The sequence below is a fragment of the Cnephaeus nilssonii genome (assembly GCF_951640355.1).
Source record: "Cnephaeus nilssonii genome assembly, chromosome: 7".
Lineage (NCBI taxonomy): Eukaryota > Metazoa > Chordata > Mammalia > Chiroptera > Vespertilionidae > Cnephaeus > Cnephaeus nilssonii.
Window position 1 is genome coordinate 18,929,298 of NC_137078.1, and position 144,179 is coordinate 19,073,476.

The 144,179-nt window shown below is 40.8% G+C and overlaps 1 pseudogene across 1 annotated transcript; it reads right to left on the reverse strand.

Annotated features, from left to right (window-relative positions):
* Positions 1–22,471: 22,471 nt before the first annotated feature.
* Positions 22,472–82,555, reverse strand: LOC307103842 (large ribosomal subunit protein eL28-like; annotated as a pseudogene). The gene is made up of 5 exons (XR_013815262.1): positions 82,463–82,555; positions 49,030–49,144; positions 48,277–48,349; positions 43,763–44,188; positions 22,472–24,615 (listed from the first exon to the last, which is right to left on the reverse strand). The product of XR_013815262.1 is annotated as a large ribosomal subunit protein eL28-like (transcript).
* Between the last annotated feature and the right edge of the window lie 61,624 nt (positions 82,556–144,179).

The window sequence follows — 144,179 nt, forward strand, 5'->3', positions numbered from 1 at the left end:
TGAGGGCATGAGCGGGGGAGGGGGGCGGAAAGGAGGGGGGGAGGATAAGGACACATATGTAATACCTTAATCAATAAAGAAAATTAAAAAATGTATTTTTAAAAAAGAAAGAATAATTAACACTTTTTTAGTATTTATTCAGAGTCTAAAACTGTCTTAAAGGCTTATATTATTAAATAATTTATCTTCATAAAAATCCTACTAAGTGAACATACTTTTATCATCTCAGGTTTACAGATAAGGAAACTAAGGCACAGAGAGGTTTCACAACTTGCCCAAAGTTTAACAGTAGGTGGTGGGGCCAAAACTAGCACCAGGAAGCCATTTTTCAACTAGTAACCTACAGTTGCTCTCTCATAGCATAATATTCTCATTGCAAAGAATTTGGAAAATATAGGTAAAGATAACAAAAAAAATCTTAAACACCCTTAAGAATCAGAGATACTCAGTATTTCCCTTTGGTCATTTTGATTTGCATATATAAAATCCTATTATGTAACTCCATCTCATGCAACATTTATTCGACATTACAGTGTGAGAATTTTTTCATTCTCTTTTTTCAATTAAGTTTTGCATGATATTATAGCATATGGATATATGTGGCCATTTTGTTAGTCTCTACTTTTTTAGAAATGTTTTATATATTTTTTTGTTTGTTGTTGTGTGGTTTTTGGTTTTTTTCCAGAGAGAGGAAGGGAGGGGGAGAGATAGATGGAAACATCAATGATGAGGGAGAATCATCAATTGGCTTCCCCATGAACTCCCCCTACTGGGGATAGAGCCCACAATTCAGGCATGTGCCCTGACCAGAAATCAAAACAGTGACCTCTTGGTTCCTGGGTCAATGCTCAACCATTGAAACAAGCCAGCTAGGCTATATGACCCCTTTATATATTAAGAATATTATTTCATTTACATGTTCTTTTCATTATCTATATTTTTAAAGCTTTTGCTTGCTTTATCTCAGTATTACTTACAAACATAAAAAAAACTAGAAATGTGCTAACTATAATGGGGAAATACTTAGCATATTATGCTACATTTCTCTGATGAAATATTCATTGAATAAAGTGTTTCTGAAAAGTTTTCAATAAAATGAGGGAAAAAGTGTACTTCATGGTGTTACAGGAAAAGACAATAAAAAGTTAGATGTTCAGTTTCACGATAAATGAAAACAAACAACGTGTATAAAAGATTGGAAGAAAATCAACTGTTAACAGTAATGATTTTGTTAGTATTGTGGCTTTGGTTGATTTCCCCCCCCCCCCCCCCAGGGTTGGAATTCACTATATTTTCAAGAAAAGAACCAATACATTTAAAGAAGGAAGAAGAGAAGGAAGAAGATACTCTGAAAAAAAGCTGAAAGAGGAAAATGCAAACTAATCTTCCCCACAGCACTTTCCATTACTGTGAGCCCTACCAGAGCTTCTCTGGGAAACTGCTTCTCAAACCTGAATGTCTTGCTCCAGAATGAGCCATCGGAGCAGAGGACCAGGGCACACACAGCTGACCTCCCCTGGCCCTTTCTGGCCGCGCAGAATGAGCTGGTCTCCCTATTCTCATAGACTAGAGGGGCCACCGGGACCTCAGAGCACAATCAGGCTGGGATATGGTTCCAGGACTCAGGGACTCACGAATTCCCAGATGAGCCAAGTTAAACCAGCAACTGAAGATCAAAGCCGTGTGCCCTACCTCCTGGACCGAGAGTGGGGGAGGGCTGCTGACTCACGCAGAGCCACACCTTCACCAGCTGTCACCTGTCCAGCTGCAAAAAAGGGAGGAAGACCAAGGCAGCCTGCTTAGCTGACTGCACCAGGGGGACCTCTTACATGCCATCGAGTAAGTTTCCCAATTCTCTTTTCACCAGACTGTCTCACCTCATGGGGTTGTATAACCCCTTTGTGACAGACCTTTCTACTTATACCACAATCCTATTTTTATTATTTGCTGTTGAACTCAAAGCATATTTCCAAAAAGCATGATGTCCCTTAAGGGAAAGAAAGGGAGTTAAGGCCAGGAATTATAATCCCTGCATTGCAGGTAAAGGCACTGGTTCTCAGCCCTGGCTGCACACTGGAAGCACCTGAACCACCTGAGGAACTTTACAAACTACTGACACATCAAGGGTGTAAAAGCACCATGGGTGATTCTAATTGCCTCCACGGTTGAGAATCACTAGGTCAAAGTGATGAGTTAAAGCAATCTAGGTGAAGACAGCTAAACCCACAAACATGAAGGGTTTGAGGAACAGAACTGGTACCCCTCACGGAGCTGCAAGGAACATTTGCAATTGTATAATTCCAGTTCACTTCTTCCCCAGGTGAGGAAACGGGGCTGAGAGGGGAGCGGTGGGCAGAGGCTCTGCAATGTGCCCAAGACCACACAGCCCGCAAATGCCAGCGTCTCAGATACCTGCTCTCCAGGTCTGCGCCAGTACCCTTTCCACTCCAGGTTGCATCTCTATCTAGAACCACCTTCCCTATTTTCAATGATGGCAGAGAGAGGGTTAAAATATCTTATGCAGATATGCCCTCACTAATACAGGATGAGGCACAGATAGATTGAATAATATAAAGGGAGCCTAAGGCCCCAAACCACAGCCCTAACATCCTTGCTATTAATAGAACACTGTTTACATTGGAGTGGAAGAGCTTTTTAATGAAGTTGGTGTATGTGCAGAATAGTGTTCAATCAGTGGAAGAATGAGAAAATATTAGGAGGAAATTTGCTGCTACTCTCATTATTAATTTGTAATGGGTCTTTAATACAACAACAAAGGAAAACGTCTTTGACTACCTGTTAAGCCAGTAGAAATAATGAGAGAAAATCAGTGTACTAAACAGCATTTTAGAGACAATTCCTAGAGATGTATTTAGTAGTGAAAATTCTATCAGCAACAAACTCAAATAAAAACTCTGTCTTTAACAAAGTATATGGCCTAATGTTAAAATATTATTAGAGAAAAAGCCAAATTGTAGTGATGTATAAAAATATAGATATGTGAGAAGTTTATCCGTTAATAAATATAACTAGTTCAGGAATTTAAAGTTTAATTGATAATTTACTTACAATTTTGTAAATTGAAAAGAAAAAAGGAACCAATAAACACTGCATGAGAAGAAACAAGAATGAAGAATCTGGTCATTTAGATGCGTATTTACATGGAAAAATGTCTCAGATTCTCTGGGATGATAAAATATCTGTTGAAAGAAACATAAAAGGAAGATGATGGGAAATTTAATAAACCCAAATTATGGAATGTGTTTCTTTCCATAGCACAATTTAGCTGTGGTTACACACAACAGATAAAGATAAAGAAATGCAATAGGAAAAGAAGAAAAGTTTAATCTTGCTGAAAACTATGTTGTCAACAGGCAGTAACATTTATTTTTAAATAGATGTTCTCTTTTGTATGCATGCATTCATATTTTGTTAACATAACAGGCCAGATACATAAAGCTAAGGAAACAAGCAGATATAATTAGAGTGGGAACTGGAATTGGAGGTGGGTGGGCAGGGAAAGACTGTGGGGTTGGGGCGGTTCAATTTTTTGTTCGCAAACCTATAGTTAAGTGACAGGTTCAGAGAACAAAACTCTTGTTCTGCAGCTGGAGACGAGTTCAGCAGGTTTCTAGACCATGGAGGGAATTCACGGAAATGCCAATCTATCCACAGTCAACTATTAGTCAAATAGTATAGATGACAGATCTGGAAGGACCCACTGAAAGCCTAGTTGAAATATTTAGTTGCAAAAGAACACCAACAGAAAAATACAGCTGCGGGGAATGAACTCTGGTCAATCGGGATGGCCCGGAGCAGGCTTCAGAAGTGATCCTGATCTGCGCCCAAGGCCTGTGCTGATTGGCCAGTGGGGTCTCCTCCTGGCCCTGTTGGAAGCACAATGGAGCCTTCCCACAGCTGTTTGGACCAGCTTGTGGCACATTGTTGTGTCTGTTAAATATAATTAAGAACTGCTTGCTCTAGGGGAAATGAAGGATTTGATTAAGGGGGAGTGTTTCTTCTTCCTTTCTTCTTTCTTGTTTTTGTTCAGCCTTATCCAAATTTTTTAACTGTTTTTTAAATCATGTCACGTTCTGGGGCAATTTTCGCTTTTTTTGTCATAGACAACCAAATGCCAAAGGCACATATTTATGGCGTGTGAGGAGTGTGTGTGTGTGTGTGTGTGTGTGTGTGTGTGTGTGTGTGTGTGTTCTGAGATGGAATAAAGGAGGCTTGGGAAAGGGATCTCATCCCAAACTAGCTTATGTTGGACCCCCCAAAAAACAAACAAAAAAATAACTCATCAAACCGAGCTGACAAGCAGATTATGACGAACTCTGAGCAAATGCCAAGTGGCATGTTCCCCGGGCTCTGAACACCATTTGCACTCTGCAGCTATAATTTCTTGGTTAACAAGTCAACCCTCCCAGTTCTCTCCATGGCTTCAGATGTGTCACTATTATATACAGCTATGGAAGGACCTCGGAGGGTGGGCCGGGGAAGGAGGATATGTAACACCAGCCATCAATCTTTTACAAACCACAAGTTCTAAAAGAGCGAGGGATTTATGAGCGAGCAAGTCCAGGAGCCCCCGCCAGAAAGTGCAGAGATCCAGGGTTTCGGATGACTGTGAATATGTCAGAAACAAACAATGAGGAGGGACAGATAACAACAAAATAGCTCTTCCTTGAAGACTGATCATTCCGATTGTTGTCCAACCTGATTTCAAGAGCATTTTTTTAGTTTTGGAGGTTTTTTTAATGAAATACAGGGTGGGGCACAAGTAGGTTTACAGTTGTTCATAGGGAAAATAGTACAATAATTAATAAATAGTAATACGAGAATAAACTCTGTGTTTCGCATACTCACCACTATAAATCTACTTTTGCCCCGCCCTGTAAAAATAACGTGCCAAAAAGTGTGACTGATACTTGGAGTATGCTGATAGTTGGCTAATATTCCAATAAGGACATTTGTATTTACTCAACTCTTAGTGGGGTTCAAGCACATGTATTGGATGTATCTGCTCTGAGGGACATGCAGGGTCTTGAATACAGTAGAAGTTCAGCAAATATGAGAGTATCGAATTGGTTGTATTCTACAGAATTCAGCATCCCTTCCTTCTCCTCTATTGTCTTATCAATTATCAAATGCTCTTGCTTCATCCCCCACGTGTTTTTAAATCAGTCTTTTCTTTTCTATTCCCAGAACTGCACCCATTTTCAGCAGTTACCGAGAGTAATGCCTCAAATATCCCAACACCTACCTAACCAGTCTTCCAGCTTTTAGTTTATCAGATTACTCTTTGTTAGCATTCATAAGCTCAAAAAGCTTTCAGTCACTTTTGAGATAAAGTTCGAATCCTTCCGCTGATGTTCTGAGTTCACTGTGCCTCTCCTAATGTTCAACAAACCTCAAAAGGGAGAATACTTGCATCAAACCAAAGTCCTCGCTGGACTTTGTAGCAATATGCACATTTCTACCACTGTCACTTGGCTTTTGCTCTGCACCCACTCTGCCCCACCTAGAAGGGGTCTCATGGTCCCTCCGTTTCATCCTTCCATTGCCCATGCTTCAGTATCAAGTCCCACCTTTTCCATGGAACCTGACCTCCTCGCTTTCTCCTGAGGCAGATTCTTGGAATTTCTCATTACTTTCTGATTTACTCTCATCACCCATCCCAGGCCATTAATATGATCTCCTCTCTCAAGTATTGCCATGTCTTCTTGAGCTGCTCTCTATTTATTCATTAATCCATGCTTTCATTCAACAATCATTTCTGGCTATCTATTTTGTGTCAAGCACTATGCAAGATCCCATGTATAGAAAGATAAATCAGACAGAATCTGTTTTTGAGGCTCTCTTAATCAAATGGAAGAATTATAATGCACTATACTTAGTTCACTAAAGCATATTTATATGCACATTAATATGACCTTATGGTTAGCCTCATAAATTCCTGAAACCAGAGCCTATACACCATGGACTTCTTTCATGATCTTTGTTGAGTAGTACTAGGCTTTGAAACATACTTGCTGAATGTAATTGAATGTTTCAATAACAGATTAGGGCTCAAAATTATCTAGGTAATTAATTTGAGCATCTCTTCATTCTGCCAAAAAGAAAATTCAGGTCTAAATAAGATTTGCATACAGTACACAGAATATCTCTGAAAAGATCCACAAATAGCCCAACCAGCATGGCTCAGATGTTGAACGTAGACCTATGAACTAGGAGATCACAGTTCGATTCCTGGTCAGGGCATATGCCTGGGTTGCAGGCTCGATCCCCAGTGTGGGGCTTGCAGGAGGTAGCTGATCAGTGATTCTCTTCACTGATGTTTCTATCTCTCTCTCCCTCTCCCTTCCTTTCTGAAATCAATAAAAAATATATGTTTTCTTAAAAAAAAATCCACAAGTAATTAGTTGCCTCAGGAAAGGAAAAGTAATTGGATAAAAGAGTCACGTAAAAAGAACATTTATCCATAGACACATTTTTGTACTTTTGAATTTTGAACCATGTAATTTACTGAAAATTAAATAATGCATTCTATTCAATATAGTTTCAATAAATTGATACAGACAAAATAAAAATGCCTCATTTTTGTTTCTCTTGTCTTCTTGAGGATCATTGGTAATATGACAATGTAGAAATCTTTACTATAGGCTCAGATGAGAAAAAATATAGGAAGAATGCAGGTGAATGCATAATGCACAATAGCATTTCAAAAATAATGCCTAACTCTTTCCTCCTGCATCTGTTCTAGCCTGGATCTAAGTTGGCCCCAGGAAAAACAGCAGCAACAACAATAACAAAAAACCCTTGGGGTTGGCATCAGCCAGCTCTGGTTCTGCAGGCCCTGATGCCTTCTTGCCCACTCTGAAAATAACCAACAGCAGAGTCTGTGGGTAATCTGGGAGCCTTCCGGACCCTGCCACGGGCACCTGCCCTGGCTGGCCATGCCTGTAATGTAGCTGGGCACAGTAAGGTCTTCACTGTCAACTGAGCCTTACTCAGTGCTACTTCACCCTGGTTTATCCCTATGGATTTAGTCACCTTTTCAGCTCATGAAGAAGGGGATGCTTTTAGAGTACTGACCATGCTATTAAGATATCAGCTGCCAAGCATTTAGTTAAATGACACAATACTGATAACATCCTTTTCTACATCTTTCCAACAGCTGGTAATCTTTTGTCAAGAACCAAAAACATATTAAAGTGGGTATTCTTTGTGTAACCAATATTATACCATGGAAATTTTTTACCCTTTTTACAAAGCACCATGTGACTGGATCATATCGAGCTCAGTATCACACACTCAGAGTTGTTAACAAAAATTAAGAACTCTCCAAACTATTGAACATCTATTAGCTGTCTGTTTCTTTTTTTCCTTTGTGAAAATCACAGTCAACCCACTTGTGATCACGTTCCCACTGACATGCCTGGAAACAATTAAAAACAGATGTCCAGACCAAGCTCCAGACATCTGGGGATGGAGAAACTCTGGTTGCGTCATAAACACGTCTCTGTGCATGAGGCTAAGCTCCCTTCAGGTGTCTTTTTTTGTTTTCTTTATAATACCAAATATCTAACCCCCACATAATAAACTAAAGGCATCTTTATTTGTATTTGCTTTGGCATCATTTTTGTTTTGTAATTTGCTTTAACTGGTTTTGAAATATGAACTCTTATCTTGAGCTGTTGAGTCCTTTATAAAGATTGCAGTCAGACCACACATTTATACCCTGAAACTAGAGATTTGTCTTGTGTACATTATCTACCCTGGAAATGCCAGAGCCTACTTTGTTGCATCCAATAAATACTCTGTTATTAGGAAAAGAAAGAGGGGAAGAAGGATAACTATATTTAAAACAAGTTTTTTGTTTTTGTGGGTTTGGGGGTTGTTGTTGTTGGTTTTTTTCCCTGCACTGTTGTTGTAAATTTGGTGTTTGGTTACTGGTTTGTTTAGGTTGTTGTTGTTGTTTTTTTTTTTTTGGGGGGGGAGCAGGGGGGTTTGTGTTTTTTGTTTTTTGTTTTTTTGTTTTTGGGCTACTGTTTCTCTAGTATTTGCAGTTTCTGAAATTATTTGAACCAAAGCAACATTTGTCCCGACTTCTTTTGGTAATAAAAAAAGTATGTCTGATTTTATTCATACTATCAGAACACAAGAGTAGGCTTTGAGCATGAATAAAAGGGTAATCCCAAAGAATTGATGTGCTAAAGAAATATTTAAAATTGAGAGAAATATGGCCCTATTTACTCTTAAGTCGTTGAATTTTGAGAACTGTTGCCATGCTGATAGTCTATTTCTCAACTACAGTAATTGGGAAGGATTCTAACTCAGCCCATTTGGGAAGAATAGGTTTAAATTGGCAAGTGTTGAGGTCTCCAGAGCAAGTGTATAAGTGAAAGATGAAATTAATGACTTTCTTTTCTACTTTTCCCTTCCTCTATCCACCCCATCCAGTCTCTCACTCCCAGGAATCCACCTGCCATGAATGTCTGTTCCTCTCAGGCAACAGATCTGAGTAGGAGGGAGCTAGAGGAAGCCCATAGAAGAGAGGGGTTTCAATATATTTTATGAGTTTTTTAATAAGTCTGCTTGGAATCTTATGGATAAAAATTTTAAGCCACAGTGATTCATGGATGACTTTTTCCCCTCGCTTCCTTTCTACCATTGCCTTTCCTGCCTCCCTACCCACACTCCCAAACACTTACTAAATCAGAAGCTGTTCTGGAATGTTAGGATTACATCAAAATGCAAAGAGAATGAACCCAACCATAGTCAGGTTTGAGATTCAAAATTGACCTATGAGATGCATAATAGACGATAGTCATGCTCTCCAAAGGTTTTGATTTTAAAAGTTGGGTTTTTGAGTTTCAATAGACTAAGCCTATGAAGCACATAAAGTTTATGGTAAGAATATACATTGGAACTAGTACAGCTGAAAATTAAATTACAGTTCCATTGGCTAAGGTAGGAAAGTTGAGCAATAAAGTCAGATGATGGTGCAGGTCTGCTAGAAAGTTCTCTAAGCCCTGCCCTATGCCCACCCTCAAGGCAAACTCTGGAGGAAGGGGACTGATGAAAAATCCAGATAGAGATCTGAGGGCAGGGGAGCTTGGGATTCCCAAGAGAAGCCAGGAAGTTGAGAAACCTCAAGGAGAAGTCACCTTTGTCAGCAGAGTGTGGCAGCCAAAGAGGTGAGATGGCAGTAGGTCTAAGACAGCCCCTGAGTCTCAGCCCCAGAGAGGTGGGAGAGAGCATCTAAAAACTTTCCCTTGCTCTCCTACCTCCAAAAAGGGAGCAACGGGCTGAGAAAGCCAGGGAGCCAAAAGGAGCTTTAAAATCAGAATAAGTTTATCTTCAGAATGTGTGGACAAGCACCCAGAGGCAATGGTGAGACTGTACACAGTTCATGAATGCATCAATGAACAGAAAATAAACAGGGAGGTCCAAATGCCCCTCCCCTCCAATTCACTGACAATACAGAGCCCTCCCCTACATTTTAGATGTTGCCCCAGGGAGAATTTACTCCTAGTTGACTAGGTTTTAGTGCCCATTATAAGGTAGAATAAGGACTCTAATTTAGAAACTAAGTGGAGGATTTTGTAAAATTTTTTTTTCACACAGTTGCTCCACTATACTAACAGAGAAATAATCATAATACACAATGGCCACTTAATAAAGAATGCTTAAAATTTCTTAACATCCTGATGAGCCAGGATGGGTCATCCTGGGTAGGTCACTGTCAGGGTCACTTAAAAAATAAGCTTGCCTGGCCGATGTTGCTCAGTGGTTGAACATCGACCTACAAACCAGGAGGTCACGGTTCAATTCCTGGTCAGAGCACATGCCCGGGTTGTGGGTTCAATCTCCAGTGGAGGGTGTGCAGGAGGCAGCCAATCAATGATTCTCTCATCATTGATGTTTCTATCTCTTTCTGTCTCTCCCTTCCTCTCTGAAATCAATAAAAATATATTGTTTAAACAAGCAAGAAAGAAACAATATTGATAAAGTTTAAATATGTATGTAGCCATCTCCAACTAATTATTATCTTATTCTTTTTGTAATAACTAGGTCTTTGTTAATATGAAATAATTCTAGTTTCAGCACCACAAATGAAAAAAAAATCAGAAACATAGAAAATAGAATAAGTGCGGGGGCGGGGGGGGGAAGAAAATAGAATAAGTGAAAAGCAACTATCATGGTGCAATCAGGAAAGGTAAAAAGTAAGAAATTCTTTCCATAGCTTAGTGGAGTGGGGAACCTTTTTTCTGCCAAGGGCCTTTTGGATATTTATAACATCATTTGCAGGCCATACAAAATTATCAACTTAAAAATTAGCCTGCTACATTTGGTCAAACATTTAATTAACTCACCCCTAATGCCTTGGCAGGCCAGACCAAATGATTTCGCAGGCCTTATATGGCCCATTCCCCACCCCTGGCTTAGAGCATCAAGAAGGATGAACTCCTCCACAATGATCCTGAGGACCTGATAAGTAGTAAGCACTTGATAAATTTTTCTTAATAAATAGCTACATTTTTAGGGTATATCCTAAATTGCCCATAATTTTTCTCCTTTTCATTGTTCTCATTCCATGAAAAGAAAGCAATATTTGAGCCCTTTTAATTATCACTTCCTGTTCTATTTTCTTGATTTCTCTGCCTTTATCCACAGGCTAATTATTTTATTTATTTATCCACCCCACTTAACAGCTATGTATTGAATGCTTACTAAGTGCCAAGCACTCTTCTAGGTTCTAAAAATACATCAGTTAGAAAAATAGACAAAAATTTCTCCCTTTCGAAACTTATATTCTAATTAGGAGTACCAGACATTAAGCAAAATAAAATGTTAGGAGATGAGTGTTATGGAGAACAACAAAGTAGGAAAGGGAACAGAAAACATTGGAGAGAGATGCAAGTATCTGAAATGCAGTGCCCTGAAAATATCTCATTGAGATGGTGACATCTGAGTAGGCACTGGAGGGAGGAGAGGAAGTGAGCTTTGCAGAGATTTGGGAAGAGCACTCCTGGTGGAGTTTAAAGGCCTTGAAGGAAAAGCCTGCCTGGTGTGTTCATGGAATGGCAAGGACATCAGTGTGGCTGGGACTAAGAGAATGTTGGGGATAGTATTATAGGAAATGAGGTCAGAAAAGTAATGGGAACCAGATTGTAAAGCTTTTCGACCACTGTGAAGACTTTGGCTTTTACTCTGGAGGACTGTAAGCAGAGGGTGACATGACCCGAATTACATTTTAACAGGACCACCCTGGCTGCTGAGTTGAGAATAGACTAAGCCATGGCAGAGACAGGCCATTTAGGACTACTGAACTAGTTCAGGCAAGAGATTATAGTGGCATGGATTAGACTGAGCCATGAAGTTGATAATGATTAGATTCTCCATATATTTTGAAGACAAAGCTGACATGATTTATATATAAATTAAATGTTGGATGGGGAAGAGAGAAGTCAAGGATGACTCTGAATTAGAAGAAACTAGAAGGATGTAGTTGCTGTTAACTAAAAAGAGGAAAGCTGAAGAAGAAATTAATCTAGAGGCAATGATCAGATACTCGGTTCACATTTTCAAGTACGCCATTGGATGCAGACCTAGGCTGGAGATATAGATGGAGGCTGATCAGTGCATAATGATGAATTTAGACCTATGAGGCTAGCTGGGGTCATCAAGAAAGTGAGTATAAACAGAAAAGAGTTCTAAGACCTGAGTCTTCGGGAACTCCAAAGATATGTCAAGAAAATGACAAGGAAGAAGCAATGTGATTTCCTTTGAGGTCGTTATTCCTGCCTCAACCAAAAGAAGGGATAAGCCTGTGAGCATCAGAAGGAAACTGATCACTTGAGAATAACATTGATATTGACTGCTGCCTGCCTTTAGAGAATTTTTTGCTCTTTAGTGCTAAGAGGTGTAAGGAACAAGAGATAAAACAACAGGATCTTACTAAGCAGGTGAAACTGAATGGAGACCTCCAAATAAAAATGATGGTCCAAAAAAGGGTGAAGGGATTACAAAAAAAGCAAAACAAAATAAAAACAAACAAACAAACAAAAACAAACCTCAAAGACAAGACAACAGTATGGTGATTACCAGAAGGAAAGGGGTGTGGGGGAGGTAGAAGATAGTAAAGGTGATAAATGATGGAAAGAGACTTCACTTGGGGTAGTGAACACACAATACAATATATTATATTACTGTATTATAGAATTGTACACCTGAAACCTACATAATTTTATTAACCAGTATCACCCCAACAAATTCAATTAAAAAAATAGTTAATACATATATAAAGCGCTTAGAACAGTGCCTACCACATACTAAGGGTACAGCAAACTATGAATTACTAGGTAGTACCAGCCACGTGTGTGTTCAAAACATTCTACAACTCCATGAATGCAGAGTAACTTAAAATATACATTTAATAAGAAACACTGGAGACTAATCTTGAATCTAAAATGTATAGACTTATCCAAATCCTTTTAAATACCTTACCATATTACATTGAAAAGAATTTTTTTAATATTGTGGTCCAAAATAAACCACAAGCCAAAAATTTATTTTAAAGGTTCACAGGTTGATAGTGACCCCATTCCTGAGAGAAGCAAATTCTTCTCTGGAGGCAGGCTACTTCATCCAGGTTGCAAAGAATTTCCATAGATAAAATTCCACTGAAAATGGTCTCATATTCAAAACATCGCTGACTACATGAGCAAACAAGGAACCCTGAGCAAAAGTCAATAGAAATGATAGACAGACCTGGAAAGGCTTCAATTGTTGATATAGTTTGAAAACATGTCCATTTAAAAAAATATTTCATGGTTTATAAATGTTTTATTATATGTTTAAAGAAAAGGGGGCATTGAAATCACTAATAAGGAAAAAAAAAGCTATAAAATGACCAAGCACTTTTGAAAACCACAAAATAAAACTGGTAGAAATGAAAATGGTAATAGTTGAACTTTTTACAATACTATACTAGTAGATGGGTTAAATAGATTAAACACATCTGAAAAGCAGATTCAAGATAGAGTTAAAATTATTACCCAGATGCAGCAAAGAGAGACAACTAGCTGGGACTGGGAGGGTAGGGGGCCAGAGAACATCTAATGTACATCTGATCAGAGTTCCAGAAAAGTATGAGAATGAGGGAGAAGCAGTATTGGGAGACAAAAAAATGACTGAAAATTGTTCAGGTCTGATGAACAACAAAATTCAGATTCAGGAATTAAAATGGATTCTAAGTAGAGTAAATTTTAAAAAATGTCTGCAGCTAGACCCTTATAGTGAAACCATAAAACAACAAAGCAAAAGAGACCTTAGAAGAAGCCAGAGCAAGAAAAGAATGTGTAGGGGAAAAAAAATTATTATATAGACAGGATACAATGGAAGCCAGAAATAGTAGACTAGTACCTTCAAAGTGCTAAGGGGGGGGGGGGGGGGGGCGGGAATTGCCAATCTGTAAATTATAATTAGAGCAAAGCCAACATAAAGACATTTTTGAACAGGAAAATTAGAAATTTTACAATCAACAAATCCTTATTAAATAAAATAGATCAATACACTACAGGGGGAACTTCAGAAGGAAAATTGCAGAATAAAGCTGAGACACAAAGTCATGTTGAGCAAAGAAAGTGGTTAACATTTTACGAAATCAAAATATTGACTCTATGAAACAAAAAGAATGAAGTATGTCATTTGTAATGTTAAAAATAATGAAAGAATTAAAATAGTACATGGGAAGGAAGAGGGTGATCAGATTACTTGTGCTATTTGCAAGGAGGATATAAAAACCAATTAACTTATTAAGTGGACATGTTAAATGTCTAGGGTGACCAAAACTAAAATTATGATTTATTACTTTTAAACTAGTAGAGGGAAAACAATAGAGTAAAAAAACAAATCAATCTAAAAGGAGGCAAGAGGTGGAAAAGTATGGCAAAGAGAAAACACAGAATAACAGAAATAAATCCAAACAAGTCCAAAGTGTGATGGCCTGGATAAAATATCCAGCCTGGGGAAAAGTATAAGCCTAGCTATTAGCTACTTCTAAGAGACATACTTAAATACTGAAAACATACAGACATAGCAGGGTTGAAAGTAAAAAGATCGGAAATATACCAGGAAAATACTAGCCAAAAGAATGGTAGGTAGTTGGCTATCCTATATAATAAAAGGGTAGTATGCAAACAGCAGAACAACCGAACAACCAATCAAAGCATAATATGCTAATGATATGCTAAGGCTGCTCAACTGCTCGCTATGACATGCACTGACCACCAGGGGGCAGTGCTCCGACCAGTAGGTTAGCTTGCTGCTGGGGTCCAGCTGATTGGGACTGAGCGAGATAGGCCGGACACACCCTGGAGCCCTCCCGCAATCTCTCCCCAGCTCGATTGTGCATCCGTGGGGTCTCTCAGCCTGGCCTGTGCCCTCTCGAAATCTGGGACCCCTCAGGGGATGTCAGAGAGCCAGTTTCAGCCTGATCCCGCAGGCCACTCCCCTTGGGAGGGCACCAGACGCAGGGCTCATGTCTGGCGAGCGCTGCTGTGGCAGCGCAAGCCTCTCCCAATCGGACTGATTGGGCACAAGCCTGCGGCAGACACAATGGGGCCGGGATGAGCAGGAGTGGCAGGTAGGAGCTGCAGGTGGTGTTGGACTGTAGGTTTCGGCCCAGTCCCTGCAGGCCACCCATAGGGACCCCACCAGTGCATGAATTTGTGCACCGGGCCTCTAGTTCTATATAATAAAGAGCTAATATGCTAATTAGACCTAACAGCAGAATGACCATCTGAACGACCTTCCAGACGAAGTTGGGGCTGCAAGGGCCAAGCCCCTTGCATGAATTTCATGCATCGGGCCTCTAGTATTAATATAGAACTACAACAATAAAAAGACTTTAAGAAAAAATTATTCCTAAAGATAACAAGTCAGATGGTAAACATTTTAATTCACACAAAAAGATATGATAATTCTAAACTTTTACATACTTAATAACAGATCCTAAAAATATAGCTAACATTAAAGGAGAAAAAGTTTTAACAAAACTCTACAATTTTTAAAATCAACCATCTTTGTAGGATATTTTAATACAACCCTATAAATAATTGTGATAAGAAGCAAACATAAACAACAACAAAAAGTAAAGATATAAGACTAAACAGCTCAATTAACAAGTTTGGATTTATGTATTACCCAAAAATTGAAGAATATATATTCATTTTAAGATACCCAGAATATATTTTGAATTAACCGTGTACTAGACTTAACACATTTCAAAGAATTTGTAGCATATGAACAACTGCTTTCATGAGTTCTTAAGATTTGGTTAAAAAAATCAATAACAAAAAGAAACCTAAACCAAAAGAAAAACAAAAAAACAACATTCATTTGAAAATTTAAATGATGCTTTCAAACAAATATGAGTAAAAAAATTATAATGAAAATAAGGAGAACGTTAAAATGGAAAGATAATGAAAATACACATATTCAAACACGGGATACAACTGAAATGTTACTTAGAGAAGATTTTAGCTTATATTTTTTTAAAAAATGAAAATACACAAAGCATCTATCTAAAGAAGTTAGATTTAAAAAAAAAAAAGAAAGAAAGAAAACTTAAGAGCCCGGCCAGCATGGCTCAGTGGCTGAGCGTCAACTTATGAACCAGGAGGTCATGGTTTGATTCCCCATCAGGGCACATGCGCCAGTTGTGGGCTGAATCCCCTTTGTGGGACATGCAGGAGGCAGAGATCAGTGATTCTTGCTCATCATTGATGTTTCTATCTCTCTCTCCCTCTCCCTTCCTCTTTGAAATCAATAAAAATATTTAAAAAAAAAACAAACTAAAGGAAAAGGAAGGCAAAAATAAAAGAATAGAAATCAGTAAGATAGAAAACAAGAAACAATAGAGATCAATAAAGCTAAAAGTTTGCTCTTGGAAAAGACTAAATTGACAACCTCTTATAAGATTAAATAAGAATAAAGAGAGGATATAACAAAACATTTATTAGGGGTGGTTGTAGGGGCATAACTACAGGCACTACAAATATTTAAAAATATAAGATATAATGAACAACAAGCCAATACATTTCCAAAAATTAGATGAACTGAAAAATTCATAGAAAGAAATGTAATTTATGAAAACTAACTTGTAAAGAACCAGGAAACCAAATTAGTTTTTTGACCCTTTATATAATCAAACGTTTCTCACAAAGAAAACTTGTTTTATGTCAAGTTCAGCAAACTTTTAAAGAACTTATTCCAATTTTATCCGAAGTGCCAGAAAAGACAAAAAGTAGGAATGCTGTGCAATTCTTTTTATGATGCTTAATATCATAAATCCCAGACAGGGATTGCATAAGAAATAACTATTACAAGCCAATCTCTCACATGGACATTGATGCAAAACCTAAACAAGATATCAGCAAACCAAATCTAATATATTTAAAAGACCAAATTGAGCCTTGTGTCATACAGTACACTAAAAGGTTGCAGGTTAAATTTTTAGTCAGGGCGCTTATGGGAGGCAACTTGATGTCTCTCTCTCTCTCTCTCTCTCTCTCTCTCTCTCTCTCTCTCTCAAATCAATAAAAACATATCTTCACTCGAGTAATAATAATAATAACTAATAATAATAATTTTTAAGATCAAATTGAGTTTAGCTCTGGAATGAAGAATTTAATTCACCACTTTTAAAGACTCAAAAGAAAACCATTTGATTTTTCTCAATATTGGTAGGGGGAAAGAGCATTAAAAAGCAACATTTAGCAAACTAAAAATTGACGGAAAATCCATAAAGAGAATTTAAACAAATGAATACAAATATCATACTTCAAGGTGAAACACTAAAAGCATTGGCTTTAAAATCAGAAAAAGACACAGATGACTTCTTTTATTTTCCACTAGACTTCAGGGCTTAAACAGTACAGTAAGAGTAAAACAAGAAAAAGGTTCAAGAAGAATACAGATTGGCGGGGAGGAATCACTATTTTTCTTCATAATAAACCCCATAGAATACACATGTAAATTATTGGCATAATGTTCAGCAAAATTGCCAAATACAAATTAAAAGTTCATTGCATTTCTATAAATCAGCAAAATATAATTAGAAAATATAATTCGCAAATGATATTATTTACAATAGCAAAAATGATGGGGAAAAATAAGCAGAGTGAGCAAGGCACTAAACATCTCAAGAAAGAAGACAAGATGCTCAAGAGAGTTGTAACAATCAAAAGATATGGTCAAAGAGGATGACTGGATTTAGTACTTCCTAGTTGAAGGCACTCGAGGTGCTGGCAAGGGCTAAGGTGTGGGAGGAAAGCAGTGGCTGCAGACAACAGAGGCAGCAGCAACTTAATCATTTCTTTGTAAGAAATGATAAATAACTTAAATGGCAGAATCAGATTGTAAGAGAAATGGGGAGGAGTCTATGGGGCTGTCAAAAGCTTTTTTTGCATGTTCTGATTTAGATCAATAAATATAGCACAGATACACTTTTCTTCCTCCTTTACTATAACAAATAAGACCAGGTTTTATTTGAATTGATTATATACAAGAGGCCCGGTGCATGAAATTCGTGCGGGGGGGGGGGGGGGGGGGGGGGCGCGGAGTCCTCTCAGCCCAGCCTGCACCCTCTCCAATCCAGGATCCCTTGGGGGATGTTCAACTGCCGATTTAGGCCCGGGGATCAGGCCTAAACCGGCAGTCGGACATCCCTCTGACAATCCTGGACAGCTGGCTCCTAATCGCTCGCCTGCCTGCCTGCCTGGTCGACCCTAACTGCCCCCCCTGCTGGCCTGGTCACCCCCAACTGCCCCCCCCCCCCCGCCCCGCTGGACTGGTCACCCCACGCAGCCTGCTGTTCAGTCGTTTGGTCATCCCTCACTAACCCCCCTGCCGACGTGGTCATAGGCAGCCATCTAGTGAGGGTGTGAGGGTCAATTTGCATATTACCTCTTTATTATATAGGATCGGGTAGCTTGAGAATGTGGCAGGTGGAGCGTGTAAGGAAGATTTAACAACCACTACCCACAACTCCTAGATACCACCACCAAGGGAACAGCACTGGAAAAAAATCAGGAAACATTTACTTTCAAAATCCATCATTTTTATAAGAAATAAATATCAGCTACAGATAAGTGTGCTCATGTTTTTGAATGTACATTTGAAACACTTTGGGTCAGACTATATAAATTGCCATTGTGTGGTCAAATGAATTGGTGGCAGCAACTCCATCTGAAGGGACCCAGTATTTCCTGGGTTTGCTATAGGGAAGTCACTGGCCATGTTGAAAGGCTGGCTTTAATGATAAAGGGGATGGAGTGTTACCGAACACTTCAGGCTTTTGCAGAGAAACCGAAAGCAAGCACAGCTCTCTAAGTGCCAATTATATTTTGCTATTATTGCCATGATGATTCTATTAACTGTGTTAAGAAGCTATAAAGTAGAATATTTTGCTGGTTACTTCTGTAGTCTACTTGGGTAGGATATCTCTTGACAAATGAGTAAGGGCTCATTTGCTTATAAAAGGCAGGAGTGTATTAGTGTGGTTCAGAGGAGCATCAGATGCTGTTCAGAATCTAACTGGCATCGATGGCAATTCCAACGTTTTTATGTAGGCCTTGCTTCTCTATTAAAATGGAAAGTGTTAATTTGCCAGTAATCACTCCACTTGCTCCTATCGTCTCACTAAAAGGACAGGCCCTTGCTGCATGGATAAAATGCAGTAATGCACTTAGTGCGAGGCCATGATTTTAGACCTCCAGCTGTTTTACTGGTTGTGTAACTAAAAATAAGATAATGTTATGCTGGGTAACCACGGCTTTTGTAGGCATTCACATTTTACAAATCACTGCACAGTATGCAAACCATTATATTTTTTAAATGCTTAAATTCCAGGCTCGGAGTCGAAGCCTTCCATTATTAAAGGAGAGCTCGCTAGACTGTGCAGTGGGATGGATTCTGGACAGGGAAGCAGCAAGGCTGAGTTAGTACATCAGTTATTTTTCCCTAATCCCCATCCCTGCTGCTCAGTTGGGAACAAGCATTCCTCGCCATCAGTGATGTAGAGCGAGATCTTGAAAGGTTGGTGGGCTATTTTTGTTTTTACATTTTTATTTGATCTGTAAACCTCCTACTTATTGAAATAATGCAAACCAGAGGACAGTATATTGTGCAAGAAGAGTGGAGAGAAATCGTATGCTTCTCTAAACAGGCTCATATTAAAAAGAAAGGGTCAGAGGAAAGAACTTTGTTGGTTCATGTCATGCAAACACATAAAAGCCCTGTGATATTTATACTTCTGTGATCTAATCAGAAGCCCAGAGCATGCTGTCTTTAACCGAATATTTGTTTTGCATGAAAGCGTTGATAAATAAGTGGAGTGATCCGAAGCTGCATTTTTACCATAGCATCTGCTTTCAGAAATACCGGTCACTCAGAACAAATGCTCCTGGACCATGCTGCTCCAGGCTGACACAGATCCCGGCAAGGGCTTGGTGAGACTTTGCACAGTACCTAAACTTGCTTTCAAGGTTGTATGGGCTGTTTACATCTTTTAAATTTGGAAATGGACTGTTATTTTCCAAACTACCACATACCCTGTAGGACCCCAGGCTTCTGGAAAGGCACCTAACACTCTGGAACTGTGGCTGCGTGGAGGACAGGACTTTTCTAAGGGCCCTGAGAGACTAAATAACTCTGGGGTCAGTTGGTCCAGGCAGGCCAGACATAAAGCAAGATATCTGTAATTAGAAGGGCATAAGTGCCCACGCAGTGTGAACTGATTTTAGATCCAGATTTTGACTAACTCACTTCTGATAATCAGGTGGGTAGTGGGGAGACCGATCACAGAAGTGGCTAAGAGGAAACAGACTGAAGTCTGGGGTCTCCAGCCATCAAACGTTGAGCCAGGGGCCAGAGAAGGAGGAAAAGATTTGGCAGTATGGATTTGAAAAACAAAACTTATGAAATGAAATTAGGAACAACTCCGCCTGTGAGTTTTTAAGATAAGATTTCTATATGGAATTGATAGAAGGATAAGGTTAAGATTATTAATTTTGTAAGAAAAAGTGAACCTTCAGGAAAGATCAATCAAAAACAGTGTTCCTGGGAATTTAGAAAAAAATTAGAACATATAAAGCCCATTTTTTCCTACCAAGCAATGAGGTACGTGTCTTCCTCCATCACTTCCTTTTGCACAGGCAGTGGTTTTACTCGTACAGATACAAACTGGATCTTTCATTGAGGCAGGAATGGGCAGGCCAGTATCGCCTGCTGGTTTGGGGTCAGGATCCTTAGAGTTGGAGGGGAACTTAGAATTCCTTTCACTTATTCATAGGGATCGGTGACACAGAGAAGTTAAGTGACTTGCCTAAGATCACACAGCTAATAAACCAGAATTAAATCAAGTCTTTTTGAGCCTAAGAAGTGTCCAAGCTGCTATATCAGACCATCTGTACTTCCTAGTCTCACTGCTTCTATTGGTCAATTAGGAATTAATAAAACTGCCCTGGCTGGTTTGGCTTAGTGGGTAGAGTGTCGATCTGTGGACTGAAGGGTCCCAGGTTCGATTCCGGTCAAGGGCACATGCCTAGGTTGCGGGCTCAGCCCAACATGCAGGAGGCAGCCAATCAATGATTCCCTCTCATCATTGATGTTTCTATCTCTCTCTCCCTCTCTCTTCCTCTCTGAAATCAATAAAAATATATTTTTTTAAAAAAGAATGAATAAAACTAATTCTTTAAAATTGTATATATCTCTCTCAACTTGGACAAAATTAGATGTCAGAAGGAAAAGTGATAGCAGCCATGCTTCGGCACAGACAGCAAGCACAAAGTCTGAGAGTCTGCCTGAGTGGACAAAGGGCTGTGGCACAAGCCTTTGATGACAGGCTGTCAACAGAGGCCGAGGCTCAGAGTGCCAGCCAACCAGGCACAACCTCTTCCCTCGCAGTCACTGAATGGCTGAGTCACACCTTCCCCTCCCAGCCACTCCAGCTTCATCTGAAGGGTGTGGTGAATATTCCTTAAACCGAAGACTCGGCCTCACTTTTTTTCCAGAGAAAGTGAAAGACCAAAGGGATTTGCTGGTTCTTTCAACGCCTTACAAAATCTATGTGTCTTAGGCCAAACTCATAAGTATTATACCACATATGATAATGTTAGTTTTTGCTTTTGTTTTTGTGTGTTTTTTTTAATGTCCTAAGGAAGCCCTACGGCCTTCACATGCATTTTCAAATAATGCCCAGTTCTTAAGATCACCTTCTAAGCCCTGTTTGTTCAAAGTCATTTTGCTCATACTGTCATTATTTCAGAACTTGACTTTCACGTTATAAAAATTAGACAACAGGCAATCCGTGAAGTCGTCTAGGTGTGACGATGCAATGTCTTCACACCTCTACCAGGCCCCTTCTCTGACGGCCAGGGCAGGTCCTAGGGTTCAATGTTCTGAAGTGTGAGCTTTGGTTCCTGGCACATTGAGAGCATGTCACATCTGCTCTCTCCCCCAACCTCAGCTTCCGGGATGTCCCATGTCTCAGGCTAATGACAACGTAATTAATTTATTTTATCAGTTCTTACTGTTGCTTGAAAAATATCTCACGGAGTAGATAACATATTGAAGAAGGCACAAAGCCCCTCCTTTTCTCCAGCTCAGTGACAACGAGAAGTCACTCCGCCCATCTGCACTCTGGAAGATGCCAATGCTCCGAGCCCTTCCATACTTTCTTCCTTAACTCACTATGCATTCTGGAAACACATCACACCAGAATTAATTCTCATTCCTCTCCCAGTCTCACAAAAACCTTGGGGACAGAAGTGTCTGACAAGGAAAGTCTTCAATAAACAAATAAAGCAGGCCTGTTTTTAAGTTCTCAATTCATTAAGCAGCAGATATCACATTCAAACGGTAATGAAATTAGGTTCCCCCCCTTCCATCACTCTACTGAAAGCCATTAGTAGTTGCAAATTGATTAGACTAAATTGTCTCATCACATTTTCTGTACCACAATCTAGGAAATGTAAGGTTGCAGGGGTAGAGAGTGAAGGCACGTGTGCCATGGGAGAGGGTCCATGCCCCCTTGGCATGCGGGATTTTTCTGCCAAAAAATGGGTAATTCCGTGGGGTTCATGGAAGGAAGAGGTGACAGACCCAAGGGTTTTGCATCAAACTTGCTTATGTGTATAACTAACACACCCACTTTTGCTCATTACATAAACCTATCAGCTGCTATTGTGTTTTTTTTTAATCTTCATTGTTCAGATTATTACAGTTGTTCCTCTGTTTTTCCCCCATAACTCCCCTCCACCTGGTTCCCACCCCACCCCACCCCATGCCCTTACCCCCCCACACACTGTCCTCATCCATAGGTGTATGATTTTTGTCCAGTCTCTTTCCACACCCCCAACACCCCTTTCCCCCCGAGAATTGTCAGTCCACTCCCTTTCTATGCCCCTGATTCTATTATATTCACCAGATTATTCTGTTCATCAGATTTTTTATTCACTTGATTTTTAGATTCACTTGTTGGTAGGTATGTATTTGTTGTTCATAATTTTTATCTTTTTCTTCTTCTTCCTCTTCTTACAGAATACCTTTCAGCATTTCATATAATACTGGTTTGGTGGTGATGAACTCCTTTAGCTTTTTCTTATCTGTGAAGCTCTTTATCTGCCCTTCAATTCTGAATGATAGCTTTGCTGGGTAGAGTAGTCTTGGTTGTAGGTTCTTGCTATTCATCCCTTTGAATATTTCTTGCCATTCCCGTCTGGCCTGCATAGTTTCTGTTGAGAAATCTGTTGACAGTCATATGGGTGCTCCCTTGTAGGTAACTAACTGTTTTTCTCTTGCTACTTTTAATATTCTCTCTTTGTCTTTTGCTCTTGGCATTTTAATTATGATGTGTCTTGGTGTGGTCCTCTTTGGATTCTTCTTGTTTGGGGTTCTGTGCGCTTCCTGAACCTGTAAGTCTATTTTTTTCACCAGGTGGGGGAAGTTTTCTGTCATTATTTCTTCAAATAGGTTTTCAGTATCTTGCGCTCTCTCTTCTTCTGGCACCCCCATAATTCAGATGTTGGTATGCTTGAGTTGTCCCAGAGGCTCCTTACACTATCTTCATATTTTTGGATTCCTTTTTCTTTTTGCTTTTCCAGTTGGGTGTTTTTGCTTCTTTGTATTTCAAATCTTTGACTTGATTCTTGCGATCCTCTAGTCTGCTGTTGGATCTCTGTATATTATTTTTTATTTCAATCAGTGTATGCTTGTTGGTCCTTTTTCGTATCCTTGAGGGTCTCACTAAATTTATCAGCCTTTTCTAGAAAATTCTTGAAAAACCTTATAACCGTGGTTTTGAACTCTATATCCAGTAGTTTACTTTCCTCCATTTCTTTCATTTGTGACCTGTTTCTTTGTCTCTGCATTTTGGATGCTTCCCTGAGTTGATAGAATGGCTTTGTGTGCTAGGTGTCCTATAGGGTCCAGTGGCTCAGCCTCCCCAATTACCTGAGGTGGACACTCTTGGTGCACCCCTTTGTGGGCTGTGTGCACAGTCTTGTTGTAGTTAAGCCTTGATTGTTGTTGGTATCACTGGGAGGAATTGACCTCCAGGCCAATTGGCTGTGAGGATCAGCTGTGTCTATGATGGGAGAACTTCTGTGCTGGAGACACCCTTATGAGGCAAGACTTGCTTCAGTGGGGTTTTGGTGCTCACTGAGTCTGCCCCCTGAGTGTGTCCCTTATGGATCTGAGGAGTTGTAATCTGGATGGTCCTACTCTGACCTCTGGGTACACTGGCTCTTAGATCTCCAAGGAGGTGCTAATTTAGCTTCTGCATGAGGCTACCCAGCAGGAGCTACAGAGAGATCTGCAGATGCCTCTTCTTTGTGTGGGTTTTGGAGGTGCCCAGATGAGGCCCAGCTGTGAAGCAATGCAAGCTGCTGTGGGGCCTTGGGCCTTATTTTGGATGTTCTGGGTCTCTCTGACTCAGCTGCAGTTTGATAGGTAAGTTTAGATTTCAAAGGACCAGGCCATTCACATGCAAAAGCCTCTGCGCACAGCTTGAATGGGGCAGAGTCTCAGGGTGGAGCAAACAGCAATGGCTTCCCATCAGCCCTGCCCTAAGAGGTCCCTGGGTCTCAGTGTCCTGCGGTAATCACTGCAAGCACCTCTGAGAGAATGCCTCCCTCGAGTTCCGCCCACTGCCAGACAGACCAGTTTCTCCCCATATGAGTCTGGGTCCCCAGAGTCTCGCCAGGAACTGGAGTTCAGAGCAGTTGGGAGCTTGTGTCTCCCTGTGGCTTGAAAAAGCCAGCCGCGTACTCAGTTGCCAGCCCTCTACGTGCGCATGCATGCCTCTGTACCTCTGCCTTCCGCAGCTCCTCTGAGTCTCAGTGTGCTTTTCTCTTTCCTTCTAGTTGTAGAATTTCCACTCAGCCAGTCTTCCTGTGGTTCTGGATGATGTCCGTTTTGTCTTTTAGTTGTAGTTTTGAAGTTGTGTGAGGCAGCAAGTTCAGGTGTTTACCTATGCCGCCATCTTGGTTTCTCCGCTGCTATTGTTTCTTGACCATTTCTTTAGCCAGCATCTCCCACTTCCTATGTTAAACACAACCAAACAAATAACAGAATAAAGTTGTGTTCAACCCCCATAGTTGTTGTGTTTTTGTATCTACTTTCTCTGAAGATATATGGATAACAGCCATATACTGTGTATAGTTATAGAGAAATGCTCACTGGTCTCTAGGCTTTGCCTCTGAAGAGCATTTCTACTGCCTCAACATTTTAATATTTTATTATTGTTTATATAAAAAAAACCTTAAATTGTAAATGCTTAAATATGACTCACCATTTGCTGAATCTACAAGAAACTAATGTGTGTTTTTTTGTTTGTTTTTATTTCTGCTTCAGAGACAAGAAAATAAGATATTAGGTGGCAAGCAAAATTAATATTCTTCCTGAATCCTATTTCTCAGCTTCCTAAGAGGCAGCACAAAGAAGGAAGAACATGGGCTTCTCTTTCTCAAAAGCAGATGATCCTGGGTCCCAGTCCAGTCTTGCCCAGCCTTTCACCAGTTGTGTGACTTTGGGCAAGTACTTAACTCCTCTGGGACTCCATTATTTTCACAGTCAATGTACTTACTTTATGAAAAGTCAATAGGGAAAACTGTGGGAAAGATTTAGCATCATATTAATAGATGATAGCAATTACTATTAGACCCAAAGCAGTCAAGGAGGCAGAGCTTCTATACATAGCTGGTTCAGTCACTCTGTTGAAATTGGCTGGCCTTCCATGAAAAGCTGGGGTCTCAACCAACTACTTTTAGTTCAAGCATTTAAAGAGATCATTTTGACCCCATTCAAAGGCACTTCTTATCATCCTCTATGAAAGTAGAAAAATAGAAAACAACACATCCAGAATACAATGTCTTTTTTATATAGAAGAATTAAATATATTGTTTTTGTAATAGATATTGTTGGTTTCCTTCACACACACAAAAAAAAAAAAAGTATCCATTCCCACCTCATCTCAATTTCAGTCATGAAGATTAGATACCAACCTACTCCATTTCCAGGGTGGATCCTGGTTCTGTGACAGTTTAATTATTGGTTCAGGGGTGAGTACATAACCCAAACTAAATTAATTATAGGGATGTCCTGGATTTTGTTAAATTGTTGAGGAAAGAGGAATTTTCTCTTCCTCTGGGAAAGTATCCTTGCCCATGGAAAGCCATTCCTACTCTGAGGAAATCCAAACTGAGGATGAAGCCAACAACCAGAGCAAGGCAAAGCCACAGTTATCTCAGAAAAACAGAGTTGGAGAGCTCATCAAAGCAGTCCTAAAGCTTACTGGAATGGGCTCTTCAACTTCTTGAGTCAATAAATGTCTTTACATCCATATAAAATTGGGGTATGTGATATGTGTTGCCTAACATAGTGTAACTGTTATGGCTTTATTGTTATGACTATTATATCACCACTCTTTACCAAGGGTTGATGTATAAAATGCCATTGTATATGTGTCTGCAATTTCTGGAAAACCAGTCTTGAAAACATTATGATACTATTGCCCTTTAAACCTGAATCCACATGGTGAATTTACCCTTTGAATATAATCTCAGAGAGGAATTACTCTCACTTTTACACAATCAACATGCCCTTTTTTTTTCAAACTATGATCTGTACTCCAACATAATTTCCTTTTTGCCTGAACTGTCTAGAAAAGCAGAGATACATAATGTTGGCAGGTTTGGTCATGAGAACTGCAGGGACCTTGGCAATGTGTGAAAATGAGAAGATAGAGGTAACTGAGAACACACTTAACAGGGTCCCCAAAAGCACCTGCATCAGGGAGCAGCATGACTCCTGGACACGCTAAGGAAGACAGAAGGTTGAGATGGGTAATAAGTATGCTCAAAGGTTTAGAACAGCTTGGACAGAATCAAGCACATAGTAGGCCCTTCATAAATAACAGTTCCATCCTAGCAGCATTTCTAAAAATGTAGCAAGAGAATCACCTGCATCAGATTAACTTGTAGAGTATGACAGAGTGGCTGAGAATGCTGATTCCTGGGCCTCAACCTAGACCTATTAAATCTCATTTTGGGTGGCCTTGGGAAATCTGCACATCTAAGAGTTCCTCAACTGAATCTCAGGTATCCTAAATTTCCTAAAGGTCCCTGCCCATAACACTGACCCAGAGCACTTTTTAATATACAGGCCATAGTGATCCATCCCAGAACTCATGAATTAGAATCCTCAGGGGAAGGATCTGGGGATATTCATATTTAACAAGCACCCCAGAAATTCTTATGATTAGTTCATTTAGAAAAAGCTCCCTGGAAGATACTAGGCATCCATTGGCAGAACAGTCCAGTGGCTCTCCCAGCAGATCTGCTGGGCAGTAGAGAAGTCCAGGGAAATGACATATAGCACTGGGAAATACTAAGTCATCAGATCCAATGTCCCTCAAGATGGTGAACATCTGTACATTTTCCATCCCTGCTGATGGGCCATTTGCCCAAAGCTGGGCAAGCCAAAGCCAGGTGAGATGAGGCACTTGCCTTCAGTGACTCTCAGACCCTATACTCCTCACTCTTATCATTGGGTCTCAACTGTGGCTGATTTAAGTCCCCTCAGGAGGTTTAAATAAAAACTTGATGCAAGGCTCCAACTCATATGAATTAAATCAGAATGGCAGGGGCAGGAGACATTGGCATTGTTTATTATACTCTCCATCTCCCATCTTTTTAAAGTAAATTTATTGGCGTAACGTTGGTTAATAATATTATATAAGTTTTAGGTCTATAATTCTATAATACCTGATCTGTATATTTCACTGTGTGCTCACCAACCAAAGTCTAGTCTCCTTCCGTCACCATATATTTCACCCCTTTTACCCTCTTTATCCTCCTCCCATCCCCAAGTGCAGCTGGCTGGGAAACACTGCAAGTGATTACCACTCTCAGTGGCCCTGCCTCAGCATTTTTATTTAAAAAAAAAAAACTCTTTAACTGTTGTTGTGAATTGGTGTGGGAATACTTTAAAAGTTTAATTGACTTGCCCCTGGCTGGTGTTGCTCAGTGGTTGGAGCATTGTCCCATGCCCCAGAAGGTCATGGGTTCAATTCCCCATCAGGGCACATACCTAGGTTTCAGGTTCAATCCCCAGTTGGGCACATCCAATCAACGTATCTCTCTTACATCAATATTTCTCTACCTCTCTCTATCCATCCCTTCCTCCCTCTCTTAAATAAAATTTAAAAATAAATAAATATTTTAAAAGTTCAATTGACTTGTTAATTAAATCAACCAAAGAGTTCATTTTCAAAATATCCAACATATAGATGGGCAGGCTTTTTTAAAAATCCTTCCTCAGTAATCTTACCTAATAATAGACAAACATGTAAACTGACCGTACCTCCGCTATGCCACCAGCCGATCAGGAGTGATATGCAAATTAACCCAACAAATATGGCAGTTAATTTGCATACTCAGCCACCAAGTGACCAGAGCGGGATGCTTGCATCATCGCCATGGTGATGATGCAGGCGTTCTGCCCCACCCCCGGTCTCTCAAGGCCTCTGGCAGCATGGGAAGTAGGGGCCGGAGCAGAAAGAGGCAGCTTCGAGACCTGAGCAGAAAGGGGCTGGGCCAAAGAAGAAGGGCGGTGCTGGCAGCCAGGGAAAGGAAAGCCCATTCTAGCACGAATCTTCATGCATCAGGCTTCTAGTTCTATATAATAAAAGCCTAATATGCTAAATGCCCGGTCGTCTGATTGGCCATTCAACCAATCAAAGCATAATATGCTAATGATATGCTAAGGCTGCTCAACCGCTCCCTATGATGTGCACTGACTATCAGGGGGCAGACGCTCCAACCAGTAGGTTAGCTTGCTGCTGGGATCTGGCCAATCTGGACTGAGTGAGATGAGCCGGACACACCCTGGAGCCCTCCCACGGTCCCTCCCTGGCTGGCCAACCTCCACATCCCTTCCTGGCCCCCATGCACCGGAGGGGTCCCTCAGCCTGGCCTGCACCTTCTCGCAATCCAGGACCCCTCGGGGGATGTCAGAGAACTGGTTTTGGCCTGATGGCAGAACAACCGGTAGCTATGATGTGCACTGACCACCAGGGGGCAGATGCTCAACGCAGGAGCTTCCTCCTGGTGGTCAGTGTGCTCCCAGAGGGGGAGCACTACTCAGCCAGAAGCCAGGCTCATGGCTGTTGAGTGCAGCTGCGGTGGCGGGAGCCTCTCTGGCCTCTGCTGGCAGCACTAAGGATGTCCAACTGCTGGCTTAGGCCCACTCCCCGGACTCAAGAGGGTGCAGGCCGGGCTGAGGGACAACCCCCTACCCCAGTGCAAGAATTTCGTGCACCGGACCTCTAGTGAAATATAAATCATAAGGATTTCTAGATCCAGAATTATGAATGTGCTTACCTCTTTAGTATTTAGTATTCAGTATTTATCATTCCTAGAGAGTGAGAAAGGACATTTACTAAACACTAAGAGGTAGATCCTTAACCTTTCATTTGACTGATGTCTTTACCCTCTGTAGACTTTGGTCATGTACAAGTGAAGCCACCCTTACTCAGGAAGTGCTCCAGGCACCTTGGATTGTACAAGAGAGAGTGCACTGTAGAAGGTTTAGGATCGCCTTTTCCCTCACAATAAAATATCTTTTTTAATGAAAACAGTGAACAAAGAACCCTATAGGTAAAAGTTTCTCATCACAATGTGGATCCTTAGGAGTAAAACTCAAGATCAGTACTTTGAAATAACACTAAAGAGAAATTTAGTGTTTCTAACAGCATCTCTCTAAGGCCCTTACTAATGGCACACACTCAACATGAGCCTACTCTTTTACCAGCTGGCTTCTCAGCCCCACCACACAGCAGTCAAAGTACTGAAGGATTCGTGAGTCAAATGGAAGGTCTATGGAAAGGTTTGTTGGGGGGAAATTAATGAAACCAACCCAACTATAGTAGGAAAAAATGAGCTCTTGGGAAATAGAGCAGAAAATTATTTAGATGACTGTGTACTTGACAAATTGTTTATAGACAAATAGAGCCTGGATGTGGTTGAAAGAACATTGGAATTAGTGACCAGTCCTAAGACCCAGATCCAGCCACAAAGTATTGTCCCTGTGACCTCAAGCAAGCCTCTGAATCCTTCTGAATCTCATTTTTCTTATCTGAGAAAGGGGGATGATTGTACCTAGCTCATTAGATTGTAATATAGGTAAAACATAATAATAATAACACATAAGAAAGTCCTTTGAAAATTGTCTTTGCTATACAAATGTAGGATGTTATCGTGATTCCATGGCATAACAGCAAATTGTAAAAGAAGGCATGCCTGTGTGCATAAATTACAGTAGGGCATCTAGAAATGATATATATCCCATGTTGTGAAAACATTTAGCTGAGAACTTTGAGTAATTAGGTACTCCATAGCAAATTGAAGGACACGAAGACCTTGGAGAAGGTTCAGAAAAGAGCCACAGAGATGATTAAAGAGATTGAAAATCAAAACCATGCTCAGAAAAGGTTAAAAGAACCAGTTCATTCTGCTTGGAGAAGACGAGTCTACCGGGTAATTTAATAATTGTTTACAAGCACATGCAGCCTGGTGTCCAGCTGTTCTTTCCAACAGACAGAGGAGAAGAAAGTATCATAGACCCTTAGCACTGGCAGATTTGGCATGTGAGGTTTCAAATAATTGTGCATGGCTCTGACAGTTCATGACATGTAATAATTTGTAATTTTTCTAAGCCACAAATTCTAACCACAGGTGTGTGAATGAAACCCATTAGTTTGTCAGTGACTAAGTCTGTCCAACCACCCAACATAGAAATCTCAATGGGAATATATTGTTCTCCACTAATTGCCATTCACACAGTAATTTTCATACATAGCAATAATAATGGCTACCCTTGAGTGTTTACTATGTACCAAGCAGTTTTTGCTAAGAGTAATATGGGAATTGTTTCATTAATGGAGAAGGAAAATGAGGCATGAATAAGTTAAGAAATCTGCCCAAGGTCACCCAGAGAAACCAGAACTAAATTCTTAATTTCTATAGCTAACTTTGTTTCTTTGTGAAAAATGACCCTCAAAATAAAGTCACCAATCAGTGCTGGTAAGAACAATAAAGGTCAAATGAAGAAATCAAATAAAGTGATGGTTCTTACCAGAAACCAAAAATGTTATTGAATTTTGGTGTAGCTGGTATTTATGACACAAACTAGACCACCACAGATTTTGACATTCCACCTGCTATTATTTTTGCACATTTGGAGATTTTCTATATCTGCAGGCTTTATCCAGCCTTCTTAGTCTAATTCAAGTGGATTCTAATCATCTTCCTGCCAATGTTTGTCTAGGATGCTCTCTCTTTTTCCTACAGCAGTCTGTACTTGCTGTCTATAAAAGAGAATTAAGTCAACATCACATAACTTCCTGCTTTTTTTCTATTTCACACCTGCCCCTATTCTCATTGTTTTCCATTATCTGATTACAGTGCATGAGCTTTCTGAGTAAATTCTTCAGTTCTTTTTCAGCGTCTGAGATGAACCAAGACTGAGTGTTGTTAGTCTGTGAGTTGGTACTGTGGTAAGTGCCAAGGGAATTCTGTGCTAGGTTGAGTTCTTAACCTGAGAGGTTTTAGAAGTAAACCCACTCGGAGTGGAAATTAGATCAAACCCAAGAGAAAGTCAAGTCCAAGACAAGAAACTCAATATCCTGATGCCAACAGTGAGAAGCCACCATCAGGAAATGAGGCAAGAAGCCAGAAGTCAAGGAGAAATAGATGGAGGTGGATAAGAAAAACTAATAGGATTTGCCACACTGACCTCAACAAAACAAACGATGACAAGACTCATTCATATTGGGACACATGGCATGGAGGTAGCTTGCCAATTTAAAAGCACAGAATTGGCCAAGGCTTATGTCCTATTTGTCTGGAAGGGCAGACGATGACAAACACTATCTCAATACAATGTGCCCTTCTACTATAATAGTAAACACTCTGGAATCACAGAGAAAGAGTCCTCAGAGTAATCTTGTTGGAGAAGATGAGGCTCAGACTGAGTTTTAAGAGAGAACTAAGAAACAGAAAGAAAGATATTCTGGGGGGGGGGGGGGGGGAAGCATATGCAAGGACTCCCTACGTTGGTCCTATAGGGGATAAGAAAAGCCAAAGGTCAGTGTGACAGACATTTTAGGGAACATAAACTTTATGATGTGGCATAGATTTAGAAGATCGAGGCTAAAAGCCTAAGCAAAGGTACAGAGGCGGGTGTAAGTAAACTTGCTTAACCAACAGCCAAAGTCAGCCTGGCATAAGAGAAGATTCTGGATGCTGAAATGGGAAGCCTTGACAATAAGCAAGAGGGAGCGACTGAATAGAGGAATCCCACAACCTAGAAAATTTACCAGGTGAGCGTACACACTATGGACTTCGAGGGAGATGCTGTTGGCAAGGAGGACGACTAGGAAGTCAGTCACCCAATCACTGGCCAGAGCGGGAACTGTAAAACTATTTTTTTAATCCAAAGGCAATACAATAAAACAATGACAAAAAGGCCTAGAAAGAGTTTGCAAAAAGTAAAAGTAAAAAAGTCAATGAAACCAAGAGGGTTCCTTGAGCTCCTAGGAGAATTAAATACAACTGGGGACAGAGCAGCCAGTGTCCTGATGTCTTCTGATTGGAGGAAAGAGAGGACTGAGGAGGAAATTATGGGTGTTCCCCACCCCAGAATGCAAGGGTAGACTGCCCCTGGACAGTGAACGGTTTGTCCAGTGGCCTACATGCCCATGCCCTCTTGCTTTGCTGCCTATAATAATATCATTAGAAATTATATTATCTTGTTCAATTAACATTTGACAAAGGAGGCATGGACATATAATGGGGTAAAGATATTCTTTCAATAAATGGTGCTGGGAAAATTGGACAAATATGTGCAAAAACATAAAACTAGACCACCTTCCTACACCATACACAAGAAAAAACTCAGAGTGGATTGAAGACTTAAATGCTAGACTAAAAACCATAAAAATCCTAGAAGAAAACATAGTCAGTAAAATCTCATACATTTCTCATATAGCACCATTTTTTCTGATATATCTCCTAGGGCAAAGGAAACAAAGAAAAATAAACAAATGGAACTACATCAAACTAAAAAGGTTTTGTACAGCAAAGGAAACCATCAATAAAATTAAAAGACAACCCACTGAATGGGAGAACATACTCACCAATGATACATCTGATAAGGGGTTAAAATCCAAATTTATAAAGAACTTATAAAACTCAACACACATACACACACACACACATAATCCAATTTTTAAAAATGGGCAAAGGACCTGAATAGACACTTCTCCAAAAAGGACATACAGATGGCCAATAGACATATGGAAAGATGTTCAATGTCACTAATCATTGAATAAATGCAAGTTAAAACCACAATGAAATGTCACCATGCACCTGTCAGAATGACTATCATCGACAAATCAACAAAAGACAAGTGCTGGCGAGGATGTGGAGAAAAGGGAACCCTAATACACTGCTGATGGGAATGCAGACTGGTGCAGCCACTGTGGAAAACAGTATGGAGTTTCCTCAAAAAAATTAAATATGGAACTGCCATTTGACCCAGTGATCCCACTTCTAGGAATATATTCTAAGAATCCAGACACACCAATCAGAAAGAATATATGCATCCCTATATTCATTCAGTGTTATTTACAATAGCCAAGATATGGAAGCAACCCAAGTACCCATCAATAGATGAATGGGTAAAAAAGCTGTGGTGCATTTACACAATGGAATACTACTCGGCCGTAAAAAAAAAAAAAAAAAGGAAATCTTACCTTTGGTGACAACAGGATGGACCTGAAAAGTATTATTCTGGGGGAGATAGAAGAAGGTAAAGGAGGGATAAATGATGATGGAAGAAGACTTGACTGGAGGTAGTGAACACACAATACAATATACAGGTGAAATATTATAGAATAGCTGAAACCTATATAATTTTATTAATAAACTAGAGGCCCAATGCACAAACTTTGTGCACTTGGGGGGAGGTTCCCTCAGCCCAGCCTGTGCCCTCTCGCAGTCCAGAAGCCCTCAGGGGATGTGCGACTGTCAGCTTAGCCCCACTCCCCGTGCAGACCTAAGCTGGCAGTTGGACATCCTTAGCGCTGTCACAGAGGCCGCTGTGCTCGCCAACCATGAGCCAGGCTTCTGGCTGAGTCGCGCTCCCCCTGTGGGAGCACACTGACCACCAGGGGACAGCTCCTGCATTGAGCATCTGCCCACTGGTGGTCAGTGCACATCATAGCAACCAGCCGTTTTGCCGTTCAGTCAATTTGCATATTAGCCTTTTATTATATAAGATGTCACCTCAATAAATTCAATAAATTTTTAAATGAAATTATATCATCAGATTATTTAGTTATCATTAGAAATGCAAGAGGCAGAAGAGTACAGTGCTAGAACCCATATTTTGAAACCACAGACCCAGGTTCAAGTGTGGGCCTTAGAAGTACTAGCTGAGACTTGATCATGTATCAGTTCCTTCAAAATAGAGATAACGCCACATGGGATTGTGTGAAGAGGAGCCAATATTATGTGTTGTGGGCAATCAAGTTACAGTCAAATTGTGGTGGTGGCTGGCCCCTTGTCTGCACCTGGACTGGAATTCTGGGCAGGACCCAGGCCAACCAACCAGACAGAAACACTAACCCAGTGAAGAATGCAATCCAAGCTCATAGCTGGAGTCCTCCTTGCTATGAGGGGAAGCTCAGATCTGTGGAGTCTTTCAGGAGCAAAACAAGTTTTCAGTAGGACTAATATTTGATACAGGTGATCTACAAACAGCAGGGAGGGTCTACACAGAAACAGGTGAAAGGCATGAAAAGTGCTTCAGAAAAAGCTTACAGGCACAATACAGTTGTGAAATTTTTTTTGTTTTTCCTGGCAGAAAATACTTAAAAATCAAATGAGTGGCAGACACATGTAACTATTTTATAGATACTTTAAAATATGATTAGGATTCCTTGTTTAGAACATGTCTACTTTATTTTCTAATAATGAAAACAGTATTGGCCAAAAGTTGAATTAATTTGTTCAAATATCAATGTGCTGTGAAATCCTCTTTACCCTAGAAAAGAGAATTTAAGAGCGCATCTCCAATCAAATTATGTGAAAATCTAGAAAAAGGGCCTAAGTAAATCCCCACTGCTATTACTGACCCCTCTTGTTTATCCACTTTGAGTTTATCCCCTGGAAGATTTCCCACTCCTGCCCCAAACTTCTAGGCTATTTCCTGCCATCATGAGTTTATGTACCACTGAGAAACACTAACATACTAGTATTTTAACAGATTTAACAAAACCTAATTAATAAGTTTTTTCTAAAAAGTAGATGCTGTCTTCCAATGCCAAATTGAAATCATTGTTTAATGTCTCTTTTTCTGATGACTCTCTCCCACCAGAATTCTCCTGCATTTAAAACAGAACAGGTGATGCCCAGCTGGTGTGGCTCGGTAGCTGAGTGTCAACCCATCAACCAGAAAGTCATGGTTCAATTCCTGGTCACGGCACTTGCCTGAGTTGCAGGCTCGATCCCCAGTACGAAGTGTGCAGGAGGCAGCCAATCAATGATTCTCTCTCATCATTGATGTTTCTATCTCTCTCCCCTTCTCCTTTCCTCTCTGAACCAATAAAAATAAATAAATAAAACAGGACAGGTGACACCTGTTCTCAGATTTCCCTCTATTGTCTCTACCCAGCAGACCCAAAACATTGCCCTTCTCCCTTAATTAGTTCACACTTTCAAACACCTTATTTGGACAAACCAAACCCTCTAGCACACAGTGCTTTGTGGGTGCAAGGGCTCCATAAATTATTTTCAAATGGCTGGTGATACCCTGGGCCTCTTCTGCCTCTTTTGTCTCATCTTTTTCCTTTCTTCCCCTCCAGCCACACTGGCCTCCTGTTCTTCAAACACAGAATTTCTACCTCAGGGCCTTTGCACTTTGTCCCCTTTGGCTCAAATGCCCTTACCTACAATATCCATATGGCTCATTCTCTAAGTTCCTTTAGTGTTCTTGGCATCTCACATTTAAGAGTGAGATCTTCCCCATCCACTGGATTCAATAAAGCAACATTGTCTCCTCCCCCCACTACCTCCCACCCCCAATCAGTCCAAACCTAACTTCCTTCCTTGCTGTATTTTTCTCCATAGACTTATCATAACTGATATTTACATATTTCACTTGTTTATTTGTTTATTGTCAGACTCTTCCATGTAAGCTCCACGAAGGCAATCTTTTTGCATATTTCCTTCACTATAGTATCAGGAGTCCTTAGGATAATTCATGGTACATAGGGGTCACCCAAGTAATATTTGAGTGAATGAATGAATGAATGTTTGAATGAGAAGAAAATTCAGTGTCAGAGTGAAATAAACAAGAAATTACTAACATGTCTTGGCTAGTTTCTTGGGGGAAATTCCTTCCTTCCTGAGACCTTCCATGTGCATGTACAAACAGCCAAGTAAAGGCTATTGTGAAATGAGGCTTTCCCATAAAGTATTTGAAACCTAGGCCCTCAGCAATGAAGTTTGCTGATACAACTTGATTATAAAATGGCAGTTCTGTTTAGACACCAGGAATATGCTTGAAATGCAACTGTCTGGTTGGTTTTTGAAAGGATTACTCAATAATATGTGAAAAAACTGGTTGTCCCTGATATGATAAGGCCACCAGCCCCTGTGATCTAACCTTCTTGATAAGAATGAGGATAACATTCAGCTGATTCCATTAAGGAGCCCTCTGACTGTCTCCCTACAAGAGCCTAAGGCAGCAGTACAGACAGACACTGTGGCAACTGAGGGACTAGCTCCCGGAAGTGCTGTCTCCCTTCCCCTGGGTAACAAAGACCTCTGCTTTCTCCAGGATCAACGCGCTGTGTGTGTGCTGGTCCTGTCTGCACCCATCCGTCACCTAGAGGGGAAAGGCACTGTAACTAACTCACCTAGAGGTCCCTGACACCTCCCGACTCTTTCCTTCCCCTACAAGTCTCAAGACAGATTTGTTTTATTCTTCGAGTCTATGTCTCTAGGCAAAGGTCTGTTCTCCCAAAGGAAAAAGAAAAAATGCTTCAGTTCTTCTCTGGAACTAGAAAATCAGTCCTTAGTCAAACTAAAACCAAAGGGATGTAGTCACGGTTGCCATAAGCTCAAAATAACATCAACAAATAGTTACTGAGTATGAGACACCGGGCTGCTTGACACAAAGGAAGAAAGGTGGGATATGAGCACTTCTTCCAAAGACATAAATTTCTAATCTGTATCAAAGCCAAGTCTAGTCATTCTTCATGCCCACCTGATCAACGGAGAAACCCAGGACAGGCTTCTGAGAGGACCCCAGCATTCTTGGATGAAATGGTAAATGAGACTTTTTAAATGATAGGCAAAATAGCGATAGACTCATAGATAGAGAGCAGGCAGACAGCTCCAGGGTGGGGGGCAGGGTTGAGAAAAAAATCAAAAAGGGAGAGAGAGGAACTCATGGACATGGACAACCGTGTGGTGATTGTAGGGGTGGGGGGGGGGGGGGTGGAGGTGGAAGAGGGCATAGATGGATAAATGGTGATGGAAAAAATAAAATTACATTTAAGATAATAAAAATAAATAAATAGAAAGATAAAATTGATGGGCAGATAAATCCAAAGCAATCAGAATAAAACTTTATAACCCAACAATGAGAGAACAATCCTTCTCTAGCTCCCAGGGAAAGTGGAGACAGGAGGAGGACAGAATACGTGCCCAGGCTGGGGACTCACCCTCAAGTCAAGGAGAGTCTGGCTATAATGGCCTCTCCCTCTGTAAGGACACAAGTTTGTGTTTGGTGAAGAATATTTTTAGTGAGATGCCAGGTAGTTCCACTTAAATTAAGCTCCACCTTCTGGAACTTTCTAAGCCTCTCACCTTTTCATTTTCCATTTTCTAACCCTGACAGGGGGATGTCCAATAAAGAACCAAGATAGAAAGTTAGGCAAGTTCATCAATATAATCATAAGGCTTTGTCTTGTATACGTTCCATTCTGAGAATCTGGGAGGCCTGAGCCTAGGCACAGATAGTGCCATTCTCCTGAGCAAACCAAGGTTGCCCTCCGGGGTCACCATCAAAATGGAACTAAGACTCTGGGAGTAGAAAATGATTGGAGCAAAAGGAGATGGGGAGAGTGGGGGGAATGCTTCCTATTTCCATCTGAGGCAAATTTATGGGGAAGTAATAAATGCTTTCCATCATTCTCAGGTATGTTCTGGATCAGGGGTTGCAAACTGTGGTTCACCACCAGTTTTTGTAAATAAAGTTTTATTAGATCACAGCCAGGATCGGTGTGTTCTGTACCATCTATGGCTGCTTGTGTGTTACTGGAGTAGAGTTGAGTAGTTGTGATGAAGGTCATATGGCCCACAAAACCAAATGTATTTGCTACCTGGCCCTTTACAAAGAAAGTTTGCTGACCTCTGGTTTCAAACATGAAAACGAATGCTGCCAGCTCACTCTGGACCTTTTGTCAGACGAGTAAGTTTATTCCGGGATTTTCAATTTTCTTACTTCCTGTTCCCCCTTTTTGAAAGTGCTTATATTTCCCCTGTCTCCTCTCTCCATTCCATCGGGGCTAGGCTTGTGTACTTGGAACCGCAGCCATCTGTGGAAATGGGTGACATGAAGGAGAGAGTAACCACCTTCTGTAAAAATGAAAAACAGTGTGAACATATTTTAAGAAAAGCAGTCTACTGCACTCTTTGGTAAACACTGAGAGTTTCTCTCTCAATGTCCTACGTTCAAGCAATACTCGTAATAATCTTCATAACATTATGTATCTCTGAATGATGTTTTCTTTTTTAAAAAATATTTTTTTATTTATTTCAGAGAGGAAGGGAGAAGGAGAGAGAGATAGAAACATTAATGATGAGAGAGAATCATTGATTGGCTGCCTCCTGCATGCCCCTACTGGGGATCAAGCCACAACCCAGGCATGTGCCTTTGACTGGAATCAAACCCAGGACCTTCAGTCTGCAGGCTGATGCTTTATACACTGAGCCAAACCAGCTAGGGCTGAATGATGTTTTCCTATTAAAATAAAAATAGCTAACATTTATTGAGCCCTTACACGATGTCAGTTACCATTCTAAGAGCTCTATGTGAACTATCCCATTGGATCCTCATATTAGTCCTAAGGACACTCAGCACACACAACATCACCATTTTACAGATGAGCAAACTGAGTAATAAATAAATCTGGGAGCAGGGTTTCAAACCTCTCCTGAGCTATACTCTTGACCACTATATTATACTATTCACCTTAAGAAAATATGAAAATAAACTTAATCCAAGATCTAAGAAAAAAGTAAATTCTTATAAGACATTCAATATTTAAGCATCTATCAAATGTTAATACCCAAGGCTAACTTGGAATAACAATATAAATTTTTTACTTACATAAATTATTCTATAATTTTTCAAATAAATATCTTCCATGATACTTTTTTAAAAATGTAACTTGAAGTAATTTTTATACACTCCTGAGTCTTTATTGGATTTTGATGTCTTCATTGGATTGGGAAGCATTTCAGGGTCATTCCTACTAAATTCAATATAAGACTATCATAAACTAATGATTTTCTTATTACATCTGAAATACAGACATAGAAGGCAAACAAGGCAAATGTAATTTTTTCCACCTTTTACTTATGTGTATTTGTTAAGATACTTGCAAAAACTCTGGAGCTCCCAGGAACAGCATCTCAGCATCAGCAGGCTTTTAATTATTGCACTTCAAAGGCTGTCGATTTATGAGAGACCTTCAAGTAGCAAGACTTTCTTTGTTCATGGACACACAAAAATAAGCTAAAAAATAGAACTCATTCATGATATTTAGATTAACGTCTTTGGAAGGAAAGTTTTTGAAGTTAGAACCAAACTCCTACATGATGAGGAATTGGCTCTGCTTCTGCCCCAAGTTCTTCTCCAGAGAATCTGACCCAAAAGTTTCCAATTATCCCACCAGAGAGTCTCCCTTCAATTTTAATCAACACCAACATGGCAGACTTTCATATCTGTGTCTGGTTTTACGACACATATAGTATGAAAAGATTTTTTAAAAACATGAACTTCTGGTTTCTGGTCCAGCATGTAAGGAATGTGGAAGTGTTCACTCTGTCCTAACAACAGGTAGAAAGCTGAACAAAACAAAAAATAAACAAATATGCTTAGATCTACCAGTGAAGTGAGGACACAGGGCAAACCTCTACCCTCACAATTGGAGAGACAGGCAAATACAGAGAACCACAACCTACCTGATGAGAAAAAGGCATGGGACACAGTGTTGGAGCAGGAAAACTGGAACTGTGATTGAGGAATTTCTGGAGGTTCAGTGTGGACAACCGATAGATAAAAACTTCACAGGGGTCCAATCATGGGGGAGCCCACACTTTTGTAAGTTTTATCTCCAGGAGTTCTACCAGGTCCTCATAGTAATATTGGGGGGGGGGGAGATGCTCTCTTGCTTCCATCAGGGGGAGGGAAAAGGAACCATTTTGAGATTTGCCAGAGCATTCTGTTCCTCTTAACAAGGCCTGCCTTGGGAAGAGGCTATTTTACCAGAGCCTAACCTATTTGAGTTTTACCAGAGCCTGCCCTGCCTGGGGAAAGGAAAATATACAACTTTAGTCAGTTCTAGCCTTCTATGTGGGGGAAGGAAAATATACAAATCCAGCTCCCGCCTGTCATCCTGTTCCACCTAAAGGGAGAAAAAGAAACTAAGAAGCACCAGTGAAGTTCACAGTTAAGGGGCACAGGCTCACCAAAAGGGTAACACCTCATCACAGGACTATAGAATTCTTCCCCTCCCCTACACCCTAGCTCTACTGTACATTACTAAAGGCCAACTCTCCATAGTTCTCTTTACCCAGGACATCATGTATGCCTTTCAACAAAAAATTACAAAGCATACAAAAAGGCAAAAAAGACAGTTTTAGAACCATAGTGAGATATGGCAAGAATATCAAAATTATCAAGCCAGGAATTTTTGAGAGCTGTGATTAACATGCTAAGAGTTGTGGTAGAAAAAGTAGGTAACATTCAAGAACAAATGGGTCATGTAAGTAGAAAAACAGAAATTCTAAAAATCAAAAATGTGAGAAATTAAAAATAACTATAACAGAAATAAAGAATGTCCTTAAAGTACTTATTAGTAGATTGAACACAACTGAGGAAAGAATATCTGAGCATAATAATATGACAATAGCCCTGGCTCAGCTGGTTGAAGTGTCGTCCCATACATTGAAAGGTTGTGGGTTTGATTCCTGGTCAGGGCACGTACCTAGGTTGCAGGTTTGATCTCTACTTGGGGTGCATACAGGAAGACAACCTATCAATGTTTCTCACATCGATGTTTCTTTATCTCTCTCTCTCTCTCTCACTCTCTCTCTCTCTCTCTCTTTCTCTCTCTTTCCTTCCTTTTCTCCTTCCCTCCCTCTCTCAATAAGCATGTCTTCAAATGAGGAAACTTCCAAAACTGAAAAAAAGGTGACTGAAAAGAATAGAACAAAATATAAAAGAATTGTTGAAGAGCTACAAAAGATGTAATATACATGTAATAGGAATACCAGAAAAGAAAGTGAGAAAGGAACAGAAGAAATAAATAAATTAAAATAAAATAAAATAAATAAAAAAGAAAGGAAGAGAATAAATATTTGAAGTAATAACAACTAAAAAATTTTCCCAGATTAATGTCAGACACCAGACCACATATCCAGGAAACTCAGAGAACACCAAACAGGATAAATACAAATAATAATAATAATTTAAAATTTAAAAAAAACTATACCTAAGTATATCATGTTTAAACTACAGAAATCAAATATGTAGAAAACATATTGGGGAAAAAAACACAGGGAAAAACACTTTACCTATAGAGGAGCAAAAATAAGAATTATATCAAACTTCTCAGAAATATGGAAGCAAGAAGAGAAAGGGGTGAAATATTTATGGTGCTGAAAGAAAAGAACCCACAAACCTAGAATTCTGAAATCTGCAAAATTACCCTTCTGAAATGAAAGAAAATTAAAGATTTTCTCAAACAAAAATTGAAGGTGTTTGTTGCCGGGAGACCTGCCTTGCATTAAATGTTAAAATAAGTTCTTCAGGGATAATAAAAATGATATAGTTCAGAAAATCAGATCTACATAAAAGAAGAGAATCAGAATTAAAACATGAAAGTAAATAAAGCATTTTTCTTATTCTTAATTGATGTAATAGGTAACAATTTGTTCAAAATAATCATATCAACAATGTATTCAATTATGTATGCTTATGTATATGCTATGTATAAGTATATGCTTATGTGTATACATGTATACTTCTGTACAATACAATGAATGATAGTAATGACATAAGAGATGGGAGGGAGGAATTAGGAATGTTTTGTTATTATAAGGTACTTGCACTACCGGTGAAGTGGTATAGTGTTATTTGAAAGTGGACTTGGATTAATTGTAAATGTGTATTACAAACTCCAGGGAAACCATTAAAAACAGTAAAAAGAGAAGTAAAGTTGATATGCTAAGAAAGGAAAGAAAATAGAATAATATAAAATGCTCAATTAATATCATAAAAGGCAGAAAAATAAAAACAAACAACAAGAGCAACAAACAGAAAACAGTAACAACTATGTAGATATTAATCCAACTATATCAATAATCATCTTTTCTTTTTTAATATATTTTTATTGATTTCAGAGAGGAAGGGAGAGGGAGAGAGAGATAGAAACATCAATGATGAGAGAGAATCATTGATTGGCTGCCTCCTACACACCCTCTACTGGGGATTGAGCCTGCAACCCAGGCATGTGCCCTTGACCAGAATTGAGACCCTTCAGTCCACAGGCCAACACTCATCCACTGAGCCAAACCAGATAGGGTTCAATAATTATCTTAAACATCAGTTATCTAGATACACAAATAAAAAGACAGACATTGTCAGAGTGAATCAAAAAACAAGGCTTAAACTATATTATGTCTGCAAGAAATCCACCTTAAATACAAACACACATATAGTTTAAATGTAAAAGGATGGGAAAAGATATATCATGCTAACACTAATCAAAAGAAAGTGGGAGAAACTATATTAATTTCAGAGAGCTACATAACATTCAAAGCAAGAAAAGTTATCAGGAATAAAGAGGGGCATTACAAAATGATAAAGAGATCAATACTCCAAAAAGACTAATAATCCTTAATGTGTATCCACCTAACAGCAGAGTATCAAAGTAACATGACACACACACACACACACACATACACACACACACACACACACACACACACACAGCAAACAACAAAAAATGATAGAACTGCAAGAAATAGATGAATCCACTATTATACTTGGATAATTTAACACCTTTCTTTTGCATAAAGCAAAGCTTCTATGATACAAGTTGTGATGTGGATGAATTATCATTATCTTGATTGCTAATATTCATTAAGCACTTGTCTACAATATTTCATGGAATCTAACATTCTATAAATCATCAGACTCTATTAATTTATCAACCACCAAGAAAGAAAGAAAATTTCAGAGATGTGAAAAAGTGTGAATCTCAGAATCAATGAAAAATAGTATGTACTCTATGTACCTAAAAATAGCAAGTACTCTATGTACCTAATTTTATTTAATTCTCAAAATAAACTTTTAGGGCTAGTATTATCACTTGGGCCATTTTTCAGATGAGGATATAAAGGTTTAAGTTTCTTATCTATGAGAAATCCATGCCTGCCTGTACCTTAGAATGGAATAGAAAAGGGACTATGGGACAGAATCCAAGTAGATCGCTAATAAATCAGTTCTTACCTCTCACACCTGGAGTTTTGCATTACAAACAACAACAAAATGCAATGACCTCTTTTCCCCACCATATATGATATGCAAGAATGCATATCCCTTTGCTTGTGCCCTATATATACAAGCATTTCCCAGAGTACGGAAGCTCAATTACACATTAACCTGCTGCCTTCCTCTTAAAAAGAAGATAATATTCTGAGAACTAGTCTAGTTTTCTGGAATTTAGGGGGTTGTCATTCTATTTACTCTACTTTTTTGTGTTTAGAACTTTTATAACAAAAGTGTTTTTTGTTCGTTTTGTGTTTTGAGGAAAGCTGACGGATACCTTTATTGCTTTGTGGGGAGGGGGTGTTCAGAGCTCTTGGTGGGGCTGCCTGCTTCCTATTCACCATCACGGGCTTCTGGCTGCGCAGGATGGCGCGGGCCCCGCGGATGGCGACCATGCACAGATCCGGGCGGTACTCGTTCTTGCGGATCATGTATGGGATGCTGCTCAGGGTGGCCCAATGTTCTTGTTGATGGTGGTCCACACGGATCTCCGCTTCATGATGACCACCACACGCCCACCGTCTTGCAGGGAATCAGCCCCTTGTAGCGAAAGGAGTTGTGGGCCTTCGAGTTATTGGGTTTGGGCTGTACCTCTGCTTATTCCTCCTGATCAGGAAGCTGGAGCAGTTCCGCACGATCCTCCATTGCAGGTGGGCCGACATGCGGCAGCTGCTCACTGTGCCGCAGCCAGAGACAGGAAGAGCTAATTAAAAAGTTGTGGGTTTTTTTATCAGAATACATTGTTATAATGATAGTCAACATGTATTAAAACTTTACTGTTTATCATACACTAATTTTTTGTTATTGTTTAAAGTATTACATATGTCTTCTTTTTCCCGATTGACCCCCGCCCCTAACCGCCACTCCCACCCCCCAGAACAAGCCCCCACCACCCCAGTGTCTGTGTCTGTTCACTATTCTAATATGCATGCATACAAATCCTTTGGTTGATCTCTAACACCCCCTCCCTGCCTTCTCTCTGAGGTTGGACGTCTGTTCAGTGTTACCTTGTCTCTGGATCTATTTTTGTCCATCAGTTTATGTCGTTCATTATATCTCACATATGAGTGAGATCATGTGATATTTATCTTTCTCCGGCTGGCTTATTTCACTTAGCATAATGCTATCCAGTTCCATCCATGCTGTTGCAAATGGTAAAAGTTCCTTCTTTTTTATAGCAGCATAGTATTCCATTGTGTAGATGTACCAGTTTTTTAATCCACTCATCTGCTGATGGGCACTGAGGCTGTTCCCAAATCTTAACTATGGTAAACTAGAGGCCTGGTACACAAAATTCGTGCACTGGTGGGGGGAGTCCCTCAGCTCAGCCTGCACCCTCTCCAATCTGGAACCCCTTGGGGTATGTCTGACTGCCTCTCACAATCCAGGACTGCTGGCTCCCAACTGCTTGCCTGCCTGCCTGCCTGCCTGATTGCCCCTAATTGCTTCTGCCTGCCAGCCTGATCACCCCCTAACCACTCCCCTGCCAGCCTGATCAATGCCTAACTGCTTTCCTGCCAGCCCAATCACCCCCAACTGCCCTCCCCTGCAGGCCCAATTGCCCCCAACTGCCCTTCCCTGCTGGCCCGATCACTCCCAACTGCCATCCCCTGCCAGCCCAGTCCCCCCCAACTGCCCTCCCCTGCAGGCCTGGTCGCCCCTAACTTCCCTCCCCTGCCAACCTGGTCACCCCCAACTGCCCTCACCTGCAGGCCTGGTCACCCCCAACTGCCCTCCCCTGCCAGCCTGGTCACCCCCAGCTGCCCTCCCCTGCAGGCCTGGTCGCCCCCAACTGCCCTCCCCTGCTGGCCAACTTGTGGCTACCATCTTGTGACCACATGGGGGTGGCCATCTTGTGTGAGGGCATTATGGTCAATTTGCATATTACCTCTTTATTATATAGGATTATGCTGCTATGAACATAGGGTGCATATGTCCTTTTTGATTGGTGTTTCCGGTCTTGGGATATATTCCTAGAAGTGAGATTACTGGGTTAAATGGGAGTTCCATTTTTAACTTTTTGAGGAAACTCCATACTATTTTCCACTGTGGCTGCACCAGTCTGCATTCCCACCAGCAGTGCACTAGGGTTCCTTTTTCCCCACATCCTTGCCAGCTCTTGTCGTTTGTTAATTTGTTGATGATAGCCATTCTGACAGGTGTGAGATGGTACCTCATTGTCATTTTATTTTGCATCTCTCGGATGATTAGTGACTTTGGGCATGTTTTTATATGTCTCTTGGCCTTCTGTATGTTCTCTTTCAAAAAGTGTCTATTTAGGTCTTTTGCCCATTTTTTTATTGGATTGTTTATCTTCCTTTTGTTAAGCTGTATGAGTTCCCTGTAAATTTTGGAGATTAAACCCTTATCTGCGATAGCATTGGTAAATATGTCTCCCATGCAGTGAGCATTCTTGTTTTGTTGATGGTTTTTATTTTTTATTTTAATGTAGTCCCATTTGTTTATTTTCTCTCTAGTTTCCATTGCCCTAGGAGCTGTATCAGTGAAGATATTGCTATGACAAATGTCTGATATTTTGCTGCCTATGGAGTTTTCTAAGATTCTTATGGTTTCCCTTTTTACATTTAAGTCCTTTAATCATTTTGAGTTTATTTTTGTGTATGGTGTAAGTTGGTGATCTAGTTTCATTCTTTTTGCATGTAACTGACCAATTTTCCGAACACCATTTATTGAAGAGACTGTCTTGACTCCATTGTATGCTCTTGCCTACTTTGTCAAATATTAATTGAGCTTAATGACTTGAGTTGATTTATGGGTTCTCTGTTTTGTTCCATTGGTCTATATGTCTGTTCTTTTGCCAGTACCAGGTAGTTTTGAGAACCATGGCTTGGTAATATAGCTTGATATCTGGTATTGTGATCCCTCCAACTTTGTTCTTCTTTCTCAGGATTGCTGTGGCTATTCAGGGTCTTTTTTTATTTTAGATGAATTTGTGGAGAGTTTGTTCTAGGTCTATGAAATACGCTGTTAGTATTTTAATGGGGATTGCATTGAATCTATAAATTGCTTTGGGTAGTATGGACATTTTAATGATGTTGATTCTACCAATCCATGAACATGGTATGTTCTTCCATTTGTTTATGTCTTCCTCTATTCTTTTTTCAATGTCATGTAGTTTTCCAAGTACAGATCTTTTATCTCCTTAGTTAAGTTTATTCCTAGGTATCTTAATTTTTTTTGGTGCAATGGTAAATGGGTTTTTGTGGGTTTTTTTCATTTCTCTTTCTGTGAGTTCATTATTGGTGTATAATAAAGCCATAGATTTCTGGGTGTTAATTTATATCCTACTACATTGCTGAATTCAGTTATTCACTCTAGTAGGTTTTTGATGGAGTATTTGGGGTTTTCTATGTACAATATCATGTCATCTGTGAATAATGACAGTTTTACTTCTTCTTTTCCAATTTGGGTGCCTTTTATTTCTTGTCTGATTGCTATGGCTAGCACTTCTAGTACTATGTCGAACAGGTGAAAGTGGGTATCCCTGTCTCGTTCCTGTTCTTAGGGGAAATGGTTTTAGTTTTTGCCCATTGAGTATGATGTTGGCTGTAGGTTTGTCACATAAGGCTTTTATTATGTTGAGGTATGATCCCTCTATTCCCACCTTGCTGAGAGTTTTTATTAAGAAAGGGTGTTGGGTTTTGTCAAATGCTTTTTCTGCATCAATTGATATGATTACGTGATTTTTGTCTCTCAGTGTGTTTATGTGATGTATCACATTTATTGATTCATAGCACTAATCTTAAGATCACATACCTAATAAATGGTGGGGCTGAGCTCAGTCCTAAAATATAGCTACAGGACATAGGGCATGTACAGAGGAGAGGGTTGCTTACCCTTTCTGAGGCTTCAATGAAGAAACTGTCTAATCAAAGTCTTGAAGGAGAATTAGTGTTGAGTGTGAAAATGAGATGAGAACTGTGTGTGTCAAGACAAAAGGATGGAAGGGTACTTTTAGGGAAAGACTAGGAAACCACAAGTGGCGATTCCTAAGCAGTGTTCCACACACACTGCATGCGTGACAAATGGCCAGTTTTCCTGAACACTCTGCCACGTTAACCCATGACCTCAGTGTTCCTATAGGTATTTTCAAGCAGTTCTCTTGAGATGAAATATAATCGATTCATTTGCATTCACATAGGGAATGAGTGACTTATCCTGCCGACACGGAGTGCTCAGAAATCTAGTGTGTGTGCATGCACTCAGAGAACAAAGGCATCTGGCCTCATGAAATTTCTCTTCTTCTCAACAGTCAGAGAGAACTTGATCCATCAAAAGCAAAGACAAAAACAAAAAAGGTCTGGGGGGTTAGCGTTTGCATAAAGGGCTAAGAAGTTTTAAACTGATTTGCCTTAAAAAAAATAATAAGAGGGAAAGAAAAAGATTAAACAAGTATCACAAACCCTCAGTAACTTTTTGTTGAATCTGGGCTGGGTTAAGGAGGAGCAATAACATTCTCTTCTTGTAAAAGTATGTTTGAAAATAAACATAGTAAGGGTTTATTATAAAAAGGGAAGAAAAGGAAGCTTGATTAAGCAGCAGATTCTTGCCATTTCCTTAGCAGCGGGGCTGACTCTCCGAGCCCCCATGCAGCCTGGAGTCCCAGGCTGAGGCCTGTGGGGCCTCCCGTGTGGCTGCCCTGAGAAGGGCGGCGGAGGCAGAGGCGCAGCTGAGTGGGCAGAAGGGGAGACAGGAGAGAATGGGGATGGGGAGGAAAAGAGAAAGGAGAATGAGTACAGTGAAGGTGGACTCAGGAAAGAAAATACTCACTGAAAAGCTGACAGATTAGCAATCCCTTGTGATGGCTGGGGCTTTCAGGAGCAAAGTTGCTGAAAGATTGACGCTGAAAGAATGAAAGCTCAGTCCATAAGTCCCTGAACATACTGGCTCCCCCAAAATACTTTCAAGTATTACATTGAAATACTCTTGAATGGATTGTGTTATTTTCAAGATATGTGGCTTTATTTCACACAAATTCATAATTTTCAATCTCTCAAATCGCTTTTTTACCACACATGAGAAATAAAAATCTATAGTAATGTATAAAAATTACTAGCCTGAAACATTTCTTTTTCCAGTTGGCATGTGGATTAGATACCTGGAAATATTTACATTGGAATATTGTCTATTCACCCACTTTGATTATCACAGTGATAGCTGGGTGAAGCCAGGCAGTCAATAGATTCATTAAAAACACAAAATCGTGCCCTAACCAGTTTGGCTCAGTGGATAGAGCGTCGGCCTGCGGACTGAAAGGTCCCAGGTTTGATTCCGGTCAAGGGCATGTACCCTGGTTGCGGGCACATCCCCAGTAGGGAGTGTGCAGAAGGCAGCTGATCGATGTTTCTCTCTCATTGATGTTTCTAACTCTCTATCCCTCTCCCTTCCTCTCTGTAAAAAATCAATAAGATATATTTTTTTAAAAAAATACAAAGTTGTGCCTTAGTTGGTTTGGCTCGGTGGATGGAAGGTTGGCCTGTGGGCTAAAGGGTCCCAAGTTCGATTCCAGTCAAGGGCACGTACCTCAGTTGCAGGCTCGATCCCTGACCCTGGTCAGGGCCCATGTGAGAAGCAGTCAATCTATGTGTCTCCGTTACATCGATGTTCTCTCTGTCTCTCCCCCGCCCTTCCGCTCTTTCTAAAAAAAAACAATGGAGAAAATATCCTCAGGTGAGGATTAACAACAACAACAAAAAAAGTTGATAAGAAGAGTGCAGTTTGCAAATGAAGTTTGTTAAACTCACTAGTTAAAAGCAGAGAAAAAGAAAGCCCAGTCATTAGTTCATTAGAATAGAAAAGGTTTTTCTTTTCTTTTTTTCTTTTTTTAGTTAATCCTCACTTTCTCCATTTATTTATTTATTTATTTATTTATTTATTTGTTTGTTTGTTTGTTTTAGAGAGAAGGAGAGAGAAACATCAACGTGAGAGGACAGGGACCAATCCTGTAACCCAGGTACATGCTCTTGACCAGGAATTGAACCCTCAACCTTTTAATGCTCAGACTGACACTCCAACCACTGAGCCCAGCCAGGGTGAAAAGGTTTTTCTTAATAAAAGAACTGTATGAAACTGACAGTTAAAATCGAATTAATTTTTCTATGACAGCTATATTCCCTGACTAGGGAGCACCACTACAGAAGTCACTTTCAAAGCTTTGCTCGTGTAACAAGATATAAAATTCCAAATACTTTCAGTAGATCCTTTTATCTGTTACACTTGTTTGTGCATTTCTTCACCACGCTGAGCCCCTGAAGGGTATCTATCAATTAACTGCATAGGATAAGGACAACTATTTTGCTCTGGACTGATAAAGTTTATAAAATTGTCTGGAGACGTTTAATCAGGCTTAGAAACCAAATCTTAGTTCAGGCTTGGAGGAATTTATTTTCCTTCGAGAATTTGTTTTGCCACTTTGGCCTACGCAGCCCCTGGCCAGGCCAACGGGCACACAAGAAAGCCCCTCGGATGAGCAGGCACTTCGCCTGCAACCTGGTGCATTTATTTCCTCTCTTCACTCGGTTCTCCTAAGACCATCCTCCCGGGATCCTTGCTGCAAAAAACTGCCCAGTCACGAGAGTTGAGTCATAAAAAGTTGAATGGTTGTCTTCTCTGGTTTCATAGGTGTGTTGTTTGTTTGTTTGCTGACGTGCAGCATTAATGCCAGTTTAGCTGTGTGACATTTCTCTGACGTCCAACCCCGGTTGTGGACCCCCGGATTTGTCCGGCCCTCCTCCCAGAGCCAGACTTGTTTTCCCAGGCACTTGTGCATTCGGAGGCCTAGAGAGGAGGGAGGATACGTGCACAGGCGCACAAACACAAAATCAGCTTCCACGGAGGATGCAGCCTGCCGCACAGTGGGAACCCAGAGAGACAGGGCTGCCCATGTAACAGATGCAAGTTTCCCGTGCTCTGGTTCAGCTGGGAACACAGGCTGTAAAGCAGAAATAAATCACGTGGAACTTGCTGTCATCTCTCTGCCTTCCTGCTAAACCCTCCAACACTGCCGCTTGACTGGCTGGAGTCGCTGGAGTTTTTCAATGAAGGCTGGAGACTGGCGTTGGCAGCACGGCCTAATTTTTAGCTAATACCTCTGTGGGTTCTGCGTTCGCATCTGGCCAGTGCTGTCATGCTGGGTATGATTATAATAGGCTGCTGCTCTTTCCCAAGCAGGAAGCTGGAGTCCTGTTACCCACAGCCCAAACAGAGGCTGCTTCCAAACACAACAGCACATCACAGCCAGGGAAGGGTCTGCGGTGTGGGACTTCTCCCAAGGCATAAAAGAGAGAGAGAGAGAGAGAGAGAGAAATGTGTTAACTGTGCTAACAGTGCCAAGTAATATGCTTCGTTAAAAATTTAATCACCTACAAGTGCAAAACAAGTGCAAAGCAATCATGTTGTAATTAGCACAGCAATTAACACCTCCCTTTTCGATAGCACATGCATCCTAGGAAGTGCAGGATTGCAAGTGTTTATGCTGCTGACAGGCTCAGTTCCTATAGAGAAGGAAAAACTTGCTGAAATAGAATTTTGGGGGTTTTGGCATGTGGGTTGTTATGTGTTCGTGAAATCGCAGAACCAGCTGCCATTTTGGTTTTGTGCAAAAGTTGCGCTACTATGTGATGTAACGAACCAACTTCCCCACTTTTGTGCGTTCTCTAAGCTCCTTTTTAGCATCGCCTTCCCTTTTTCTAGGATTAAAATATTAATAAATCAGTATAGGGACCAAATCTGCATGCCAAATGGTGCTCCATACCCCACCCCAAATTGTCATCCTCAGTCTGTTATTGGGATTGTACGAATGGTATTCACTCTATCACTTCACAGGACGCTATGGCACCAAGCCTGGCCGCTGCTCTGCTTAGGGGTGAAGAGCCAGTTTGTTGAGGAAGGGGAAAGGAAGGAAGGTGGACCCTCGCTCCTGTGTACCACCCCGTATCAAGCCCAAATCTAAGAACATGACACAAGATCAGTGTGGCACTGCCTGCTAACCTGATTCACAGGTACCCCCATGCTCATCTCAATACATAGAGACTTTAGGAGAAGCAGCTAGAAAAACAGAGCAAACAGTCTTCAATTCCCATCGGACAAAGAGAGTTGAAATTTCTTTAACTTTCCAGTCTATCTCATGTCTGCACCCCAAACAGATGAATGTGTGGCAGAGTGTACGGTCTGAAATGTTACTTATTAGAAATTATCCAAAGCCCCAAAGTCTTTGGCACAGTTTAGGTATGACTATGAAAGTTGGACCTAGCTAGTGACTCTAAAACTTTAAATGTGTTTGAAAGAAGTTTTATAAGAATATTTTTAAAAGCTAATGAAACATCCAGGGATTTAAGAATTAAATGAATAGCCTGAGGAAAAAGTAAGTGAAGTATTTAGAATAAACTTGTCTTATTCTTGTTGGCCATTGATAATGCATGTGCTCAAAGGAGCAGAGGAAATATTTGGAGTGTGATGCTTGGGGAAGAGAAAAGCAGTTGCCTAAACCTCTCATTTCTGCAGTTGGCTTTGTAGCAACATTGTAAAGATCTGAGGAGTGAAAAGCAAGAGTAAGAGGGCTAACATTCCAATATTCTGCAGACTCTCTAGAAAAGTGCAGGCATTCACAGGGCTTCTCACTTTACTGGTTTGCTATTTCATTTTCCCAGCAATTCTTTTGTTTAAGCTCCCAGAGAGCTGAGAAAAGAAACCTCAGCCAGATAGAAGACATACTTTTTAAGTGGGGCAATTGCAACAGAAAATTCACACTGGAAAGCTCAGTAGGAAGTAAAATGAAACCCCTGTTTCAAATACAAAGAGGACAAATGTCTTATTATGCTAAGAAGCCTCAAATTAAATATGGAGAGCTAGTTGGAGTAGACAGTTCCCTGAGTCAGAGTTTTTATTCATTCTTACAAAACTACATTTTTTGAGACGGATGTTCTTTAAATATTGCTATCATTTGTAAAACTGGTTGAAAATGTCTGCTGTATCGTAGCCTTAATCCAAAGACTCGGATGATATATTCCTGCATTTGCATTTATTTCTAATAAATTTTTCCTCTGCTGCTCAATTTTTATTTTCTCTTTTATCAGAAAGGGTTAAATGCCAGAAAGTTTAAAAACAAAGTCATTATGCAACTTTAGTAATCTTCTCCTACACACTTGCTAGTTCATTCATTTATTTAATAAGGAGTACGTACTAGATATGCCAGACATTAATCTAGGACTAGGCATTCTTTGCAATATAAAAACAAACTAACAACAAAGAATAAGAACCGGAGGCTGTAAGCAACAAGAGGAGCTTTTTTTCACTGTCACATCACATCCCCAGTGCCTTGCACAGAGCCCCTCATGCCTTAAAAATCTGTTGAATGAATCAATAAATGACTCAATCAATGATCAACCAACCTCATCCTAAGTTGACAGTCTAGTAGAAGTAAAGTCAGTATATATATCTAACACAACTTCTAGATCAATGAGTACTCTACAAAAGAAAAATATGAAGTGCAAAGGAAGGATGGATATAATACCCCCATTTTAGGTGCTGGAGCGGGAGGAGAGAATAAGGATGATAGAACAATAAGTGTTTTAGTTTTGCAAAACCCCAGTGTCTCCATGGGAATAATGTTGGGAAAATGCTGGAAAGGTAGATCGAGGCCAGAGCACAGAAGCCTTGAATGCCTGCCAAAGAAAATGAAGTTCAGAAAGGGAAGCCAATAAAGGAAGATTAATCTAGCTACAATGTATAAAACTGATTAGACTAGAAATTGACTGGCAGCAAAGAGACCAAGTAGGGAACTACTGGAATAGTTCAGGCAAAAGTTCAAGTTCACCTGACTGGGTAAGGCAGTGTGGATGAAAACGGGGTAACAGCAAGAAACTGGTAAATTTCTAGCAGAAGCTATCAAGTGAGAGCTGAGCTATGTCAAACACCACGCTGAAGTCTCAATGCCTGCTGGCAGGGAAGGTACTGGTTCCAGTCACAGAAATTGGAAACATGAAACAGAAGCATTGGGGGCAGAGAAGATGAAGATTTTGGTTTAAGATAGACTTTTGAAGGGTTGGCTGGATATTTGGTGGCAAATGAAAGGTACTCGGATATGTCAAACTGAAGTCCAAAAAAGATGTCAGGATCAAAAGTAAAAATAAAAAGTTAAGATCCTCTGCATATTGTTTTGGAATCAGTCGTGGGGCTGAAGGCATGGAATCATATGAGAGAGGAAAGCAAAGTGAGGATAGCACCTTGAAGACAAGACAAGTGTGGGAGTAAGAAGGGAAGCCAGGGAGGACAGCGGGTAACTCAAAGCTATGAAGTCCAAGGAGATGCGAATTTCCAAGTGCCTGTGGTGCCAAATGCTGCAGAGAGATGAAAGTAGATGGAAACTAAGGAAAGGCCAGTGGATTGGATTTCCAGATGTAGATTGGTGACCTTGGAGAATACAATTTCAATAGACTGGTAAGGTCAGTAGATAGATTGCAAAGGATTAAGGGTAGAGAGGATGGCAAATCATTGGAAAAAGAGAGTAGAGACAATGCTTTCAAAAAGACTTGCATTTAAGGGAAAGGAAAAAAAAAGACTATCTCAGGAAAGAACAGGTCAAAGGTCAGTTTCTTTAAGACAAGTGTGCCTCAAACTGAAAGAGGGCATTTATCAAATAAGATACAAGCAGGAAGGGATCATTGGTGAAGCAAGTTTTCAGAGCAAACAAGAGGAAATGTGATGGCCTGGGAGCCATAAAGGGAGACTATAACCCCAGAAAACTAGTAGAATTTCTTCCTCTGTGGCAATAGGAAATGAGGAAAAACTTAATGAAAAGAAATACTTTAGTGGATAGAAATAAAAAACTTTGATGGACTCAACATTCTCCTTAAAATAGGAGTCAATTAGGACTTCCACTTCTGGGAAGATGAAGTAGGTGTACTTTTCCATGTTGCTTCTGCTAAATACAACTAAAGACACTGGGCATTATATGTAAAACAAATATGACTCTGAATGGTGGAAAGAAGGAAGCAGACCAGCTTAGGACCTCAGGACATAGAATGATATAGTGATGAGTTCTGTGAGTTTTCCTTTTGCCTCATATATTCAAGATTTGGAGCTAAGAAGTCAATCTGGAAACTCCAAGCACAGCAAAAACAAACAACAACCAGAGAACCAGAAAAAGGCAGCCTAGCAAGACAGAAAAACTTTTAGATAATAACTGTTCTACTCTAGGAAAACTCTATAAAAAACAAACAACAACAACAAAAGAAAAACCTGTGGCCCCATCCACACTCATACCAACAAAGGCCCAGTGGAGGGTAGATTTCCACCTATATGAGGCTATAACAAGTGCACAAACACACCCACAGGAATGATAGTCCTCAATGAAGACCAAACAAGGAGTTGGAACGTTCATCCCCACCAGAAGATGTGTCAATAGAGGCCACAAGAAAAGCAGTAATAAGGCACCCTACTGCTAGGGGCTAATTCCAGCAGGTCATAAATGCAAGAAGTTCATCAAAAGGTTGGTGAACCTTGAGGCTTCAGCAGGGCTGAAGATACAAGTTATTGCCTCCTGCCAGACAGCCAAAGGCAGTTCACCCAACCTAACAATGCCTACTGTATACCAAACCTTACCTTTGATATGTATATCTGCTTTGCTTTAGGGAAATTTGTGTTAATAAAAAGCTAGGGGTCCAGAGATTCAGAGAATTTGGTTACTGAAGCTAGGTCTCCTCTGGCTCCCCAAAATGCCTTCCAAATTTATATTTCATGTTTAGTCTCTTTATTAATTTACTCACAGCCCCTTTTCCAGATTCCTGAACCCTTCTAGATGCAGGGAAACACCCTGGCACCCTACCCTCCACAGGGTTCTCAGTAGAAGCCTGGTGGAGAGCTGAAACTCCTGTGGATGAAAAGGGGCCACATGCTAACCTGACTAACTCAGGAAGGCTTGCATAGCAGCCTTGCAAACTCAGAGACCTAAAGTAACCACAAAGGATGGTCTGAAATTAAAACATTTTAATTAAAAAGCAGTTTATAGTGGGCAGTCATGCCCTAGGCCATTGAGATTCTGCTTCCCAACAATTATTGACATTTTGGCTCAAATAATCTCACAAAAATTATTTACAGTTTTGAATGTCCCTTATGTTAACACTCCCAGCCCCTTTCAGCAATAATGAGGAGCCCCTTGGACTTCTACTCTCACGTGTCAGTAATGAGGATGTACCACCCCTCTTCTACTGCCATAGTGTCAAAAGAAGCCATCTAAAACAGAAGATTTAAATAAGATCAAGAATTTCATAACATCAGACCACCAATGTCCAGATTTCAACTGAAAATCACTCATCAGTCCAAGAACCAGAAAGATCTCAATCTGAATTTAAAAAGACAATCAATACATACCAACAATGAAGTAACAGAAATGTTAGAATTACCTGACAAAGATTTTAAAGAAACAATGATCATAAATATGTTCTAAAAAGCAATCAAAAACACACTTGGAACAAAAGAAAACAGAAAATCTCAGATAAAATAAAGAACAACCCTAACCGGTTTGGCTCAGTGGACAGAACGTCGACCTGCGGACTCAAGGGTCTCAGGTTCAATTCTGGTCAAGGGCATGTACCTTGGTTGCGGGCACATCCCCAGTAGGGGGTGTTCAGGAGGCAGCTGATCGATGTTTCTCTCTCATCGATGTTTCTAACTCTCTATCCCTCTCCCTTCCTCTCTGTAAAAAATCAATAAAGTATATTAAAAAAAAAAAACACAGAAATTCTCAGCAAACAAATAGAAGATATAAAAAAATAGAAATTTAGAACTAAAAAATACAAATTTTTAAATTATGCAAAAGACAGATTTTAAAAGTGCAATAAATTCTCCAAATAGGATAAACTTAAAGAAATTCACACCATGAAACACTAAATTCCAACTTCAGAAATCAACAGCAAATAAAAAATCTTGAAAGCAGCAAGAAAAAAAATACCACCTTACCTGTGAGGGAACAAATAATTCAAATTACAGCAGATTTTTCATCAAAAATCATGGAGGCCAAAAACATAATACTTTATAAATACTGAAAGAAAAGAACATTCAATCAAATTTCATATCTAGCAAAACTATCCTTCAGAAATGAATAAAGGAATATTCAGTTAAAGAAAACCTCACCAGCAAATCTACTCAAAAAATGGCTAAAGGAAGTTCTCTAAGCAGAAAAAAAAACAAACAAACAAAGAACACATGCCAGTGTAGCTCAGTGGTTGAGCATTGGCCTATGAACCAGGAAGTCACAGTTACATTCCCAGTCAGGGCACATGCCTGGGTTTTGGGCTCAATATCCAGAGGGGAGTGTGTAGGAGGCCGACGATCAATGATTCTCTCTCATTGTTGATGTTTCTATTTCTCTCTCCCTCTCCCTTCCTCTCTCTGAAATCAATAAAAACACTTTTTTTTAAATAACACAGCAAGCAATGTTATGGATAAATACAATGTGCTTTCCTTCTCCTCTTGAGCCTTCTAAATTATGATTGACTAATGACGCAAACACTGTGTGATATGGTACTAAATTATGTGGAGGAAATATTTAAGAATTATAATATGAAAAGGGAGTGTTGAGATGTAAAGAGAGGCAAGTTTTCTACACTTTACTCAAAACAAGAAAATGACATCAGTAGACTACAATAACTTATCTATAATAATAAAAGAGTAATATGCTAATTAGACCAGACGTCATTCCAGACATCCTTTCGGACAAAGCTGGGGCCGGAGGGAAGCCAGCCCGGGTCCTGGGTGCAAGAGGGAAGCCGGTGCCAGCAGCCGGGGGAAGGAAGGCCTACTCTTGTACAAATTTCATGCATCGGGCCTATAGTGTATATATAAAAAACTCTCAAAACTCAACATTAAAAAAACTAACAATCCAATTGACAAAAAACACACAGAGACACAGCAAAGGGAACACACAGATAGCAAACAAGCACATGAAAAGATGTTCACCATCATTGGCAATTAGAGAGATGCAATTTAACACTGTAATGAAACATCACTACATACCTATTTGAATGGCTTAAAAAATAGTGACAACAGCAAATGCTGGCCAGGATGCAGAGCAACTCAGTTGCTCATACACTGCTGGAGGAAATGGTATTGCCACTCTGCAAAGCCAGTTTAGCAGTTTCTTACAAATTTAAACACGCAAATACCACATGACTTAATGATTAAACTCTGGACATTTATCCTAGAGAAATGAAGATAAAAATTATGCACAAATGTTTATAGCAGTTTTACTCATAATGGGCAAAAACTGGGGGGGGGGGGGGAGGGTGGCGAGGGCAGATGTCCTTCAACAGATGAATGGTTAAATAAATGGTGGTAAATTCATACCATGGAAGACTAACCATACATGCACATATATGTAAATATGAGCCTGTGTGCTGATACACGCAGCAACCTTCAAAGAATTATGCCTAATGGAAGAAAAAATCTCAAAGGTTACACACTGTATGATCTGATTTATTATAATTTTGTTAGAATTATGCAAATGGAGAACAGTTTGGTGAATGCAGAGGGGGAGGCATGGGAGGGAAGTAGGTGTGGCTACAAAAGGGCAAATGAGAGGACCTTGGAGAGAGAGAGAGATTTTCTGCATCCTGGCTCTGTCGATAGTCCTGTTGTGAGCATGCACCACAGCTGTGCAGGAAAGGGTACATGGATTATCTGTACTCTTTCTTACAACTACATTTTTATTTATAATCATTTTAAAATAGTTTAACTTTAAAAATAAACAGAACTGTGGCTGGTACACAGTGGTGTATATAAGTATTTGTTAAGTAGAATTAATTACTAAACTAAAAAATAAAATAGGGGAAGGCACCAGGAGGAGGTGGGAGTAGAAAACTTTTGAATAGGTGCTGTATTTTTTTTTTTGACAGGAAGTCAGAGATTATTTAGAATTGCTTGTCTCTCCATTTCCATATTAACCATAGAAATGCATCAAAATATCAAAATGTGCACACATAAATACCTATACTCAGCTTCTCTTGAAATATTTGTTTGTTTGTTTTCACAAAGTTTTTCTTTAAGAGGGGAAATGGGCTTTCTGTTTTTCTTAGCCCCAGATGAAATCTATTAACCTAACAGTATCAAGAGAAGTGGTAGGTTGACAAGGGGAAGTGGTAAAAAAATATGGAGGGCCAGAGAGAATTCTGTTGGCCTGAAGATTTTTTTGAAGTTGTTTACAGACACAGGTAATGAATTACATGGTTGAGTGACTGCATGAATGAACACAATCCTCAAAGATCTGAGCACACACAAACGTGCACTGCACCTTTGGGTGTTTCAGAAATGTTTCCCACTAACACCAGAGGCAGATTTAAACTTTTGATTACGAGGTCTTTAGATGGGTTATTATTCCTGATATTAATAACTCCACTTTGCATAGCACATGTGGTTTAAAAAACATTTGACATCCACTCCTTCTGTAATTATAGTATGTCACACTCAGAATTTAGAGGTATATAAATTCTATATCTCAAGAGCAAAGTAGAATGTCAAAAAAACTAAAAAGAAAAAGAATGCAGTGGGGAAGGGAAGGACATATACGCTTCAGGGGAGTGGCAATAGTAGTAGTAATGGAAGCGGCATTGACCATTTACTCAACACACAGTAACCAGCTGTGAGTGCTTCACATGCATTATCACATTTGGTCGCTTTCAGATCATCGCCATCAATACCTCAGTCTTACAGATGAAGAAATTGAGGCCTGCATAATTAAAGTTGTACTACTGGGAAATAGTCAAATGAGTTAACAAAGCTTGATGTCCACCAAGCTTGATGTCTCTCCACCCACCCACCTACCCACACTGCTGCACTGTCCTGAGAGCAGAAAATGACCTTGGAGAGGATGCATGGCATTTAGCTTAAGGTGCCCTGTTTCTTCAAAACTGGAAAAGGGAGAGGAATTCAGGGATGTCAGGGCTGGAGCCAAGGAACTCGGCCTTCCTTTAGGGATGGTCCAAATTTAAACATCCACTGGAGTGGGAAAAACTCCATTCCTTGATTTCCAATGGTTTCCTCACATGGTTTCCAAAATCCATTTGAAGTCTGGTGCTATTTACGTAAGGACAGAATTAAAATGAGAACCCTCTTGAAGTGTTCATTTGTTAGGCTTTGTTATGACTGTTAGTGTTAGCAATTATTTAAATGATACTGGTTAATTTGTTTTATTGTTGCACATAGTTTGATTTATTTGCTATTTATCAATTCACTTATATAATGAGCAGGGTTAGATTAATAGATTTTAAAATGTGAACTCATTTCCACTAATGTTTATGAGCTACATTTGTAGATTGGGTTAAATAAAACACAAGCAGGAATTAGGATTACTATACATTTTTGAAGTAATAAAGTAGGGATTCAAATATGTTTCAGAAATAAATAAGATATGCAGATTCAAAAAGGAAACTGCCTACTAGAGATGGAAGACATAGCCCAATTTTGCCACAGAAAATATGTTTCATTTTCTTCCTGGTTCCCTCCCCCCCCCCCCCCCCCCGCCCCAATGAAAATCCTTCTGTAGATGCCTCACTGAGAAAGGCTTGCATGCTATCCTGCTCTGCGCTGCTGGTCACTCTGGGCTGCTGGCCGTGGCACCCTGGCAGTCAGGCCACATCTGAGACAGGTGCTGAGGGGTAGCCTCTGCCATCCCTGCTGAACCACGCAGGAGGGAGAGGGAAGGTAACAAGGGAGATGATGGCGTTTCCCTGCAAGACCCTTTGCATGCTCAGAAACAAGCAAGCTGGTCAGACTGATCTTCTAAGTCCGTGGTTGGCAAACTCATTAGTCCACAGAGCCAAATATCAACAGTACAACGATTGAAATTTCTTTTGAGAGCCAAATTTTTTAAATTTAACTTCTTCTAACGCCACTTCTTCAAAATAGACTCGCTCAGGCCGTGGTATTTTGTGGAAGAGCCACACTCAAGGAGCCAAAGAGCCGCATGGGGCTCGCGAGCCGCGGTTTGCTGACCACGGTTCTAAGTAAATGGCTGAGAACTAGGTGCTCCCTGGTTTGTGAAGGATGAACCTTTGCTAAGTACCAGGGTACTGCTGAGTACACTCCAAGAAGATTGATGAAGTGGGCCCTCAGCCCCCAGGGAAGAATTGATTCCTCTCACTTGGAAGAGCAGCAGAAATACCAGTTTCCTAACCAGAGAAGCAGCCAGAGCAGTGATAAGTTACCTGTACTGGCCTGAACTGGCCAACTTGTTCTTAAGTCCAGATGCCCCAGTCAAACAAGTGAGCTTTGCATAAAGCAACAATGCTGGCTATTGGGGCAGGTTGAAGAACAGAAAGCTTAAATAGGCAGCTTAACTTCTCCAGGCATTCATGGTTGTTATGGGCTGAATTATGTCCCTCCGAAATTCCTATGTTAAAGTCCTAACTTGTGGTTCCTCAGAATGTGACTGTTTTTGAAGGAAGAGTCTTTAAATAGCTAATTAAGTTAAAGTGAGAGGTCTTAGAGTGGACCCTAATCTAATAGGAAGGCGACCTTTTAAGAAGAGGGGACTCGGACACAGACATGTAACAAGGGAAGACCAGGTGAGGACGCAGCGAGAAGGCAGCATCAGTAAGGTAGGAAGAGAGGCCTCAGAAGAAACCAACTTTGCTGACATCTTGATCTCTACCTTCTGGCCTCCAGGACTGTGAGAAAGTGAGTATCTGTTGTTTGAGCCACCCAGTGTGGTGCTTTGTTATGGCAGCCCTAGCAGACTAAGGTGAGTAAACTAAAGTCTGTGTCACACTCCTACCATCAAAGTCAGGCTCCCAGCCCCTGTCATAGCAACACACTGATGATGTGTTGTCATAATTTCAGTACCGGAGGCTCAATGTTTTTTGTTTGTTTTGTGTGTTTTTTTACTTATAAACTAAAGGAGATTCTGGGTTATCCCTATTATAATGTCACTCTTTTTTTGGTGTGATGTTTTCTTGAATGGAGAGAAAGGGGTAAAATTACTGCTGGCAAGAAAATGGTGCATAGCACAGCCAGAGTGGCTCAGTGGTTGAGTGTCAACCAGGAGATCACAGTTCGATTCCTGGCCAAGGCATATGCCCAGGTTGCGGGCTTGATCCCCAGTGTGGAGCATGCAGGAGGCCGCCGATCAATGATTCTCTCTCATCATTGATGTTCCTTTCTCTCTCTCCCTCTCCCTTTCCCTCTGAAATCAATAAAAATATAATATTTAAAATAAAGAAAATTGTACATAATAGTAAGTCTATTGTTCTATATCTCAGCTGTCATCTACATGCCATAAAAGTTTTGGCAAATCCAAATGATTGAGGTGCTATAATTCTTAACCCATAATTCTTTATTCCTGTAATTCTGTTTTCTTCAAATTTATTTTAAATGTTAAATGTCTTCCATAAATAAATGTTTAATAAGAAAATGGCAGGAGAGATTAACAAACTCCTTTATACATGAAAAATAGAGGGTGAGTGATCATCAAAATCAGGGTTTTCCCTTAGGAATGTTATGAGCATCATTTACTTATTTAAAAACTATTTACAGGTTTTGAACTAAATAATCTTAACCTTCCAAACTAGTTACCGTTTGGGATATAGGAGGAGTCAAAAGAATGAATATGAAAACGTACAGATCTGGCCTTGTATTAAGGACCTAAAGGCTTAGGAGTCAGTGTTCGATGACTGTTAGGTGCACGGGTGTGCAGGCAGTAGGGCTCTCCCACAGGCGAGGCTCTGATGAGTCACTCTACCCTACTACCTGTTCACCCTTAAAGTGGGAATATAAATAATACTTCAGAATGCCCACTCTCTGTCATTATAGAGTGATAAGAACTGGATTTACCCTCTTGCTTTAAACAACTAATAAAACAGGACAAAATATATGAAATAATAGATCTCAAATATTAGATCCCTGTGTGAAGCGAAATAATTTGAGCCTATAGTTGTCCAGCAATCTACCTGGAGAGAGTTCCCAGGCCACCGTGTAGGCAAGGGGAATTCAGAAGTAGCTCAGCAATGTCCCTGAGTTGAGAGCTGAGAGTTCAGAGAGGTCAACTAGGCTAGAGTTTGCAGAGAGAGTTCTGGAGATCTGCAGTGGGTCCGCATTGAGTGTCCAGCTAAGTACTGATCACAGCATGCCTATGAGGAAATTACCAGAGGTCAGAACAGAACAGCCCAAAAGGACCACGCAGAACAGCACCTAGAGCTAAATAATACCTGGAATCGTTCACGTTCCCACCTGCCAAAGTGGAAAAACCTCCTAATACATTGGAGCATTGGTAGCAGTACTTAGAAGTGTGTTGTGTCAGTGGGAAGAAAAAAATTAGTACCAAACTAAAAGCTGTTCTGGTCCCACCTGCAAAGTTTAAAAATAAAACTCAAAAGGATCAATATGTTTCTAAGTATCTGAACTACATCCCAACACAAAACTCAAGAACATCTAAAAGAATACAAGAATATATAGGACCTAACAAAGTAGAATTCACAATGTTAGGGTTCCCATCAAAAATTACTAGGCATGCAGCAAAGCAGGCAACTATGACCAGTAATAAAAAGAAAATCAATCAAAACTGACCCAGAAATGATGCAGAGTAGAAAATTAGTAGATGAGAATGTTAAAACTATATTCTATACATTCAAGAAGGAACAGAAAAACAAAAGCATGCCAAAGAGAGATACATACAATATTTAAGACCCCGAGTCAAACTCCTAGAGATGAAAAATACGTCTGAAATAAAAACATATTGGGTGAGATTAAAAATGATGCTTCATAATATTGGTGAAAGGATTAAGTAATGAATTTAAAATGCTTAGCACCTTGTCTGGCACTTCATTTGTGTCAATAATGGAAAACAACTGATGTATAAACTCTGATTTAAATTCAGATTGACATGATAATCATGGCTAATATTTATTTCGCACCTACCTATTTCTACACTGTGCTATGGACTTCAACTGAAATATCTCCAATGCACAAGTAAACTGTAGATATCGGTATATGGGGGGAGGGGGGCCTTCCTGTTATAATTAAGGATTGATTTACAAACTTAATTTTGGCATTCTGATTTCCCTTTATCTCTAGCTCTTATTTACATTTGCTTTCCTCATTCTGTTTTTTATTTGCTTTGTTTGTTTAACCTAAAAGCTTTACCTTGGCAAAATTAATTTTTTAAATTTTCTTTAAGTGTTATTGACAACTGCTTCTCTCTTAACAATACACTGAAAACACACACACATAATTAAAAAAAAAAAAACAAAACAAAAAGGGGGAACAATGTTCTGCCTATAGTAGAGTGTGGTATCAGAAGGAACCCAGGGGGTAATTCTAATAAATGTATAAGGAAAATTGGAGACTACACTGGGAAATAACAATAAAATACCGTTTAAATAAAGCAGATCAAGCAGTATCGACATTTATAACAATATCTCTATTAATGAGCATGATGCTGTCCCAAGACACGCTTTACAATCATAAACTGCTCAGCCAGGGATAGAGGTAATTAAGGAATCAGGGGGGCATATTTCAGGGTTCTAGGGACATAAATACATCATTAAATACAGGTTTACATCAAATATGACAAGATCATAAAATATAAATCTGGGGATTTAGGGCACAGAGAAGTTCAGGGCGGGGAAGTAAAGGCTGAGGCTTTGAGGAGACTGTGTAGGCCCAGCTGTTGGTTCCATTGCAGCAGAACATGACATCCCGACATGGCCGTACTGACCCACCCACTCACATGTGGAGATATTTTGACATGATTATACAGACCACCAGTGAAACTTTTAACTCTTTTAAATTATCAAGTACCGTGTGAAACAGACTCCCCCTTTGCCCAATCCCTGTCTCTCATTCTGTTCCTGGACTTCTCCCCATCCCTGGTCTTTCGTCAAAAGAGCTCTGCCCCATCAGCCACTTCAACACACCCCGCTTGTGGTGGAACAGCATCCACAGTCAGAAGAAGACAGGACACAATGTCTCACAAGTCACCAGCCTGCTCATGTCCACCCCCCTCCTACCCACCCAAACCACCCCACTTCTCCCAGCCATCCTCCATCAAGTCCAGAGACCTCACTCTCTCTTTTCATTCTTCTCTCCTTCCTTCTCCTGCCCACTCTCACCCTTTCAACAACTGAAAAATCACAAGGCCCTATCTTTTCATCCTTCTGGAATAACCAATGCATAGTGTGATTTCAAATATTCCCTGCCCCCTACTTCTCCCTCAAAGTGTAGTGCATGGATCAGAAGCAACAACATTGCCTTGGAGCTTGTTAGATGCAGAATTTCAGGCCACAGCCAGGCCTGCTGAATCAGAATCTGCATTTTAACAAGATGTCCAGGGGATTCGGGTGCATTAAAGTTTAAGAAGCATTGTATCATCATCTGGCCCTAAAACTTCTTACTGCCTATTAACAATGAAACCTTCAGTCTACAGTTCTTGTTGAAGCCCTAATCCTTGGGGGGTAATTATATTTGGAAATAGAGCCTTTAGGGATGTAATTAAGGTTAAATGAGCTCATAAGGGTGGGACCCTAACCCAATAGGATTGGGATCCTTATAAGAAGAGGAAGAGGCCTCCGATATATCTATCTCTTCACACATGCACAGAGGAAAGGCCATGTGAGGACACAGTAAGAACACAGGTGGCCACCTGCGAACCTAGAAGAAAGTGCTCACCTAAAACCAACCCTGTGGCCATCTTGATCTTGGACTTTCAGCCTCCAGAACTGTGAGAAAACAAATTTCTCAAAGCCTAAGCCACCCAGTCTGTGGCATTTAGTTATGGCAGCCAGAGCAGATTTATACAGTGTCAAATATCCAAGAGAGGTAACCCATAGACTGAAACTTGTTCATAATAAAAGACCACCAGTCAATCAACCAAGGATAAATAACTAATGTTTAATTACTTGTCCTAGATTTCTAATTCAGTTAGAAAGCAAGAGGACACTGAGTATTCAAAGGGGTCGGAGAAATGAACATAAGAGATGGGCACAAAAACATGTCGCTAAGAAGGTTTGCTACTGATAGTATGGAAACAGCATTCTTATGTTCCAGGCATCCTTCTAGCTTCTTGAGTAGGTTAACTTGTTTGGGCCCCTGAACAGCCCTTTGAGGTAAGGGCTATTAACCTAACATTGCAGAGAGGAAACTGAAGAAGAGAAGGACTAAGTTAGCAGCAACACCAATCCTGGAAGCTGTCTGTCTTCCAGAGCCCTGGCTTTCAATCATTATGCCATGTCTCCTCTCCAAGCTGGATGCCAGGATAGTTTCCTTCATTTTAACTTTTGTTCTGACATCTTCTTTTTTTTTCACTTTTGTTTTTCTGCCTCATATAAGTGACTTCTTTATAAAGAAACTCTATTCCTAAAGAATGGATTAATTAAGGGAAATGCAATCTAGCAAAGATACTGGAAAAACCATCCTTACTGGGGGGAGGGGGAGAGGACATCAACTAAAAATAAATGAACCAAAATAAATATCAACACATTCAGGATGCATGTTAACTAGACTTTAAATGTATTCATTATAATACTGTCCTTTAGGTTTATGCCAAATCAAGTTGTGAGGTGGCATTATAGCATGGATCTTCAGATACCTCCAGAAATACCTTCCCCCTTGGAAAATTTCAAAAATAGACCCACCTTACATTAGGTTCTTTAGAACTGCAAGATGTGTTTTAAAAAAGTTCCTAGCACATCAGAATTGAGGATTCTACTCTCCATGTCTGTAGTCTTGAGATAAGGCTTAAGGACAAGGCTATATTATATCTCAACCAGATGAGAACTCACTGCAAGAATCAGAGCCACCTGGTAGAGCACAGAAGACTTTAGGTGAGTGTTGTATATTAAAAGGAACCACCCAATGCCAAAACACTAGGATTCCTTGTGAAAAAGTTCTAGAGCCATGAATACTGAAAATAGAATCATGTTACTATAATTGGTGGTGGTGGAAATGGGGAAGAACCTGCAAAAAAAAAAGAAAAGGTAGATGAGAGGTCCATTACACCCCTAATATTTAATCATTTCTTCCAAAGACTGTATCTTCTCTAGAAAAACTGGGTTGTTTTATATAAACCAAGCATTTATTGAGCTCAACTCTGCTCATGTACTACCTCAATAACATGACCAACTCCTCCTAACTGTGGTTGTGTAGACAGCTGTGGACATGACTTGTTTGTTCCATGTTAACAAAGATCACAGGAGTCATAGGAAAGGGTCTGATTTAAAGAATAATCTTAGAGTGAAGTACTAAAAGTGCTGGGAACAAATTATCCCTGGATGTCCTCAGATAAATCATGTTTATGTGATAATTGTGTCAAATAGTCAATTGATGGAGCATCAAATATCAAAAGACAGTTCAGTGAGGTTACATTGCAGTTAAAAACAGTATCATGCTCGGTGATAACTTTAGCGTCTTGCCATGGCATATGTGATAGATCTGTCCAATGACTATTCCAGTGCAGGACATTCAGGTTCCTTAAGGCACATACATACACACACACACACACACACACACACACACACACACACACACACATCACATACAGAAATATTTTACATAATTCCATCTCTACCCTAATATTAATTATACTTACATAGCATTTTTCATCCTACGTTTTTATTATATACACTCTCTCATTTAATTCTTACAATGAAGACATTAGCATCATCATCATTACCCACATTTAACAGGTGGAAAACTGAGGCAGAAAAATAGTAATTAATTAGCCCAAATTTACATAGCTAATGAGCATGGAGCTGGGATTCAAATTTGGGCCTCCTGTCAACTGTGAGCTAAACTACTGCACTCACTGTTCCACCTTCTAACTCTTCAAGGCCCAGCAAGCCCCTGTGTATATAGGCCATTTTCCCCTAGTGGCAGGAAAAAACAGACCCTATAAGAACCTTTTAACTACTTGGCACTTTGATTCTGAAACTTAGACAAATTTGTCTACATTTGTCTTGCTCCTTCTGCAGATTGCCAAGTTTCAAGTGCCAACTCTTCAACTTAATAGCTGTGTATCCAAAGGAAAGTCACCTTACTTCTATACCCTCAGTTTCCCAATTTATAAGATGAAGATAAACAGCCCTAGCCAGTTTGGCTCAGTGGATAGAGCATTGCCTGTGGACTGAAGGGTCCCAGGTTCAATTCCCATTAAGGGCACATGCTCAATTTCAAGCTCGAGCCCCAGTAGGGGTCATGCAGGTGGCAGCCAATCAATGATCCTCTCTCATCAATGATGTTTCTGTCTCTCTCACTCTCTCCATTTCTCTCTGAAATCAATAAAACATATTTTAAAAAGTATGAATAAAAATAAACAAAATGAAGATAAATGTTTATTTCAAGGTCTTATGAGTTAATATCTTTGTAGCATTTTAAATTATGCCTCCCTTATGGTAAATACCCTATTATTAGTGATAGTGCTATAGTTAATAATAGTGATAACTGTTATTATTCTTCCTGGATAGATGTCCGACACCTGATTCATTCCTGTGTCCCCCACACAGGTGAGCATACAATGGATATCAGTATATATTGGTGGAATGAATTAATGAACAAACAAGTTTTTATGAAGGAGAAGACTCTTAAGGTAGGCCTCCTATGATGAATGAGATTTGGATAAACAAAGAAGAGAGAGGACATTTACAGTAAGGTACAGGAATTGATTATAGAATCTGGAACAAGAAAAGCCAGGTAGGCAAGTGGGACTATAAAGAGACAAAGCTGGCCACAGTACAGGATTCCAGCTGGACAGTAATGGAAAATAACAAGGAAGCCCTGGCCAATTTGGCTCGGTGGATAAAGCATCAGTCTGTGGATTGAGGGGTCCCAGGTTCGATTCCGGTCAAGGGCATATGCCCTGGTTGCGGGCTCGATCCCCAGTAGGGGATGTGCAGAAGGAAACCAAGCAATGATTCTCTCTCATCATTGATGTTTCTATCTCTTTCCCTTCTTCTCTGAAATCAATAAAAATATATTTTAAAAAATAACAAGGAAAAGCAGGGTGATATCAAAAGATGGAAAGTTTGAATTGCCCAAGTTACCCCAAGTCTGTACAAATCTCAAGTCTGTGCTCTCCTATGTGGTTAAGAATCTTTGTAGATGCCCTGCTTAACCTCTCTCTATAGTATTAATATTGTAAAGCAGTGTTCTTTAACAAAGATAGAATGATAGTAGCTTTAAGCTTTTCGTGGCATACACACACACACACACACACACACATATATATATATATATATATATATATATATATATATATATATATATATATAATAGACACCTATCATATATATCCTCTCTAATAAAAGAGTAATATGCAAATTAACCATCACTCCGCTGCATGAGCCATGCCCACAAGCCAAGCCACACCCACCAGCCAATCAGGGTGAGTATGCAAATTAACCCCAACCAAGATGGCTACCAGAAGGGAGGCTTGGGTTTCCCCGGCAACAGAGGAAGCCAAGCTTTCCACACACTCTGGCGGGCCCAGGCCTCCACTCAAGGATACAAAGTTTCAATTATAGAAGATAAACAAATCCAAAAAGAAATGGCTGCAGCCACAGATTGAGCAGGAGGCTTGGCTCCGCTCCAGGCTACAAAGTTTCAATTGTAGAAGGTAAATAAATTCCAGATACCAGGGCCTCTGCTTGGGTTTCCAGGGGCGTGGCTGGCCTGCAAACCACCACAGGCCCCTCACCCAGGCCTCTCCACACCCCAAGGGAACCCCACCCTGATCCAAGACACCCTTCAGGGAAAGCCAGCTGGTCCCCACCTGTGCACCAGGCCTCTATCCTATCTAATAAAAGAGTAATATGCAGATTGACCATCACTCCAACACACAATATGGCTGCCCCCATGTGGTCAAAGATCCTGCCCCCATGTGGACACAAGATGGCCACCACAAGATGGCCAGCAGGGGAGGGCATTGGGAGGCACCAGGCCTGCAAGGGAAGGCAGTTGAGAGGGACCAGGCCTGCAAGGGAGGGCAGTTGGAGGCGATCAACCCTGCAGAAGAGGGCAGTTAGGGGTGACCAGGCCGGCAGAGGAGGGAAGTTGGGGGCAAATAGGCTGGCAGGGGAGCAGTTAGACATCAATCAGGCTGGCATGGGAGTGGTTAGGGGGTGATCAGGCTGGCAGGCAGAAGCGGTTAGGGGAAATCAGGAAGGCAGGCAGGCGAGAAGTTGGGAGCCAGCAGTCCTGGATTGTCAGAGGGATGTCCACTGGGATCGGGCCTAAACGGGCAGTCGGACATCCCTCGAGGGGTCCCAGATTGGAAAGGGTGCAAGCTGGGCTGAGGGACACCCCCCCCCCGCCCCCGTTCACGAATTTCGTGCACCGGGCCTCTAGTGTGTGTGTGTGTGTGTGTGTGTGTGTGTGTGTGTGTGTGTATATATCTATATATAGATATATAGATATATAGATATATAGATATATAGATATATATATATTAGATACCTATCTTATAAGATACATAAGGAAATAATAGTATTATATAATACATATTATATGATATATGTAAATGCTTTATTTTCTGAACATTGTTTTCCACGTAAATCAATACTGAAGGCTAAGAAAGTATCTCATAAGTCACTATACCTTACAGTGAAGAGAACCAATTACTAAGGATTAACTGGTTGGTTGATTTACAGGTCATGATGGTTAATTTTATGTGTCAATTTAGCTGAGCTAAGGGATGCCCAGATAAATGGAAAAACACTATTTTCAGGTGTGTCTGTGAGGATGTCTCCGAAAGAAAATAGTCCAGTATGTAGTCCATAGGCTGAGCAAAGCAGATCACTCTCCCCAGTGGGGTGGGCCTCATCCAACCCACTGAGGGCTGAATAGCACCAAAGCTGGGGGAAGGGAGAACTTGCTCTCTGATTGAGCTGGGACATCCATCTTCTCCTGTCCTCACACATCGATGTTCCTGGTTCCTGGGTCTTCAAATTTGGTCTGGGACTTCCACCATCAGCTCCCCTGGTTCTCAGGCTTTCAGACTCAAGCTTAATTACACCACCTGCTTTTCTGCTTCTCCAGCTCACAAACAGCAGACTCTAGACTTCTTGGCCTCCTAACCACGTGAGCCGATCCTTACTGTTTCTGTTTCTCTGGAAAACCCTGACTAATACACATGTCCTCTCCATTTTCACTCCACGTCAGAACATTAGCTATATAGAAATTGGTCCTGGGTTGAATCCTTGGATTTGGCTATTTCTGATGAGTATTCACCTCATGACAGGAATTTTAGTTAGGGATATGCCAACAAAGGAATTTCCATGTGTCAAAAGCTAACCAAAGACTGTGTGGGAACACAAATGGAAATGTGAGTGCCATAATTCTGTAGATACACACACACACACACACACACACACACACACACACACACACACACACAGTGTCTGCCAGGCTAGACTAACTGGCCCTTGAAAGTACAGAGGAATCGACTATGGCCCAACCATACTACTGGCCCCTGCGTCCCGGGCAAGCTGCCTCTGGAGGGAGAATGGCACAGGGTGAAGGTTGACTCTTGCAGGGACCTACCCAGCATTATTAGCCGGGTGAGATGTGCAATTAATGTGATTTCCACACATTCTTATTTTGTTAATTTTCTCAACAGGTAGGATAAGGGCAATTGTAATGGGAAAGAATTCAGGGGCCCTCCATACTGTGACACTTCAGGAGGATGGTTTCAGAGACTTTTGACCCCAAAGATCACCCAGAACTATCCGTTTTACAGATGAATCATCTGCACTTGGGCTCTCACACTGGCAGCGGAACAGGATCCTGTCACCCCAGGGTCTAGTCACATGCATCTTGAAAAATTAATACAAGTAATCCCTGAGTCAGATAGAGGTGGCAGATGTGTGTCCTTTTTTGTCACAGAGTGTAAGAGTTTCCGAATTTCCACATCTCTTCAAGGTTCTAATCAAGGTAAAAGATGCAATTATTCTGAATGATACCATTTCAGGGTCCGCCCCGATGGGACTATGTAATCTACAAATGGTAACTGTAGTGGGATCCAGCATGCACCACACAAGCCCCGGGACTTTCCCCTCGGTAAAAGCATGCAGGTCTCCTTATTCTCTGTACACTGTTGGCTGCCAAGTGTCCCGACTCTGCCATAGCACTGGTGACAAAGAATCCAATTCCAGCCAATCCTCCTCGGCATATTCTTGATGAAAGGTGGCCCTCAGCACCATATTACATACAGACTGCAAACACTGCCACAGATACACATCCTGCCAGGTTACTGCCACTTCATTGATTTAGGATGGGCATTCACTAGAGCTCTCCTTCAAGATCCTATAAACTGAGCACCGTTTCCCTAGCCCATTGTCATACCAGGACTGGTTGTTTCCAACTATCATTTTCCTATTGGGTTGGCATGAGAAGCATAACCAAAGCAGGAAGTGGTGGTATCTGTTATTCTGTTTTGACTGCCTTCCACATATACAGAAGGGTCCCTGGTGTCCCTTTCCATAGCTAAGGTCAATATTTTAAGCACAGAACTCAAATTCAGTAACATGCAGTTAAAGAATAAACAAGGAAATGAATCACAACAGCTTACATGAAGACAGAGCTCTGGAGCCAAGTAACCCACAGAGTGCCCACATTTATAGGCATGGTCGATGTTGCTGCTGATTTTATTTAAAGCTGGGGAATGCTGGACTCAGGCTGCAACCGGGAAAGGCCATTTCAAGGCAAATGCATGCTTTGCAACTTAAACTGGTGCTGTTTGCAAGCCTAGGGTTGGTGAGCCTTGTGCAAAAATATATACTATCCAACCTGCCCATAACTCCTTACAAGAATAGATCCCCAGCCGGGGACATTTGCAGGAGTTTTATGGCAGCCCCAGTTTATCAGCATTGCTGCAGACCTCTGCAATGCCAGAGCTGATGGAGGAAGAGAAAAGCAGCCTGGGAGAAATCATTTCCTCCTTCTCCCAACTATGCTTAATGGCCCCTGCACTTTGGAGACATACAAATTCTTCTATCCTGCTTCATATTTTTAGGACACCAACACACTTCTTTTTCTTATCAAGGAAGTATCCCAGATAGCCAAGCACTCTATACTGTCACATCATGGCATCTGCATATAAAAACACCAGTTCATCATTGCCCCCTCCTCATTCTATAATTTCATTGGCAGAAGTGTCATTAACTTTGCAGTGACAATTACTTGAGGACCAAGTAAACTGCGGAAATTCGTAAACTCTTGCACGACTAAATTAAATGCTATTTTAACTAACAGTTAATAGTGTTTACTGCTGTGTAATAGTAATTTTCATTTTTTTACTGTATCTAATGACATCCTGATGACTGGAATTCTCTGTAGGGATACCAAATCATCACATTAAGGATGAGTGATTTTAGTATGCTATGACTGATCAGTACCATAATATGTAGACTAATGCTTGAGCTAGTAAATTAAATCATTTGCACCACAGTGTTTGTCAACTAGAATAGGGATCCCATTATGCCATTAAATGATAATGTAGAGCCTGCTTAAAATAAAATAACAAACGAGCATCTTAGATTGGTGACGCATCAGTAGAATACTTTCTTAAGAGGTATGGAAAAGAAAGAAACACTGCTAATCAGACCAAACAGCTCATCAATTCCTTATAGTAGGTGGCCATTGAACTGAATTATAGAGGAAGCCTTGTAGACACTTTAAAGTGTTAATATAAAAGGGGATTTGCTCATTGGAGGGAGAGAAAGGAAATAAGACCTCAGGGAAGGTTTGGATAATCAACCATGTAAAGAATTGGGGTTCTGTTAGTATGTGAGATATAATGAAAAAACACAATTGAAAGGGGGGGAAAAAAAACTCTCTTCCATTCAGGTGATTGGCCAGACCTGGAAGCGTGATCAAAGCATAACAACCACCTGGGTGAGACCCCTGCTTACAGGCCACAACCAGGGACTCCCACTCTGGTCTGAAAGCTGTTAAGGCTTTCTTCACTCTCAAACAGACTGCACTTCACACACATAAGCTCCTTCAAAAAGCAAAAGCAAGTTCAATATCTAAGATCTGAGATCAGTCAAACTTGAGAGACTAAAGCACTCAAAAGAAAAATCATCCAAGTTTTTAGACTTCCTTAGATTTCAATGGTTCTCAATCAACAGATCAGGTTTTAGAATCAACATTTTAAAAAAGCTCTAGAGAATAGAATTCATAGAGTAAAGCACAGGAAGGAGAAAAGAAGGAATAGTATTCTCTTTTTCCTAAAATAGAGGTTTGAGGGTGAAATGGAAAGAAAATAAACTTTACTCAAAATATTCAGTGTCTTTTGGAGAGGAAACTTTAGGAACAAGGTCTACTCCATCTACTTCCATTTAAAGTTCTTTTTGAGCCCTGCTGGTGTGGGTCAGTGGTTGAGCATAAACCCATGCACCAAGAAGTTGCTGGTTCAATTCCCAGTCGGGGCACATGCCTGGATTGCAGGCTCAATGCCCAGTGTGGGGCATGCAGGAGGCAGCCAATCAATGATTCTCTCTCATAATTGATGTTTCTACCTCTCTCTCAATCTCTCTTCCTCTCTGAAATCAATAAAAATATTTTTAATTAAAGTTATTTTTGAGCAGCCATGATGAAAGATGCTGGGCTTATATAGATGGGTACTCTGAAGCCCACAATGCTCAAAACCTTAATTCAAAAGAATATATGCATCCATTGGCCATTCAGCATTATTTACAATAGCCAAGATATGGAAGCAATACAAGTGCTCATCAATAGATGAGTGAATAAAAAATTCTGGTACATATATATACAATGGAATATTCCATGGTCATAAAAAAGAATGGAATCTTACCATTTGTAACAACATGAATGGATCTTGAGGGTATTATGCTAAGTGAAATAAGTCAGACAAAGAAAGACAAATATCATACAATTTCACTTATATGTGGAATCTAAAGAGCAAAATAAACAAACAAAATGAAAACCGACTCATAGAAACAGAGAACAGACTGATGGTTGGCAGAGGGGAGGGGAGTTGGGGGACTGAGTGAAAAAAGTGAAGGAATTAGTAACTACAAATTGGTAGTCACAAAATAGTCCCAGGGATGTAAAGTACAGCATAGGAGAGATGGTCAATAATCCTATCTAATAAAGAAGGAATATGCAAATTGATTGTTATTCTGTGACAAAGACGGCGGCACCCACAGCCAATAAGGAGGGAATATGCTAATTGACTGTCATGCCCTCAAAGAGGGCGGCGCCCACAGCCACAAGATGGTGGCGCCCAGTCCCCCCAGCCCCGCCGGGGTGGCAGGCACACCTGCCTCTGGAGTCCCCCAGTTCCCTCAGCCCCCAACCGCCCAGGGCCAGCCTGAGGGGCAGGCAAGCCTCTGATGGTGGCAGCCCAGCAGCCCAAGGCCGCCCGAGGCTCAGGTAACCAGGGCCGGCCGAAGCTTGTGCTGCCAGCAGTGGCAGCAGCAGAGGTGTGATGGGAGCATTGCCTTCCCCTGATGGCCTGGTCACCTCCTGCCCCTAAGGGCTCATGGATTGTGAGAGAGGGCAGGCCAGGCTGAGAGACCCCCCTCCCCCCTCCAGTGCATGAATTTTCATGCACCTGGCCTCTAGTATTGTAATAACTATGTATGGTGCCAGGTGGATATTTGAAATATCTGGGGATCACTTTGTCATCTATGTAAGTATATGATTGTCTAATCACTATGTGTACACCTGAAACTAATATAAGAGAATATTGAATGTAAACGGCAATTGAAAAATAAGAAAATCTTAAGTACTTATAAGAAGAATAAATATGAATATGGGTGGGGGGAACCCACAGTAGAGTGAGACAAGCATAGAAACAAGAATTATCACACAGTCACATTGTGTTTTAATGCAGGGAAGCACAAAACACTGAAAGCACCAAAAAAAAAGAGGCCCTGTGTCTGTAGAAGGAGTAAGGACTGCTTCCCAAAGGCTGCGCCCTTTATGTCAGGCAGGAGTTGGCCAAACAAAGAAAAGAAGAAAGGGCTTGCCATCATATCAAAAGGCTTAGAGGTTTAAGAAAATGTGTTATTAACCAACATTCGGGAGTGTAGCAGGAATAGCCCTTGAATGTCAAAAAGAGGACTAAGTTATGTAGAGCTTCTGGTATAGCAGACTCTAGGGCTGAAGTTTCATCTTGAGGGAATAGTCACTAAAGAATCACCCAGCTGGTGTGGCCCAGCTGTTGAGCATCGACCTAGGTCACCAGTTCAATTCCCAGTCTGAGCACATGCCCAGGTTGCAGGCTCAATCCCCAGCAGGGGGCCTGCAGGAGGCAGCCTATCAATGGTGTTCCATTCTCATTGATGTTTCTATCTTTCTATTCTTCTCCCTTCCTCTCTCTCAATAAAAATATGCAGCCACTGAGGAGAACAGTATGGAGTTTCCTCAAAAAACTAAAAATGGAACTCCCATTTGACCCAGTAATCCCACTTCTAGGAATATATCCCAAGAAAGTAGAAACACCAATCAGAAAGGATATATGCACCCTTATGTTCATAGCAGCACAATTCACCATAGCTAAGATTTGAAAACAGCCTAAATGCCCATCAGCAGATGAGTGGATTAGAAAACTATGGTACATCTACACAATGGAATACTACGCTGCTATAAAAAAGAAGGAATTCTTACCATTTGCAGCAGCATGGATGGACCTGGAGAGCATTATGTTAAGTGAAATAAGCCAGGCAATGAAAGAAAAATACCACATGATCTCACTCATTTATGAAAAATAAAGAACATTATAACCTGATGAACAAAAAGATAGATACAGAGGCAGTAAAGCACTGAACAGACTGTCAAATTACAGCGGGAAGGCTGGGGAGTGTTGGGGAGGGGGGGAAAGAGATCAACCAAAGGACTTGTATGCATGCATATAAGCACAACCAATGGACACAAGACACTGGGAGGGTGGGATGAGGGCATGTGACAGGGAGTAGGGGAGGCTGGGGGAAGGTCAATGGGGGGGAAAAAAGGAGATATATGTACTACTATATGTAATACTTTAAACAATAAAAAAAAATAGAAAAAAAAAAGAATTTGCCCTGGCCGGTTTGGCTCAGTGGGTAGAGCATCGGCCTGCGGACTGAGGGGTCCCAGGTTTGATTCAGGCCAAGGGCATGTACCTGGGTTGCGGGCTCGATCCCCAGTGGGGGGCGTGCAGGAGGCAGTTGATCAGTGATTCTCTCTCATCATTGATGTTTCTATCTTTCTCCCTTCCTCTCTAAAATCAATAAATATATATATTTTTAAAAAAAAAAGAATTTAAGTCAGAGTGATGTGACCTGTGATCAGATGTGTATTCTGGAAAGATCATCCTAGTGGTGATATAAAGATGCTTTTAAAAAGGCAGAAGGTTCAAACCAAGATACCAGAAAGAAAGTCATGATGATAATTATAATGACAGATGATAAAGGCATGGGAATGGCAGCAAGAAGAGAAATGCAGAAACATACATTTACAAAGTAAGTTGATATGGACCTGAAATGGAATAAGGTGACTAAGTAAATTAGTACTAGGCATGATACAAGGAGTCCATTCATTGGTTGCATATATTCACTATTAAACTGTACACTTAATGACTTCCCTTTGGTAAACGCAAGCACTGTATATATTGGATTATTATGCATTTTAGTTTCTTTCCCAGGGGTATCCAAAAGGAAAATTTTACTATAACATTATTAGGTATTTTTCTATAAATTGAGTCACTTTACTCAAGATGTAATCCAGAACAAAACACTGTTCTTGAAGATTATATTATTCAGGACACTATTCAGTGGGTGTAGTCTCTACTAGGGTTTGTGATATTTGTGCTCTGGACAGGGCTGAATGGGCACTTGAGTTATAAGAGCTAACAACCTGCCCTAAACACGATCTTTGCAGTAGGTGACTAGCCAACTCCACAGATTCTCTTCCAAGGAGTTTGAACTAAACACAGAGAGATAGAATTTCTACGTCCATGATGACAGGAGAGAAAAAGCAGAGAGAGAAAGCAGCAGAGTACACCGAAGTAGAAGGTTGCCCAAACAAAAAGGAAGACCTGCCTGCTGCCGAGAAGAAAGCAAACTAGGCAATTTTGCCAGGGCGTTGTTGTGTCCTGAAAGATGGGTGTGCAGGTTGCGCACTGCACAAGAACCTCTGGCTGAGCGGGAAAGCGAGGATGGAAATACAGCTTGCTGTCCACCCAGGCCAAGCACACCGGCTCAGGGCAGCAATCATGCAGAGAGGGCGGCCTGTTCTAAACGGCACGAATGTTCAGTAGAAGACAGGGCAGCTTTCTGTGATGCCTGCTATGCAGAGTTGAGACTATCTCACATTCTGCTTCTGTTCCCCGGCACCTCTATGCTAAACTGCCATTAAACAGCCCTCAGGAACATGTAGTTTGATCCTGTTCCGCCAAAGATGTGTCTTGATTTAAGCATTTTTAAAGTTTCACTGTGCATGCTTTTAGGCAGAGCAAGCATCTCCCATAACCACAGGCCCAGCCTTCTCCATTGTTTCACCCAAATGATTTGCAAGTTTATGTCAACTGCTTTGAGTGAAGGCCTTTGAGGTTTTCTCCTTTCACTCAAGGGAATTGAATGACTTTTTCCTGGTCACCTGGAAGACCCTAGTAAGCAGAAGGAAGAAAATGTAAACAAAGGGAGAAAACCTAGATGTACAAAGGCAAAACAATATCAGTATGTGGACTGAATAAACAACCTATTCTAAATAAACTACCCAATTCATTTAATATTTATGCACTCCCTATCCCCAGAGAGCCATTTTCCTAGGATCGGAGACTGCAGCAATGAGCAATAATAACCCTTAGTCTAATCTCAACACTGCAGTCAGAGGAATCTTTTTAAAGTGTAATTTAAATCCTGGAATTTTTAGACCCTGCAAAGTGAATGTCAAAGTCCTGACAGTGGTTCACAGGGCCCTATATGATCTGGCTTCCTTATCATTAGACTTCATCTCCTACAGCTCTTCCTCCTCCTTGCTCACCCACCTCTAACTGTGAGATATGACATCAGAAATGGAATCAACACAGGAGGTGACTAAGTGCCTTGCTGTTCCCCAAACATCAGGCGTTAGAGCCTTCACATTACCTGCTACCCATACCTGGGAAAATCTCTTCCTAGACATCCCTTATCTCCATAATGTCTTTGCCCAAACATCATTCCCTCTTTGAGGCCTTCCACCACCCTCCTCTTTAAAAATTGCAACCTACACCCACACATGGTGGCCCTCTTTTCCCCACCACCCTTATCACCTACTAACATACTTCCTATTATGTTCACAATTCATGGTCACTTTCCCCCACTGGAATGTTAGCTCAACAAGGGGAGGGCTCTTCATCTCTGTCACTCATTGATGGGTCCCAAGTAGTGCCTAATATTTAGCAGACTCTTCATAAATAATTATTAAGTAAATAAATCGAGTGCTTGCACTGACCTGTTGCTAAAATTTGAGCCCTACTTATAGTTTTCCATATATTAACAGATTTACTAATCCTGTGAAGCAGGAGTCACTTCTATGCCCATTTTGCAGGTGACAGAACTGAGGTAAAATTAAGACATGCATCCATGCCGTCACAATATATGTATCTGAAGTCTCTCAGTGGAGACCAGCCAGAAGCTTTTCTGGGCTGTTTCACTCTAATCAAAAACAGAAGGAATGGCAGTGGGGACAGAAAGGCAGAGAAGAGAAGGAAGTGAGCTGATACAGAGTGGGAGGAAGGGTAAATAATATGGGATACAGTGTGTCCCCAAAAAAGGTTGTCCACAAAGAAAAACTGCCTCAGTGCCTTGAAAGTACGTGTGGACTAATCTTTAACGCCTAGCTCCAACATGCATTGGGTAAAATTAGTAGGACTTCAATTTCTTTCACTGTAACATCCATAGGAATGTCAGTTCAGGGGAAAAGTGCTTATAATTAGGTTGCATTTTTGTGCTCCTAAGAAGTTACTGCTCTGTTCCTCTGGGAGAGAAAGAAGATAAATGGGAGATAAAACAAGCAAACAAATAATGGATAGTTATAGTTTTTTGTGGGTCCACATGTTAAAAACTCTGTCTACATTCATATTGCTACATTGTGATGGTAATCAATGCACATTGAATTGGATATTAAATGATATCCTTTTCAAATACTTCCCAGTAAAAATGCATGAAAAAAAATAAAGTTTCTCATAAATACAGAGAACAAATTGATGGTTGCCAGATGAGAGGGGGGTTGAGGGCATGAGTGAGAAAGGTGAAAGAGATTAAGAAGTACACATTTCCAGTTATAATGAGGATGTAAAGTACTACATAGGAAATATAATCAATAATATTATAAGTAGCCCTAACCGGTTTGGCTCAGTGGATAGAGCATCACCTGTGGACTAAAAGGTCCCAGGTTCGATTCCGGTCAAGGGCATGTACCTTGGTTGCAGGCACATCTCCAGTAGGAGCTGTGCAGGAGGCAGCTGATCGATGTTTCTCTCTATCAATGTTTGTAGCTTTCTATCCCTCTCTGTAAAAAATCAATAAAATATATTTTTAAAAATAATAATAATAATATAACTATGTATGGTGCCAGTTGCGTACTGGAAATGTCAGGGAAAATCACTTTGTAAAGAATATGGTTATCTAACCACTATGCTGTATACCTGAAACTAATACAAAATAATATGGAATGTAAACTGTAATTGAAAAAAATTTTTAATTTAAAAAAATTACCAGTTATGAAAATAGTCAGGACACTATTCAGTGGGTATAGTCTCTGCTAGGGTTTGTGATATTCAGTGAGTGTAGTCTCTACATAGAATGTTAAAGTACGGCATAGGGAATATAGTCACTAATATTGTAATAACTGTGTATGGTCTTAGATGGTTAGTAGATCACTTCATAAGTTATATAAATGTCTACTCACTATGTTGTACACCTGAAACTAATATAATATTCTGTATTAACTAGAATTCAAAAATAAAATTAAGAAGACTAAAAACAAGAAATTTTCCTTTTTCGGTTTCTATTTTATGCAGTTAGATGACCTTTCAAGATATCAAGAAAAGACTCTCCCTTAACCCAGGTGTTTTTACCATAAAGAAATATATTGAAGAGAATAAAGATGGAAGCATAGGTAAATGCCGGTACTCACCACCTTCCACAACCACATCAAAATTACAACTAAAATACACAACAATCATCATTCAGAACCACCTGAAATCTGGCTGAATGGAAGTCCTACAACTAGATAAATAAAGAAGAAAGCACACAGAGACTGGTAGGAAGGGCAGAGACACAGAACAGGCTGGTCTAATACCCATAGGTGGCATTTTTTTAATTGGGAGGAATATCTCTGCTGTGGAGGCTCCCATGAGGAGCAAGTGGTCCCAGACCCACAGCCCAGGGTTCCAGAGCTGGGAAGAGAAACCCCCATAACTTTGGGCTGTAAAAACCAGCAGAGATTATGGTTGAGTGACATAGAGGTTGCCGGAGACACAGGCAGTTCCTCTTAAAGGGATGGCTCACGAACTTACATGGTCCTGCTTCCTCTGAGCTCCATTGCTGGGGCAGCAGCTTAGGGGAATCCAGGGATATACAGCAAGAAACTGGATTGTCTGGCATCAGAGCAAGAACTCAGGAGCAGCTTTCTCCCAGACAGGGGAGCTTGCAGGGGTCATTGTCCCTATGCTAAGACCTCTCCTGTCTCAGAGCTGACTGGCAGCCATATCTGAGTTTCCATCAGCCTGATTCACACTGTTCACTCAGACTTGGTAATTCCTTGAGACCCCACCCCATCCAATTTGCAGCCCCACCCAAGCTGTTTCAGTGGCTTTTCCATATGAATGCCCTGTCCTGGCTCAGGCTTCAGACTTTCCTAAAACCTCTCAAACAAGCAGCAGTTAGCATCAGCAAGACCCCGTATTGGAAGCAGCCTGCCTTGTTTCACAGCTTGGCCTCACCTGGACACTTCTAAGCCCAACACAAGTAGCAGCCAACTGCAGATCACAATGTAGCTCCGGCCAGATGACCTCAGACAGTGGCTGACTTTGCACCTCCTGGGAGGACCCAGAGCCAGTGCACCCAGTGGACAGCTTCAGACCATACCAGAATACAACTCTATACATCCACGAATGACACACTCAAGGGGCAGACTCAGTGAACACCAAAGCCCCACTGAAACAAGTCCTGCTCCATTGGTGTGTCTCCTGCACACAGCTCTCCCACTAGAGTCACAGCTGGTCCTTGCAGCCAATTGGCCTGGAGGTCAACTCTGCCCAGTGATACCAACAGCAATCAAGGCTCAACTACAAAACTGTGCACACAGCCCACACAGGGATGCACTTAGAGTGCCCAGCTCAGGTGACTGAAGAGGCTGAGCCACTGGGCCCTACAGGACACCTACTACACAAGGCCACTCTACCAATTCCAGGAGACATAGCAGCTTAACCTAATACATGGAAACAAACACAGGGAAGCAGCCAAAATGCGGAGACAAAGAAACATGTCACAAATGAAAGAACAGAAGAAATCTCCAGGGAAAGAAAAAGAAATGGAAGCACACAAACTATTAGATACAGAGTTCAAAACAATGGTTACAAGGATGCTCAAGGATCTTAATGAAAGCTTCAAGGGACTTAGTGAGACTTTTGAGGATCTTAGTGAGAATTTCAAAGACATGAAATAGGACAACCAGTCAGAAATTAAGCATACACTAACTGAAATAAAGAATAATTTACATGGATTAAACGGTAGAGTAGAGGATTCTGAGAATCAAATCAACAATTTGGAATATGAGGAAGCATAAAATACCCAAGCAGAAGAGCAAAAAGAAAAAAGGATCCAAAAATATGAAGATAGTGTAAGGAGCCTCTAGGACAACTGCAAATGTACCAACATTCACATTATGGGGGTGCCAGAAGAAGAGAGAAAGCAAGATATTGAAAACTTATTTGAAGAAATAATGACATAAAACTTCTCCTAACTGGTGAAAGAAATAGACTTACACATCCAGGAAGCATAGAGTCCCAAATAAGAAGAATCCAAAGAGGTCCACACCAAAACACATCATAATTAAAATGCCAATGGTTAAAGACAAAGAGAGAGTCTTAAAAGCAGCAGAGAAAAGCAGTTAGTTATCTACAAGGGAACGCCCATAGGACTGTCAGCTGATTTCTCAACAGAAACTTTGGAGGCCAATAAAGGAGTAGCAAGAAATATTCAAAGTGATGAATAGCAAGGACCTACAACCAAGTTTACTCTACCCAGCAAAGCTATCATTTAGAATTGAGGGTCAGATAAAGGGTTTCCCAGATAAGAAAAAGCTAAATCAGTATTACATGAAATGTTGAAGGGTATTCTCTAAGAAGAGGAAGAAGAACAAGAAGAAGAAGAAAAAGAACAAGAAGAAGAACAAGAAGAAAAACAAGAAGAACAAGAACAAGAGGAATAAATATGAACAATAAAATGGCAATGACTACATATCTATTGACAATTGAATCTAAAAATCAAAATAAACAAACAAGGAATCTAATGAACAAAATAAACTGATGAATAAAACAGAGCCAGAGGCATGGAAACATGAAACAGACTGATGAATCTCAGAGGCAAGGAGCAGGGGGAGGGAATAGATTAACCAAAGAATTTATATGTATATATGCATTACCTATGGATACAGACAATAGGGTGGTGAAGGCCTAGGGCAGGGTGGGAACTAGGTGAAGGGGGGCAATGGGGGATGGGAAAAGGGGGACATCTGTAATACTCTCAACAATAAAGATTTTTTTTAAAATTATATATATTGTGGTGCAGCCACTGTGGAAAACAGTATGGAGTTTCCTCAAAAAATTAAAAATGGAACTCCCATTTGACCCAGTAATCCCACTTCTAGGAATATATCCCAAGAAACCAGAAACACCAATCAGAAAAGATATATGCACTCCTATGTTCAAACAGCACAATTTACAATAGCTAAGATTTGGAAACAGCCTAAGTGCCCATCAGCAGATGAGTGGATTAAAATACTGTAGTACATCTACACAATGGAATATACACTGCTGTAAAAAAGAAGGAATTCTTACCATTTGCAACAGCATGGATGGACCTGGAGAGCATTATGCTAAATGAAATAAGCTAGTTGGAGAAAGATAAATATCATATGATCTCGCCCTAACTGGTTTGGCTCAGTGGATAGAGCATCGGCCTGCGGACTCAAAGGTCCCAGGTTCGATTCCGGTCAAGGGCATGTACCTTGGTTGCGGGCACATACCCAGTGGGGAGTGTGCAGGAGGCAGCTGATCCATGTTTCTCTCTCATAGATGTTTCTGACTCTCTGTCCCTCTCCCTTCCTCTCTGTAAAAAATCAATAAAATATATTAAAAAATATATGTATATCATATGATCTCACTCATTTGTGGAATATAATGAACAACATAAACTGATGAACAAAAATAGAGCCAGAGTCATAGCAGCATTGAACAGACCATCCAACCTAAGAGGGAAGGCAGGGGAGATGAGGGGGTGAGGAGGAGTAAGAGATCAACCAAAGGACTTGTATGCATGCATGTGAGCATGACCAATGTACACAGACTGTAGGGGGGTGAGGGAATGTGCTGAGGGGTGGGAGCGGCTGGGGCGAAGTCAGTGAGGGAAAAAGACTTATGTAATACTTTAAAAAATAAAGAATTATATATATACTAGAGGCCCATTGCACAAAGAGATTCATGCAATAGGCCTTCCTTTCCTTGGCTTCCAGCACCAGTTTTCCTCCGGCACCTGGGACCCAGGCCTTCTCTCCGGCCGGAGTCTGCCGCCTTTGCTGCAGACTCCGGAGTCTGCCATCTTCATCTTCGCTGTGGCCAGAGTGCCACTCCTGTAGATCCCTTCGCCTCCCCCCCCCCCCCCCCGCCCTCTCATAGCAGGCATCCTGCCCCACCCAGCCACTCCGAGCCTGGAGCAGCTGGGCGGCTGCCATCTTTCTCCTTCTAATTTGCATATTCCCTCCTGAGTGGCTGGTGGGCGTAGCAGAGTGATGGTTAATTTGCATGTTTCTCTTTTATTAGTGTAGATCAGTGGTCGGCAAACTACGGCTCGCGAGCCACATGCGGCTCTTTGGCCCCTTGAGTGTGGCTCTTCCACAAAATACCATGTGCAGACGCGCACATACAGTGCAATTGAAACTTCGTGGCCCATGCGCAGAAGTCAGTTTTCGGCTCTCAAAAGAAATTTCAATCGTTGTACTGTTGATATTTGGCTCTATTGACTAATGAGTTTGCCGACCACTGGTGTAGATATATAACATTAAAAAGCATCTCTTTTATAAATACAAAATTACCAAGTACAGAATAATGTTTTGTTAATACATTTAAATTTGGTTTGATTTTATAATAATTTCAGTTCTGTTTAGATTAGTATTGTGATTTTCAAAATATAAATCCAGTTTTCTCAGAACTGATCCAAAACATGTTCTTTATATGTTCCAATTTTACTGGCTCAAATGTTATAAACATCTCTCTAGGTTTGTTGTTCTCTTGAAAGTAATTCCATAACTACATTTTCTCAGCTGTGAACTGTTTCCTATTAATGACATCACAGCTCTAATAATTGACCTTCTAATTTTCACAAGCAAATGAGGCCTTTGACTAGATTACCTCAAATAAATATGTGTAAAGCAATTATCTAGCATTGTACTTTATTTTAGTCCTTAATACATGGACCTAATGTTTTCAAAGGATCAACAATCTCACTATTTACCTTTAAAAAAATCCCTTTGCTATATGCTCCCTTGCAAAGATTTTATTTGATTTGGAAAAGGAAGTTAAGTGACACTATGGAAAGAATATTTTTAATTCAAACTGAGATATATTAAAAATTCAGGGTATTTTCAGGGATATCCGATCACCTGACACAAGTTATTAAAATACACAATTTTTTTTAAACTGGATTCAATAGCTCTGTAGTGAACCAGGAACTATGAATTTCAAATAGGCACTGTCTTGGTGCTTAGCATGCAAAAAGCAGATAAGATGAGAGCATTTCCTTTACCCCTATTTTCATGAATTTGTGTTATCAAATGATCAGTGGGGTTAGCCACTGTTGTACTCTTTTATTCTGGTGTTTCAAGAATTCCTTTGGAGATTAAAAACAAATCCTTGGAAAAAGGATCCAATTTTTTTTTTAGTCCAAAATTACTTTTCGGGACACAGTGCAAAATATCAGAAATGAGCTAATCCCTTAAGAAAGGGATATTTGATAACTCAATAGCACAAATTAATTGTGAGAATGCTCAGGGAATCCAAATGCATTATAATTAATTTAATTCTTAAGAAATACATTGAATAATGTAGTTAATCCCCATAAATGTGGAGGGAAGGTGGGAGTTGGCGTTCTTGCCTTTCTTTGATTTTATAAGCCAATAATCAGCCTGAAGTTCAAGAAGCAAATTTTACCTCTGCAGCTGAACAGCCTACACATCCCTATGTCAAAGACTGCATAAGCATTTACACTATATTGCAAAGAGATAAATATTATTTCCAATAGAGAAATAGATGGAAACAGGTATGGACTGATAACTCCCACTCCCCAATTTAATCATCTCTCCTGCCGTAGAATGATTATGCTCTCCTGATAAAGGAAAAGAGTCACATCATTGGGAAAAGAGCCTGTTTAGTGAACACATTTAAAGCTGAATGCATATATTGTCTTTCGTCGACTTAATGACTCATTTTATATTTTCCCCCAAGAGGTCCAGAGTTACAAAAGCATTGTGTTTTAAGTTGCAAATTTCTCATTACAGAAATGTTTTATGTACTGCTGCATTCAGATTAAGCTTCTCTGGTGATATCAACTAAACTCAGTTGTCATGCCCAGTTTATGGCATACTTGGCTTGCTTCAGTAGGAGACATTAGGAAGTAAGATGGTTAGTTTGTCAGCTATCTGAAATAATATCATAGCTACTTATGCCATGCAGCTTCTTTCAAATAAAAAAATGTCAATGTTCTCCAGCCTCCTTAATAAAACCATTAGCACTCCTAATTAAGTGTTAAGCAGTCTAGAAAGGGACTATAGGTGAGATATGGCTCTTCTACTAAAATTAAATACAGACAACCAAACCATAAAACCAAATATTCATCTGGCCAACAGCTGAGTATTCCACATTAGTAACTTCAGAGGATACGACCAACCCTATGGCTTTTGCATCTAATGATAACCTCAAAAGGAGCATGGAGCACCATGGATGTGGTAGAATCTGTGTGCCAGGTCCGACTTGCTTTGTTCTGGGGCAGTTACAATCCAGTGCTAGCTGGGAAAGGCCCAACCCTACTCTCCCTTCTTATCTCCACCTCTGTGTGGTGTCATGTGACTAAGTTGAGGTCATCGTCCCTTCATTTGTCCTCTGATGAACAGCCATTGTTCATTTAGTACAAATGTGCTGCATGCTCCCCCTCCCCAACCTCGTGCTAAGTCACATAAATATGTAACTCTCAGCCTGTCCCAATTTCAGAGGAAGTGACCCTCAAGTTGAGGGAGCAGTGATGAATCACAAGAGGTTAAAAAATAATGCAGATTAAAAAACCACAAATGGCAATACAACTGACAACCAAGCAAACAGATGACTAAATGATGATGAGTGGGTCAGATAAGACTTTTTATGGAGGATGTGACTTAGAGGTAGGCAGGGCTAGGGCAGACAGAAAAGAGAACGAACTATTATACTTTCATATGTGTGTGTCCACATACTGCTTATGTGCAAAAAAAAAAAAGGGGGGGGGGGGAGGTGCTCTCTTAAGCACTCTGGCTCTCCCATATCTTCTATCATTGTTTCCCTTTTTCCCAAAAGAAAGGAAGAAGACCAAGACTACAGCCCAGAACAGGAACTATGTAAAAGGATCAAGCCTGAGGCAGGTTCCTACTGGAAGCAGCGAGGGAACTAGAGCAAAGTTGATTGTAGGTTCAGAAAGCTGACCCTGCCCTTTGTTCCTCACCACTGCCCAGAAGCAGCCCCCCCACAGGCTAGGAGTTAGACCAGCAGACCCGCACACCAAGCCAGCAGGGAAAAGGAAATCAGCACATGCAGATTAAAGGGACAAGATGGAGAGACTCAGAACACTATGATCTCTAGGTCTCCGCCACATGTTTTAGGCTAATTCATCTTGCATTTTTCTTCAACAAATAGGAAGAGCCTACTGTGTGATAGGCACAGGACATTTTTCATTCTGTCTTAGCTCTGATAAAAGAGAACATGCTCAGAATAGAACAGGCCTTAAGGTGATAGATAAAGCAACTTCAAAGCCAAAGTAAGGGTCCTGCCATGCCTTGCTTTGTGTTTTTTAGGTGTTGATTGATTTCGCTAATATCTACCTTCTTTATTTGTCAACTGGGGAAAGTGATTCATGCTTCACAACCTTTCTGAGGTATTTTGAAGATGAATTAGCTAATTCCAAAAGGACTTGGGGTTCTTGAGAGAAACATGCTTTTAGATTAGGAGTATGATCCTACTATCTATATCATGTGCACTGAAATCCTTAGGTCGTCTATCTTTGACATCCCCAGAAAACATAACATCAAGTATTATTTTTTTTTAAATGTCTGATTTCTGGGTGCATTTAGTAAATCAGACAGGGAAGTTAAAGTATATGAAGATGAAAAAAATAATAATAAGGTATATGAAGATGCAAAATTCCACAAATTAGCACATTTAAGATAAGCATCCTGTGCTTTTTATCTTAAGCTACTGAGGACACAGCACTCACTAACATTTCCAGCTGTGACCCATGGCTTTGGCAGGAGAAAAGAAGACTTTCTCTTCTGGAGTCAGTCCTTCCAAATAAGCATGTCAAAAGCAAACAATAATACCTATTAGTGAGGAGATATTTAAATCAGAGGGTTAAAAATATTCTCTGTGCTGCCTTATTAAATGAACAAACGGGTTATTAAACAGAATTCACAGCTGTAAAAAGTAAGGAAACTGTCTCATGCAACAATATGGATGAACTTCCATGACATTATGCTAAGAGAAATAAGCCAGTCACAAACACTGTACAGTTCCACTACTGTGAGGCTCCTAAAGAAGTCAGACTCAGAGACAGAAAGTAGAACAGGGGCTTGTGGGAAGGAAACAGGATAGTTAGTTCAATGGGTAGAGCTTCAGTTTGGGAAGATGAAAAGTTCTGTGGATGGATGGTGGTGATGGTGCACAACAGTGTGAATGTACTTAATGCCAGTGAACTGTACACTTAAAAGTGGCTAAAATGGTAATTTCTATGCTATGTGTATTTGATAATTTTAAAAAACAGAATGCAATGGGAACTGTGTAGAATGAGATGATATGATGTCTGGGATTTGCCTCAAAGTAATAATGTGATGGGGCGTGAGTTGGATATACACAGAATAAAGTTCACCATCGGTTGCCAATTGTTAAAATTGTGCAGTGGGTACATGGGGTTGATTGTATATTATTTGTCTTATTTTGTACATACTTGAAATGTTCCATTATTTTGAAAAGTTTTTAATTGTGTTTTCTTTAAAAAATTATATGCATATAACAGTATCACATAAGCACACATTGCTTTTGAAAGAAATGTAATACTTTTGGTTGTTGTTAATCCTTACCTGAGGATATTTTTCCATTGATTTTTAGAGAGAATGGAAAGGAAGGGGAGAAACAAAGAGAGAGACAAACATTGATATGAGAGAGACATATTGGTTGCCTCCCATGCACACCCCAATTGGGGAACCCATGGCCCTTCTGTCAGAGGACGGACGTTCTATCCATTGAGCCAAACCAGCTAGGGCAAAAATGCAATACAGTTTTTAGAAGAGTTAAATAAATAATAAAATAACACTTAATTGCACAGAATTTCGTCACCTTCAGATGGAGTGGCCTGGGCTCTGTCTAGTCCTGAACTGAAGCAGGGAGACCCGGTTCCTGAACCCTGGAACTCATTCGGCCACTTCTGCTCCTGCCCTCCTGGGCTTCTAGATACAACCCTGCCCACGCACATGTACACACACACACACACACACACACACACACACACACACACACATTCCTCTGTTAGTTCCCCTTCCCCAGGTTAGATTGATGAGTCAAGCTACTAAAGCCTGGGTCGACCCCTGGGAGCCAGGCCGGGGAGAGCAATCAGAGGGTTCTGCCCCAGGCAATCTCTCAGCAAAGAGCCCAGACGCTCAGGCTGGGAAGAGCCTCCTCCACCAACCCCAGCCAGGCCGCCTTAAAAGGGGCTCAAGAAGAGACTTTCATTGTGGCTCTTTGCATTATAATCTGCCCAAGGCAAAGAGCACGAAATAGTCTAGATGTGTAAATTTCACATTTAACAATGAATATTGCACACTAACATTGTATATATATACACACACACAAACACATACACATAGTTTTAGGCCTTCTGCCCTGGTATTTACTTATTTTACAGTCCCCAGAAAATACCAATGTGTTGGTCATCCAAATTCTAGGTTTTTGTAAGGCTGTCCATATACTACACAAAGGAACTATTTCTGTCAATATTTATGTGGTTACCTCTGTGGTAGAATACAACTCGGGGGGGAGGGGTGAAGAAAAGCCATTATTTAATGAAGAAGGGAAAATTTACATGAAATTTCTCCTGACAAGGAGAAAAATGAGACTATACAATAAAGGTTTTGGAAGCCTTGCCCTGGCCTGTGTGGCTAAGTAGTTAGAGTGTTCAGAAGTGTGTGCGTGCACACGGGCACACACACACACCGAAGGGTCACGGGTTTGATTCCTGAACAAGAGCATGTACCTGGATTGCACATTCGATCCCCAACCAGGGCCGTGTGCAAGAGGCAGCCAATCGATGTGTCTCTCTCACATCAATGTTTCTCTCTCTCTTCCCTCCCTCTCTTCCATTCTCTCTGAAAAGCAATGGAAAAAAATATCCTCAGGTGATGCCCAGCCAGTACGGCTCAGTGGTTGAACATCAACATAAGAACCAGGAGGTCCCATTCGATTCCTGGTCAGGGCACATGCCCGGGTTGCAGGGCTTGATCCTTAGTGTGGGGTGTGCAAGAGGAAGCCAATCAATGCTTCTCTCTCATCATTGATGTTTCTATCTCTCCCTTCCTCTCTGAAATCAACAACAAAATATTTTTTTAAAGAATCTAAGAATGACTTGGTGGGTGGATGAGTTGGAAATAACAGAGAAAATAGAGCTTGGGAGCAAATTCTTGTGGCCCTGAATCTGGCCTATACCAATATTCTGACATAATCCTAAAATTCCTAGGAAAGCTTTTCAAATAAAAAGGCTGTAAACAACTATCACAGAATTTGCCCGCCATGTTCTTGTCATATTTCAACATTTTTTACTGGGATTATGAGACCTGCCTTAGATATCCCCAGGGCAGATATAGCAATCAGTGTCATCTATTTTATGTATAAGGCTGATAGGAAATTTCCCAATCACTAACCACATTTCTACAATTCTGAGATAAGTTCCCATGGACACCACCTTATGACACAGTAAGGAGCTGGTTTGACTCTCACCTTCACTCAGACTTCTACGGACTGAGAGAGGTATTATTGGCCAAATTACTTGGCCTTTCTTGGCTAAACTTTTCACATCTGTAAATAAAAGACATTGGCAATTTCCAAGTCCTTTTCAACTTCAGCATTCGATGATTCCATAAATAAATATTAAATGACAACTTGGAGAGCCTGTGAGGGGTAAATCTGAGGTAATAATTTGGCCAACCTCAGCAGATAGTCAGTCTTTGAAATGAGAAATATGCAAAACCACAGGAGAAAACCCAAAAAAAAAAAAAAAAAAGCCATTGACAGCATGAAGCTAAATTGAGCCTCTCTTTCTTCCACCCGTCCTTCTGTCCTGGACACTCCGTAGGTTCTCTGAGACCTTCCCTTTTCCTCTCCAAGCTGGTATGCCCACTTTCCAAATACCCAGAAAGGAAACACACATTATTCATGTGACTACAAAACATGTGCTTTGGCTCGATTTTTGTGTTTTAATAAGCTGTCTTATCATTGAACCTCTTTTTAACTTCTTTGCATCTTTCCAACAACTATTTAATGAAGATGCCGTAAAACCAAAGTACATAATAAGAGCAAATGACTCCCTCTGAAAAGCTGACCTGAAGTTCTACTTTACTAAGCCAAAATGACTGGAATCGGGCGTATTAGTCCTTTAACCTTTGTACTATGTATATATGTGAAAACAATTAAAACTGGGATTTTTTCCAGCGTGTATCATTTTCTCTCCCCTCTGGCCTTTTTCTGTCACATTTCAGAGAATCTACATAATATCAACTGCAGAGTCCCTCCTGCTTCCATTCTCTCCCCTCCTTCCTTTCCTCTTAACAACTGTCATCCTTTTAAGGTTAGCCAACCGTGGGCTGTCATTAGACACCAGCAGCGTGGTCAGGTCAGGACAACAGCCACAAACAAAAAGTAAAACAGAAAGAAAAAAGAGGGGAAACGCTGGGAGGGAGGCGTTTAAAGCTCCTCATAAAATTAAATCTTAGATTTCGATTCTTCCTCATATTTATTGTCTTTTCTTTTCTTTTTCCTGTGGTAAATGGTAATTAGAGTCAATAATCTTTTGCTGAGAGAGCTCCTTGTCTTCACAGTGTTTATATCATCATCATCAAAGATCTGCCTTAAGGCCCTGGCGTGTTAATAATTTAAGGTGTGCACAGCCTAGTTATAGCAGGAAGCCTAGTTATTGAGTTTGTAAACCAGCCGATGATTTATGGGAACACCTTGCATGAGTCATGCTCATTAAATAAAATACTTCGGTTTAATAAGGAACATGGGGTAAGCAGTTCTTTCCCGTTACAGGGTGAGTGTGCAATTGGAAATTGTTGAGTTTTGTCATTGGGTTCACCAACACTATTTTGTCTTAATTGTGTTGGCAGGGTGAGGGAGGGAGGGCGGCCCGTCGTGTGCATGGGTAAATGCACGCAGAGTGCAGGCCCTCTCCCTCTTCACCCCAACTGCAAGTCTAGAACTTTCTCTCCCCTGAGAAGCTGTATGAGAGAAGCCAAATCCTGATAAAGAGAATGTTAAATCTCTCTCTAAGAGGCTACTAATTAAGACACCAGAAATGCTCATGGAAATAAAATTACAAAAAAAAATCAATATACGGTTGTTAAATGTAGCCTGCATTTAAGAGCCATAACCATATTTTACTCTTAAACACTATGGTTTACTCATTAGGAATTCCTAAGCAGCCTGAGACAGCAAAAGCAAACACAGCATTCGGCCTGTGTTTAAGAAAATGTGTACAGCAGCTCTGGCCGGGTGGCTCAGTCAGTTGGAACACCATCCGTGCACCAAAGGGTTGTGGGTTCTATTCCCGGTCAGGGCATATAACAGGTTACAGGTTCAATCCTTGCACGGGAGCATACAGGAGGCAACCGATCAATGTGTCTCTCTCACATCAATGTTTCTCTCTGTCTCTCCCCCTCCCTTCCATTCTCTCTAAAAGTCAATGGAAAAATATCCTCGGTTGAGGATTAACAAACAAAAATGTGTACATGGGGCGCACTCTTTCTTTTTAATGTCCTATATATGAAGCTTTGGAAAAATATTGTTGCATGTTGGCGTATAGCGTTCCTAACACCCATCATGTGACTGCTTGCATTTCTTTTCTACTGAATAAATCAATGTGAGCATGAAGTTGGCACTGAAAAAAAAAGATGGCAAGTAAGCTTGTTTGGTTTCCTTGACTTCTACATAAAGTGAACTTTGATGTTCAGTCGTGCTGATTATTGGGTGCTCTATAAATCCTTCAAAGAGAAAAAAGAGTGAGGCGAGGCACACTGAACTGGTATCTGTTTCAGGTGTTTAAAAAACTCCCCCGACCTCCATATCCAGGTTGTTAACCTTTGGGGCATTTCTAAGCAAAACCCAAAAATGTTTTATAAGCAGAATCCCTAAAAGAAAATCAATCACATTCACTTAATTCACCAAACAGAGTCAGTGATTTCTGTCAGCTTTCTTTGAAAAATGAACATATCCTGAAGAAGAGCTGCCGCTGCGAGGCGGTCTGATGAGTGAGTAGTTGTGTTCCGTGGTCTCCGTTTTACCAGCGAGAAAATGGCTAATCTGAGTTTCCAATTACCGTGCTGCCCTCCCGGGAACCCGGCCTGTTCTCAGTCTGGGGCCCGGTGCGCACTCACCGTGGACACTGTTTGGGGACACGGCTGGGGACTCAGGAGCCACTGCAGGCTGCGTTTATCCTCCTCAAGATGGGAGGGCGCCTCTTCCTTCCACTTAAGGATCGCCTGTCCTGATTGAAATTCCGATAGAAGAGAAATTATGGAAGAATGCAAAAATGATGCACAATGAACACTGCCATGGGGGGGTTCCTGAACAATATCAAAACCGTAGAATATGTCCATGGATTTTGAGTTACACTATGTATCATAAATGACCCAGTTTCCCAAATATAGTCCCTTTTTTCCCACCACAAAAAATTAACAAGCACCACCTTATTCATTTCTCTTCTAATACCTATTTTATACCTCTTCTCTCTGTGCACAGAAATCTTACATAGAAAAGTAGTGTCAAGTAGAAACACTTTATTCAAAACATTTTAAACTCCCAGTTGCATCATGAGCATTTGAATAAGTAACGTTAACTACACATATCAGACTAGAAGCTTCCCACAGACCAAAAATAGGTATTTGTGTTATTTTCCACATTATATTCAGCAGTGTCGTGTAATTCGGTTCCTAACTAACGGTGATGGCGTTGGCAGGACCCGCGTGATTATCTCATGCCCCCTAGGTTTGCCGGTGTTTCTTCTCCTCTAATGGCATACAGCTCTGGTTTACACATACGTTTTAAAATTCTACTTTGATTTCACAAATGTATTTTTGAGAATAAATTAAATAGCTGAGTCCATTAAAGAAAAATGGTGCGTGTATATGAGAGAGAGCTAACAAACTTACTTTAAGACAAGAAGACTGAGGCCATTAAGATGTTAATAAATATATCCAGGGTCATATTATTGATTATTTTGGTCCTTCTCAGAGTGAAATATAACTCACTCTTGGTGTTCCTACAATATTTTTCCTTCCTTTCAGGACCTTGAAGCTCTTTTCCGTCTTGTTTCCACCTGCTTACCCTCAGCCACTGTGGAGAGGCAGACCCCTCAAAGGGGAGAGCTCCATGCCTGTGACAAGTCCCAGAGAGCGCGGCCCCTCAGCCCCGCTCAGCGGCAGGTTCGGGGAGCACCGCCACCTCTTATGTAACTAGCCCTCTTACAATCCAAGACAGATCTGCTTCCACCAACTTCGCTGTACGGTGAATAACGGCTGGGCTCCCGGAAATACCTCAGCAGTTTCTGTTCTTGCAGTTCCACCAATAAGTATCCCCAAATAAGGGCAAACCACGAGCATTCTGGAAAACATTTGTTTCCCAACCTGCCTGCCACATTTTCCACTTGACATGTGGCCTCAGCCCACACACCACCTGCCTTTGACGTCAGCGGGAGCTTGGCCTTCTTGAAGATGAAGATGCAGAGATAGTATTTGCCATGTGTGCTTTGCAAAATGCAGCTTTTCTCCCCTCTGCCACCGATAGGATGATAAGCCTGGGGCCTGCAGAGCCTGGCCTGCACGGGAGACTCTCCGTGCTGGGCTCTCCTACCGAATCTGCATATATCAGTCGTTAAGAAAACTGGGGGAGCTGCTCATTATGGCCCTGTCCACCGCACCTGTCTGATAGCATCTCAGCTACTCCCTTCAAAGACAGCACAGGGCAGTCGTTTTTTTAAATGCCTCTGTTCCCATACAGTGTCTTTTTCTCACAGTGCCAAGTGGCAAGCACGATTGAAAACAGATTGTATGTCCATTCCAAAGGTAAATATTTACTGGTCGGCATATACAAACCCTGCCAAGGTTGACCGGCCCCAGAGCAATCTTCTAAGAGAGAAGTCCCACTTAGTCAGGCTGTGTCTTCAGTGTTTTCTGACCTCCTTCACTTTGCAAGGGGGCACGTGGGGACACTGTGGTTGAAAAGAACCCACCTTTTTCGAGAGCTAAAGAGTAGTAACTACGATGCTGGGACTCTTTCCCAGCACTCCTGAGGCTGAAACAGCTTTTCTCTCTAGAAATAAAATCAGAGATAGTCCAGGGGAAAACAGGGGTGAGGAGATAAAATCTTGAAAAGGGGGTATTAGGGGAGTTCTCTTTTCCTCCCTCTACTTTGTGTGTGGACACTGACTGCTGAGGCCGCGCTCTCAGCCATCCTGAATGTATAGCTGCCTTTTGTGCCTGAGGGCCAGGGGAGATTTCTTTACTGGAGATGCAATCAGCTCTAACCAATCAGTAAGAAGGGTTAATCAGCTGATCGATTGGTCCCCGAGCAGCCAGGACCTGGCTCCTCTCTGACTGGCTCTAGCCTGGCCTTGGGGCAAGAGGTTGGGAACTTTTAATTATCCGCAGCAGCTACTGCACTGATTGAATGGTCAATGGGTTTACTACTGAGGCGGCTCTGCTTGAATAATAATAGAAAACAATGTGAATGCCAGCGAGTGCAAACAGAGCGCCAGCAAAGGCACTGGGATGCGAAGAATGCACGTTAAGACGAGTTAATTGCCTGGCAGAAACCAAATTTCAAAGGTCTGGAAGATGTTTTATCAAAGTGTGGTAGGTGCTGAGGAGAGAGCAGCAAGATGGCATTTTGTTGTGCTTCACACTGTTGCCCCAGGACAAAGGAAAGTTGCTTACCCTGGTGGTTAAAAAGTGATCACTGGAGGAAATTTGTATTTTGACATTTGCAGGCACTGTCAGGGTTTAATTATTTTTCATGTGAACTTTCTTTAAAAGAAAGAATCTTTCCTAGCTCCACAGTGTAGAATGTGCTCATTCTGTGTGTTGTGAGGAATAAAGCAGGATTACGTCATGCCAAAAAAAAAAAATAGAATGTTCACACACAGGGGTTTTTTAAAGTCTTATTCAACTTTGTAGTGTGTAGACCTTCCCACTTTACCTTCCCCAAGCAAAATAAATCATGAATCCAATAACTCACTATAATACTCTGATCTCTCCTTCCTGTGATAAAACAGTTCATTCATTTCCCTTGCAGATAAAACCAACAAGTGCCTCAGAATAAAAATGATATCTGTGTTCAAATCCTCTGAGGGTGTAACAGGGGAAGCAAATGCCCTAGAAGGGCAAAATAACCAGCCAACAAGTCTATGTACTGGCAGGGAGGTTAGCCAAAGATGCGAGCAATTTCACAGAGCTGCTGAAAAGGATATGTTTGGGGTCAATTAATAAAAAAAGAAGAAGAAGAAGAACAATCAATTTGGCACAGAGACCAGTGTTTTGAGGGGTGTTAAATAAAACTGAACTAGAATCCCTCTTAAAGGTGTCAACTGGAATCTTGATCAAGACCCTCAAATTGTCAAAGGTCAGACATCGTCCTATTGAGGCAGATTCCATGCTAAAATTTTGCCTTTCTCCAGTGATCTCACATAAACACGGAGTGTTCATCAGGCTCTGCCAGTCATTACTATTTATACTCCATACCCTGGCTGTGTGCAGTCAATTCATAATTGTCCAGTTTTTCTAATTAATCACAAAAGATTTTTGTTTTGCCTGCAGCTAGTTCTGGGGTGACTCACGATGGCAAGCCAAAGCTCATACATCAAACACAGGCCCTTTCTCACTCTGGCCTTCTGCTGGGGAATGCTGCTCAGCGCTTCTAGACCAAAGAGGCCGCACGGCGCATGTGCAGCCCCAGGCAGGGGAGAAGCCGGAGATCTGTCCTCTACTGTGTGACTTGTTATTTTTATCTGATGCTTGCATTCTCGGGCCAAATCAGATCCAGATAGCAAGGCCAGGTTTCTAAATTCAGAGTGCTGCTGCCCTCGCTTCTTTCCCTCCCTCACTTCTGTCTTCCCCCCTTCTTTTTTTTCCCTCAGATTGTTCAAGACTGTAGCATTTCCAAAAAAGAGATCTGGATACCGTGTTTCATATTCTTCAGTCTTCTCAATGGTGCCTTTTTATGGCAACAAAAGAATGTCACCAGGAGAAAAAAAAACACAGTTTCTCTATTTTATCCTGCCCCATCCCTGTAATGACAAGGCAGCAGGAAATATCTATTTAATTTGCAGTTTATCTTATTGAAAGGCACCTGGAGGTGTTTCAGCTGGTGACCTGCTGGAAAGGTGTCTGGTGCACATAACCTCCAGGATTGCTAGGAAGAAGGCCAGCAGCAGAGCTGGCCTGAGTCAGGATAGTGACTACACCGCATAGAGAAGATCAGAGAGCTTATTGGGGAGGAGGCAGGCCAAGGCTGTCCGGTGTAACCTGCACTGCATGTGAAGAATTTCAAGGTGAGATTAATCTCATTGGAAAATCTCCTTTGATCACATTCTGTCTGCACTGGCGCGGCGTCAGCGTGGTGACAGAGGAAAAGCATGCTGCAACCCTCAGGACTCCATCAGATGCTTTGGAGATGTTAGACAACTCCTAGCCGCTGATTTTCCATACTGATTCATTTTGCAGGTATCACATATTCATGAATGTTGTTCGTGTGTTGTTATAATAGATATATTACAGGCAGCATCAGATATGCGCATTTCCTTATGTAAGATACCGTTCGAAAGGCCACAGCGCTCCCATCTGCCTGTCTCACAAACCCCACTTGTCCTTTAGGTGTAACTAGATATCAGTTCCCCTGGGAAGTCTTCTCCAGTCACTTGTGCCCACCCTGTGCCACTTGTGCCTGATAGACTGCTAGACACGTCTTTCCTGCACTACCTCGGTCCTAGCACACATCACACACGAATGCGCTTGCCTGATTCCCCCACGTCCCTGTGAGGGCTGAGAGGGGGACTCAGTGCGTTTACCTGCAGCTCTCCCTCTGCAGCTCCCTGGGAACAAACACATTTCTCACCAGATAGAAAGGTCGTAGTAATTGTGAAGGAGATGATGACTAAGCATACCTTTCTACATTTATTTCACAAGTTACTTAACTTTTTAGGGTTCTGTTAACCTACCCACCCCCTCACCGGTGACCTATTGTGTTCACATAATTAAGTCTCCCAAACCAGCCCACATTCTTTACATGCCAGGATCAATGCTGATGTTTTGTTCGTTTTGAATCATAATAACAATAAAAATAAAGAATGCTGTTATTATCTCCTAATTAGGGGAGGCCAAACAAACTGGAATTTGTGTTTTGCCTTTTGGCTTTCTCCCATCTGAAACCTATTTGCATATGGGGAGGGACCTCAAAGGGACAACTGCTTATTTGATCTAATTAGTCTATTTCTCATTCTTTACCAGGAAAACACTGGGGAAGGGGAATTCCAAATCGTCCTTGGATCTCTGTGAGGTGAACTTGCTTTTCAGACAGAAGAACGGAATCTTCTTTACCATAAAGGATGCCAAATTTACAAAGAGCCTGTGGTCACTAGGCCTTTGAACATCATACTAATTCATAACTTTTTACTGAGCACTTGCCATGAACCAACACATAATGAATGGGTGCTTGCAATGAACAGAACAGGTGTGGCTCCTGTCCTCATTCACAATCAACCAACACAGAGCTCCATGGAAACCTGTAACTACAGGAACTGTCGTGGTCTGGGCAGGCGTATCCTGCAAGACTTGAGTGCAGAAGTTCCCTTTAAACCATGTCAAGAACAATGACTAGACTACACGTGCTCCAAGCAGGTGGGAATAAATGAGCTATACTCCTTTCTCAAGGTCGCAGAGGGATTCCATAGCAGGGACCTGACGTGAGTGGAAGGCCAGTTCCCAGAGACAGGAGAGTCACTGGGACCACCAAGGGCAGCACTTGTACAAATTGTGAAGATTTTTAAATTTTGTCCTGAGGACAGTCAGAAACATCAAAGAAGGGTTCTAACCAGGTGTGTGAAAGATGCAGGTTTATTGGCCCTGGGCAGCTAGCTCAGTTCGTTAGAATGTCATCCCAATATGCCAAGATTGTGGGTTCGATTTCAGGTCAGGGCACACACAAGAAGCAACCAATAAATGCATAAATAAGTGAAATGGCAAAATGGGTGCTTCTCTCTTCCCTTCTCTCTCTCTAAAATCAATCAATAAATAAAATGTTTTAAAATGACAGGTTTCTTGTCTGCAGAGCACTCTGGTTGCAGTTGTGGAGAATGCAAGCGATGCAGAAGGGAGAATGGGGGAGTACCTGGGAAACCCCTGCAGAGAGGTTCAGAGAAACGATGGCAGCCTGGACTGGAGTGGTGGCCGTGGGGAAGGAGAGAAGTGGACAGGGTGTAGAGATATTGAGGAGTTAAGAGACAATAAAGGAAAAATGAATAGTAGTTTCTTCTGCATTTCAAGCATTCAGTTCTGCTTTATCTAGTGTTCCTAAAACCAACAAATATGAAACTTCCTATATAATAAAAGGCTAATATGCAAATTGTCACCTCGGGAGTTCGACCAACTGGGAATTCGACTACTCGCTATGACATGCGCTGACCACCAGGGAGCGGCGTGGAACAAAGGAAGTCTCCAGCCAGCAGCAGGCAGCCAGGGGAAGGAAGGCCCTGATCGGCCCTGATCACCAGCCAGGCCTAGGGACCCTACCCATGCACAAATTTCGTGCACTGGGCCTCTAGTAGTTCAATAAAAATAAGTTAGGGGTGAAACTGATGCACTCATTGTTGCTGACTGGAACACAAGGCCTCCGGGCTAAGAATACTTTCTTATCTATCTAAAATCTCTCTTGGTATTGTGAAATTACAGTTAACCCTTGAACAACCAAGGATAACCTTCACAAAATTGAAATCCTCCTGGAACTTTTGACTGGTCGGAAACTTAACTACTGACAGCCTATTGTTGACTGGAAGCCTTACTAATCACATACTGTCGATTAGCACCTATTTTCTATGTTATATGTCTTATATACTGTATCCTTACAATAAAGTAAGCTAGAGAAAGAAAATGTTAGTAAGAAAATCACAAGGAAAATACATGTACAGTATTATATGTATTTATTGGGGGGAAAATCACATATAAATTCAAACCCATGTTGTTCAAGGGTCAACTGTACACATTCTCGGATATTTGGAGCCAAGAGGCCTCATGTAGCAACCTGAGTTTCCTCCATAATCCTGTCCCACACCCACCCACTCCACCTCCCACCCAGTGTGGGACCGTCTCCCCCTCTTTGCCCTTCGCTTAGGTTCAACAGATTTCTGAGTGACCTTGTAAAAGTCTTCTCCAGGCTTAAAGTTTCTCCCTTGTTAAAATGGAACAACTGGAAACCATTTCTATTCCGTCCTCTCCAAGGGGCATGAGAAAGGCTGTGGGAACAGAATAAAAAAAATTGAATTCCTCAGAGGACCAGCACCCTCTGGCCCCAGAACATTCTTATCAGAGAGTGGGTCTGGAGTTCCATCTCTCACCGCCCTGCCTCTTAGAGGCTGCAGCAGTAACTTTTGAGCTGAGGAAATTACTGATGACAGAGAATTCCTGATGAGAGCTGGCCCTCAGAATATAGTCACCCAAAAGAGAATTTTGAATCTATTTGAAAATTCTAGAATCAAAAATGATATTATCTGAGACCGAAAGTAAGTCAGAAGTTAACAAATATAAATAGCAAGAACATTTTATATCAATAACCAAAATAATTCTAAGTACAGTTAGGTATTATATCAGGTTACTGATGGTATTTTTTTTTTTTTTTTACTTATTAATCATATCCTAGACAGCCAATTCCTCCTTCCCCATGAAAGGGGATTCTGAATATAGCAGGTAAGCCTTTTTTTTTTCTAATAAAGAATAGCTACACAAGTGGCTTTTAATCTGATACTTATATAATAGGGGTCCTGATGCTAATAATAGGCACTCTCCCAGGTAGCTGGATAAAAGAGTAAGTCCCCTTCAAACCCCTCAGAAGGAATTTTAAAAATAAAAGAAAATAACTTCGTTTTTTAAATGCCATTTGTAATGGGGGAGGGGAAGAAAGAAATCTCTGTGCAGTAAAAGATGCCTAAACCCAACCTATCCCTTTCTTCATTTAACTGAGGTAGTGTATGTGGAATAACCAAGTTCTGAGTCAACAAACGAATTGGCATGAAGTCTTAAAGCCTATTGAAAAAAGGTTGAACTCTGGGGTGAATGTAAGCACTCATGCCTGGGGCAGGGCAGGAAGATGATGGAGGAGAATCTCCTTGGCCTCGCTGTTGGATATCAGACCAAACATTTAAAAAGAAGGCAGGATAGAAAAGCATTTAGGATTTGATTGGAGACAAGTTTTGTAGGAGCAAAGGAGGGCCTCTTTTCCAATCGCTAAAAAGTTTCCTTGTTTTCCTTCTAATTCCAATCCTAATTCTATATCTCACGTAAAATCTGCTTCCAGCTTCATTCCCATGGGTAGGACTCTGACCTGGAACGAGACCTTCTCAGGAAATCCCACTTGTCCAGGCTGGCAAAGGCCCTGGAAAGCACTGGACATAGCTCCTGGTCTGGTCTCAGTACCTGAATGCACACGTGTAACCGGCTCAAATGAGTCCTGGGCTCTGGTTCCCAGCGCTAGTTCTGGCACTATAAGTAGAGTTCGAGGATGAGCCAGCCATTCTTCCCGGAGCTTCCCTCAATTAACTGGAAGCCCGGCCTCCTTCCTCCAAGCAGAGGGCCTAGGACAGCGGAGGAGAGCTGCGCGGCGGCCTCTGACTGACCTCACTGCCCACTTCGCAATGTCCGGGACACATGACTCACTCTGGAGTGGAAGTCACGGTGTGCGCTGGGGTCATGTTTGTCTCTGTGGCTCTCAGTGAGGACCAGCCCAGGTTCCTAAGGGTGCTGTGATGACTAAGCAGCACCATTAACTGAAGCATAGAAAATCACTTGCAGATTTTGAGTCAAAGGGAAGATACCTTCATGGGTTCAAGTACTTGATGTATTTGTAAAGCCCCTCAAAGTAAAAATCGAAGCCAAAAACAACTTCGAATCTTGCTCTTTGAATGAGTCTTTTCCCAGAGACTATAGACATTAAAACTACAATCCAAATCAAAAACAACACCTCATTTAAAATTTCACCTCTCCTGCGACTCTCAAAGTGACGGGATAAGACAGGAACCTTCCATTCAGACCCTGTGGTTTTTCATCCTTTGGCTAAAACTACAATTATAGAGACGGCTCTCAATCACCCCTGTTCTCTGGAAGTGAGTTGCCAGATGAACTGTGAATGGAGCTATTACTGAGCCTCTGTTCTTCAGAGACTGAGAGAAGTGGATTGAGGTGGAGTTTTTGCTGATTTATGAGCATTAAATCAGATGAGGATAATGGACAATATGCCTATCTTTCTTATAACACCATATGAACGGCGATCATTCTCCAATACCTGGAGGAGTATCTCACAACACGCAGGTAATATAAGCAGCAGGAAAGGAGGTTGAAAGTGACTTTCTGTCATCCCCGCATTAGTAGAACGGTAAGATGAATGTTGCGTCTTGAAATGCCTAGCATTTTTTGCCTGCTATTATTAACCTTGCATGCTTCTAAGCAGCACGGGGTCCTGGAGAAAAGGTTATAGCAAGTGGATATTTGAGAGCAGAGATTGCTATCCAAGGAAGGCTGAATTGTATGTGCTTCCTTTAACCTTCCTTTGTGCTTGAAATCAACTATTTTGATGCAGCTGCTCCTTCTCAATTATCAAAACTTCACAAACACAGCAGCTAAATGTACTTGGGTTCAGCACAATGTTAGATTCGAATGGAGTGCCTTCGGTGATTGAACTGACGCTCCTCCAGGACAGTTGGGAAGTTTCCACTAGAGAAGTGCTAACTGCCTTGTCCGCTGTGCCAACTCCAACTATCACAAGGGGCTGAGTGTTTTATAGCATCTTTCCCCTCTTGGTATGGGTCCTGGACTCTGATTTTCATTTTTGTCAGGCTAAAGAGGATATATTTTATCATAATGGCTTCACATCCGATGTGTACAGGCCAACACAAACAGGGTATTACACGTTAAAGAACTGTACCTCAGGCACCATTTTATTAGAACTAGTGTTTACATCAAACAATACATCCTAAGTACTTTATATTAAGCGTGGACAAATCATTTGCCTGAGGATTAGGTGTTGTGCCATTGAAATGTAATCCTTCTGTTGATTTTTTCCTTAACTGCCAAACCAAACATGGTCAAAGAAGTAACTAAAAAACGGAAACAGAAGGAATCTTATCCTACATTTCAAGCATAAAATAAAAATGGAAGCCAAAACAAGTATAATACAGCAACCTAAATTGAAGTGCTTCATTCAAGTGCATACCTATTCCGGTGGTGTCTAATATCGGCCCCTCAGTTTGCTCTCATTACTGGAGTGTACCAACTGTATTGCATTCTCAATGCATATCAGGGTGAAAAAGAGAGCAGTGCCCAGTAGAAGCCAAACAATATCTCCCAAATGACCCCAGCGTGGCACACTTGACTCTTCTCAGCTAATCCCATCCCTAAAGGGCTGACGGGAGGGAAACGTCCTACTTTGCAAGACCCTGGGACAGTTGATTTTATTGTCGCAGGCCAGGACCATGTATTTTAGGATGCTGTTAAAATATTCAGAAATAGGCATCGGGATACTTTTTGAACTAAAGATTTTTTGTATGGTCTCTAAGATACTCTCCTAAGGGGTTTGTCTTATAGATAAGGACACCTACTTTTTTTTAAGTCCAAATGGAGCATCCTATTACAGTAAATCCTTGCCTTATTCTAAATTCTGTAAATGAAGATTTGCCAAGTAAAGAGAACACATAAATTAGCATATAATGGTTAAAAGTGGTTAACGACGGGAGTCCAACTTCCTGAGTTAGAATCTTAGTTCTGCCATCTGCTAGCTGTTTAATCTGGGGCAATTTTCTTAACACCTCAGGGCCTCAGTTCCCTGTAAAATGGGAATAATAGTAAACCAACCTCGGAGGGTTCCGTGAATATTAAATGAGATCACCAGGAAGAAGTGCTTTTAGCCTTTCCCTCACTTAGCATTAGCTGTAGGGCTGTGTTAGAGTATCTGCTTCCCCTCTTCAGGTCCCTCTTTGCCTCCCAGACTTTTTCCATCAGAGCAGAAAGGGGCTGTAAGAAGGAGAAACCTGATCAGGAGGCAATACTTGAGCTGGCTGGAGCTCTTGTTAACCGGTTACTTTAAAGTTCCAACATACTAACTTCTCTTGTAGCCTAATGATAGCGCAGACACTTCTCTCTGGATCCACCTGCTTGAAAACCATGCCACCTGCACAGGTGTGCTGAGCAGAAACATGGACTGCCACCTTCAGTGGACCCTCTGCAGAGTGGACTATAGAAAGAGCATGACAATTAAAATTTTTCATATGGTACTTTGTTTAATTGAGCAAAGATGACTGTCCTGATGGACAATTTCAAAGGGTTGCAAATAATCAAGTGGAATACTTAGGCAAGTTAATGAATGCGTTCTCAGATTCATTAACCCACTTAACAGAACCTTTTATTGATTGCCTAATACATGGCAGGCATTGTACTTGGTACCAGAGTTGCAAAGCCTGAGGGAACATATAAGTAAATCCACTCAGTCACTTATTCATTCATACTTGCACAAATTTATTCAGTTAACTAGCACTTATGTGCCAGTCACTGTGCCAGGCTCAGGACACATCAATAAATAGGGACAGATGCACTTCCTGCCTACAGATCCTTGGTCTGTGGGATTCTGAAAGTGACCAATACCAATACTCATTAAATACTTATTGCTTGAGCCCAGCTGGTGTGTCTCAGTGGTTGAGCGTTAACCCAGGAACCAGGAGGTCACGGTTTGATTCCAGGTCAGGGCACATGCCTGGGTTGTGGGCTCGATCCCAAGCAGGAGGCAGCGCAATCAATGATTCTCTCTCTTCATTGATGTTTCTATCTCTCTTTCCCCCTCCTCTCTGAAATTAATAAAAACATATTTTTTAAAAAATTTATTGCTTGAGAAATTACAGGAAGTCTCTTAATCGGCAAGATTCAGATCTTATTTTTGCTGTGCGGCTTTAATCCAACTGAATCACAAACCAGAGTAAACATGTTCAGAATTGGACCCCCTTCTCAATCAGCTGCTGGCAGCCATTCTCAGGCCAACTCTGCAAGATCTGATTAAAATATAAAAGGCAGGGGTCCTCGTTTCGGAAATTCTGGAAGCACTCAAAAAGGTAAGTGAAGAAAGTGGACAGTAGTTTCCATGGGTCCAGTCTTCCTGAATATATTTCTATTTCTGAAACGAAAAGGAAGTATGTGAAAGCTCAACAACTGGGGTTTCTTTCCCACAAAACTATCTAGAAACATTCAAAGCCAAATCCCACCACCTGCATATTGTCCTGCACAAAGTCTAGTACAATCAGATGGTCTGAGTGGTATGAAGTGGTCTGAGTGGAGTGAGGGACCTTCTTCCCTCTAAAGCTTAGTGTGGGACCATTCTGGTGCAGTCATCCCCTTTTCTGCTTTGATAATTGCCTTGTTTGTGATTCCAGGTGACTCACTTCCTCTTTTGTGCCCCATTCAGTCTGAGGTAAATTTAGGAGAATACTTCTCATGGAGCTTCATGGCATTTGGGAGAGAAAAACTTGCACACATTTTTATGGACCATAATGGTTGTACTGGTTTTCAAGAACCCATTTTATTTCGGGGGGAAAAAGTTTCTCAAGTCAGATGCAGCAGCGCTCATGATTCTTATTTTTCCCTGAAATTTGCACATGTATTTCTAAATGTAGAACTAATTCCTTTCACACTCAGTTTTAAACATCTTTTGGAATAGCAGTTTCATAATAAAAGCATTTATTCAAAAAATATTCCAACCATTAATAAATTAATTCTTCTAAGTGGCATTTCAAAAAAATCAGGCAAATCTTTGAATGTTTGAAGCTTTATTGAGCTAAATAAAATCAGAAATATTACAGCGTTCTTTTCAAATGCAAATCCTCCCTACCACCTTCTCTACAATCTTGATTCTTTTGGTAGATTAATTTCTTCAGTACAGCTCTTGATGGTTCAATATAGAGAACATCTGCTGTTCTCAACCTTAGATTTCTCAACCATTTCTACAAAGAAACTTTATCATAATGAACTTTATATAGTGTGTTTCTTCTACGCAGATAAAAAGAATTTTCTAGTATTAATCTCCCGTAGAGTTCTCCTAAATGTCACAAATCATTTAGGAAATAGGAAGTGGATTTGTATATGCAGCTCTCACATATACACCTCGTTATGCAGAAATCTGATACCCTGAAATTCACTGTTACAGAATTTAGAAACTAGAAAGTTCTCAATACACATAATCCCAAAGCTGCTTTTACATAATTTTCAAGTCTGTTCAGTCATATATTCCGGTAAGCATGCCCCACCCCCAGCTTCATTTACTGAAACAATTAGACTCAGCCTCTGCAGTACTTCTGCATTTTCTCCAGTCTAGAGGAGCCTGCTCATTCTCATGCAGCCGCCTCCTTATTGTTTTGCGTAACAAGCTCTGAGTAATCAAAAGGAGTTGCACATTTGCTCCCAATGGCCAATAATGAAGTGTCAATTTGTTAGAAACCAACGACTCTTCAATCCAATGTGACTATTTAGTTAAGATTTTTTTTTTTTTTTTTACTTTGCTAAGAAAGGGGGTGGGGGTTGTGGAACACTAGTAGGTAATTTTATGGCTTGAAATATCAAACGTGATTTTAATGTACATACATTCAGTTTTATAATGAAACCTTATAGGCTTTGATACTACAAATTCTTGTTAGAGGAAAGTGTAGAAGTCCATCTGTTCTACAAGGGGCTTGCACCTGCAATCCATCAGACACTGCAGACTTTGAAGTTTTATTCTAGTACAACTTACAAGCTAATCCCTCCCTCCCCTGTGCTACTTTGGTATTTGTATAAATTTCAATTTATGATTTTGCTGCTATTTGTTTTCTTGCCTGTCTCCTCTGCTGGACTGTGGGCTGCTTGAGGGAAGATCTCATAGCTTGTTTATCTCTGTACGTTGGGATCCTGGCGTTCAACACGTCAAATTCTGTGAGCCAGTTACTGATCTGGGTACTGCCCTCATGGAACCTTCACATACCTGCTGCTCAATAAAACATGTTAAGTAAGCCAAACTACATTTATTTCTGCCCTTGATACTGCCATTTCATCAATCTTTTTAAATTTATTACTACCAGCTCATGTCTGAGTTCACAAGTACGTTTACCAAGTTTCATCCTTTTGCAGGGATACCCTGGTGATTTGAATGCCTATTGCAAGGGTAAGAAAAGAAAGAAAAAGAGTCAGAACCAGGAAAAGAGTGCCCTGCTGCTGATTGCCTTGGGCCCTGTTGGAGGAGAGTGTTCTGAAAGGCTTTAATCCACTGTTCCTCATAACCTTCTTGGATAGACCCAAAATAGTATGCTGAGGCACAGCATTCTCTGTACTGAGGACTAGCTTTGTGTCCATAGTCCCAAGGTGAAAGTCCAGCACTTTCCTCCCTAACCTCCGACTCATTCTCTAAGGCTGAGCAAGTGGCCAGTCTTCTGCATCCTGTTTCTTCTTCTGTACAATGGGAATAATTATAACTCGTCGATGAGAATCTTGATAATTGGCACGATCAGCATTAACCACTGAAATGCAGACACGAGGAAGGCAATTTTGTTAAGTATTTAGTGCCACAAAGAACAATTCTTAAAGAGGCCCAAGTCAAAGAGAAGTCATGGTAAGTTCCTTCTTTCTCCCAAGACAACCCTTACGTTTGTTTTGGCCACTCCTCAGTTTTAAGGCTCAGCTACCTCAGGTCCCTTTTGAGAACATTCTCTTTTGACAAGCCAGAGAATCAAGAGTGCAATTATCCCCACAGTGTGAAAGCAGCACAATAGAATGACAGACAGAGGAAGATCTTAGAGCTCACCTTGACTTTACATATGAATCAACTGAGAGTGATAAAGGATCCCATGACTAATTAGTGCCCAGTTAGGAGGGATGATACCATTCTTCTTATTTACAGGAACCTTTCTCATTCTTCCACTAAGGTGGAAATTTTTCTAAAAGGTAATTTAGGCAGTCTTTGTCAATAATCTTAAATATAAGCATACAAATTGAGCCAGAAATTCCACTCCTAGGAACTTGCTGTATGAAAGTAACCAGAAAAATGCACTATGATTTAGCCACAAAGATGTTCACAGCAGAGTAATTTATAGTAAGAAAAAAATGGAAGGCAACATAAAGGTACAATAATAGTAGGTCGATTAAATTTTTTAAATGCTAGATGTATACAGGAAAAACTATGCAAATCCTAAAACTACATTGTAAAAGATTATGTTGTTAGCATGCTATATGAAAAGAAGAGGTAGCAAACAATGTGTACATAGATTCAAATTACATAAAATGTCTGAAGAGATGTGAAGCATTGCCCAGATGACATTGAGACAGAGTCAGGAAAGCTAAAGTAGATGATGTCATAAATACAACATCTTTTGCTTAAATCTGCATGGTCTGTGCTTTGGGGGACTTTAAAAAGCTGTATCTTGACATACACACATTTTATTAATGTTTAAGCTAAAGTCACCAACTAGAAAGAGATATTATAACAAAGATGGGAAAGGGGATAAACTAGGGGTCAGGAATGAGGATTGGAGGATAAAAGGGGAGTGGTGAGAAGGGTGTATCTAGATAGAGAAAGAGATAAGAGTGGAATTGGGTGGAGCTCTGAAGATGAATAAGAGATGCCTGATAAACCCTGACCTAGCCAATTTCATGGTGAGACATCAAAGAGATAAGAGGGCCAGGTAGAAATGCAGAGCTAAAAATAGGAGTTAAAAGTTCAAGGATGATAAAGTATATCCAGTATTTATCAAAGGAGGTGAAAGTAAAGAGATTACCAAAAGGGAGTAATTGAAATTTTGATTAATTAGAAATTGATTAGAAAGAGGCATTAATGCCCAGATGGCGTGGCTCAGTTGGTTGAGCCTCAACCGCGTTGGTTTTACATAAAGTCTTACCTTTTAGAGGAGCCAGGGAATTAATTTTGTATGTAGGTAATATTTGTGTTTTCCTGACACTCCTGCTTACTGATTCTAGAAAATATGTCTCTCACATTAGTGACTATAACACAGTGATTACACCCCATCTCCCAATTTTCACCATTCTATGTACCCACTACTCACTCAACCCACAATATCCCAGAGTGACCCCAAGACTTAGCCAAACTCTCCAGATCAATACTAGCCACTGCAAGCACTACTAATGGTTTTTGCATGGGTGTGTGACAAGGCCACTTCAGGCTGTGTTCCCAATTAGCTTCTTTGAAACACTAGCCACTGTAAGAAGCATAGGTTCACAGATGTCCAGCTGAGAAGAAGACTTTGTCAGCAGATTCTTCCAGGAAAGAATTTCATTCTATTTTCTATATTCTGACTGCTAGAAAGTTCTTTTTTCCAATGAATTGAAATCTATTCACCCATGACTTGCATTGGCTCATGTAAAACAAGCTTAAGTTTTCTTTTCTTTCATATGCTCCATAGTTAGTAATAGATTCAAAGTAAATGGGATTATTGTTCGTTTTCATAGACTATACCTCTAACAGAAGTATACTGTACAAGTAAAAAAGTTAATAATAAAATGGCTATCACTTAGGAGCTTAGGAAACTAATACACCCCAAATATCCCCAAAATGATTTCTAGGAAGCAAATCAAAGTGGGAAAAGAAATAATGACCAATAAGAAAGAAAAATAAAGAAAAGGACAAGGAACTTCATTACCTATTTTGTCCTCCTTTTATGTTAATCCTCAACAGAGCATACTTTTTCCATTGATTTTTAGAGAGCGTGAAAGGAAGGGGAAAAGACAGAGAGAAAGAAACATCGATGTCCAACCAACAAGACGATGATGAACCTTCAATCAAGGTACGTGCCCTTTACTGGAATTGAACCTGTGACCCATCAGTCCTCGGGCCAACACTCTATCCACTGAGCAAAACTAGCGAGGGCTTTTCCTTCTTTTTTTATTTGGACATTTTCACTTAAGAAAGGCTGCCATCATTCAATAATGAATGCTGATTCTTTATGTGGAAAAGAGACAGCAGCCAGACCCTTTTTCAAGTAGTAAGGTAACCTTGACAGGAAGACTCCAGAGACAGGTGTTTCATAATTTTATTAGTATTATTACCAATATTAATATATTTCTGTGTATAGTAGTTTATATTTTCAAGTGACTTTCTTAGCCAATATCCCATTAGATGGGGCATCAGAAAAAGGAATTAAAACAAGTTTTATTGCCCTGGCCAATGTGGCTCAGTGGTGGAGCGTCAGCCCACTCACCAAAGGGTCCCGGGTTTGATTCCTGGTCCAGAGCACATACCCGGGTTGCAGGTCGATTCCAGGCCCCAGTAGGAGCGTGTGTGGGAGGCAACCAATCAATGTGTCTCTCTCACATTGAGTTTTCTCTCTCTCTCTCTCTCTCTCTCTCTCTCTCTCCCTCCACTTCCACTCTCTCTAAAAAAATTATGAAAAAATACCCTCGGGTGAGGATTAACAACAACAACAAAACAAGTATTATTAACACCATATTTCAGATTAGACCTCTGAGGCCTTGGGGTAACTATCACTCCTACAATTAGGGCTTAGATAATTAATTGTTTCTCTCATGGAATCAATGTGGCTTTTGTTTCTGTCCAGTTTTATTGAGATAATTAACATACAGCACTATATAAGTTTAAGGTGTACACCATAATGATTTTACTTGTGTATATCATGAAATGATTACCACAATAAGTTTATTTAACATCCATCATCTCGTGTAGATACCAAAAAGGAAGAAAAAAAGTTTTTTCCTTGTAATGAGGACTCAGAATCTCTCTCTTAACAACTTTCTATAAATCATACAACAGTGTTGTACATTATATCCCTAGTATTTATTTATCATATAACTGGAAGTTTGTACCTTAGACTATGTTCATTCTCCCATCCCCTGCCTCTGGTAAGCACAAATCTGACCTTTTTTTCTGTGAGGTTTTGTGTGTGTTTTTTGAGATTCAACATATAAGTGAAATCATACAGTATTTGTCTTTCTCTGATTTCACTTAGCATAATGCCCTGAAGGCCTAGCCATGGTGTTGAAATTGACAGGATTACCTTGTTTTTCTGGCTGAATAATTGTTCATTTGATAATTCTTTATGTATATAAAGCATCTTCTTTATCCATTATCCATTCATCCCTTGATGGACACTTGGGTTGTTTTCATGCCTTAGCTATTGTTAATAAAACTGCTATAAACATGAGGGTGCAGATATCTCATCGACATCGTGTTTTTGTTGTCTTCAGGTATATTTCCCAAAATGGAATTGCTGTAGCACTATGTAGTTTTACTTCAGGACCTAAATTAGTAGATCTCTTGAAGAAGTACATGTTTCCAACATTCTCCAGGTGTTACGAGCTGACTTGTTTCCTTCAAAATTTATATGCTGAAGTTAATGATCACCAGTACCTAAAAAAGTGACTGCATTTAGAGGCAGTGTCTTTACAGAGATAATAAGGTTAAATTAGGTTATTGGGGTGGACCCTAAACCAATCTGACTGGTATCTTTATAAGAAGAGGAGATTAGAACACAACCACAGAGAAAAGACCACATGAGGACACAGCAAGAAGGTGGCATCTACAAAGCAAGGAAGAAACTAGTCCTGCCAGCACCTTTGTTTCTGACTTCCAGACTCTAGAAATGTGAGAAAATAAATTTCTGGCATTTAAGTCACCCCACCTGTAGTATTTTGTTGTAGCAGCCCAAAGCAATATACCAAATATCATTGATTTCAAGCTCTCTCTGGATGTAAAGATTCTCATTGGCATCATCTCATCTTGTAAGTTTTAGAAACCCTTCTAAACACTTTTAATATATATATATATATTATTAATTTCAGAGAGGAAGGGAGAGGGAAAGATAGAAACATCAATGATGAGAAAGAATCATTGATTGGCTGCCTCCTGCATACCCTCCACTGGGGATTGATCCTGAAACCCTGGCATGTGCCCTAACTGGGAATCTAACTGTGACCTCTTGGCTCATAGGTCAATGCTCAACCACTGAGCAAGACTGTCCGGGCACCCTGTACACTTTTTGTTATGATCTGGGAATATCAGAGAGATAGCAAGCCGATGACACTTGTCAGTCTGCTGTGCTCCCCACAGCAGTCAGTGTTGGGTGTGGGCACACTCATGACTTCTAGCTTCACCCCATCTTCCTGGAATGTGTGCTTACAAGCTGAAAGTCGAAGTAGGCCTTGTTGAGACAGTGGGATGGTTTCTTACAGAAAACCCCAACCACTAAGACAAATCCATAAGTGCAACTCTATATAATGGATAGTAGTGACAGAAAGCTGAATGTAACATTTCAATCTAATGTTTGTTTGTTTTTTGTTTTTGTTTTAAATATATTTTATTGATTTTTCACAGAGAGGAAGGGAGAGGGATAGAGAGCCAGAAACATCGATGAGAGAGAAACATCGACCAGCTGCCTCCCTGCACACCCCCCACCGGGGATGTGCCCGCAACCACGGTACATGCCCTTGACCGGAATCGAACCTGGGACCCTCCAGTCCGCAGGCCGACGCTCTATCCACTGAGCCAAACAGGTTTTGGCTCATTCTAATGTTTTTTAAATAGAGCAATCATACACTAAACTGGGGTCCATGGCAGTAGAATCAAGCCTTTGGGATATACCAAATTATATGATTTCAGATGATCATCCTACAACCCAGCATTCAGGCACATCACTGCATCTAATCTATCAATTTACTTCCAAAACCCAATTGCAGATACAGATGTTCTGTTTGAACAACAACTAAAAACTAGATATCACTGATCAGTTGTATCTGGCACAAAGGAATAGCAGGATCCTGAGTCCTTCCACTTGGCATTCCTATACTTCCTAATCTCTCATAATCTCTCATAATGTTGGGCTTGCATTCAAACTTTCTATATTGAATTGTGTCCTGAAATGCATCTTAATCATTGACAGAATTACATAATATTATGTAAAACAATTAGGACATTATGTAAAACAGTTAATCCATCTGGCTGGGCTATCTGTAAACAATTATAAAAGTGTATTGTAAACGTGGGCTGTCCTTGAGGAGAGAACACATGTGCTGTTCTAGGACCTCTTTGATTCATTAGCACAAAGTCCCTGATAAATGTGCACATCTGGTGAAGAGAAAGCTGTGTTTGATTTGAACACGTGGTCCTTACCTGGTAAGTAGTTATCATCTCTTTAAGCATCAAGTCTTCCAACAATTTGGGGTGACTGCAATTTTGAGATCAGTTTATTTCCTCCTACTTAGATCTGACTGTCACACTTACAGTTTAGCCTTTCAAGATAATTAATTTAAATGTGGGAAGAGACTTGCAGGACATAGATGATGGGTTACCAGAAACATATGGTCCTAACAAACCATGGGACAAACACAAGGGATTATTATGTCAAGGAAGCAGCCAGGATTTCATGACATTATTACTCCATAATTGTTCCAGGTTTTCCCAAACTTGATAGAGACAATACATTCAAATTTCTGTCCCCCAAGAAAGTATTTTCTAGTGCCTTCTTCTCCCCACTACTTTTCCTTCAGAGCTTTGAAAAGAACATCTTCAAAGTAATGGAAACATGAATTCTTCAAGGTATCAATAGTGTTTATTTAGCCCTTGCTGTTGGTGTGGTACAAACTCCTGTTTCTTAGAATCTTACAATCTACTTGTAAAGATACCCATCACACCTAAAATTTCTCAGAACTTTTAACTCTTGTGCAATGCAATTTACCTGAAATATGTAGCATGTGTCAATCTATAATAGGCCATACATCCATGAGGGCACAGGTATGCATCTGCACTTGCTCAAGTTTATGCCTCCAGTACTTATAATAGTGAATCACCCTTGGTAGTTATTCATAAATACCTGTGAATACAATATATGTAATAACATGTAACAAGAGTCCAGGGAAAGGAGACATCAATTAAGAGCAGAGTTATGGGGATGATTTCATGGAGGAAATGACCTGGGTCTTAGAAATTCAGAATTCTTTTCAAATAGAAGTATAAACAATGGAAAAAATGAACAAAATATAAGAGAAAAAGTCCACAAGTCTTAGACCCACATTGACACTAAGTCTATTTACTCCATCATATCTTTTGTTGTCCATCAGCCCCATAAAGTGTGCATTTTCCTACTTACCATGCTTAAATATTCTCCCTCTTGCACACACTCTCAACTCTCTCTCTCTTCTTCCCATTGAGAATCACTTGGCAAAACTCCCAAACCTGGTTAAACCCCATCCTCCATCTGCTCAGCATCTGCCCTCCAGCTGAACGTGACCAGCGGAAAGCACACAAATGTAATAACATGTTTGGTTTTTAAATTTAGATTGTATTTTAAATTTATGAACAAAAATCTCAAGTGGTTTTTCAAAACTTCCTAACAATACTAATGTCCAGTCAATTTTCATCCTCCAAAATGACTATTTCACATCTTTTCCTCTCTTCCCAAAATGTTCAAAGACACCCACCTTACTCCCTCTCTTTGATGACACTGCTTTATTTCTCAGAGAAAATAGAAACAATAAGAAGAGATGAATCTTGCTTTTCCATAACCAAATTCTACAAACCTACCTGCAACCTCAGCTCTTCTTTTTCTATTTTCTACCTTCTAAGGTCCGTTATTAAATAGGCCCATGCTGGTTGCCTACTTAAGGGTTTGGCAACTTTTATCTCCTTTTTCTTCTGATCACCTATTTTTTCTTTCTTCTACCCAGCTTTCATCTGTATTTTTAAATGTTCTAAAAGTTCCCCGCTTTAAAAATTCCACCCTGACCCCACATTCCCATATTTTTCTCCCCTTTGCAATAAAATTTGAAAGAATTACCTATACTTGTCTCCACTACTTTACATCCCATTCTCTCTTTAACAATTTCATTCAGAATTTCATCTTCATCATTCAATGATAGCTGTTCTTGTTAAAGTCATAATGTCAAATCTAGTAGTCAATTTTCTGTCTTTATTTTACTGGAGGTCTCTACAGGATTTGGCACAGCTAACCACCTGCTCCTTCGTGAAACTTTATGGTTTTGGGACATCATATCCATCTGGGTTTCCTCCTATTCATTGGTTATACCTTCTCAGTCTACCTTGCAGGCCCTTCATCCTCACACAGTCAGGGTGAGCATCTCCCTCCTCAGGTGATCTCTTCTTGGCCCATGGCTTTAAATGTCATCTACCACACTGGTGACTCCCAAAGTGTGTCTCCAGCTCTGAGTTTTCTCTTATATTCAAGGCCACTATATCTCTCTATCCAATACTCAATGTCTTCACTTAAAATATCAAAGCAGAGGTCTTAATTTCCCAATCTAAATCACCTCTTCCCCTAATTTTCTTATCTCAGAAAATAACCCTACAAATCAATCAGTTGCTCAGATCACAAACCTAGGACATTCTTGACTCCTCTTTTTCCTTTTTCCACACATGCAATTCATTATCAAGTGCTTTGTCAGTCCCTTAAGGTATATACGGAGCCCTGCCACCTTTCACCACTTCCTCTGTCATCTCCATACTTCAGGCCACCACCAGCTTTCACTTCCACTCTATAATAGCCAAGCAGCTGGTCTTAATACATCCCCCTTTCTCCTCAACAGAGTGTTGCCCACTAAGCAGCCATAGTAATTTTTAAAACTATAAATTAGATCATCTTGTTCCCCTGCTCAACTCTCTCCGATGGTTTCCCTCTACACTTAGAATAAAATTCAAGGTCCTTATAGCCTACCAGTCCCTAGTGATCAAGCTACTGGCTACTTCTCCTCATCCCCCACTTCTCCTCCCTCGATCAGTCTCTCCATCCACATAGATCAGTGCACTGGCACACTTTGGTTCCTGGTTCAAAGCTTTTACTATGCCATCCCCAAACTAAGAACTCTCAGTAATGTCCTCATTTCTCAGCCCAACCCTCAACTGTCTCTCTCCCTTCCCTAAAAAGATCTTCCTTACCACCTTCCCCACCCACCTTTCCCTGTAACCAGAGCACAGCCAGCCTTGCAGTACTGCCAACACCTTTCCCACATATGTTCATCTTACAGGGCATCTGTGAGCAACTGAAGATGATCACTGTGTCTCCCAGCTCTTTAGGTTAGCTACCTTCTGATACCTAACTTAGAAAACATTTCCTATAGATCTTTTAGTTGACTCATTTACTTCACAAAACAGAAATTTGAAGCATCATTGCAATGATCATCAAAGTTCTTATTACTGATAAAAATTTCATTTAGACTTAGTATAACCAAACATTTACAATATTCAGAAGAGATAGCATTGATTTGTGTGGCCTGCATCTATCTACCACTAGCTAATACTAATCAAATGAAAATTGTCGTTAAAAAAAAAAAAGAGAGAGAGAAAGAAAAGAAAATTGCCGTTGAGAAATTGCCTGGAGTGTGGGCACCTGTCCCAGAACTTCTGCAAGCAAAACTGCAGAAGTCTGTCCAAGTGATTGTGGGGGAATATGATAACTTTGTTGGCCATATTAAGAATTTAAGGAGTTTGGACTTTACTTTGAAGAGGCTCAGAAAACCCATAGAGGTTTTAAGGACTTCAATTTTAAATAAGTTATACTGACAAAAGATTGGAGAATGGACTGGAAGGTGCAAGCCTGGTGCAAGGAATAGACCATCTGGACTGGTGGAATAATTCAGGCAAAAGGTGAGGATCTGACCAAAGACAGTTACTGGAAGGGGGCGTAGGAATTCAGATTTGAAAAACACGTCTAAGAGGAATCAACAAGTGTGAGCTGTGAATTATCTTCCAGTAAAATCTTTTGTGACTCATGAGATGTGGAGGCTGAGGGAGGGAATGAATAAGGATGATACTGAGGGTTCTGGTTGGAGAGACTGCCTAGGTGGTGACGGCATTCTCCAAAATGGAAGAGGGGGCAGGAGGAAGGCAAGCTGGTTAGGAAAGGAACCATGTGCTTCATTTGGAACACCTGAAGTTGGCGGTGCTATGGAAGTTCGGGAGTAGATAACAAGGAGAAGCCACAACTGGAGACATCGATGTTGGTCAAAGATATAGAAACTGATGAAATCACCCAAGAAAAGCATACAGAGCAAGAAGAGAAAAGGCATCCTCTTTCACAAAATGCAGCAATGTGGATGGGAGAAAAACAGTAGTATCTGGAAATAGGACGGTGGGTGGGGTGAAAGATTAAGTTTAAAGCAACACTGACACTACTTGGTTAAGTGGAAGAAGCTAAAGGAGAGGGAGCAATAGAATATTCAGAAAATCGCACTATAGCTATAAACACAAGGAGGGAGTGAAGGTAACAGAAGGGGCGGATAGGATGGAGATGCAGTGCCCAATGAGCGGAGCGTTTGCCTTAGAGAGGGGGGGACACACCATTTCTCTCAGACACGAGAGAAATGGATTAACAAGTAATAGCATGGGAAAGCCAGGTTTGAAGGTAGGGGCACTTAATAGTTATCCCGATGGTCCCTCTGTCTTCTGTAAGAGGACAATGATAAGATCTGTGAAGAGCGGTCAGGGGGCAACAGATTTGAGGGAATTTGGGGAGATTTTGAAGTTGCATCCCTGGAATCGGTAAAAGAAAGCTAACTGGGAAATGGCAATGGAGGACAAATCCGCACAGGGGGCGGGAGCAGCACAGGGGGAGAGACCAGCAATTATTAAGTACCCTCTCTCCTACGCAGTGTTTTAACTGACCTGCAAGAGTTGCTGTACTCAGGAAAGGTTAGAGACTGTAATCAGCTTGAAAACATTGTTATCTTCTTGGTATTTTATTGTCTCCTCACTAATAATATTTGAGCTCCTTGGGATGATGAGTGAAGGTGACCCTGCCTATTTGCCATCTCCTTGCTTCTTCTGCATTTGCTGCCACAGACAAGAACAATGATTGCAGCTGTGACTTACACTATGTAGGAGGTTTGAGCTAATTTTCTCGTAACTTCCTGCTGTTGCATCACATCTTTGCTTCCTCCTTCTTTCCCTACTGTCCCACCCAGTTCCCATCAATGCAGGATGTGGGGGGAAGGATGGAGGTGCCCCACCAATTATCAGGAGGTGGAGGAAGACTCAGAGTAATTTCTGTGGGGGAGAAAGGGTGTTAAACAGTTAATAATAATAGCTAACATTTAACCAATCACAACAGTGGGCCAAGTATTGTTTTATACGCTCTGCATGTATTAACTCATTTCTTATAAAAACCCATGAAGCAGGACAGCACCTATGAAATAGATACTGCTATTAGCATACCTATTTTACAGATGAGAAAAGAGAGGCACAGAGCTTTGCCTAAGGTTACACAGCACAGGTAATAAGTAACAGAATTTAAATCCAGAAAGCCTGGCGTCAGCCTCTGCTTTCATCAATGCACCACACTGTCTTACTTTTAGAGAAGACCTTATAAGCAATCCCTGCCAGTCTTTCACATCAAGCACAAAGCCATCTGCAGCTTGGACAATTTCAGACTAGACGGGCTGCCTGTTCCACTGCTGTAGAGCTCTAATTGGAACAAAACCTGCCAAAATCCTGTTACTGGCCCTCCCTCCTCTGGGAAGCCCAGAGAAAATATTATCAAGGTAGTGAGCCTCATGACCCTCCTGGCATATGCAAGTCATTTCCCACCCCTGAACAAGCAAGAAAAGGGCCACTTCCTAACCGAACAGAAAACAGAGACCAACGTGATCTAGACTATGGGGCTGCACATGTGGCCTCAGCAGGGGGGTGTGGGGACTCAGAAGAGGGGAACTGTGGCTCTTACATGTGTTGAGTCCCTGAAGCCTAATATCCCAGTTCCCTGCCTTAAACCACCCAAAGGGAGGACACTTACTCCTAACCCTTGGGCCATTCTACTGTCAAATCAGAAAATGTCTGTATATCAACATTTGTTTAGGTTGAGAAATAGACATAGAAATGGACTTTACCTTCTAAAGCCCAACTCTTCAAGCAATAATTCTTATTTGTTTCTAAAAGTGAAGGGTATCTTTGAAAATGGCTTCCTCATCCCCTATTAATTAAGTGTAGCTCTCTAATTCCTGATGGTCCCTTTGAGCTACTAGATTGACTCACTGTGTCCTTCAAAGCCTGGTCTTTGTCAACTTCTCTAGGCCCCTTTGGAATCTCAGTGGATCTGTTCCCATTTCACTTTCCCACCTCATGGGCCGTGCTCACCTGAGGAGAGAGAGGACATTTGGTCAGACAGACAGCAAGAGAGTATCTCCGGAGTGAAGGCCCGGCTGCAGGCTAAACAGTCCACCTATGCCGACCTGGGGACAGCAGCCTGGGATGACTGTCCAGAAATCAAGGCAATTCTTTCAAGAACCCACGTATTGAGTTTGCACCCATCAGCACGTTGCCATTTCACACTCCTAGGCAGGGTAGGGATGTGCATGGGAAAGAGAATGAGCAAGCAGAGACATGACTGAAAACTCAGGAAACTGTAAATAAAAAAGAAAGCATGAGCCAAATATTTTCACATCGAAGCAAATAAACATGGAATAAGTTACTGGAACAAGGAGCTAAAGCGAAGGACTTAAATGAGTTCAACACTATCTGCGTTGTTTGCTTAAAGAGGAAAAGAAAAAAAAAAACACAAAGAGAAGTTAAATAAGAAAGGAGAAAATAGAAGTGCTTCTCCTTCCTATACTTCCTTAATTCAATAAACATTTTGTTGAGTACCTACAAGAAACCAGACACTATGCTAGCTGCCTGCTCTTAAATTTATCACAGACTAGTGTTTTAATTGCCTAAGGCAGTAGTCGGCAAACCGCGGCTTGCGAGCCACACGCGGCTCTTTGGCCCCTTGAGTGTGGCTCTTCCACAAAATACCACGTGCGGGCGCGCACGTACAGTGCGATTGAAACTTCGTGGCCCATGCGCAGAAGTCGGTTTTCAGCCTGAGCGAGTCTATTTTGAAGAATTGGCATTAGAAGAAGTTTAAGTTTAAAAAATTTGGCTCTTAAAAGAAATTTCAATTGTTCTACTGTTGATATTTGGCTCTGTTGACTAATGAGTTTGCCAACCACTGGCCTAAAGTTTTCCTGGTTTTAGAGTCCTAACGTTTCATCAGAATGAGTGTTTGGAGCATCTCAAGACAGATAATACTTTTTGTAATAAAACTAATTTTCATCTCTTCATGCTTTGATATACCATTTCCAGACCAAGACCACTTCCACTCTAGGATGGAAGAGACCCAAAAAGCTAACAGTAGTGGGAGTTCCATAGTCAGTCAAATGTCATGGGATTTAGCCCAAGCTTTGCAGCCAGGAAGAATCCAGACTCAGCCATTTACTGGCCATGAGACCTTCATCAAAGTATACTTTTTCAAATTTAAAAATTTGACTAATGGGAAACAATTTTCTCCGTATCTTACAAGCAAAGCACAAGCTGTCCTTCATTCCAGACTGTGATGCAAGGGCAATTCCACAGCAAATAGCCTTGGAAGATAGAGATAGTGTCTCCCTCTGGAGAAAAAGGAGGACAGACTTACTGGCATTATAAAAGGTTCAGGTTCCCATGCTTAGTATAATGCATGCCATTTCTGTGGAACTTGGGGGCATGGGTAACTACTGGCACAAATATGCTGATGCATGCCACTTGCTATAGCATAATCATAAACTCCCCCTTTTTTTTTTTCTGACCCAGGAATCTTGTATCTTCTGCCAGCACCCATGAAACTGTGGCAGGCTAACTTGTTTGCAAGACAGGTGAAAGCTTAGGCCTTTCATGGGTTCTACATTGACTCTCATGTAAACATACAGTGAGTACATATCAAAGACTGATTTAACTCACTAATGAAGAAACCAATAAGATGGTAAAGGGAATTCTGAGAGCATCTAAAAATAGACACTTATTTACCCCTTCAGGAAAGAAATGCTGCAAAAATTAGTTAAATTAGATACAAAATTGGATAGTGTCCTACTGGTCAATAATACCACAACCTTTGAGATTATCTTTTATAATAGAAAGAATTCATTTGTATCTCTACTGGGCAAAAATAAGTTGTAATGATTTTACTTATATATGGAATCTTATAAACGAAACAAACAAAACAAAACAGAAACAACTCGTAGATCCAGAGAACAAACTGATGGGGGAAGGAGTTGTTGAAGCAACTAGGTAAAGGGGATTAAGAGGTACAAATTGCCAGTTATACAATAAGTAAGCCATAGGGATGTAATATACAACATGGGGAGTATAGTTGATAATACTGTAATACCTTTGTATAGTGACAGATGGCAACTAGACTTATAATGGTGATTACTTTGTAGTGTATGATTCACTATGATATACATCTGAAACTAATAAGACATTGTAGTCAACTATACAGCAACTAAAAAAAGTTGTAATTTAGCAATCTACAAATTAACAAATTGGACTCTGTAACTTCACCGAGTTGGGCCCTAATCCTATAAAATAGTCAATCAACGTAAATCAAAGATACCTTTCTCTAAGAAGTAAATAATCTTTAGGTGGGCTTGTTAGACAATGCTTCCAATGAAACTGAAAAGACACGCAGGGATTCATTCTTTTGCCTATTTCCAAGTTTCAGGTTATTTTTTCTTCCCACCCTGAAGAAGTTATCTAAGTGCTCTGGAGTACAGTGTCTTCATCTGTGAAATGGAAATAATAATACCCATAAGGGCAGTGATATGAGGGAGAAATGGTACATTCGAAGTACCTGTCACAGAGTGGGTATGAAATTAAAAGTAATCATTAGAAATAGTAATCATAAACATTAGATTTTCCTAAATCTTTCTTCCCCAGCCTGCCACAAACCTTCCCCGGCCTGAGGAGGGGTGGGGGGAAGCACATGTGTCATAACTTTGAAAAGTTGACTGGCAGTGAGGGGTTGGTGAGAAGTAGCAAATTCATTTATATAAAGATGTCATCTTTGCCCCGACCAGTGTGGCTCAATTGGTTGGAGCAACTTCCTGTACACCAAGAAGTGGCAGTGTGATTCCTGGTCAGGGCACGAACCCTCGTTGGGACATGTGCGGGAGGCAACCAATTGATGTTACTCTCTCACATTGAGTTTCTTTTAAAAAATATATATATATTATTGATTTTTTACAGAGAGGAAGGCAGAGGGATAGAGAGTTAGAAACACCGATCAGCTGCCTCCTGCACACCCCCTCCTGGGGATGTGCCCGCAACCAAGGTACATGCCCTTGACCAGAATCGAACCTGGGACCCTTCAGTCCACAGGCCGGCGCTCTATCCACTGAGCCAAACCGGTCAGGGCTCACATTGAGTTTCTTTCTCTTTTTCTCTCCCTACCTCTCTCTAAAAAATCAATTTTAAACTGTTATTAAAAAAAAAAAAAAAAGATGTCATCTTTAACCCCCAGGTTTCCTTTTCCCCATTCCACCAACCAGCAGCCTGCCGTGATCCAGGTGGTAGCAAAAGAAGACCTCATAACTCCCAGTTCCCAGCAGAAAGTCCCCACCCACACTGGGAAAGCCAATCCCTGCTAGTAACCTACTATTATTCCTTGCCTGGTGAGAAATGTTTGTTTTTCCATTACAGTTACATGCATAGTTCCCATGGGTGTTAATGGGACTTCCCCACAGACACATAAAAGAGAATAGCACCTTGAATGTAGACAGATAGAACCTTCTACTGAACTCAGACATTATCTCATTAACTGCCTTTACATCGCTTTGAGGTGATTAGAGGCCAACATTATTATGTTTAGTATCCAGATAAGGAAATTGAGAAGCTTGCTATTATGTGTGACATAAAACTCACCATTTTAGAGGAAACTGAGTTGAAATCTCCTGCTTTCCAAGAATTTGCAACTGTGCTGTCAACCTGGTGGTCACTGATCAAATATGGTTATCACACACTGGACATGTGGTTTGTCCAAGTGAGATGTGCTGTAAGTGCAAAATACATATCAGATTTTGAAGACTTCGTATGAAAAAGTAAAGTATCTCATTAATAATTTTATATTGATTACATGTTGAAATGTAATGCTATTTTTTATATACTGGTTTAAATAAAGTAGATTATTAATTTTACCTTTTTTAACTATTTTATATTGCTACTAAAAATAACACATCTGTAGTTTGCCAGAGCTGACTTAGAATCCAGTGGGCCCCTTTTTGACCTTTATAAATAATCCCTATTACTTAGGGAAAATGTAATCAAGGGCCCCTCTAACACTAACTAGCAAGCTATGTGGCCTTGGTTAAACCACTCTCCTCGTTTCTATGAGCTTTGATCTCCTTCTTGATAAAATTAAACTTTTGGGTGATTGATTTCCAATGATTCCTTCCACATCTAAAAACTAATAAATTTAAAATTACTCTGGCTTCTAGATCCTGACCAAATTCCAGGCAAGTCCTCAAATATTTACTTCTAGAACAAGATGAAGAGGTCTGCTCTTGTTTGGGGAGCAGTATCTATTCTATTCTGAGTAGATGAGAGGACTGTTGGACGTTTTTGGCAGTGTGTTAGATTAGCTTTCAGGGATGCTAATCTAACGGGTAATGCAAGAAAGTTTGGTTGCAAAACATTCTATGATTGACATAGATCATTGATCTATCCTTCAGTCACTCACTGTGATCAGGCTTCTGTATCAATCAGGAGAGATTGGGTTATGCTGCATAACAAACAACTACAAAATCTCTATAAATGACTAAAAAAATGTATTCCTTGATCATGGTATATGTCCATTTCTGGTCATCAGGAGGGCTCTTTTTGTTGTGACCACTGGTTAATTCAGGCAAATAGTGCCAGTTGCTATTCCAGAGGAAACACTGGAGGACATCACACAGATGATTATATGGTCCAGCTCACAAGTGACTCAGGTCATTTTCACTCCATCTCATTGGCCAGAATTGGTCACATGGCCCCATTAACTTAAAGGAGGCCAAGAAGTACAATCCTACTATGTGTCTAGAAGGCGAAGAGCCAGAACCTTGGACGCACAGACCTATTATCATCACTTGTCCCAAGATTGATCCTAACTGTACTCAGTCTCCATAAGTCTGACCCAGGGTAACATGTGGCCACCAGGTCCATACAGACTGAAAGGAACCCCTTAAGCCACAGTCAGATACTTGAGTAGTGTCAGGCCAGCCTCTGGGTTATCAGGAGGTAGGAAACTGGAATATAAAGCAAACATGAAGTCAACTTAGTTCCCCTTTTTCCATCAAAAGGATTTCCCACTAATTATCATTCAGTTTTTTTATTTACTGGGTATATATGCTTTTTAAGACACTTGGGAAAGAGAGCAAATGATTTGTATCTATGCTTCTCATTTTTGTCAAGTTAATTCCTATTATATAAAACCATCCTCCAAAAACTGTTGCCCCATCCATTCCCTTCCCAGGGATCAACAGCCGCACTGATTCTATATTCAGGCAACCTTAAACAAACATCACCACCATCAAAAACCACCAACAAGCCCTTCCAGGGTTCTGTTAACCACCCAGCACATACTCAGGGGCAGCACCGAGCTGCTTCCTTGGATGTCCCCCCTGAGGAAGGTTCTATTCCAACAAAACCTCTGACTCTGCACACATGCACACCTGGGGCCCGCCCTGAGGGGCACCTCCACCAGGAATGGCACAGCACTGGATATTACAGGCTGGACACTGGGCTTCTTCATTCAGCTAATTCACACCATACAGACCCTTCTGTGCACTCCAGGCATACGCACAAACAAATGCAGTAAGATAACCAACTAAAAATGTTAAATGGCTCAACACAGCACATAATATTAGATGGGTACCTCTGCAAAGCAGTTCATTATTGCCGAGGAACCATCATTGGTGAGTAACCTTAATGTATTCTGAGCCTGATGCTGTTCAGAGCACCACATCTTGCTTCCTGGGGTAGAATGTTTGTTTGTTTTTAATGTTTGGGACATACTTGTGCTTCATTATAAGAATGTTTAGTCCCTTTTACTTTTTTATTATTTTTCATTTCAGAGGAGAATGGAGAGAGAGAGGTAGAAACATCAATGATGAGAGAGAGTCATTGACTAGCTGCCTCCTGCACACTCCCTACTGGGGGTTGAGCCTGCAACCCAGGCATGTGCCTTGGCCAGGATTCGAACTGTGACCTCCTCATTCATAGGTCGATGCTCAACCACTGAGTTACACCCATCGGGTCCCTTTTTTTAATATATATTTTTATTGATTTTAGAGAGAGGGGAAAGGAAAGGGTGAGAGAGAGAAACATCTATCAACTGCTTCCTGCATGCCCCCTACTGAGGGATCAAGCCCAAAACCCAGGCATGTGCATGACTGGGAATCAAACCAGTGACCTCTTGGTGTACGGACAACGCTCAACCAACTGAGCCACACTGATCAGGGCATGAAGTACAGTATTTTGATTCAAATAGAACCCCAGTGTGTACCCTGAGTCCTGAGTCACTGCAGTGATCTATCTGGGGGTACTGCTCCCCAGTGACCAGTGTCGTGTCCAGACTCTGCTTCCCAGAATTACTTCCTCAGCCCATTTGGGGGTGAACCACTTTGCTGTTTAAGTAACAGCTTCAGAACAATCCTCTGCCTGTTCATATGGAGGATAGAAAGTGCTGAGTCACACGTACTTCTTTAAAAGCAAGCATGCTGCTTTTCCCCCAGAAAATCTCAAACAAATTAACTTGGGGCAAAAAAAAAAAACAAAAAAATGTTTAACTAAAACTAGAATGGGGAAATAAATAAAATGAGCCTTTAATTTATGCTAGGCACTTTGCTTTAGATGTATTCACTCATTTAATCCTCTCAACAACCCTATGAAGGAATTACTACTGTTATCTCTTTGCATGTGTAGAGACTAATATGTTGGTAAGTCAAGTAATTTGTCTAAAGGCATACAGCTACAATGTATGGGAGTCATGATTCAAACATAGGCTTCAACCTTGGTGTGTCAGCCAGGGTTCTCCAGAGAAACAGAACCAATAAGATTAGATAGATGATGATAGATAGGTAGGTAAGGGAGATAGATAGAGATATGATAAAGATAGATGATGGATAGATAGATAGATAGATAGATAGATAGATAGATAGATAGATAGATTTTAAGAAATTGTGGGGGCTGACAAGTCTAAAATCTGGCTGATAGGCTAGAAATTCAGGCACCAGTTGATGCTACAGACTAGAGACAGAATTTCTTCTTCCCTGGGAAACCCCAGTGTTTGCTCTTAATGCCTTCAAATAATTGGATGTGGCCCACCCACATTGCCCAGGGTAATCTCTTTTACTTCAAGTCAACCAATTATAGATGTTAACCACATCAACAAAACACCTTCACAGCAGCACCCAGATTAGTGTTTGATTACATAACTGGGTACCGTGGCCTAGCCAAGTTGACACATAAAACTAACCATCACAGTTGGTCATTAGACTAATAAACTGCATTCTTAACCCCTGTCCTATGCTGCCTAGCAATGGTATTGGTCTTCAAGCTGGTGGAATTTACTGTCTTTTCTGCATCTGGAAAAAAAATGCAAAAGATTGGTCGCTTCACACAAGTTTAATGTCTTCTATCACTGGCAAGCTACATTTAAACTTTCAAAACCCAATTCACATATCACTTCCTCCTTTGCTAGCCCCAGCAATAAGATAGGTTAAAAAAGAGAATCCAGAAATTAATTTAAGATGATGTCCAATAAGGAAGGATGTTCTATCTAAGCCATGGCAGTACTTTACTAATGCTCCTATTGAAGCATTACAATGACACCCCTCCCAAATCATGATCTTGTCTCCCCATGATCCTTGTCTCTCATGTTCCTTGTCTCTCCATGATCCAGCAAGATGCTTAAAGTAGCACGTAATCATCAATGAATGCCAAGTCATTAAAAGGACGAATAAAAGCTCTAAAGTAGCAGGATTTCTGGCACAAAGAAAATGACAGACTTCCCAAATCAGAAATTTTTAGCCTTTGGCCTCTCCCTCTAATACAACTGGGTCCCTGGATTGGCTTTAGAGGGTCTCCATGAAACCTCAAAACTAACATGCACAATATTGACAGCATGTGCATGTATGAGTTGCTATTTAGAGAAAGTTGAGAACTTTCAAATTTCATACTTTCTGGGACAGTCCCAGTTCGCTCCTATTGTAGTTCAACACATTTAAAAAATTGGTTTTACTAGCTCCTTTCACTCTCAAAAGGGTTCTGGTTTGTACAAGATTAAAAACCATTGTATAAAGCTTTATTCACCTGTGTACTTTCACGGCCAGGTGAATTCAAGACTTGTGAGGCAAGAAGAAAAGCTTTCCCGGCCTATTGTCATGTGCAGCCAGCATCTCTGCTTTGCACATAGGCCGCTGCAAATGAGGTCAAAGTTACAGCTGGGTAGTAAAGACCTCGCTTAGTTTCTCACCCAAAGCTTCAGACCCCAGACTTGGGCTGTTCCCTTGATAGTCGTGGGCCATTGATCATAAATGAAACCAGATCAGCAAAAGAACCAACAACATTCCTGGGAACAACTGAAAATACATGTCTTGCTGACAGGGCATCAGTAAAAACCAACGCAGTATCACATTCTTTTAAGGGAGGTGACCTCAGGCTTTTCTTGATGGAAACTTACCTTGATAGATGATGATGATAATGCAATCTGCTGACTAGGAGAGGAGGGACCAGTGTGAACCATTGTGTATGCTTCTCCCATGGGAGAAGGGTATTAGCTATTACAACTGACTTGGAAATTGTTCAGTGATCAACCCCTTGATAAAGATTGATATACGGGAGAAATTACTATAATGAGGTACCATGCTCATATTTTCTGAATCAAAAATTAGGATTCACGTGCTAAGAAGCACTTATGAAAGAAAGCTGGGACTGATTCAGATCAACAAGAACCTAGAATTTCCACAGATGCCACATAGAAAAATCAAACATCTATTCTTCCATTCATTCGTAATTTGTGAAAGGCACTAAAAGGAAAACAAAACAAGCAAAAATTAAATTAAAACATAATCCCTACTACTAGATACTACTGGTGAACTGGCCAGGGAAGATGAGGCATAGAGAGAGACAAACTAGATAAATAGCCAAGGTAGAGAGTATCACAAGAATCAGTTTTAAAGATCAAACTATGGGAAGAGCAATGGATATTGAAATACTCAGAAAAGAAATTATGCAATTGGGGGTACTTTAGAAATAAGCACAATTTGTACAAAGAGGGGCAAAAGGCACACCAGGCAGAGGCACTGTGGAGTTTCACCTTGGTGTACTTCGTATACAACAGCCATATCACAGCCCCCCATGTTATACAAGCAGCTAAAGATACTATACGCGCACCTAAGTATCAGTAAAATGAGAAGGAGAGACATTTTCCCCATTGTCAGAACAAGCTGAAACAGCCCAACTGCCCTCTGCCTGAGGCGGGGAAATTGGGCTCATCGTCTATCTATGTTTCCCAAGGCTCTGAGTAGTTCATCCATCAAGATCCTAAACTCCTCCAACAGGTCTTGAGGCATGTGATTCATGTCACTTCTGATTCACCCAGGGATGACGTCTATCGTTTCCATTGCTCCTGTGGTATTGAGCCCCATAACAACACGTTGAAAAGCTTTCTTCTTTAGAGCCCAGAAGAGAGTAACACTTCCCACTGATGGAAATTTAAGTTCAGAATAAACGTCTTTGTCGATTGCTGTGACCTGGCATTTCAGGCAGGAGAGTACCTCAAGGCTTATTGTTCAGAAATTCAGTGTTTTATTTTACCCTTCCGCATGTTAAAGACTTTATGTCTTTAAAGAAAATCTGGTCCATTTTACTGGTTCCTCCATCCCATCTTTTTAGAGATTTTTAGGTCAAGGCTGTTGACTCTAAAGATAATGGTTTCTTGGAAGACCTTGAAATCTTCTTATCTGATGGTTTTCCAAAGTAGTTACTGCTGTCATGCCCTAGAGAGTGACCTTTGTCATCAAACGTGTCCTTTATATGGAAAACATTGAGATCTGTTTTGTGTTTAAAAAACAACAACAACAAAGAAATTCAACTTTGAGGATTGAAACTGTAATCCAACAAATTTCCATGAGAAGGTCAGTGGTAGCCTTTGAAGAGTGTTGAAATCAGATGAGATTCTGGAAATTCGGATCAAATATAGTTTAGGTTTTTACCAAAAAAAAATGATATTCTGCAAATTTTAGATCAGTGAATCCAATATGTTTTACTGGTAAATTCCAGAAAAGTAACCACAAGGAGAAAAAACCTGTGAACATAGGAAAAAGAAGATAAGATCACAGCAAATCAAAAAGGGTTCAGTAAGAACATCCAACAGAATTCATTTCCTTTTCCTGTAAGATTAGCAATCTAAAGAATATTTTCAACAGTAATACTTCAACTTTTTAAAAATATTAGATAAAATTTATTTTACCCCTGTGTTGTTGATGGAGAAATGTAAGCTAGATGTTAATATAGTTCTACTCAGTTGAACAACATTACCCAAGAATACTTGCTTCCTGTGAGTGGATTGTCCTTAGGTGCACTTGAGGCTGGGGGCTGCTGCCCAGCCTCAATTTCTTCTGGGCTCAATATTATTGTCCCAGAGGAAGCTTCTTGGCTCAAGTCTTGTGCAGATTGTCTCTGCTATCCCATTTATGGATGCTCTCACCTCATGAGATAAACTTGACATAAAAATTCCTCCATTACTGTAAGTCTTAAGACCTAGGGTGTTGACTATGACCCTGTAATGGGACAGAAGCATATTATACTGAGACCATAAAATATTGATTAGTATAAAAGTATGCTTATTTTAACAATATATTATATAAATACATTATATTTATCAGAGATGTCAGTAGCTTTCCTCATATAGCTATCATTCTTGAGAGGTCTAGCATTGGTTAAATGAACAGACAATTGATGTTGCTCATTCTACTATAGTTCTTTCCTTGAGTTGATTTTTCCAAATACGTGAAGTAAGAGGGCTCTTATCCTAAAAGACATTCAAGGAGAACTTTTGTATAAAGATTTTCAAGGGTTTGAACTCCAATTACACTTAACTTTAATGGGGATTGTGCATTGAAATTCTAAGTGATGCTTTTGAAAATCTAAGGATACCATTGTGAATTCAATAGCTGCCAGTCACTTGGCTGGTGTGATGTTAAACAGCAACATTTTTTTTTAAAGCTTTCTTTCATTTATTTTTTTAAAATATTTTTATTGATTTCAGAGAGGAAGGGAGAGGGAGAGAGATAGAAACATCAATGATGAGAGAGAATCATTGATTGGCTGCCTCCTGCATACCCCTCACCGGGGATCGAGGCCGCAACCCGGGTATGTGCCCTGCAGGTCGACGCCCCATCCACTGAGCCAAACCAGCTAGGGCAACATTTTTATGAACTTATGTAAAGGTGTTCATTGGCTTGAGTGTTAGTACTCTGTTCTAGACAAGAAGGAAGTTTGCAAAGATTGAACAAAGAATAAAATAAAGACAAGCACTGCAATTGACAAAGCTATCAGTGGATGGTGGGTACAAAATGGATTGGAGGTGATGGGACATCAAAGATCAAGTGACCCAGCATAATGTAGACGCCATGGTTACAAAAGCGACAACAATCATGACAGGAAGTAATTGGTACTTACTTGCATTTGATTTCATACATGTTTTATAAGTTAACTGAGGTCAAAATGAACACCAATTCCCCTCAGCCAATGTATTTTCACCTTATACATCCCCAGTTCCCTCCAGCCTCTGCTGAAGGAAGCGAGGATAACCCATTCAGATTTGAAGAAACAAAACCCTCTCGTTGGTCCAACATAAGCCAGTGGCTCTCTCAGTTTTCATCCTGTAGCATTGTTAATATCTTGCTCCACCAGCCTCACTGTCATCTCCTCATCACCATCTTGACATTAAAGTGTCAGACAGAGAACTAACACTCAAGCCAATGAACACCTTTACTCCTCATAATAATCTTCATTTTACAGATGATGAATCTGAAATGGAGTTTAGTAATTAAGCCAAGTCACTCAGCTGGTAACAGAAATTCTAATGTAAGCATCTGATTCCAAAGTTAATGTTTTTAACTAACCCCCATACTTTATTGTCCTCTTCCTCCTCAAACCAAAAATCTGAATCCCACCATAATTGTACGGCAGAGATGTAGATGTCTGACTCCCTCTGAACATCCCACCTGACCATGAAGATTCCCAGGAGACAATAGAGACACAGAAGGCCAATTCATGCACCTGGAAGCTTGGGTCTGAAGCTACGCTGATTTCCCTAAACCTAAAGCTTCCAGTGTGAGGAGCAGTGCTCTAGGCATTGCAACTTTGACTGACATATTTCTTCTACAATTTAGGAGCCCAGAAGTGCAGGCACTAGAAAGTCAGCCCAGTTTGGATGTTGAAATGGAAGGTGACCCTAACGAAGTCCATGCTTTCCCTCTCTCCTTAACCATGAAACAGTATCAATAATACCAGGGAAATTTTAATTGAAAAATGATTAGAAAGTACTTTTCTTATCAGAAAAAAAAAAGACAAAGTGAAGAACAATGGCATAATAGATTCCCATCATGTAAGGGGAAAATAAAAATCTATAATAGGTATGTGTATAAATTAACTAATAACATATGTGCATGGTAGATAGACAGGGTAAGGCATGATGGGAAATGAGTAGATGAAGAATGAAATAAGAGAGAGACTTTCTTCACTTTATAACTTTCTGTGTATTTTTTTGACCCAAGTGAATGTACTATCTATTCAAAAATCAAACATATTGATTTTTTTAATATATCTTTATTGATTTCAGAGAAGAAGGGAGAGGGAAAGAGAGATAGAAACATCAATGATGAGAGAGAATCATTGATTGGCTGCCTCCTGCACGTTCCCCACTGGGGATTAAGCCTGCAACACAGGCATGTGCCCTTGACCAGAATCGAACCTGGGACCCTTCATTCCACAGGCTGATGCTGTACCCACATAGCCAAACCAGTTAGGGCCAAACACATTGATTTTTAAATCAAATATTACCATCAGAAGTGTTAACATTGATCTCCTCTGGACAGAGAAACCAAAAGGCGGGAAAGTGACATGTTAGTTTCCTAAGACTGCCATAACCAAGTATCACAAATTGAATGGCTTAAAACAACAAATTTATTCTCTTACAGTTCTGGAAGCGAGAAGTCTAAAACCAAGGTATCAGCTGGGCCTTGCTCCCTCTAGAACTCAGGGTAGGACCTTCCTTGCTTCTTCCTATCTTTTAGTGGCGGCTGCCAATCCTTGGCATTCCTTGGTCTGCAGCTACATCACTCCAATCTCTGCCTCTGTCATCACATGGCACTCCCCCTCCCTTTCTGTGTCCAAATTTTCTGTCTTCTGTAAGGACACCAATCATATTTCATTGAGGTCCCACCCTCCTCCAGTATCACCTCAGTTTAACTAATCACATTTGCAATGTCATTTCTAAATAAGAACATTCTGAGGTTCTGGGATTAAGACTTCAACATATCTTTTTGGGGGGACACCATATCACCCATAACACATAGGATGAAGAGAAATTTTCAATGTTGCTTTTTCTTTTCTTTTTTAATCCTCACTGGAGGATATGTTTTTATTGATTCTTAGAGAGTGAGGAAGTGGGAGGGAGAGAGAGAGAAACATCAATGTGAGAGAGAAACATTGATTGTCTGCCTCCTGCTCTGGCCCCAACCAGGGAGGGAACCCACAACCTAGGCATGCACTCCAACCTGTAATTGAACCCTCAAATCTTTTTTGGTGTACGGAATGACGCTCCAACCAACTTAGCCACCCAGCCAGGGCTCATAGTGTCTCTTTTCATACTATTTTATTTTTTCATGTGCAAAAGAGAAATGTACAGCACTAAAAAATTTAAAAGACTACTGTACCAAATAAACCAGTGTACTGCTGGAAAAGAGGTGTTCTCCATTTGGGCTGAATTCTGAAGCCTCGGTGTATGAGGGTTCTCCCGGCACTTGTGCTTGCTTGGGGGTTGGTTTGTTTTGAGCTGTTTTTCCCCCAGTATGCTAAAAAATAAAGTTTTTTTTTTTTTAAATACATACTAGGAAAGTGTATGTGTGTGTATTTATACAAAAGCCTCCAAAGTCCCAATCTTTTCATTACCTTGGTACAGTATGTGTGTTTATACAGGCCCTCCAAAACCCCAATCTCTTCATTACCACTGGCCCAGACTCATTTTAGTATAGTTGGCCCAAAGCATTCTTCTTTTTTGGTTTATGTTTCTCTCCTGTAAATACAGAATGAAGCAAATATGTATCACCAGGATCTCCCTCCCCACCATTTATTAATTACCCAGTAAAACTGAATGGCCTCATCATTAATTCAGATGACTCCCACTCACCCAGAAGGCCATGGGAAACTTCAGTGGATAAAAGGCCATGGGCCACACAGCAGCTGATATTTCAACTGCAATATCCTGGAGAAGTTCGTTTGTCAAAATGAAAAGCAGTTAAATTGTTGGCTGGAAACAATTCAGAGTCGCAGGAGGTTTCAGGGAGACAGGAAAGCTCACTATGAGTACTCTGCTCCCAGAAAACCCACATGGAAACTTAGCACAGGCTTCACTTTCAGAAGAAGAAGTCAACACAAGGATTTCTTTTAAAAGATCTATTAAATTGAAAAATCAGAGCCAATTTCCATATGCAAAAATAAAATCTGATTTTGTCCTGCCAGTGTTGCTCAGTGGTTGAGTGTTGACCTATGAACCAGGAGGTCACGATTTGATTCCTGGTCAGGACACAGACCCGGGTTTCAGCTCAATCCCCAGTAGGGGGCATGCAGGAGGCAGCCTATGGATGACTCCCTCTCATCATTGATGTTTCTATCTCTCTCTCCCTCTCCCTTCCTCCCTGAAATCAATAAAAGTATATATATTTTAAAAATACAATTTAGTATTTTCAAAAACATGTCTTCTCTCAAAGAATACTCACTCATTTCTAAATCAGGTTTGATTATTGCCCTTTGTTTAACATTTTTCACAGCAAAAGATCTAAACCTTCATAAAATGTATCTTAACCTAACATTTTCTGTTACTAATACATGCAAGGCTCTTTACCAATCACTATAAAGAACAAAGATATCAATAAAGCATAAGGCCTGCCCTCAACATACTTGTCATCTGGTGAAGAAAATAGACATAAAGAACTAACCAGACTGGCCAGCGTGGCTCAGTGGTTGAGTGTCGACTTATGAACCGGGAGGTCATGGCTCAATTCCCGGTCAGGGCACATGCCCAGCTTTCGGGCTCAACCCCCAGCCAATCAATGATTCTCTCTCATCATTGATGTTTCTATCCCTCTCTCCCTCTTCCTTCCTCTCTGAAATCAATAAAAATATTTTTTTTAAAATAACTAACCAAACACAAAGTAGAATGGTAGTATTCCCCATGCTTTACCAAAAGGGCCTCACTGCACCTGAAGCATGCACAGCATCTACACTAATAAAAGAGAAACATGCTAATTGACCGTACCTTCACAACGCCCACTAGCCAATCAGGAGTGAGTATGCAAATTGACCCAACAAGGATGGTGGGTTAATTTGCATATGCAGGTGCAGAGTGGCCGGGGGCAGGGCTGTGCGGAACACCTGCATTCTACACCACCGCAGCCACTCAGGGCCTCTGGGCAGCGTGGGAAGGCAGAAAGGCGGCTCAGGCCAGAGCGAAGGTGGTGCCGGCAGCCAGGATAAGGAAGGCCCATTCTTGCACGAATCTTCATGCATCGGGCCTCTAGTTACATTATAAACTTCACTATAAAGACATAGATGCTCAATAAGTAATGATGATCATAGATTCACAGCAAGGGGGGTTAAACAGAATTAAAGCAGGGTCAAGTAAAGTTATAAGAATTATGCTGTAAGAAATCAGGAGAAGAGACAATTGTTTCTGACTAGGGAGATTAAAGAAGCTTTATGAGGTGAATTTGCAATCTGGGATTTAAAGGATAAGATTGCTTCTTTTTTTTTTCTGAGTGAAAGGAATGGCATTCTAGGCTGAGCAAAGGCCAGGAAGAGTCCTGTTAGTCCCGTGTGTAATCAAGGCAAGGCAAAAAGATTGGAGCAGAGTCACTTTAGTATAGTTTATGTTAGCAGGGGTGTTTGAAAGCACTTAGTGAACAAAAGTCTGGAACAGTAGTTTGGGGTTGGATCAAGGAAGACCTTACCTTCCAGGCTAAGAGTTTTAGAAGTTAATCTGTATGAAAAGGAAGCTATTGCATTTTTGTAGAGAGGAGATTGATATAATTAGACCTAAATTTAGGAATATAAATCTAGGTTACAATAAAATACTTAACATTAATCCAGTGTGGCAGATGAACCAGGTTGAGGATCTTAGGGAAGAAGTCTTGGGTTTAGTTCATTCCCATAAGAATTATAAAGACACTTTACATTTTCAAAACACTGTAGTTTTTATAGTATCCATTATTATATCTAATTCACCCAATATTCCTATGAGGTATATATTATTGTGTCCATTTTGCAGATGAGGAAATGAAAATTCATCCATATTAACTGGTTTGCTCACAGCTGAAAACTCTCTTTCCACTAAACCACAGCTAACTCCAAATATGTTCATCTTTATTTTACAATGAAGATTATTTTCTCAAATGTATTTATATTGTATATAAAAAAATGGGCATATTTGGGAATTTAAAAACTAGTTTCCTTCTTCGGTCATCCTTGTGTCTGAACACAAAAACACACCCCCCAAAACTTTAACACGAAGATTTAAAATGAAGCAAATGTTAGCAGTCAACTTTTAAACTTTTGAAAATGGTGTCATTAAAGGAATAACAGCCACAATAACAGAGCTACAATAAAACAGTCAATACTAATATGGTGTGAATGAGAGGAATTGTTTGCTGCATTCCCTTAGGAATGTGGGTCAACCTTCTCATGCCTCCCCTTCAGCCTCGTCTGAAACATTAACAAATGGCTTTTGTGTCCCTGTCTGTGTGACTATGGTATGTGACTGGACAAGCAGCTACTTCATACAAGAAGGGTTTATATATGAAGGTTTATATCTACAGTAGCCCCTCTGACCCACATGGATTGAAATGCTATTTGAGAAGCACTGTGCAGTCCCACCCCCCTCCCTGCTTGGCCTTGTTTAAGGAAGTCACTAACTCCAGCTGACTACTCCGTCCTTTGTTGACAATGAGTCCTAAGCCAGGTTTTCCACTGCATCCCCTAATGTGTTCATTGACTCTTTAGGACTACCCAGAATGTTTGTAGGTGGTTAGGGCTTTTTATTTTTTAAACTTTGGTGGAAGGGGGAAGGGAAAGTTATTTTATTCTTTTTAAATGAAGTCATTTCAGGTAAAGCTATTTTTGTTACTGGTTTCATCCCTCTTTCCTCCTGCAAGCCATCATTTTTCCTCCCCTTTTACTAAAGTTGCTCAATGATTATCATCATTTCTGCTTTCTTGATTGTCCAGCTATTAGTACATTTCCCAACTTGTCTTATGTTCTACAACTTAAATGTCTTTATATAGTGAAAAATTTCTTCCAAAACTGTCTCCCAAAATCTCAAATACTGGGTTCACCAAATTCTTAGGTTAAACTTTGGGCAAGATATCAGTGAGGTAATTACAGTTAGTAAAAACTGAAAACCAAAAGAATAAATTATTTACAATCTTGCAAAGGGATTTTATTGCTTTCTCTATGTATTAAAAGTTGATATCTTAACCTCTGCATGAACAAGAGAAAACATGTCTAAAACTCAACAACCATCTATATGTAATTAATAATATGGAATATCATTTTTCCAAACCCTCTTCCTTTTAGAGAGATCAACATTTTATCTAGGCAACTTCATTTTGCAGCAGGAGAATGGAGGCCAAAAGTTGGTTTTCTGTGCTTCTCCATAATTAACTAATTTTTTAAGTATATTTGAGAATTCTCTTTCTTATTTTATGAGGCGTGGGGAGGGGGATCCTCTCTTTATCAAGCCATAAATCAGGAGTATTTTTATCAGTAAAATAATGACAATTTTTTGGACAAGTTAATCATATTAATGTTTGCTTTTTAACTAACTGCACAAGGCAGCCACAATAGCCAACCTGGTAGTCTTGTTATCAGTGGGGAGCTCTCCCTGTCCCCCACCTGTTGGGTTTCTTGCAATGTCAAGAGAAAATGAATTTTCTTTCTAAGACTAGCATCGGAAAACTAGTGGTATTTATTTGAGTGAAATTAAATCCCAGAGTTTCCAAGGTCCCTTCTTCCTCCGATCACCAAGGAAGAAGTCCAGCTGTGTCTTCAGTCGAGCCAGGATTAAAGCCATTGCCCAGAGTTTCCACCCCATGTTAGAGCACAGTCCAGTCCAACATCAGGCCAGCTTAACTTATGTTCCAAGCTGTAGTTCATTGTGTGGGGGGTCAGCATGGCCATGGGCCATGCGCCTTCTAGGACCACATAACTATGGAGGCATACAGGCAAGTGCGAGGAAGCAGGAGCAAAGCCAGAGGAGCAGAGAGCAACCAGAGAGAGAGAATATTCCTTTGTTTGTGTGTTTCCAAATTGTGCAGGCTTGCATTGGCTCCACCTCTCCAGCAAATAATCTTTGATCTCGGATTTGTTTGACAGGCAAATGCCTTCCCCATTTTACTGCACATATATGCTCCATCTTCCCCTTCCCCCAGTGATCTGCAGAGAATAGACTGGTGGTTCCCTGAGGAGTGTAAAGTTGCAGCTTCCTGCCCAGCATGTGTTGCTCAATGGTTAAATGTCTACCTATGAACTAGGAGGTCAAGGAGGTTCCTGGTCAGGGCACATGCCTGAGTTGTGGGCTCGATCCCCAGTAGGGGGCATGCAGGAGGCAGCTGATCAATTATTCTCTCTCATCATTGATGTTTCTATCTCTCTCTCCCTCTCCCTTCCTCTCTGAAATCAATAAAAATATATATTATTAATAACTAGCTAATTAGAACAGTAACAGTCTGAGATAGACAGTCTGACTTATTGAGGCAAATTCATCTATCTAGCCCAGTGGTTATCAGCCTTTTTTTCATTATTACTCCCTCTAAGGAGAAAAATTAATTTAATTTAAAGTCTATCTAACCAGAAAAATTAAATACCAAGGAATAAGATTTTGTCAAATAGGGTTGAGCGTGGAGGGCCACAGAACATTGTAATGTTTAAGATAGGTTTGCCCTCCAAGAACCAATATTTGCCCCTTTGAGGGCAATATGACTTCATTTTGGACTACATGCTCTGACATGCCTGATTGCATATATCCAAATGATTAACTGATCCAACCTCAATGTATGTATAAATTTATATTAGAACTTACCTCCCTGTTCTGTAATTACGGTTTTACTCATCTACATCCCCGTCAGCTTGGAAGCTTTTCAAGAAAATTTTTGACATTCAAAAAAAAGAACTTAAAAATATTGAGTAAATTAATGAACATCTGAATGAATGAATGAAATATAAAGACTGATTACTATAACAATTATGAAGCCAGTGTTTCTTTAATAGCTCTGCCTCTTTATTCCTTGACTAACTGACCCGAGTTTCAAACATTAAAGACATCTCCAGGTGCTACCCCAGACAAGTGACTAGTGTGAAAAAGTATTCAAGATTTTCCAATACACACAAGGTTTTGCCCACTTTTTTGGAGGATGACAGGTGCAGTAGGTGGTGACAGAGACTTGATGCTTGTTTGATGTCTTTGTGACCACTTCTCCACCAGACACAATAAGGTATGGGAAGTAGTAATTATGTTGTCTCAAGTGGCATTGCAAATTTACTTACAAAAATTAACACTTTAACCTTTCTCACTGTTGTGCCAGGCAGGACTTGTTGCTAACAGTGATGGCCAACAGCAGGGCTAATGGCCCAGGCAAGGCAGAGCAGAGCACTGTGCAATTAGAAGGGAGGATATCCCTAAGGAAAACTGTGTGTGTGTGTGGGGGGGGGGGGGGGGGGAGGGTACAGGGGGGAAGGGCCTCAGAAGGCCACTCCTGGCAGACCCTGAAATCCCACAGGATGCAGGGAAACTCATCAGGAGGAACCCAATCATCTCCAATGGTGTTTCTTAAATTCAACCATCACAGTCTCTCTACCTCATGCTCACCAGATCCATCACTAAACAATCCCAAAACAATCACTCAGCTAAAGTTCAATCAATTTTAGTGATTACTGCTAGACAGTTATTTGGTTATTGGAAATACTAGTATGAAAAAGAAACAGCATATTACGACAAAAACTGCCATATTCTTGCAGCATTTTAACATTCACATGTTTTCATAAGTGGATCAAATTTTATCTTTACCACACTGTGAACAATATAGACTAGGCAGTTATTAGCTGCATTTTATAGATAAGAAAGCTGAGGGCAATGGCTGAAAGTCCTAAGGCAGGGCATTCTCGATTCTAGTGTCCCATGTTCCAGATCAGGCATTGCCAGTTACTCACCAGTGACCTAACATATGTTAATTACCCTCTCTCAGTCTTGGTTCCTTTATTTAATAAATAAAGATACCAACAATGGCACCTATCTCAAAGGATTGTTGAGAGTTTTAAAGGGAGTAAAGTCCATAAGGCACTGAACATAGTAATTGACAAAAGATAAGAGCTAAGAAAATGATAATTATGGCCCTAACCGGTTTGGCTCAGTGGATAGAGTGTTGGCCTACGGACTGAAGGGTCCCAGGTTCGATTCCTGTCAAGGGCATGTACCTAGGTTGTGGGCACATCATCAGTAGGGGGTGTGCAGGAGGCAGCTGATAGATGTTTCTCTCTCATTGATGTTTCTAACTCTCTATCCCTCTCCCTTCCTCTCTGTAAAAAATCAATAAAATTTATATTTTTTAAAAATGATAATTATTAGTATTAGGACCCACATTTAAATATGAAATATTAAGCATTGTATGCAAAGCCAAAATGACATTACTTTAGCAATTCTCAAGGGAACAGGACAATATTCTCATTAGAGATAAAGTCATAAGACAAAATGATTCCATTAAAGAAATATAAAACATCTTCCTTTGAAACATTCTAATGGACTATTATTTAGCCTTAAAAAAAAAAAGGTGGGGGGAAGGGGGGAATCGTGCCATTTGCAACAACATGGATGAACTGGAGGACATTATGCTAAGTGAAATAAGCTAGAGATAGAAAAACAAATACTGCATGAGCTCACTCATATGTGCAATCTAAAACAGTTGATTCACAGAAGCAAAAGGCAGAATGGTAGGTTGCCAGTGGCTGGGAGGAGGGGAAAATGAGGATGTATTAGTCAAAGGCTACAAAGTTTCAGTTACACAAGATGAATACATTCTTGAGATCTAATGTACAGCATGGTGACTACAGTAAACAATACTGGATTGTATACTTGAAATTTGCTAAGAGAGTAGATCTTACCTATTGCCACCAAAAAAAAAAAAAAAAAAAAAAAAAAAATCAAGGTGCCCTGCCAGTATGGCTCAGTGGTAGAGCGTCAACCTATGAATCAGGAGGTTGCAGTTTGATTCTCGGTCAGGGTACATGCCTGGGTTGCAGGCTCAATCCCCAGTGTGGGGTGTGCAGGAGGCAGTCAATCAGTGATTCTCTTTCATCATTGATGTTTCTAGCTCTCTTTCCATCTCCTTTACTCTCTGAAATAAATAAAAATAAATTTTAAAAATCAAGGTAACTATGTGAGGTGATGGATATGTTAATTAGCTTGAGTGTGCTAATTATCTATACTAATAAAAGGGTAATCTGCAAATTGGTCAGGACGCCCTCACAGTAACAACCAAACAGCAGGCTGCGTGGGGCGACCAGGCCGGCAGGGGGGTTAGTGAGGAATGACCAAACGACTGAGCAGGCTGCGTGGGGCGACCAGGCCACCAGGGCGGGCAGTTGGCAGTGACCAGGCTGGCGGGGGGGGGGGGGCAGTTGGGGGTGACCAGGCCAGCAGGGGGGGCAGTTGGGGGAGATCAGGCCAGCAGGCGGGGCAGTGAGGGGTGACTAGGCCGGCAAAGGGGGGCAGCTGGGGGTGACCAGGCCGGCAAAGGGGGGCAGTTGGGGGTGACCAGGCCAGCAGGGGGGACAGTTGGGGGCGATCAGGCAGGCAGACAGGTGAGCAATTAGGAGCCAGCAGTCCCAGATTGTGAGAGGATTCAGGCTGGGCTGAGTGGACCCCCCAGTCTCCCCCAACGTGCGCAAATTTTGTGCACCAGGCCTCTAGTTGCACTATAACATATATCTCAAAACATCAAGTCATACAACTTGAATGTATACAATTCCTATTTGTCAATTATCTATATATATATAAAAGGCAAGCAACTGGAACGACCAGAATTACTGGTCGCTATGACTGCGGCCAGCCAACTGGCCCAATGGGAGCAGGGCCAGCCAGCCAACCTCCCATGTCCCCTCCCCCTGGTCAGCCAGACCCCACCCGTGCATGAATTTGTGCACCGGGCCTCTAGTCCTATCTAATAATAGACAAATATGCAAATTGACCATAAATCCGACACACCCACAAGCCACACCCACGAGCCACACCCAGCATCCAATCAGAGTGAGTATGCAAATTAACCCAAACCAAGATGGCTACAGTCACAGAGATCAAGGTTTCCTAGGTAACAGAGGAAGCCAAGCTTTCCGCCTGCCCTTGCCAGGCCTAAGCCTCCACTCAAGCTACAAAGTTTCAATTATAGAAGGTAAACAAATTCAAACAAATGGCAGCAGAATGGAGCTTGAGAGAGCAGGCCAGGGTTGCAACAGGGGAAGCAAAGCTTTCCGCACACCCTGGCCAGGCCCACCCGCTTAAGGCAACAAAGTTTCAATTATAACCCCAACACAAATGGCTGCCGGCCTCGGAGGGAGCCCCAGGCTTGGCTCCGCTCCAGGCTACAAAGTTTCAATTATAGAAGGAAAATAAATTCCAGATACCAGGGCCTCCGCTTGGGTTGCCAGGGGGCGTGGCCAGCCTGCAAACCACCACAGGCCCCTCGCTCAGGCCACCCCACACCCCAAGGGAACCCCCACCTGATCCGGGACGCCCTTCAGGGCAAACCAGCTGGCCCCCACCCCTGTACCAGGCCTCTATCCTATCTAATAAAAGAGTAATATGCAGATTGATCATCACTGCAACACACAATATAGCTGCCCCCATGTGGTCAAAGATCCTGCCCCCATGTAGACACAAGATGGCCACCACAAGATGGCCAGCAAGAGAGGGCAGTTGAGAGGCACCCTGCCTGCAAGGGAGGGCAGTTGAGAGGGACCAAGCCTGCAAGGGAGGGCAGTTGGAGGTGATCAACCCTGCAGGAGAGGGCAGTTAGGGGTGACCAGGCCGGCAGAGGAGGGAAGTTGGGGGCAAACAGGCTGGCAGCAGAGTGGTTAGGGGGTGATCAGGCTGACAGGCAGAAGCGGTTAGGGGCAATCAGGAAGGCAGACAGGCAAGCAGTTGGGAGCCAGCAGTCCTGGATTGTGAGAGGGATGTCCGACTGCCCGTGGGATGCCCGGTGGGATCGGGCCTAAACGGGCAGTCAGACATCCCTCAAGGGGTCCCATATTGGAGAGGGTACAGGCTGGGCTGAGGGACAACCCCCCTTCATGCACGAATTTCGTGCACCAGGCCTCTAGTATATCAATAAAGCTGGAAGAAGAAAAAAAAGCATATTCTTTATACAATGACTTTCACCAGTTGACCTCACATCTCTTCTCCTAAACTCCATTAATAACAAAGACTCTGGAAGGTGAAAAATTAAAACATTTTCCAAAATTTGATAGGAATACATTTGCCCAGCCATGTAAAGCAAGACATTTACACACACACACACACACACATCAAAATGTAAGCTTCATGAGGGAAGGGATTTTATCTGTTTTGTTTGTTTGCTTTGTCCCCATTGCCAAAAACAATTACTGTACATAGCAAGATCCTAAACAATATTTGTTGGATATTGAAAATATTGAGGACATGGGCATCTCAGTCCATTTTCAGATGTTTTCAAGTAGATTGTCCATTGAGTTATTTAACTTTGTGTTATTGGCCATTTAATCATTCATTTATTACACACACTCACACACACACACACACACCTATTAAGCACCTACTATGTGCCAGGCGCTAGGCTGGGTGCTCAGCATAGAAATGATGCTTGAAATAAAATAAGATCTCTTGCTTTAAGAGTTCACAGACTGATGCATGGAGAGGAAGGAAAAAGCAATCGCATCCTGCAGGTTGTGAAAGACAATGATCTTGCTGTCTCCCTTGTTCTTCTAGGCACCATCATTGGGTTCCTTTTTCTGTATGAATTCTGGGGACCTTTAAGTCGGTAGCAAGCTTCTGTTGTGAAAGAAAAGCAGCAAGGGGGCATTTTGTTTTTATTTTCACTCTGATACACCAGTTTCTACACCTGTACGTTTTTGGTTGGGTTGTTGCTGCTGTGGCTAAACTCTAGTTGTTCTGTCCAGTGCAACAACCAGTAGTCAACCCCGGATCGGATATAATGGTGCCACGCTGGACTGGGCCTCCAACCACATTAGCCATAGGCCGCATTGTTGCTGCCGCTGCTGTTATTTTAATTATGATTGTACCTTAACCACCACCTTCCTTCCTCTGCCTCCCTTCAGCTGCAGTGATGTATGTTACTTTTTGGTAACTGGATTTCATTAACATTTATGAACTCTCATAAAGTAGTAGAAAAAGCAATTTGTGTGGAAGAATTTTCCACCTCATTAAACAGTGTTCTTTTGGGGGTCAAGCTGATATTTTTTTTTGTTGGATTTTTTTATAGGTCCTTTGTCCTTCTCTGAGCCCTGGGGGATGAAAGGAGAGCGGTCGGCACTGGGC